The sequence below is a fragment of the Bidens hawaiensis genome, unplaced genomic scaffold (assembly GCF_021521415.1).
Source record: "Bidens hawaiensis isolate Kalapana, Puna unplaced genomic scaffold, B.hawaiensis_p1.1 tig00024809_1, whole genome shotgun sequence".
Classification (NCBI taxonomy): domain Eukaryota; kingdom Viridiplantae; phylum Streptophyta; class Magnoliopsida; order Asterales; family Asteraceae; genus Bidens; species Bidens hawaiensis.
The window spans coordinates 64,865-209,043 of NW_027493922.1; the positions used below are offsets into that span (position 1 = coordinate 64,865).

A 144,179-nucleotide genomic window follows, 5' to 3' on the forward strand; every position below is an offset into this window, starting at 1 on the left:
AGTCTATAATATTTATAGCATAATAACTAAAAAAAATACATAGGCAATGATGGAAATTTGCTTGGCCAAAACTATAAAACATATTATAATTATATTGAATATCAGTTTTACACCTAAACACACTATAAGTGGCCCACACATGCGTCACTCATGGCCACCCTATGGACCACCGACATGGTGTACCATAGTCATGGGTCCAACGTGGTTGGGTGCCCCCTCACGACCATACATATAACCTAAAAGATGATTTAAAAACATGGTTGAAATCTACAAAGGTTATTTAAAAACTAACGTGATATTACGTGTCAGTTATGTGAGCAAACTTAAGAATATACGGTGTATGATTATATATATATGCGGGGTTGTAGTTGTAGATGGTCTGATGGAGAGAGTAAAACATTGCATAATGCTACACATGCCGTTCAAAAAAAGAAATCTTTTTTTTTTAATTATGATTAGGCTACAGTTAACCAAATAAGCACTAGCAGCAGTCACCTGTCGGCTGTCCGCTGTAGCATATTTGGGGTTTCAGTTTGTCACAAGTTGGGCTTACTAATCACAGGCCACGAAAGCTGCCCAAAGGACTTAGCGGGCCGAAAATAAACTATCAGCGGCTAGCGGTTTGACAAATAACTCTCATCCCCAATAGAGTGATTGAAGAAGCGTGGATCGACTTACTAGTATTCGATCTACGTTCATCGGGTATGAGTGTGCAATATCACCGATGGTTTTCCGAGACACGAGTTCTTCCACCTACAAAACGAGCAGCACCGTGAACTTACCCCTCAGAAAGGGACAAAGGGGTCCTCTTTGGGGTAACCCTCCGGTGTGAGAATAAGATATTGTAGGAGAAGATAATAATGTGAAAGTGAGTAAGGACTTAGAGTATATTTTCTTGTCTGGCTCCAACTGTGGAGGTGGTGTGGTATTTATAGTGTTAGGGTTTCCAATGATTGGGCTCAGACCCAATTAGGGCCTTTTTGGCCTCCTCCTATTGCTTCGCGCCACGTGTACTTAGGACACCTGGTGCTTTTTCATTGATTATTCTCTGACCAAGGTATTTTACCTGACCCATGTGTCATCACGTGGTGGCACATGGGTTTTGCTGAGTTGTCCACCCTTCATTGGCAGCTGTCAACATCAGCACATTCTTTATTCTTTAAAAGATACCTTCTGGAAGGTTGTCTGATGAGTACAATCATGGTTGTCCTTGTCCTGATTTGGATTAGACTATTGTCTCATTTGTTGTGTTGTCCTTTATGCGCCTATCCCGGGGATGCGCAAGGTCTTCTCTTTATTCTCACGCGCAGATGTTTCATGCGCAGATGTGATATGCGTGAGCATGTGATGCGTAAGCATATGTAATATGCGTGAGCATGTGATATGCGCCACGCGCGAATGTGATATGCGTGAGCATATGTGATGCGTGAGCATGCGTGAGCATATGTGATATGCGCCACGCGCATAGGTTTTGGCTTTGTGTCCACGCGCATAGGTTTTGGCTTTGTGTCTTCATGACATCCTGATTTCAAGCCTCTTGTCTATATCTTGTGGGTTGACCCACCCTGCTCGATATTAAGGCGGGTGCATACCTCTTCAAGCCCCCCCAGTCTAATGTGTGTCTTATCTCGCGCGAGCGAGGTAAGAAAGATATTAGACTAATAGTTTGCTTTTTTAATAGAGCTTGTTTTTTTTCTTCTTCTTTTTTTTTTTTTTTTTTTTTGTACGCCCGTTGCGCGAAATTCTATCCCTTTGGTTAAAACGAATCGTCAATGCACGTGGTTGGTTGATGCTGACATGCATCAGAGATGGAGACGTTATGTGTCAGACCCTTCGCGTGCTCGAGGTGCTACAGTTGCCTTTCACGTCTCCTCATACAGTGTCAGGAACACGTGTCGCGCTTATGTTGGCCTACGCCTGCGAGTGGGGGCGCGTGAGCGTAGATCTGATTATTACTTTTTCCTCTCTCTCTCCCCTGGGCCTATAAAACCAAACCTTTTGAATGGTTTTTTCTTCATCTCCATTGTCATTTTCAGAGTTCTTGCCTCTTCAGTTTACAATCCGACTAAGAGCCTTCGTCTTTGTCCCTGAATTCCGTCCTTACAGTGACCATACTTGTTCAATTTGCAATTGTATGTCTGATAACCCAGACATCACAATTTCTCCTAGTAAACGCCGTGTAAAATCAGTGGTTATGTCTACTTTGAAGAAGACCGGCAAGGGTAAACGGGTTGCCGAGGCCTCGTCGGAGGAGGGAGGGAAAAACAAGGCAGTGAAGAGATGGGATGAGATTCCCTGTAAGCTGAAACAATCTGATTTTGATAGTCTCCTTGCTTCTCAGGGTTTTCTCCCTGAGTATGGTTGTCTGCTTCCGGCAGCCGGGCAGACGGCGGCAGATCCTCCTGCCGGCTACATCTCTCTATATTCTCATTTTTTTACTCACTGTAACCTTCGTCTTCCGATGACAAGGTTTATAGGTGCGCTCCTTCAGTTTTATGGGATTCACATATCCCAAGTCCATCCATGTGGATTAGTGCGCATGACTCATTTTGAGTTCATGTGCAAAGCTCAGCGCGAGGAGCCCACCCCTCGGCGCTTTCAATATTTTTATAAGCCAAAGATCCAAGATTCTTGGTTCTCATTCACACCGCGCAGTCAGAAGGTTAAGTGCTGCACTGTTTCTTTCAAAAGCCTTCATGACTGGGCTGAAAAATTCTTTTTCATCAAGGCTGGTGTTATCCCAATTCGCATGACTATGCGCGCGATCACTTCTGCGCCCGCGGATGATAATGTCCTTAGGAACCCAACGGGCGCGTGGGTTAAGAAGTTATCTGCTGAACCATCCCCCGCCAGGAAAATTTGCGAGGAAGCGTTGGTGGGGGTTGGCATGAGCAAGAGGTGGATTGACAGCGAGACTGAGCCTGTCATCCAAGTTGATGGCTCAGGTGGGTTGTTCATTGCGTTAATTTTGCGCGAGTATAATTCGTTTTGCTGATATCATTTGTCTTGTTTTATGCAGAAAGCAAGGAATACATCCACGCCGCCTATGACGAGCATATGGAGGGTGGCTCTGTCGCGCTGAGCGCTGGGGAAGTTGCTTTCCCTGATCGCTTCGATGATATGTTCATCCCTGTCGATTTAGAATTTTGTTTTGACAGCGATGCGCCTGGTAAGCCTTTGTATTTGTGCTTAGGCCCTTAGAATACCTGCGTTTTGTTTTACCATTTCTGTTGCGCGTATTGTAGATGCGCTCGAGAATTATGAGTTGGAGCTTGTGGAAGAGGAAGTGGAGGAGGAAGAAGCTGAAGTGCCGCAACTCAAACGCAAGGCTAAAGGCAAAACTGACGCAGCGGCCAGTAAAAAACAGAAAAAAGGTGATGCCTCTGTTGCCCAGGATCTTCCTCCTACTCAAGCGAAGGGATTTGAGAAAACCAAGGGTTTTACATCCAAGTTTTCCTCGTCTTCTTTGCCTCGAGGTGTGGGCAGTCCTCCAGTCCACACGAGGTATGGTGCTGCCACCTCATTTCTTCGCGCGACGGACCAGGGAAGCGGCGCTGCGCCTGCTGTTTCGTCTTCTCCAACAGGTATACTTTGTTTATATTTTGTGGTTTTATGAGCGTGGTTCCGATAGAGTTATTAATGAAGCTTTGTTCACTCAAATGTTTGTAGAGCCGGCAACGTTGGCGGCTCAACCTCAGGCGCAGCAAGGTGTCGAGGCTCCGCCTAAGGTTGTTTTGAAGTCCCCTGTTTTACCCTCGAAAAGGGGGAAAATGGACTTCATGGCGATGCTTAATTCGCGGACTGCGGTGCGCCAAGGTATTTATTGCGCTTTGATTGCCTGATTTTTTTTTTTTTTAGTTCCAAGTCATGAATCATTTCTCCTTGTTGGCTTTTTCGTAAGAATTATAGCTGGCACACAAGCTGCTGGTGGCACCGCTAGCGCTGGCGCCGTTAGTTCAGCTCCTGCTCCGACAAGTATTGAATCTCCCCTCATTGGGATCACTAAGGAGCAGGAGACTATTTTACGCGCTGATCTAACAGCGTCAAGACCTCCCTCACCTCCTCCTGCGCGCAGCCCTCCTCGTGAGACTGTTTTTGATTTTTCCAAGTCGCAGGAGAAGAGACCTGTTATAGAGGATGATGAGGAGGTCAATTTTGAAGATTCTGATGGTGGCCGCGTAAGCCCTATAGCGCCACGAGATTTCATGGCGCAGCCTTCTTCCCATTGGGCAGGCAGGAGCCCATCAGCTGGCGCTAACCTTTCTGCTGGTTCTCCGCAGGTATAAGTTTGTTTTGCTCCGCTGCGCAGACTTCCAAATTAGTGTTTAGATAACTAAAATGTTTTTTGCGTTGCTTTGTGTTTGTAGGGAGCCGATCACATATACCGCCCGAGCTGGAATATCACTGAAGAGAGCTCATTCCAATCCATGGGCGTATGTGAAGACTTTTGGGCTCACTCTGTTCCCCCAGCTGAAAGGAGGTTTCAAGAGGACCGCGCTCGCGTGGACTTGCTTAATGACCACCTTTTTGCTGGGTCTGTGTTCTTTGCTGCCTCCCAAGAGCTTCGCAATGATTATATAAAAGTGCGTGATGCCCTTGTGGAGGCCAAGCGAGAGGCTAAGGTTTCTGCTTGGAATCTTTCTGATGCCCGAGAGAGGGCTGAGAAACTCCAAGCAGAACTTAGCGAGAACCGGGCAAGTGCCAACGCTGCTTTTGTGAAGCGCGGGCATGAGCTGCAAGCTGCGCGGGAGAAGCTGCAGGCGGCAGAGGCAGACGCGGCCAAGTACGCGCGTCGAGCGCGTGACTTGGAGTTGGAAGCAGAGGCGCGTGACCAAACTATTGCGCAGGCAAATACTGACAAATCCTTATTGGAGAGCGAGGTTGCGCGCCTGAAGAAAGAGCTCGATGCTGCGCAAGCGGAAAAGAATGAAGCCTTGGCGGCAGCAGCGTCTGACAAAGAAGAGCTAAAACAAGCCAAGGAAACTGTTGAGTTGTTAAACTCTCAGATTCCTACTCTTGAGACGTCTGTTTCTTCCCTTGCGCAGGACCGTCAATGGCTAATTTCACAGGGTGTGACTCGTTGCGCTTATGCGATGAAATACTCAGACGAGTTTCAGACCCTTGTGATAGATTGTAATGCAGCGTCGCGCTTGGTGGGTCGAGCTGAAGGGTTTAAGGATGGCTATGAATATGGCATGATAAAGAAGAATCCATCCGACTATCCTTATCAGTTCGACGTTGTCTGCGCTGACATGGCTGAGGTGGGGGAGAAGTACCTGAATACTCCAATTCCCATCCTTGAGCAGGTATTTTAACCTTAATGAGTTTACTTGACTTATTTTCATAATCTTTTGTACTCATACTTTTCCTTGTGACTTTGCAGATAGCCGCGCTTGCTGACCAGCCCGATCTTGGCGCTTTAAAGAAATTACTTGATGAATGTGAAGGGACTGGTGGCAATGATGATGGCGCGGGCAACGCTACCTCTGCTAGCGGCTCTGGCGTGGCCAAAGGACCTACTCCTGACGCTATCATAATAGAAGACGACTATATTCAAGACGAACAGCTTGATTATGGTAAGTTTGGAGATGAGGAGCGGGCTGCGCCAGATGCTGAGGGAGGAAGTAATGATGAGGACGATGAAGAGGCTGATATTGATATAGAGACTTGAAAAGCCCTTCTTGTTTTTTTTTTTTTTTTTTTTGTAGTTTTTACCTCATCATTTGTAAATTTGTAAACTTCTATGTTTTGGAATTAAATTTTGTTTTTCCCTTATTCGCATCTTGCGCATTCCCAATTCATCTCTTTATATTGCATGCATGTGCTTGTTGAATATAACGTATGCTTACACATTGAAACTTGAACAAGGTTGTAAGGAAATTATTTTTGCTTAATCCTTAACAGTTGTCATATTTCAAGTTATTTTGCGATATTTTGAATATGCTGACACGTGCCTTGGCATTTCATTATTCCTCTTTTGCGCGACGTTATCGCGCATTTATTATAGGGAATTATGAATGAGTTTTTTTTTTTTTAGCCTTTACGTGTCAGTATGTGTTACTCTGATATCCATTATAATCCCATGCGCGACCTCGACCTGAGACCTTAACAACTATGCTTTGGCATGTGCTTTGCCTTAGCTGTGCTTAGGTATTTTTATGGTCCACCTACGCAATACGTAGGATGGATGCTATGAGTAATTTGAGCTAAGGCTCATATTATTGGGCTAAGGCCCTGAGCTAAGGCTCATATTGTTGGGCTAAGGCCTTGACGTTTTAGAGTTAAAACTCGTTAACGCGTTTGAGCTTGAAGCTCGCGCATGTATGTTTTACTTCGTTTTATTTTTAGTTTGATGTCAATACAATGTTGTCGTATTGCTCAAAATTAATAAAGGGAAGTGTGAAACATGTATGCAAAAGGTAATAGAACGCATATTAAGAAAAAATAGCGCGTATCATTATTCATAATGGCTTAAAAAGCGTTGATTACAAACTTAACAACTTTTACATGAAACATTTTCTGAGTTGTGCTGCGTTCCATGTGCGCGGGATCTTCTTTCCATTTAAATCTTTTAAAGCGTATGCGCCTTTTCCCAATTCTTCCGAGACTTGATAAGGTCCCTCCCAGTTGCGAGACATCTTTCCCGGGGGTATTGCGCGACTAGCTTCATTGTTCCGCAGGACAAAATCATTCTTCTTGAAGTGGCATTCTTTCACGCGCTGATTGTAATATTTTTCTAGTTTTTTCTTATATTTGGCTTCACTGATGATAGCCGCCTCTCTGCGCCCTTCAAGTAAGTTGAGATCCAACCTCCTTTCGCGCTCGTTATCCGTCTTACTCATCATGAGCACTCTATAGGATGGGCATCCAATCTCTGCTGGAATCATAGCCTCCGTTCCATAGGTTAGGCTAAACGGGGACTCGCCATTGCTGGTTTTGGTTAATGTCCTGTGCGCCCACAGGACATTAGGTAACTCTTCAACCCATGCATGGGACTCTCCCTTTAACCTTTTCTTCAGCCCATTTAGCAAACTTTGGTTCGCGCGCTCCACTTGGCCATTCCCTTGAGGGTGGTATACTGAAGTGAAGACCTGGTTGATGCGCAATTCCTTGAGCCAACTGGATATCTTCCTGTCAGTGAATTGTTTGCCATTGTCTCTCACGATTTCCATGGGCAGGCCAAAACGACATACGATGTGGCTCCAAATAAACTGCTTCATTGCCTCAGCTGTGATTTTTGCCAGTGGCTTGGCTTCAACCCATTTTGTGAAATAGTCTACTGCCACTACCAAAAACTTTACTCGCCCTGGCGCTTGCGGTAAGGGACTCACAATATCGATTGCCCACTTGTGGAAAGGCCATGCAGAGGTCACCGGAATCAAGTTGTTCTTTGGTCGCATGGTGTTTGGCGCATAGCTCTGACACGCTTTGCATTTTTGGATTTCTTTTAACGCGTCCAAGTACATGCCTGGCCAATAGTAACCTGCGTTCATTGCCTTGGCAACCACCATGCGCGAGCCAGCATGTATTCCACAGATTCCTTCGTGTATCTCTCTGATCACATAGCTTGCTTCTTAAGCGTCTAGGCATTTCATGAGCGGTCCAAGATAAGAGCGTCGATATAACGTACCATCAAGCAGTTCGTAGTTCTGCGACTTATGTCTTATCTTCCTCGCCTGTGCGCGATCATCTGGTACCTTTCCCTCCTTCAAGAATTCCATTATTGGAGTTATCCATGATGAAGGTGTTGTATGAATTACAAGGACAGGCTTCGCTCCCACTGACGGGTTGCTCATTACTTCCACCCTGACATCTTTGCCGAAATGATCGAAGCTGGTTGATGCCATTTTGCTTAGCGCGTCGGCGGACTTATTTGCACTGCGTGGAATGTGTATGATTCTGAAAAAGTCAAATTGTTCAGTGAGTTTCTTCGCCTGCTCTAGATACAGAGGCATGGTGTTCTCCTTGGCATCATAAAGGCCATTGACTTGTGCTGCTACCAGGTATGAATCTACATGAGCCTCTAGCTTTATAAGTCCGAACTTGTGCGCGATGCGCAAACCAGCCAGTAGGGCTTCATACTCAGCTTCATTGTTGGTGCTCTTGAAATCCAACCTGATTGCGTAGGTATATTCATGATTTTCTGGATCCACCAGTTTGAGGCCTGCGCCGGACCCTTCGTTGTTTGAAGCTCCATCAGTGAATAATCTCCAAACGTTTTCTTCATTATTGGCTTGCGGAGGGTCTACTTCGCGCTGAGCCTCTTCAACTTTTCCTTCAGGGATTTCTGCGATGAAATCAGCTAAAACTTGTCCCTTGATTGCTGGACGAGGCTTATAGGTGATCGTGTGCTCCCCTAATTCCAGCACCCATTTTGTCAGCCTTCCTGAGAGCGCGGGACGCCGCAAGACTTGCTGGATGTTGTAACCAGTCAGGACTTCAATAGGATGACCATTGAAATATCTGTGAAGCTTGCGCGACGCATGCGTTAGTGATAAAACTAACTTTTCTATGATGGTGTAGCGCGTCTCAGGATCTGTCAGCACCCGACTTACATAATAGATTGGTGTTTGGATTCCCTTGCGATCCACCAACAATACTGCGCCAATGGCGCGCTCTCCTGCTGACTGGTATAATGTTAAAGTTTCACCAGGTAGTGGAGCTGTGAGCGCAGGCAGATTTATCAGACATTCTTTTATCTCACTGAAAGCTTGCTCGGCCTCAGACGTCCACTTGAATTGACTTTTTTTTAAGCAATTTCTCAATGTGTTAATGAATGGGGTAGATTTGCTTGCATGGTTTGCTAGGAACCTGTTAATTGATACCAATCTACCATTCAACTTCTGAACTTCTTTCATGGTGGATGGTGAGGGCATGCTGAGGATAGCCTCCACCTTCTCTGGGTTCACCTTGAAACCATCCTTGGTGACCATTACGCCGAGAAATTTCCCTTCTTCCACGCCGAATGTGCATTTGCTCGGGTTGAGCTTCATGTTTACTTCCTCTAGGCGCCGAAGGGTTTCGTCGATGTCTTTGAGCATTTGTTTTTCCTCCCTGCTTTTAATCACCAAATCATCCACGTAGACTTCTAAGTTTTTCCCAATTTGCTCGTTGAAAACTGCAACCATGAGTCTCTGGTAAGTGGCTCCTGCATTCTTCAAACCAAAGGGCATTTTTGTGTAACAGAAAACACCCTTGTCAGTTCTGAAAGCAGTCTTGTCTTCATCCTGTGGTGCCATTTGAATTTGGTGATAGCCCTTATAGGCATCCAGGAAACATTTGAGCTTAAATGGCGCCACAGAGTCCACCTTCGCGTCAATGTTTGGGAGGGGGTAACAATCTTTTGGACACACTTTGTTGAGGTCCTTGAAATCAATGCACATTCTCCATGACCCATTGCTCTTCTTTACCATCACAGGATTGGCTACCCATGTTTGGTATCGTATTGGGCGAATGATATTTGCGCGCAGTAGATCTTCTACTTGCTCATTCATGGCATTTGCCTTCTCGTCTCCCATGACTCTTTTCTTTTGAGCGATTGGCTCTACAGACTTGAATGTGTTGAGAGAGTGCTGCGCCAGGTCTCGCAGAACCCCAGTCATATCAGAATGTTGCCACGCAAAGACTGACATATACGTTGTGAGCAATCTTTTCATTCTCACCCTTGTGTCATCTGATATCGTGGCTCCGATTGTGATTGTTTGTTCTGGGAATTTCGGGTTGAGAATCCATTCCTCTGGCGCGTTGTTTGCCACTGGAAGCTTCATTCTCCCCTCTCGAGGTGTACTTGTTACTGCGCATAAATGATCTCGATACACAAATGTTACTCCTGTTGGTGTTGGGAACCCCAACGCGCCGTGCGCTGGTGACGGTATGGCATTGAATTGGGCAATCGTTCCTCTACCCAAGATCATATTATGGCATGAAGTGGTGGGCAAGACCAAGAAGTTGACAATTTCAGCTCGCTTGTGCTTTTCATCCCCCATGGTCAGTTCGAATTGTATTAGACCTAGGGGGTGAATAATTTCGTTTGAGACACCCGAGATTGGTGCATTCACAACTTCGAGCCTTGCTTGGTCTGCTGGATCCAACTTCCTGAAACATTGCTCATACATGATGTCTGATTCACTACCGGTGTCCACCAGGACTTTTGACACCTCATAATGAGCGATGTGTGCAGTGATGACTAGGGGACTGCTGATAGACGGGCCTCCTCTGATTCTTGGGAAGATTACTTGTTGCTCGCGCCAATCCCCTTGGATTTGCGCGCTTCTCTTCCTCGATCCTTGCCTTTGCCTTCCCCCTTCAGCTACACAGATTCTTTTGAATTTTTTACTGGCTGAGGCTCCGTCTGGTTGTTCATTCTCTGGTCTTGGGTTTTTTACTAGGTGAGCCAACTTGCCTGATTTCACATCTTTTTCGATTGCATCCTTCAAATGATGGCATGCATCGGTGTTGTGCCCTTGGACTTGTGAAACTCACAATATTTGCCACTGTTTGGTGGTCCCTTATGGAGTAATGGCCTGGGGCTTTTAAACTGGACATTCTCTGTGCTTAACACTTGCGAAGGCGTTTTGGTGAGGGGAGTCCATATTCTTGGTAGAGGTCTATTAGGCTCTCTGCCGCCTTCCTTCTTGTCACCCTCTCCGCGATTAAGAATGTCTTTTTGGGGCTGGGGTGAACTTTGTTCCGCTTGCTTTTCTGCGGGAGAATAATTGGTTTGTTGCAACCTGAACCATACGGAGTTTTGTTTGCCCCTCCTTTCATTGTTGCGTGGTGCTTCTGTTTGATGCCCTCTATCTCTTGCTCTGTCTTGGGCAATTTGTTTTTCATTTCGCGCGAAGACTCGCGATGCTTCCATAAGCTTAGCCCAAGTGGTTGGCATTCCTTCTCTGCTCACGAGAGCTCTGCGGAGTTGATCACTGCGCGCACCTTGTATAAAGGCCACGCGCAAGAGTTGTTCAGTGATGCCTCCAATTGCAAGAGATTCCTGATTGAAACGAGTTATGTAGTCTTCAATGGTTTCATCATTCCTGCGCACGCAGTGCATGATGTCATCGGGGTCGCGCGTGTGTCTGCGCTGCTGTACAAAGTGAGCCTGGAACTTTTCCAGTAGCTCTTCGAACCCATCGATTTGTCCTGTCGACAAGCTTTAACCAGACACGCGCTGCGCCCGTGAGGCAGCGAGCAAACATGTGACACCATGTTGGCATCGTCCAGCTTTCTAGGTTTCTAGTGTTGTAAAAACCTTGTAAGAAATCATCTGGATCTGTTGTACCATCGTACTTGCCTAAACCGCTTGGCATCTTGGTTTTGTGTTGAATGGGAGCCTTCGCGATGCGCTCAGTGAATTTTGAATGTTTTACCAAGATGGCTGGCCTATATGGTGTGGTTACGTCCACTTGCTCTTTCGCTTGTGGGTTGTATGGTGTGTATAGATCCATATCAGCTTTGGCTCCAGGTGATATGTTCATGTGTGCGCGAAGCTGTGAACCTCCCGCATGAGTATCTCTCGTCTTCCTCATGCTGTGCACTTCTTCATCATCACTAATATCAGCGTGTTCGGTGTGAATAGAATGACCATCTTCCGGCGCGCGCGCCTTTTTTGTTGTTCTCTGAATGGTTTGTTTATCAAATGCGAGCCTTTGTGTTAAGTCGGCTAACTTTTTGTGTTTTACCAGCTCATTGTATTTGTCCATTAAACGCTGTTGCTCGTTTATGAGCCATTCTTTAGGGTCATTGGTTTCAACTTCCGGACCCATTGGTCCTTTTTGTTTTGTACCAGTTAGATTTTGGAACGTGAGATCGTCTGGAGGAGTTTCAGTCTGGCTATGAGGTGTTGTGTTGAAGGGATGGTTACTGGTGGTGCGCGCAGTGTCACGCGGCGCCCTCAGAACCTGATGTCCCTCATTAACATCCTCAAGCTCATTATCCTCCAGAACTTGATCATTGTTTCGAATACCAGAAACCATGGTGAAGATTTTCAGAGAGAGAACTGATGAAATAGTGGTTTTGTTGCCGTTGTAACAGGTGATGGCGCCAATGAAGAAGCGTGGATCGACTTACTAGTATTCGATCTACGTTCCTCGGGTATGAGTGTGCAATATCACCGATGGTTTTCCGAGACACGAGTTCTTCCACCTACAAAACGAGCAGCACCGTGAACTTACCCCTCAGAAAGGGACAGAGGGGTCCTCTTTGGGGTAACCCTCCGGTGTGAGAATAAGATATTGTAGGAGAAGATAATAATGTGAAAGTGAGTAAGGACTTAGAGTATATTTTCTTGCCTGGCTCCAACTGTGGAGGTGGTGTTGTATTTATAGTGTTAGGGTTTCCAATGATTGGGCTCAGACCCAATTAGGGCCTTTTTGGCCTCCTCCTATTGCTTCGTGCCACGTGTACTTAGGACACCTGGTGCTTTTTCATTGATTATTCTCTGACCAAGGTATTTTACCTGACCCATGTGCCATCACGTGGTGGCACATGGGTTTTGCTGAGTTGTCCACCCTTCATTGGCAGCTGTCAACATCAGCACATTCTTTATTCCTTAAAAGATACATTCTGGAAGGTTGTCTGATGAGTACAATCATGGTTGTCCTTGTCCTGATTTGGATTAGACTATTGTCTCATTTGTTGTGTTGTCCTTTATGCGCCTATCCCGGGGATGCGCAAGGTCTTCTCTTTATTCTCACGCGCAGATGTTTCATGCGCAGATGTGATATGCGTGAGCATGTGATGCGTAAGCATATGTAATATGCGTGAGCATGTGATATGCGCCACGCGCGAATGTGATATGCGTGAACATATGTGATGCGTGAGCATATGTAATATGCGTGAGCATGTGATATGCTCCACGCACGAATGTGATATGCGTGAGCATATGTGATGCGTGAGCATATGTGATATGCGCCACGCGCATAGGTTTTGGCTTTGTGTCCACGCGCATAGGTTTTGGCTTTGTGTCTTCATGACATCCTGATTTCAAGCCTCTTGTCTATATCTTGTGGGTTGACCCGCCCTGCTCGATATTAAGGCGGGTGCATACCTCTTCAGTGATCATGTGTTATTTGCAGACAGTCATTTAGTAAACATTAAAAGTGAGTAAAATAATAATAATAATAATAATAATAATAATAATAATAATAATAATAATAATAATAAATTAAGGACAGAAAAACAATGGCAATGCCTTCCTTGCATTCAAAAGCCAAAAAATGGCAATGTTGTTGTAGCAGGTTTTTTAAGATTGGCTCTACATATATCTACAACCAAACCCTTGAAACAAAGAGCCAGACAGACAGACGCAACGATTAAACACCATTTTTACAAGGACACAGATGACCTTTAACAAGTATCTGTTAGTCAAAGTCAATAACAAAAGAAGATATCTATCCCTTTTCATTCCTGCATCCATCCATCATTTGCATACCATCTTCAGCTTCTTCGCAGCTTGCGCAAACGCCACAATCACCTGCAACTCGTCCATCGTCTAAAAACAACACAAATCCCCATTAATAATAAAACATTATATAAAACGCAACCCGAAAATATGATTAATATCCGCTATACCTGTGACATGAAATGCCTTTGAACAATGTCAACAAGCTGCTCCTTTGACGGGTTAGGCATCGCACCCGCCTACAAATCATACAAACATTAATATACATAGTATATATTATATACATATGCGTAGCATATGCTATAACTTTGAATATTAATACTACTCACAAGATTAAAGTGACGCCAATATCTTCGCAAGGCAGCCATCTCTAGTTTGCTCAAATCAACCTTCTATGAACACAAATGACGCGTAAACATGTAAAAAAAAAGCTTAAAAAAGATAACAACTTTTCTTGTTGGAATGAATAAAGTTATACCACGGACCCACGAGAAGTGGTAAAAGAGGACTTAGGTTGTGAGTCACACGATAGAGACCGGCTAACAGTCTTGTTATGGGACGACCCGGTTGTAGATTTATGGGAACGGTGCCTTGATTGATGCGGCTTTTGGGTATCATCAGATGCTGAAAACATGGACAACACAATTATTTTCTGGGAACGGTGGGTCCGCTTTAATGGAATGCATAATAGAGTTTCTAGCAGTAGTAAAAAGATCAAGTACTACCATGTGGCTAAGGTATCCAATGTAAAAATTATGCAAAGATTCATCAATATCAAACTTATGATGTACAAAAAGACACTTTTGTCATTGGGAATTTATGATATCTTTACTTTGTAATTAAACTATTACTAAACTTAAATAATAATTTTTTGTGAGTAGACTTTGAAACGTCACTTACCGAGATCAGGCGCGAACCAGTGACCGTTTTCATGACCATTTTCAAACTCGAGATCGTCATCATCTTCGTTACCAGTAGGAGGTTCAAGCACACTTAACGCGTTCCTTTGTAACTTCACCTCTATGCCATTAGTGAGCACCTAAAATTTAATTAAAAAAAACATTATATAAAGTATAAAGTATAAACAATAAAAAAAACAAGATTTCGGGGATGCTACGGATACACACACCGAAAGTGCTATAAGAAACATCTGTATGTATAAACCCGCGTACAAAATCAAACCTTTCTTTTACAATTTATACTCAACCAAAAAGATAACAAATTTACAGGAATAAAGCAAAAATAACACCCAAAGTGTACGTCTAAAAGCACAAAAGGTGTAAAATGCATGTCTTGAAGCACAATAGGTGTGAAATGTGAATACTGATCAAACTATCAAAGTTTTGTGCAATTACAGCTAATTGTCACAGTCTTTCAACTTTTATAACAATTTTTAATGTATTACTAATGTTGGTTTAAAAAACACTGGATTGAAAAATTGTCTAACCACTATAGGATTAAACGTACGGAAAAAAAGGAGTAATATGTTCATAGAACATAATCATGAAGAACAAAGAACACTAATTTTCAACATTAAATAATTACATAAATCCAGAAAACCCCAATTCTGGATCACATGCAAGATACCCAAAATGCCAATAGAACTATAGAAGTCAATAACATAATATTATTTAATTAACACAAATCTTAAAAATTTGTTAAAAACTTAAAATCCTTAGATCCATTGGCTTGAAAGCTGAAAGTTGAAACCCACTTTCAAAATCATTTTTTTCATGAAAAAAAATCATATTTTTAATTAATCAAATTAAAATAATAATAATAATAATAATAATAATAATTAATTAATTAAGTACCAGCCAATGCCATCCACCTAGACCGACAGCTTTCTTGACGACACCTTGTAACCCAACAAGCACCGACTTCGTACGATTGTTTCCGGTCACAACAACCTTAGTGTGACGTGGCAGTACGGACAACTCTTCCTCACTACTATCTCCACCACCACCGCAGCTCGGAAACTGACCGGAATTAGAAAACCCACCACCAACATTATTATTATTATTAATATTATTATTAACATAACCCTCCATTAGCATTATCCGTACACACGATTAATATTACTAATGATAATAATTACCGATCAGAAATTGGTGGCATTTGTAGTGAAATAATAATAATAATAATAATAATAATAATAATAATAATAATAATAATAAAACTATAAAACTAATAATAATAATAATGATGACAAAATTTGAGGTTTAAGTTTCAGAGAGTGAGAAAACACATGAGAGAGAGTGTGTGTGTGTGAGTGTGTGTAAGTGTGTGTTGAATTAATTTTCGTTTTCTTTTTTGTTGTTCTTCTGAATCCCGACGAGGTGGGAAGGACGAATGAGGAGGTGACACGTGTGAGGCGAGATGGGTGGTTTTACGGTGGCGTGGAGCAATAATGCAATACCACTTACCGGTTTTCATGGTTTGTGTGTAGTATTTGCTTTTGACTCTTTGACTACTGTTGGTATACACTATAAAGGCAACGTAGTGGGGTCGGTGTGGAATTACTATACTGCCCCTTTTCGAGAAATAAATAAATAAATGTACTTTTATTGGAAATTGATTTTTATAATTTTATATGCTCGTTTATTGTATTTTATAAGAGTTTGATTTTTATAATTAAGTTGGTTGTGGCTAAATGATATAGCACTCACTTTACAAGTAAGAGGTATGGGGATCAAACCTCACTATCACTAACTTATATGTGAGATATGAGGGATGACCCTGGCTTGCCAGGGTTCGAGTCCTGATCTCACCCGGTTTTACCGGCTCCTCGCTGTCGTGCCGTTTGGCGGGCGTGGGAGTCGGGTTTTATCCGGTGAATCCCTCAACAGGTGGCCCGCTAGGGGCTCCGTCCGTCCGGAATAGTGGCCGGCTCGGGCTACTTTAGCCAATGGGGGCTGCGTAAGGGGTACCCGGCGTTACTTAGTTGGCCGTTCAAAAAAAAAAGTAAAATGTCATTTTTGTTCGTGTGATTTGGGAAATAATGCGAATTTAGTTTAAAAAAAAATTATTTTTTTATATGGACGTCCGCGATTTCCAATTCTTGCCAATTACATCCAAATCATTACCCTCGTTAAATTTAATCGTTAAGACAATGGTAGACATGTCTTTTCACTCTTTCTTTATTATAATTCTTATTTCAGTGAACTGTGGATTTCGTCCATGTGGTTTGTCCAAACCTGTGGCTTTAGTCCAGTAGTTCCAAGTTTGCAATTGTCGTTCTTATAGTTACATTTCACTTGTAATTAAACCTGAATTTAGTAACCCCGTTAAGTTTGGTCGTTAACCCATCTGTGTGCCCCTCACGTAACGACCGGTTTTGTCGTTTTTCTCCCCAAATAAACTTCAATCCTAATTCGCAAGCCCTCTAACGTGAGGGGCTAGGGTGTATTTAGGGGAAAACGAACAAAATTGCCCTTCTTGAGTTCATGTGAATGACACACTGATGGGTTTAACGACCAGACTTAACAAAATTAGTGAATTTGGGTTTAATCGCAAGTGAAATGAAACCATAGAGAAGAAAGTTGCAAATTTGAAACTACTGAACTAAAACCGTAAATTTGGATCAAACCATAAGGACGAAAACCGCAGTTTGCTGAAATAAATATTATAATAAAGAAAGAGCGAAAAGATATGTTTACCCGTAACTTAACGATTAAATTTAACGCGATTAGTGATTTGGATGTAATTGACAAGAACCGAAAACGTGGATGGTCCATATACAAAAAAACAAACTTTTTAAACTAAATTCGCATTATTTGCCAAACCATAATGACGAAAATAACATTTTACTCGTTTTTATTTTACACACATTTGTTTATTTTATTTTACTTTTTGATGGCGTAACTATGTTATTTTCTAGATGAAATAAAGTCAAAAACAAACAAAAAATAACAACTAGGCTACGTACAGAGAGAGAAGGCCAAATTATGCTTCCAAGGAGGAGACATAAAACAAGAAACGTATATAGATTTTTTTTTTATTTGAACGACCAACTAACTAACGTCGAATACTTCGTACGCGGCCCCTATTGGTCAAAGGTAGCCCGAGCCGGCCATTATTCCGGACGGACGAAGCCTCTAGCGGTCCACCCTATTGAGGGATCACCGAATAAAACCCGACCCCCACACCCGCCTAATGGCACGACAGCGAGGAGCCGGTAAAACCGGGTGAGATCAGAACTCGAACTCTGGCAAGCCAGGGTCATCCCTCATATCTCCCATATAAATTGGTGATAGTGAGGTTTGAACCCCTACCTCTCACTAGTAAAGTGAGTGCTCTACCATTAAACCACATCCAACTTATAACGTATATAGATATTAGGTGGATTTATTTCCTCCGGGAAAAGAGTTATAAATGTATATAGGGTTATAAAGAGTTTTTTACCAAAGTGGGGTATAAAGGAAAAGTATTTATCAATATAGATGATTTGAAAATTATTTATCAAAATAGGGTTTTTCCTAATAATTTTATCTTTTCTCCCACTCATTCTTATTAAATAAATTCATCATCATCATCGTACTCAGTATATCCCACCAATAGCAATGCTATGGTAGCGTCTGAGGAGGGTAAGATGTAGACAGCCTTACCTCTATCCCATAGGGATAGAGAGGCTGCTTCCGGTGAGACCCCCGGCTCGATAGTAGTTTTGAATCAAGCCTTGGACATAAGACACATAACACTCAATCATCGGGACACCGGCTGATTGGTGCATGTGCCCTTGTCTTTCGGCTATCAACGCCACCACATGATGCCTGATTAACCTTCCGCCACTTTTAACGTAATTTTCACGTGATTAGTAAAATAACGTCAAAATTAGTGCAATTTTACTTTTGCCCACCCAAGGGTTCACACATATATACATTATATGTGCGCACCGCAAGCAGGGCGTATTCTTATTAAATAAATTGATTTCTATTATAAACTTTGTATAAAAATCATAAATAAAAAAATGATTTAAATAAAATACACCCTTTTTTTTCATTTCGTTTAAACCAAAACTACTAAAAAAAAATGTGTCTGGAATTTTCCAGCATTTACGTTATGTTGTATTAAAATCGATTTAAAAGAAAAGGTATTTTTCTTATTCTCTTCGCTTTTAATTTCTTTATTATTGTTATTTTTATGATTTTCTTTAAGTTATTTATATAGGAGTCTTTAATAACTAATTTGAACATACTATCGATATTGGTAATGATGTTTACTCGGAATCAGTTTGGTTCGATTTTTCATCGTACAGATAAATTACTGACAATCGTGTAGCTTATGATACAAAAAATGCTCTAGTTCGAATACATTTTTTCATTCAACAAAATTTAAATGGAGATGTAAGTTATTTTTTCATGTATGTTCTTTATAGAAAAAGTTGAAAATGAAATTTAAAAGCAAAAAATAAAACATAAAAAATTGAAACATTGGTCTAGAACATAAAACAATTCCGAACTCATTTTAAAAAAAAAAAAACTCATTTGATAACAAATAAACAAATATATGAATACAAGAAACAGTTTACAAGAACATCTTTTCAACAAAATAAAAAAAAACTCATTTGATAATAAATAAATAAAAATATGAATATATGAAACATTTTATAAGAATATTTTTTTAATCGAAATGAAAAACAACAATATAAAAGTTGAATTTTATTTTAACCCATGTTTTTTAACATTTTCCAAACTCGTTTATATATGTTTTTTATATAGAAATTGTTAATAGAAATTAATTATTCAATAAGAATGGAAGTGAGAAAAGATAAATTTATAAAGGAAAACCTATTTTGGTAAATAGTTTTCATATCACACATATTGGTAAATATTTTTCCTCTCTCTCCCATTTTAGTAAAAAACTCGGGTTATACACATGAGATTTTGAGATAGTCTCCGACCCAAATCTAAAAAGATATTGGTGAGTGCTAAGTTGAATGAAATATTGTTTTTCCACTTATTTTTAAAATTAATAATTTTTTTTATAAGTCTTATGTACTTCAAAACCCTTTTTAAACGTATAATAAACACTGGTTATCCGAGTACACCCATTGGTAAAAAGTCAAACATAACCACGATTGTAGTCAGCGTTGGTGATCTTCACATTTATCATATTATAGTTCTGGTGTAAACGAGCTGAGTCGAGCTCAATCAAAGTTTTGTAGGATTGAATTGAATTTTAAAATTTGAAGTTAAAAACTAAAATAATAATATAACACAAAACTAAAAATTACAAACAACAATTATCCTATAAATAAAATTCAAAAATAATTATTTTAAAAATTAAACTAAACGTAAAGGTCATGCTTAACTCTATCTATGTCACATAATTTTTGATGGCTTGCTATTTAGGTTGTTCGGTATACCTCGTGCAAGGAGGATGGCGGGTAGTCTCACATGGAAGTTGATATGATTTCTCTCACACGAGGTGTCTCTCTGAAACCCCCTAGTCATGAATGACCTGGGCATAATGACCATCGTCATATTCGAACTATAACAGTTTCGATGGACAGTCACTCACTTTTGGTAGTTATACGATTCCAGAAGATGATCTGGAATTGGGTCAATTACGTTTATCAAAAGGTGACAATCGAGTGGTTGTACCAACCGAAAGTCATCTGCGTATTATTGTAACATCTGCTAATGTACTTCATAGTTGGGTCGTACCTTTCTCTTGTGTAAAATGTGATGTTGTACCTGGTCGTTTAAACCAAATCTCTATTTCGGTACAACGAGGAGTTTACTATGGTCAGCCTCTCATTTGAGGGTTAACCAATCATTTTTTTTCCTTTTTCTATTATCATTTTTAATTATTTTTATTATTAAATAATGGAATGATGGAAAATGATGTGTTTCCTGTTGAATTGTGATGTTGAATGATGGGCGAGAGACTGACGTGATGAATAAGTGGAATGGTGTTGAGGGTTGTATACCCTTAGCCTCATGTGTGGTTCGGCAAGTTAATATTGGAGAATAACCCTATTGAAATCAAGAACATTCTTGGTGGTAGTAAGGTGTTAAGTTTCTAAGAATAAAATATAGATAAAAATTTGTGGCTATATATTGGTCTAGATGGAGACGGTTGATATTGTAAGTTGGATTGTTGTTTGTTTTCACGGTCCCTGCTACCTTGACCTTCTCAATAGACGGTGTTTAGTTGTGGTCTTTAATGAAATTTACTGATAAAAAAATAGAAAAAAAAATGTTGTTTGTGGTTCATGTATACTGAGGAAGAACATTTATTTTATTATTCTAGTTGAAAGTAAGTCCCCGTTAGTCGTTGAATGGTCCCAACAATTGTTTATTTTTAACATGTTGATATATGACAAGTCCCTCAACAACTTAGGCTTTGCTTTTGCGTTGCTTCTGTTGCAATTGGATGATTCATTTCACAAACATTAATTACTTGGTCATATATTAATACCGATTCCATAACCCTCAATGTTTAGAAGAGCTATTCGATATGGCACGATAACTAGTTCTTGCTAGTTATCTCAACCACACAGCCTTACTAAGGTTGAAAGTAGTTGTATGAGCGTTAAGATATGCTATAGTCCCCCAAAGCATATGCTTAAGCTATAGGGTATACACCACATTTGTTCCAACATGGCATGTATGGTCTTACTGAAACATTGTGCCCCCACCGATGGCCGCTAATAACACGGTCTCTCTGAGCTAGACCGCAGAGAGTGCCAGAGACCACGTCCAATAATTTCATTTTCCCTTTTCTTTTGTCATTTCTTATCAATTTCTTTTTGTATGTAAATAATAATAATAAATAGAATATAATATAGATTAAATGATGGGGTTGGAAAAAGTTAATGTGACGAATTACCCAGAATGACGAAGAGTGTGGAATATAATACATATCCTTATGTTCTCTTTGGTTCTTAGATATTATAGATCTTAGTTGATCACTTTCACTTCGTTTAATCTATTACAACGTGCCATGTTCGTATAAGAACGATTAGTTGTTTCCTATACAAGGAGTGCTCCTCATAAGCGGATTTCATAAGTTAGTCATCAAGCAAACCACTCATCCCTTGCGCTTTTAGTCGTGTGCTGGTTTCAATGAAATTATTCACTTAGTTTTGATGATGTGCTAGTGAGAATCTAGTTATGAATCAGATGCAGGCTCATTGAAATTATTCATCAGAGGTTGTTTAGCAATCTAATGTTGAATCAATAAGATGTCTGACTGATTAAAAGGTAACATCTAAATTATTCAGAATGTCTATAAAATTTAACTATTAAGAGACTCCAAAATACGTTAAGAGGGTGTAACCAAACACACTCTACATCTAATTGATTCAGAGGTTACCTCTTAATTTCATTAATAGACTACCAAATATCTAATTAATAGCTAATGGAGCCTCTTAAAACTCTATGTCGTGTGCGCGTTGGGGGCGACATTAGATTGCCAGGCGACATTAGATTGCCAAACAACGCTGAGCCATTAAGGACTTTAAAGCCCATGTACACCATGTTGGGGCTTCTTCTTTCTTTTTTTTTGAAGGGCACGTAGGGACTTTAAACTACAACGAAGTTTTAAATCTCTGTTTTTTATGACGTGGAGGTCGGTAAAGTTCCTTCATTACACATAGTCTAACTGGTAAGTTTCAGAAACAAACTAAACTATTTAAAGACTACCTCTTAATCAATCAAACTTTTTAATAATTTATCACAATATTGTCAAACATCCCCTCAAGGCCTCAATAAACTTCGATTATTATTCACGAGCTATTTATAGAAGCTGTTAAGTTCATATATTACAAAGTCTACAACTATTAACGTTCTTAAGTATTTAATGTCTTACTGTAGCTTACTAAACAAATATATACTGAAAACGTTCTAAGTGAAATTTAAGCTAGGAAATACGATTGCATTTCCCATTTTTGTAAATAATGAAAATAGTTATCTTTTAGCCTTTAAAAAGCAAAATGGCATTTTCGTAGTTAAATATAAAAATAGGGGCATTGGGGAATACAGAACCACCACAGTGTATTTCAAACGTGGGTCCGCCTGTCGGCGTGCAACTGTTTCCCTATTGACGTAACAGTACTTTACATTTGCATGAAATGCATATAAATCCTTCAAGTTTATTTTAATTACGTTTTTAACCTCATGTTTTTTGTTCATATTTCATTTTTATTTGTATCAAACTAATGTTTTACCCAACGCGTTGCACCGGACAGATCGGTAAAACTCGTGCGGTGATAAAACATGAGCGTTGTCGATCCCGAGCGTTGAAGCGTTAATTTGACGCGAATTCGAACGGTTTCGGTTACATGCGTTATGATACCCAAACTAAACCAAAAAGTATATGAAAATGGTGGCGGACCAATGGATTGGCGCTGGTTGATCAAACACGGGTGTCGGTTAGGCCTGAGCGTTGGGCGATCCCGAACGTTTAAGTAGTAAGTCTACGCAAATTCAGTTGGTTTCGTCACGTTCGTTACTGAACTCGAACTAAAACAAAAAAACAAATGCCTCGGTTTCCTTACATTCGTTACGTTAACATAACCGAAACAAAACGCGTTAACTCTACGTGAATTCGATCGGTTTTCGTCACATTCATTATGATACCAGAACTATAAAAAAATTGGCATTCGGTTAATTTTCGTTACGATACCGAAATTAAAACGAAAAAAAATGTCTTGGCCAATATGGTACCCTCAAGTGGCCCAATCAGGGGTTGACTTCTCAATTATATTATGTAATAATTTCCATGTAAGTCTAGCAAAATCATTTTAATAAATAAAAGGATTAGAAAGAAATCGAAAGTAGCATATGAACTTATTGAATTTTTCATTATTAAGCCTAGGCTTACAAATTCTTCTTTTTTATTGTTGTATTTTATGGTTTACCTTTTTAGAAAGTTTAATCATGAAATAAAGATTACCAATATCAAATCGTTGAGTGCTATAGTACCAATTGAAATGTTATTGCTATGTAACAAAAGAGTTTCTAACCTAGTAAAATGTAATATACAGGTCTCTCGTTACATTTCGCGAGAACTTTATAGTTTTACAACAATATTTGATTCACATAAGCATACAATATCTTATTGTATATCAACTCATAAACAAACAAATGGTATTGAATTGTCTTTTTCTTAGGAATTCAAAAGTACCAGATATGGTAAAAAAAAAAACATTAATGGCTCCATGGATAAAATGTTTTACTAATAGTATGATGTTTACGTGTTTTTTAGCCTCAACGTGTAATCGTGTGTGTTGATTGTGATTTGGTCCCCGTTATTTTGAGTCTTGGTTGTCTTTTCATATCATATCAAATTAGTTATAAAGTCTTTGATTCAACAATAACCTTTATTTCATATTGGATACTTTAACTTGAATATTTTGGCTTCAAGTCACATTAGGCTTACATATTTTAGTGGTTTTAAATAAATAAAAAAGAATTATACTTGTAATTACAGTTTACTATTTTTAAAGTTTTGGCACAAAAGTATTAAGCATTTACCATTTTTCTCTCAACTTTAATTACAAACTTTGGTTTGTTAGATTTTCATCATAAAGGTTTTACATATATGCTTTTGGCAGTTCGAGTCCGCTTATCTTCAACTCGTGAACTTAACCAATACTAGGCTATATGATAGCACCCAATTTTTTCAATTTGGTGGTTCGATCTATGATTTATTTTGGCCTTTCAACTTTTGTATCATATATTTACTTTTTGGCCAATTAGTTTTGGTAATAAACTTTTGCTCTTTCAACTCACATTTTTACTTTTTTGGCTCTCAACTTTAATAATGAAACTTTTGCGACAAAACCTTTACCATAATGAATTGAACCGATACCGACTGACTTCCTAACGCAACGTACGATTACTTTTGAACATTTAATGCATTTAGTTTGTTCTGCCGCAACACACATGTAGAAATACTTGTTCTATGTAAAAACCTCACTTATTTACAAACAAACGAATATCATAAACAATGGCAGACCTTCACTAAGTATAGGGACCAGTGACACAATGTGAAATATTTTTAAGAGATATATTTGTTAAAATCTCGACCGACACCTATGAAATTTTGACACATATCCTCTTTCAATCCATATGAAATATTATTCGGGATCCACCACTGATCATAAAGGTGTACTTGTCATATTTTCTCATCCCTTCCCCATGCATTCTCTCTAGCGCATTGTTTATTTTTTTACTCCACCTCTAATCATTCAAACCATAGAATGCTTATCCTTCTCATCCTTCAAGCATTTCAATTTTTCAGGTTGTAATTAAATTTGATTGTCATATATTACCAATAGTTCACAAAATATTATCAACGCACACACCTTGGGTGGGATTAAATTAGGGACAATGCAATGGGTGGAGCGTAATCTCACTCGACACCGCGAGTCTACATGAGACATGTCCTCCCACCCGATCAGGCCCGCCTCCTATCCCCTAGTGCTAAAATTTTGAAAGGAATGCATACAAAAAAGGAAATCTAAACCATATATGTCACAATCAAACCAAGCTAATAATACCACTATTGTATAAGTGTACATTTAATGCATTAGCAGTTTAACACCAATATTTTACAAAAAGTAAATGAACTACGATCATAGTATTAAATGAATTGAAGCATTTGTATAGTCTTTTTCAACAAAATGCTTAAAATGATTTTTGGTTTTGTGACACTAAATGATTAAAATTTTGTATTTCATTTTGTAAGTCTAATGCAAACTTAACATATGTAATATTAAAAAAATATCTGATTTTTTCGTTGATATATAAACATAAGTGGATTTTATGGTGTCTGTATCCTAGATTAAGAATTTATATAAAATGGGACAAAATAGCAACTGTTATATAATATTATATAGAGAATTAAAGATTTGTGTATGGATAAAGACAATAGGGTAGTGAAGAAACACTAAGTGACCCCGGGCAGATTATAGGTAATCTGGGGGCTAAGTAATGTTTCCCACGAAGGTTAGGTCCAGCAGAGTAAGTTGTACTTCAGGGAACCTGCAAAACAGACACCGTAAGCTCGTCACTGAGAAGGGGGGGGCTCCTCCTTGTGACCACCCTCCGGCGTGAGAATCAGTCTATATTGCTCTTTGAATATAAAAGTATATGAATACTATTAGAGCAGTTATCAAGTAAGTTATACGAGATAGTAGATGATAAAATGATAATACCATTTGCTGTCTTTTATAGCCGAAGGTGGGTATCCAAGGGGTTTAGCCGGCCCAACACGTTACCAACTGTAACCTATGCACGTGCCCTGCCTGTGAGTGGTGGACAGGTAGCGTCTGACATAGAGCAGGCGTGCCGTGCACTCTTCGTCTTCTACCAACTGCAGGCTAGGCACGTGCTCTGGCAGGAGTTGGTGAGCAGGCGGCGGCTATTGGTCACAGTGCAGTGGCGTGCTGTCTGCCACGCTGCTGTCAGTGAGCTGTCGCATTCTTGGTCAGATCTTTTGTCTTTACCTCGTCAGGTATCACGCAAAAGATCCTCCATCATACGGACTGGCCCATTTTGGCGGGAGTTTTCCCCCTCCCGCCTTTGCTCATTCTTTCAGGTGACACTGTATTTGTAAGTGTTAAGCCATATGCGTGTAGCTATGCTGTGCGGGTAGCCTTCCCTGATGGCTTGTATCCGCAACTGCGGGAACAGGCGGGTTACTTTACCATTGGGAGGCTTTTCCCTGCGTATGCAGCTTGCATACTGCGCGTAGGCTTCTCTGAGCATGGTGGGTCCTGCGGGAGTAGATGGTCTTTGCGCAGACATCCCTGTTCAAGGTGAGTCATGCGGGACCAACTGAGCCCTGCTGGGACCTACCTCTTCAAGTCCCCCCAGTCCAATGTTCTTCTCGTGAATGTCTAATAAAGTGAGGTGAACTTTTGGACTTAAGCAAAGGGTTTTGAAAAGGGGTTTTTGTAAGGTTTTCCATGGGGGTTCTTCCCGCGGAAGTCCTTGTCACTTGCAGAAATTCCCGAGTTTCCTGCTTGGTCTTTGGGTATGATGCGGGTAGGTCTGTAACCTCCTCGCAAGTCAGGAGCACTGAGTCTTAGTTGTGCGGATTCTCCCTGTGGTTCTGGTAGGTTTTGAACATAATGATCAATTATGTTTAAACCACCAATTCCATCTTGGAGCCTCAAACAACGTAGTACTCGATGTTCCCGCTATGCGGGGATGTTATTTCCGCTTCCGCAAGCATTGCCCAGAAGATCCTTCTTGGTTTCAATTCTCAGCGGGTGCTATGTATGTGAAGGGTTTTGCCTTTACACTGTACCCGCACCCGTCTTACGGTTACTTTACTTCCAAGGTATTCCTGGCGTCCATTCCCTGCGGGTGCTAGGTATGTGAAGGGTTTTGCCTTTACACTGTACCCGCACCCGTCTTATGGTTACTTGGTTGCCAAATATTTTGGCTTCAATTCCCTGCGGGTGTTAGGTATGTGAAGGGTTTTGCCTTTACACTGTACCCACACCCGGCTTATGGTTACTTGTTTGCCAAGGTAAGGGGTATTTTCCCGCTTACTTTTTTGAACCTTAAGTCTTCAAATTTTTAAATTTTGAAATTTGAAGGGTTGGTGGATGGATAACAACCCAATACCTCAAACGTCGTGCGACGGTTTCTTCTGACTGTGTCAGGACGTGCCAGAAGTTATGGCGACATGACATTATGTGGTCATTCCAGTTACTTTTTCAGGCGCGTGGGCACGGGATTTCGGGCGCGTGGCCGCGAAATCTCTGGCACACGTCCTTTTGACAGTTGTTGCCAGTTTGTTTTTGCCACGCGTCATAGTGTCATTGCACCTTTGCTTTCTCTCTCTTCCGTATTAAATGCATCGCATTAATTGCGATTACTATATAAAGGCGGAGAAGGTTATTTGCAATTCACACTTTCCACTTTCATCTCTTCTTCTCAAGTAATTTCCGGCGAATTTCTTTTTCAGTAAAGCATTATTCCGAAATCTCTTCTTTCTTCCACCATGTCTTCTCACGATGCTGATGATCAGAAGACTGCTGGTGAATGCCAGTGTTCTCTTCCTGCCGAGCTGTACCAGTATATCGTCAGGAAGTTCATGCTCGAGTCTCTCGAGCCTGAGTTTCCTGAGCCCCACCATACTGTGTACGATGCCCCAAGTGGCAAGATCGGGGTTTATGCTGCATTCTTTGTCTACGGGAACCTTAGGTTTCCGTTGACAAAGTTTGTGTACCGTGTCTTAGAGAGGCACGGTGTGCACCTGACAGAGGTGCACCCCATGGCTATTGCCAAGGTCCGGCACTTTGAGTGGGTGTGCCGGATACTGGGCCTTGAGCCCCTCGTTGACCGCCTGATGACCTTCTATACTTGGAGGTGCATCCAGGGGTGGTACACTCTTACAACCCGTATCAAGGGTTTAAAGATTTGTACCACCGAGCGGAGTCTTCGCTCATGGAGAAGAGAGTTCTTCTTCATATCCGCTCGAGCCATCCCCATTGCCATGAAGTTCAAGAATGGCCAGCCGCTTCCGAACCTTCCCGCCATCAACTACGAGGAGGCGGAATGGTTCGCGAAGATATCCCGGGTCCAGTCCCCGGTTTTCCGTTTTCCCGAGTCGGCGATGGTGATGCTGGGGATGAGCCGGGTGTGGAAGGCGGCGAATGCGGATAAGGTTCCGATCGTCCTTGAATATGGTTCGAATTCTACCCCTTATGGTATGTCTTGTTTCTTTTTGCTGACTACGATTTTTTCTAACTCTTGTTTATATCAGAGGGTAACGATCTTCAGTCGCTCCTGAATCCGCGGGAGGAAGATGGTCCTGCGCGGATGGGTACTCGTGCTCTGGACGAGAACGAGTTGCCCATCTTAGAGCAGACCGCGGGTCGGTTCGTGGAGGTTTACCCGCCAGGCCAAGAGATCCTGAGCCACCGACGGCCAGGTAAGCCTATCTTCTACCCTCCACCTCTCAATGCTGTGCCTGCTGCTGGAGTTCATGACATTTCTTCTTCTGAGGAATCCGCAGAAGGTCCTCCACTGGTGCGGAAGAAAAAGGCTGCCGTCGGGAAAGGCAAGGAGAAGGTGGCCTCTACGGCCGACCCGGTAGTCCTATCTGACTCGGAGTCAGATAATGCAGAGGTGGCGGGGAAGCCCGGTGGTGAAGAGACCACCGTTCCGGAGGCTGCAGGTGTTACCTCCGGGGAGGCAGCGACGACGACGGTTACCGGTGTTAAGAGGCCGGCTCCATCGGGTTCGCCCCCGCTCGTCCGTGCGTTCAAGCTCAAGAGACCCCGTAAGTACCCCCATAATTCTTGTCTAGATTTGTTTCGAATAAATTTCTAACACTTTTGCTCGTGTAGGTGCGGATGTTGACGCATTCCAGGGTGAAGTTGGAGCAAGTATTCCCCCGCCAATGACGGTAGGCTCGGTCAGCCTTCCCGAGGCGTCGACCCAGGCGTCTACGCCTGCTTCCGCTGGTTCCAGCCTTCCTGAGGCTGTTCCAGCTGAGAAGGTGTCTCCGCCGGCCGTGAGTGCAATTTTTACAGCATCTTTCACGGAGCCGGCGGTTACTGTTGCTGAGGGGGCGGCGCCAACAATGGCTACCACGGCGGCTGCCACTATACCTGCGCCACCGGCACCGACGGCCGGACCATCAGGTACGCGCCGGGCTTCCCGTCGATCTATGCCACCTTCCCGTCTGCCTGACCTGTTGGATGGACTTCCTTTAGGTTCAGGTGATGGGTTTGGCGGCTATCGGCCTGTTATTGACCCTACAGGTACGTAGGGTTCTTTTTCCTTTGTATATTTTTGTCATCTTTTCCTAACTGCCTTTGTTTCTTTTGCAGTGTCGGATTCCAATGAAGTGTATGTTCCAAGATGGAACATACGCCGAGGAACAACCCTTCGCACCCCTGTGGAGTGCGTGGACTGGGCTCGCCACGCTGCTCCACATGGTGCGTTGGGGGAAGCCATGGCTAGCTACCAAGAGGGTAGGCTAACCAATGAGCTTCGGGTTCTCCAGGCCCGAACGCAGCCCCGCGTCGAGCTGCTTTGTCGTGAAAACGACAAGTTAAAAGCAGCTCGCGCCAAAGATGTATCTGAAGCGCGGGCTCTTCGGGAGGAGAACCGGCAGTTGGCCGCTGCCGCAGCCGAGAAGGAGAAGGCATTCAAGGCCCTCGAGGTTGAAGTCCAGGCGCGACTCGAGGCCCGCTCCAAGGCTGCCCAAGCTGTGAATGAACAGCTTCGGCTGGCTAAGGAGACTGCGCGAAACTCAACTGAGAGGGCTGCCAAGGCTGAAGCTGTTGCTGAGCCGCTTCGCGAAAAGAATGAGCAGCTTAAATGCAAATTAAAGGCTCTTCAACATGCTCATGACGCCTTGGCAATGGAAGATGCCAAGAAGCTGCAAGAGATCCTTGACCAGAGGGGGGTGCTTGACCGCACTGAGAGGAAACTTCAAAGCGTCGAAGAAGCTGCCGCCAAGGAAATTCAACTTGCCAACCTTGATAAAAGCGGAGCCGAACGTGCTTACAAAGAAAGTCAAGCTACCCTCCAATGGCTGCTTCGAGACGCGTTGCCTCAGGTATCCTCTTTTTCTTTACGCTTTCTGCTCGTAATTAGAAAATTTCTAACTTTATTGTTTTGTAGGTTGTGCGTCAGGTCCTTTCAGAGACCTCTTATGACGATGCGATGAGCGCAGCCCTCAACGCTTCTCATGAGGATGGGCAGAAGACTGGCTTCCTGCTTGGTCTAGGGTTTGCTGAGAGAGGCTTTCCGCCCTCCAACTTCCCTTTATTCAATGTTAACACTGAAGCTGCTTATGACCAAGCTGTGAACCAGTACGCTGCCTTCCCGCATCCAGTTGTGGAGAAGGTGAATGAAGCTGCTGCTGCTGATGATGGGCTAAACATCCTTAAGGCTTTCCTTGGGCAGCCGCGCTCTGATGGTGCTGGCCCAAGCGGAGGTGGCCCTGAAGCCTGATCCTGAAGATCCCTTCCCGCTGCTAGGATAGACTTAGCTTTGTATAGATTTCTTTTAGGCGGGTAGTTACCCAGCCATTCTTGTAATTGATTGTGAAATATTAATCTCTTTGCGTATAAGATTGTTATTTCCTTCCTTGGGTTCCTTGCTTTATAAACTTATGACTTGCATACTTAGTTTGATTTAGCAATTTTCCAAGTGTTTAGAATAAGAACCTTTGAACGTGGTTGATGATGGGTTAAAGTTTCGCCTCCTCCTTCGTGATTGTGCGGGTAAAACCGTCACTTGCACTTGGTAGGATGGCTAATCTTTACCCTCTATCTGACCTGCGTGTAGGTTTCCTTTTCGAAATTTGGCATTAAGTTAAACCTTTGGACGTGGTTGATAATGGACTAAAGTTTTCGCTTCCTCTTTCGTGATTGTGCGGGTGTAACCGTCACTTGCACTTAGTAGGATGGCTTTAACTTTAGACCTATATCTGACCTGCGTGTAGGTTTTTCTTCTTTTTTAAGTGTTCATAAGTTAACCTTTTAACGTGGTAGATGGTAAGTTAAGTTTGGCTTCCTTGTTCGTGATTGTGCGGGTAAGACCGTCACTTGCACTTACAAGGATGGCTAAACTTTACCTACATCTGACCTGCGTGTAGGTTTTCCTTAGAACTTTTTAACATTTTGGCGTTGTGTTTATGCGGGTATTGCCGCCTTCCACACGCAACTACTTCTTCCCGTAAGGGAAGTTCATAGGTTACAAGCTATCAATACATCATGAAAGGAGAATCATTTCCATTAGAAGTGGCTCTAGGCCTTTTCTTTACAAGTTGGAATTGATCTACATATAACATTTGCGTAATTGAGCTCCATTCCATGTTCTAGGGATGGGAGTGCCATCGAGCCTTTCGAGCCGGTACGCGCCCTTTCCCAGAACTTCTTTGATAATGTATGGCCCTTCCCAAATCGGGGCCAACTTTCCTGGGCGTTGTTGGTTCGAAGCCTCGTTGTTACGCAGTATGTAGTCTCCTTCCTTGAAGTTGCAGAGTTTTACCCGCGTGTTGTAGTACTTTTGCATTTGTCGTTTGTAGTTTTCTTCACGCACGGCGGCTAAGTCTCTGCGCTCTTCGGTTAGCATAAGGTCTAACCGTCTTTCCGCATCATTGTCTTCTGGTTGGATTAAGACCCTTGGTGAGGGTAAACCGATTTCGACTGGGATCATGGCTTCAGTGCCATAAGTGAGACTGAACGGGGTTTCTCCCGTACTGGTCTTCTTCAGCGTTCTGTTTGCCCAAAGGACGTGCGGAAGCTCGTCCACCCAGCCGGATCTGTGTTCCAAGAGTCTTTTCTTGATGCCTTCGACGATGCTCTTGTTTGCTCTTTCTACCTCACCGTTACCTTGCGGGTGTGCCACTGAGGTAAAGGTGTGGGTGATTTGAAGTTCTTTCAGCCACTGCTGTAGCTTCTTGTCAGCAAAGTTGGTGCCATTGTCGCTTACCAAATTCTGTGGAAGTCCAAAACGACAAATAATAAATTCCCAAATAAATTTTTTGATATGCTTTGCAGTTGTTTGGGCTAAAGGTTTCGCTTCTATCCATTTGGTGAAGTAGTCAATGGCTACCACTAGGAACTGAACATTCCCAGCTGCTGTTGGAAATGGGCCTGTCACGTCAATGGCCCACTTCTGAAATGGCCACGAGGAAGTGACAGGAACAAGTTCATTTTTCGGGCGATGCGTGTTGGGTGCGTAAAGCTGACAAGATCTGCATTTTCTGATGTATGCCAACGCGTCCATATGCATACCCGGCCAGAAGTATCCCGCGTTGTTTAGCTTGGCTACCACAGCGCGGGGGCCTGCGTGTACTCCACAGATGCCTTCGTGAACCTCCCTTAGGAGGTAGTCAGCATCTTGGTTGTCTACGCATCTTAACAATGGGCCAAGAAAGTTACGTCTGTAAAGGGTGTCATTGACCAGCTGATAATTCAGTGCTTTACAGCGTAGTTTTCTTGCCTGTGACTTCGACTCTGGTAACGTTCCTGCTTCAAGGTATTTTATTATTGGGGTCATCCATGTTTCTGTACCGGTTTGGATGACACAAATTTCCTTGTGCGGGACTGATGGTGTTTCGAGGAGTTCCACGCGGATGTCCTTTCCCAAGTGGGTGAAGGCCAGTGATGCAAGCTTGCTTAACGCATCCGCAGATTTGTTTTCGCTGCGCTTGACATGTATCACTTTACAATCATTAAAATCGCGCATGATGGCTTTGGCCTGGGCGAGGTACAGGGCCATTGTGTCATTCACAGCCGTGTACGTCCCGTTTATTTGGTTTGCCACTAGCATGGAATCTACATGGGCTTCCAAATTTTTTACACCCATTTTACGCGCAATCCTCAATCCGGCCAGGAATGCTTCATATTCAGCTTCGTTATTCGTACTTGGGAAATCCAGCCGAATAGCATAAGTATATTCCTGGCCTGCTGGGTTTGTTAATTTTAACCCTGCGCCTGAACCCTCGTTACTAGCTGCTCCATCAGTGTAGAGTCGCCAGACCTCATCGATTTCGTGTGCTGGGGAGGGTTGAACCTCCTCCTGGCACTCTTTCTCCCGCGCAGCGGGGACTTCTGCAATAAAATCAGCCAGGACCTGGCCTTTAATGGCTGGTCTCGGCTTGTATTGAATCGCATATTCTCCCAATTCAATTGCCCATTTGGCTAGGCGTCCCGATAACTCGGGTTTGCCTAGAACATTTGAGAGTTTGAAGTTGGTGAGAATAGTGATTGGGTGACCCTGGAAATATCGTCTCAACCTGCGTGAAGCGTGTATAAGTGCCAAGACCAGTTTTTCCAGGGTAGAGTACCGGGTTTCCGCGTCTGCCAGCACGCGGCTAACATAATAGATTGGCATCTGGATGCCTTTTCGTTCTACAAGCAGGACTGCCCCGGTTGCTCTATCTGTTGCGGAGAGGTATAGGATTAACTCCTCTCCCGCTTGTGGTGCTGTGAGTGTTGGGAGTTCGATCAGGCGTGATCGAATCTCCTGGAAAGCTGCTTCCGCTTCTGGTGTCCAGCGGAAGTGCGTTTTCTTTAAACAATTTCTTAGTGTTGACACAAATGGGAACGACCTATCCGCATGGTTTGCCAAAAAGCGGTTAAGCGCGACTAGTCGTCCGTTCAGTGTTTGAGCCTGTTTTATGGTGGTAGGTGATTCCATTTTGACAATGGCTTCGACCTTTTCAGGGTTCGCTCTGAAGCCATCTTTAGTAATAATGACTCCCAAGAACTTCCCTTCTTCCACCCCAAATGAACACTTGCTCGGGTTGAGCTTCATGTTTATCTTTCTAAGCGTGTTGAAAGTTTCCTCAATGTCTTTCAACATCGCCTCTGGCTCGGGGCTTTTGATGACCAAATCATCCATATAGACTTCCAAGTTTCTCCCAATTTGGGCGTGAAACTCTTTGTCCATTAGTCGTTGGTACGTGGACCCGGCGTTCTTAAGTCCGAATGGCATCATTTTATAACAAAATGTGCCATCGGGCGTCCGAAAGGCGGTTTTGTCCTGGTCATCTACAGCCATGTGGATTTGATGGTACCCCTTATACGCATCCAAGAAGCATTTAAGGCGAAATGGTGCCACCGAATCCACCTTGAGATCAATTTCTGGTAACGGATAACAATCTTTGGGGCATGCTTTGTTCAAATCTTTGAAATCTATGCACATGCGCCATTGTTTGTTATTCTTCGGTACCATTACGGGATTTGCAACCCACGTTTGATATTTGCTAACGCGCACGATGCCCGCATCAAGGAGTTCCTTGACTTGGGTTCTGCACGCGTTGGTTTGCTCGGGCCCCATTACTCTGCGCTTTTGTACGATCGGCGTAACGGCCGGGTCGCATTTGAGCTTATGCTCTGCCTTACTCCGGGGTACACCAGTCATGTCGGCTGGTGTCCACGCGAAGATGTCTGCGTTTCGCTGCAGTAAGCGCTTGAGTAAGGTGCGTGTTGGATCAACAATTGTCGGGCCAATGGTAACGGCCTGATCGGGATATTTCCCATTGAATGCCCACTGTTCAGGTTCAGTGATGGTTTGTTTGGCCATCTTCGGTTTGGGTTTAGAAGAGACAGATGCGATGCATACCTGGGGAATGCCCGTGATCATCGCTACGCCGTCAGTTGTTGGCCATCCCATCATGCCGTGGACTGAGGATACCACGGCGTTGAATCTTGCCATCCCGTCTCTCCCGAATAGGATGTCATACGTATGATGTGGTTTTTTCATTACAACAAAATCCACATCCTCCGTGCGTGAATAATTCCCATCGGTGAGAGTGACGGGGAAAGATAGGATGCCCAAGGGAGTGTTCATGCTGCCGTCAAACCCCTCCGTTGAAGCGTAGACCGTCTCCAGGCGTTCCTTGTCTTCATCGTCGAGCTTGTCGAAGAACTGCCTGTACATCACTGTCGACGATGCGCCATTGTCAACGAGTGTGCGGGAGGTGATGTAGTGCCCCAGCTGGCTTTTAATGACAATGGGGCCTTCTTTGTTTGGGCCTCCCGGCACTCGCGGGAAGCGCACTTCTGCTTCCTTCCATGCGCATGGTTCGGTCATCGGTCTCTTTCTTCCTCTGACCTTACCATGGACCATGTTGATGCTGATGTCGATGGGCTTTCGTCCGTTACCCCTGTACCTGTTGTCGTTTCTTCCCCCTTTCTTGATAGATGCCACGAGGTGTTGCAACCTCCCATCCTTGACGAATGTCTCGACGATGTCCCTTAAGGATGTGCACTCCTCGGTGCTGTGGCCCTTTGTCCCATGGAAGTCACAAGACTTGCTTTGATCCGCATTGGGTTTCTGTCGGATCGCTGGGGCTTTTGGCCATGGCAGTTTTTCCGTGGCAAATATCTCCGTGACGCTCTTGGTGAGTGGCGTCCAACGGTTCTTCCGGTTGGAAGGGTGCGTGTTGTCCCTTCCGCCAACCAGAGGGCGAGAGCTTGAGGGGGTGTCAAAGTTAATCCTTGACTGCCAAATACCTTGCCGCCTCTTTTTGTTTAGCCGGGCGGCTCTCACATTGTTCTCCCTTGTCCTCTGTGTGTAGAGGTTTGTATTCTGGGGGAGATCTCTTCCCAGCTGTTTCTCCGTTTCGGCAAAGCGCTTGGCTGCCGTCATTATGGCATCCCATGTGGATGGCATGCCGTCTTTACCCGTCAGAGTGCGGATAAGTTCTGGGTACTCAGCGCCCTGAATGAAAGCGGCGCGAACGAGGTCTTCGCTGACGTTGCCCAGACTCAGCTTCTTGGAGTTGAAGCGGGTGATGAAGTCCAGTAAGGATTCATCCTCTTCTCTCACACAGTTGAGGATCGTCCACTGCTCCTCAGTGTGCTTCCTCTGTTGACTAAACTGTTGACTGAACTTGTTCTGGAAGTCTGCCCAGTCATAAATGTGGTGGACCGGTAAACGGTCAAACCATGCTCTGGCTGCTCCTACCAGAGTCATCTGGAACATGTAGCACCACGTGGGCTCCGTCCAGTTACTGACGGTTGCCCCCGCAATGAACCTGTTCAGATGGTCATCTGGGTCGGATAGACCATCGTATGTGCCAATGTTGGACATTTGTTTGGCACTCCTCGGGGCGATTGCTTCTGCAATGTCCCTAGCAAATTTTGACCTTCCTGCGTTTGTGGCAGTAGGTCTAAAGGCCTTGGAGAAGTCACGCGAGCTTTTCTCCGTGACTGGTTGGAATGCTTCCCCAAAATTCCTTTTTGGCTGGGGGTCCGTTTCCTTACGCTTCCCTTTCGCCCTATGGCGAGGGTTCGCGTCGGTGTCGGAGTCTTCCCTCTCGTCGTCTGAGTACTCGCACTCACTACTCATGTTGAGGTGCTGGCGAGTACTACCGAATTCCTCAGCTTGTTGGACTGAACGCAAGCGTTCTTCCAACTCAGCCTGAAATTCTCTTTGACGTGCCTCGGCCCATGCCTTCACTTGATCAAGTGTTTGGCGAGGGGCTCGAGTTCGTTTTTCCAGCTGGGCATCAGTGAATCCCAGTGGAATATTTACTCCACTTGCCCCTACATGAGTGACTGGGGTAGTGTTCGTAAAATGTACTTCACTTCCCCCAGCTTGGGTGGCTGGGGTAGTGTTTGTAAACATTGTGTTGCCGGTGTTTACCCCAGTGGCTGGGGTTGTGGTTACCGGAGTTTCTCTAGTCATCTTGGAAGTTTTGAAAAACTGGAGAAAGATGTAGTTCTAGCTTTTATGCACGGATGGCGCCAATGAAGAAACACTAAGTGACCCCGGGCAGATTATAGGTAATCTGGGGGCTAAGTAATGTTTCCCACGAAGGTTAGGTCCAGCAGAGTAAGTTGTACTTCAGGGAACCTGCAAAACAGACACCGTAAGCTCGTCACTGAGAAGGGGGGGGCTCCTCCTTGTGACCACCCTCCGGCGTGAGAATCAGTCTATATTGCTCTTTGAATATAAAAGTATATGAATACTATTAGAGCAGTTATCAAGTAAGTTATACGAGATAGTAGATGATAAAATGATAATACCATTTGCTGTCTTTTATAGCCGAAGGTGGGTATCCAAGGGGTTTAGCCGGCCCAACACGTTACCAACTGTAACCTATGCACGTGCCCTGCCTGTGAGTGGTGGACAGGTAGCGTCTGACATAGAGCAGGCGTGCCGTGCACTCTTCGTCTTCTACCAACTGCAGGCTAGGCACGTGCTCTGGCAGGAGTTGGTGAGCAGGCGGCGGCTATTGGTCACAGTGCAGTGGCGTGCTGTCTGCCACGCTGCTGTCAGTGAGCTGTCGCATTCTTGGTCAGATCTTTTGTCTTTACCTCGTCAGGTATCACGCAAAAGATCCTCCATCATACGGACTGGCCCATTTTGGCGGGAGTTTTCCCCCTCCCGCCTTTGCTCATTCTTTCAGGTGACACTGTATTTGTAAGTGTTAAGCCTTATGCGTGTAGCTATGCTGTGCGGGTAGCCTTCCCTGATGGCTTGTATCCGCAACTGCGGGAACAGGCGGGTTACTTTACCATTGGGAGGCTTTTCCCTGCGTATGCAGCTTGCATACTGCGCGTAGGCTTCTCTGAGCATGGTGGGTCCTGCGGGAGTAGATGGTCTTTGCGCAGACATCCCTGTTCAAGGTGAGTCATGCGGGACCAACTGAGCCCTGCTGGGACCTACCTCTTCATTTTGTAAGTCTAATGCAAACTTAACATATGTAATATTAAAAAATATCTGATTTTTTCGTTGATATATAAACATAAGTGGATTTTATGGTGTCTGTATCCTAGATTAAGAATTTATATAAAATGGGACAAAATAGCAACTGTTATATAATATTATATAGAGAATTAAAGATTTGTGTATGGATAAAGACAATAGGGTAGGGACATAATATTAAAATGATCCTGACAAGATAAAATTGGATGATTGGTCTGGTAGGACCGAAGATATGTGTATGATTGAAACTAATATAATACATGATTAGTTAAAATATATATTAGTATCCGCCCCAACTTGTATTAACTTAAGTTAAAGGTGGCCTAATGTTATGGGCTCAACATAATAGGTAAGTGTCGTATATAAGACTTAGGGAACATTAAGATCTAATTAACTGCTTCTATTCTAACAACATATTATATAACCTTTATGTGGATTGTGGAATTGGATAGAAGTTAAAAAATAATAAAATTAATTTAAACAATAAGTTAAAAATAGAACGTTACACTAATGAATGTAACCTATATTACTGTCTTGTTTCACATTTCCATCCCAAGTTTTCCTTTTCCACCAAAACTTCATCCCTCTCTCATGTTAACGTTTACCTATGGCTTATCAACGGTCTTATGTTCCTTCTTGAACCATTCAATTATCATGTACAATAAGCTCAGATGTGGCTTGCGAACGTTCATGATGACAATAGTTCATCATGATCACTAGCGTGTTGCATGTTTTAGCGTGGTTTCCACCTTAACATCCAAGTAAACTCGGCAATTCCAACCCAAGCTCTTTAAGAGTTGACCAGTTATTAACGTTTTTTTTATTAGTGAACACATATCAACACGTCCCGTTAATGTATATTCGCTATTTACAACTTTTTTTTATATATATGTTCCTTCATATTTACTCGTTTACTTTTCATCAATGGTATAGTCAACAAGTCACTTGACACATTTTTTTCCTTTTACCAAAAGCATTCTATTTTTATCCGATCTTTATATAGACTATAACCCATTTTGACTCGAACAAAATTGAACATGTTTCTAAATCAACTTGTTAATTGTTATGACTAATTACCCGATCCAACCGTTATACCATACTTACATGCAAGTAATAAAAATGCCATTAAAACCTTATCAAAATAAGAAAAAAACTATCACATTAGCTACCTTAAATAATGTTAAGTTTCCCGATCCATCCTTTAAACCAAACATGAGTTTATATGATGATCTTGCTAAGAGCATGTGAAGAATAAAGTTATAAGAAACAATGATCGTCTAACATAGGAGATATGGAACAAAGAGGAGAAAAGACAAGCAAGCTTGAGTGAAGGCCGATCCGTAATTCCAAAGTAATCCCGATAAGAGATACTGGACCTACCCCTTCCCCTCTTCTATATGCTCACATTTTCATATTACCCGCTATATGTATTTAACAATGCATAACCACCCTTTATATGGCCATATACAACTCTCTACTATGTCAGCATGACGTGCAACCACCCTCTATAACTTTGTATATCGCATTCCACGCGTTCGCATACATAGGCAGTGTGATGTATATTGTGTCATCCATTCTACACTATGGGTGTTTTAACATTAAAAATTTTAATATATGATTGAAACATGAGTGATTAAAACTTAAAAATCTAGAACAAATTTATACTAAGTAGCATGTGGTCATAACTAAATGTCAACAAAGTTATTCTTTGTATGTGTTGAATCAAGTGTATGGTGATAAACAAATAAGCAAACCAGAACATGCACTCACCATTAACAAAAGTAGCACACAGAAGAGCAAAAGAAAACCCCCAATTCAATCTAATGTAGCACACATATTATGAAGGTCTACCTCATCAACTTAACTTTCTATGTACATATATATATGATGATGATAGCCGTCTAAGACCATCAGTCTCCAATTTTTCGGTCTATAATCTATAATATACACATTACAATATGCAACTCTCTACACGTGATCCTATGTTCCATCTCAGAAATCAATAATTTATCTAGGCCTCCAATTAATTAGCATGCAAACATAATAAACAGCTTACTTGTTGATTTAGAATGCCAAGAAACACAGAAACTTCATCAACTTGCGCTTCTTAGCTTGATTAGCATTATCCTTCTTCTTTTCCTCTTTTGAGGAACCTTCTGAACTGTTTGATGATGATGAAGGTGGTGTTGATGATGACGGTGGGGGTGCTGCTGACGTGTTAGCCTCATTTGAAGGGCTCTTGACTTCAGAAGCGGGATTTGTTTTGGAGGTTTGGCCTGTACAAGGTTTGGACTCCTTGACAATGTCAAGAGATTCTAAAGTGGTTGGTTTTATGACCACTTGTGTTAGCTTTGCAGGTGCAGAAAGATTCAACTTGATTCTTGAATCTGGAATCTCTTGATCAACAGTGTCATCACCTAGTTCACGCATCAGCTCATCTGCATCAAATAACTCTTCTGATGTCATACTCCTTGTCATACCGCTTGATTCACCAGAACTGGTAGTACGTGATAAGGGGATATCCAGATCATCCATCGCCAAGTAATCACCCTGTAAAACATAATCATCAAGAAGCTGATTTGAAGATTGACTAGCCACATCAGACGGTCTTTCCACGTCATCAACATTAGTAGTACGTGATACAGGGATATCCAGATCCTCCATTGCCAAGTAATCACCCTGTGAAACACAATCATCAAGAAACTGATTTAAAAATTTATTAGCCGCGTCAGACGGCCCTGCCACATCATCAACATTCTTCACAAGTTCACTTTTAGCCCCACTACTACTGTCATCTACCAAAAACACCCTGCATAATGCTCCAGAATCCTGCATGTTATCCAACCAAACTTTCAATTGAATAGCAGGCCGAATTAAAGATATTAATAACAAAGCATATGTAAATCTTTTAATATCTTTTAAGAATAATATGCATACCAGTTTACTAGTGCAAATCTCAGTAGTCGTGTACTCTTGCATCACCCAATTAGTCTTTCGCCCATTATCAGCTGAGCCTTCATAGAATTGAAGTGTTTTTCTCAAACAAACAATCAAAGAAGTTGAGTGTATCTCACAAGCCTCCCCTGTTGACCTCCAGAACCCGTGATTAGCATCCGTTTTCGACCCAGACAAGAAGTACCACATGTCAGCTGCAAGACAATTACCAATCTTAAGAAATAAACACATTGTCATACATATAGAACACGTATTAGAAGATAAAATAATACTAACCAGGGAGATTTGAGGGTGAGTATTGGTAGGGATCTAAATCAGAAAGTATATTTTGAGGCGGGTTCTGTCCATTTTGTAACTGCATCAATACCTTACAGATGGTTTCATCTGTTGAGTATTGATCGAGTTCAACTGCAGAAGGATTAGCTGCTGGAGGACACATGGCTAATTGGACTTGTCTGGGAGAAGGTTAAAAAATGTAAAATTTTCTGCATATAAAAAGAGGTGTTAGACTCATATATTGACAAGATATCTATCATATTAATTGCATCATTTCATATTTTCATTACCATTAAAGTTGAAAAACTAAATCCAAAATTATAGCTCAACAAACCAACAAAAAAATATAAAACATAAAACACATATAGAAAATTAGGGGAAAGTTAACGTACAAATGAAATTAACACTAAACGTGAGAATCAAGTAGGTGTAATTACATAATTACTCTACTTGATTCTCACGTTTAACACGTTAATTTCATTTGTATTTGATCCAAACCCTAGAAAACTATATATCATTATGAATCTAAAATATTCAACTGCTATGATTTGGATTTAATTACAGTTAACGCAAATGTTTAACTATACTATCAGCTTAATGATCATCAATTTGCCAGATTATAATTAATTCAAGAACAATAAGAACACGCATCATATATTCATATGTCTTTTCACCACATTCAAGTTAAAAAAATAAAGACAACAAAATCTTAATAATTTAAAGCCATTAGATTATGTACTTTAAAGGTAGTACCGGTATCCATCCAATTTTCCATATATATCAATCAACCGTGACAAAATTACCTACAAATAAAACCCTAAAATGGCAATTTAATCATAAAACCAGTCAATAACATCAAATCCACGTATGAGCACTCACAAATCACCATTAATTTCTATAACACTACTCAATTAACTGACGATCGGGTACGTAATTACACACGAACACGCAGAAAACCTAGCATTGACCAAGTCAAAACCTAGGTTTTTAGTGAGTATGAGTGTAGATACACAGTGGCCGTTATCGAAAAAGGTTACCTTAAGAGAAGACGACTCCGCCGTGTGCCGGTTGACTCCGGCTATGTGTGTGTATGTGTGTGTGTGTGTGTGTTACTTAACGAAGTGAATAAGCAAGTGGCAGTGAGGTTGGTTTATATTGATGAAGTGTCAAGGAATCTTGACTAGGGTTTAGTAGTCCCACTTAAACACGGCTCTTCCCTCCTCATCCCATCTAGTGAACAAAAGGAAAAGGAAAAGGAAAATTAATTAGACCCGTCGTCGTTGCGTAAGAGATCCAAATAACTGTTAAAAAAACTATTCAAGTTTATAAAACATCAAATTATTGAAGGGCCATCATGTATAAAAATGTAAGTAAGAAGAACATGAGTTCGGGTTAAGACAGGTTATTTATACAATAATCTGGGTAAACTGGCTTGTTTAAAAACTAGTTTGTTTGGAATGAGCCAATTTAGGAAAAAGTATCATAATAAGTTCACTTACTATAATTATTTATTTATCTCTGCTAGTGGCGACGGGTATTGGTGTTAAGGTGGTGGCTATGTATTTATTTTTATGGCGATGACCACGACTGCGGCAACCGAAAAAACCTTCAATGCAAATTGTGACAGGTGGCATTGACAATGGTGTTTGATGTGATGACCAATAAGCTTTTACTTAACGACTAACACCTTTTTTGCTTACTTCTAAATCTTTATATTAATCACTGTAAGACTTAATTCTTTCAAACCTTAATATCACTAGGTCACACGGGGAAGCGACCAATAGGTAGCATAGACAAATAATGGTTATAGGTTTTACCAATATGAACCCATTTTAAGCTGTGGGTGATCCAATTTAAATTATCATTTAATATGAGTTAACCAAAATTTACCTCTTGTATAATTGAAGTAGATAGATATAATTAATTCAAATGTAACTTTCTTGTTACCCATACTCACCTATTTATGAGTCATGTGCCTAGTGAAGGTGTTAAATGGCCAACCTTTTGAATATATGTTCTAACGAGAAATCCTCATGAGACCCAATTTTCGGTGGAATCACCTTATATTTGTTGTTGCATAATGATGGGTTTTGGTTTACGTATTTTCTATGTTGATCTAAGTTAACAATAACTAATAAATGTTGTGTATAAGGTTAAAATTTGGGAGTCGATACTTAATTGATAACAAGAAAGGATTTATCCATGTAGTTATTTTGTCACAAATGATCAAAATTGACATATGATGTGTGACTGTGTGGTAATTAAAACTTCACTTTAAACCTCTAATAAATAACTAGAGTTGTTACATCATCTTATAAGCATATTTGCCTGATATTATCCAATTTATGAAATTGCTTAGCTGTGAAGTTCGAAGAAAATGACATTAAGTCAAATTGACTCATATTTTAGTTGATTGAACACATTGCACAACATTGATTTTAAAGTGTTCCAGATACTTTAATAGCATAACGGTTGTCTAGAAACCAAAATGGTGTTGAATATTATAAAGCTTCGATGAGTTTGTAGACAATTAGTCTTAACTTGTTTGAAAATGCTGGTGTTTTATTGATTTGATGTTTTCACTATGGGTGCCAAACGTGTCGGGTTGACGTGTTGATGGGTTTCGGGTTGCCGGGTTAGCGTGTTGAGATTCTTCAACCCTAACCAAACACATATTTTTATTCGTGTGGGGTGTGTTGACCCATTTAAATTCGTGTCGTGTTTTGGGTCAACCTATTAACTGTCATATACATATACGAATATGAGTAATATTAATTGACTTAGTAATAAATTAAACAATTAATTACTCTTATTTATATAAAATTTGTTAATAATTTGTGATAAATGTAATTGTTTTTGTATATTTCTCTTATCTCAATTAACAAACTTATGTTAACATATTTAGCTCAAGATAATAACAACAGTTAAAACTAATAAAATGAAATTATTAGAAGTAAAAAACAGATAAAAGTAGTGTAAAAATAAATTAGTTTTACTTTTAAAAGTTAATTGATATTTTAAAAATTAACAAACTAAGTATTTAAGTTTAAAATTTAAAACATCTTGTATCTTAAATAAAATTATTAACTCATCTAAAATTGTTAAATGAGTTAACGGGTCAACCCACTTCTAAATGGGTCGGGTTGACCTGTTTTTAAAACGTGTCAGGTTCGGGTTGACATGTTCAAGAAAACGGGTCGTGTCAACCAAACCAAAATTATATTTTTTTCGTGTCGGGTTCGGGTCGTGTCAGGAATTGACACCCCTTAGTTTTAAATGGGTTGTAAATGAGTTGATTTGAGCTAGGTTGGGCTCGAGCTCGAACTTAAATGAGTCAACTCGGCCCGGCTCATTTATTATAATGAGCTGAAAACTCAAGCTCAAACCAGAATTTTGAAAATCTCCAGCCAACTCATGGCTCGTTAGGCCCGGTTTTTGTTTTATTATTTTATTTTTTTCACTAATGTAAATGTGTAAAAGACAAAAGAAAAAAAACACATAATACAATATTCATAAGTCATATCTTTACTTTTATTTGGTAGCATAACCGTCCTACAATACGAGTAGGACGACAAACAAACCAAACGTTTGACGATTTATTCCTTAATTGTTAAGAATTTCATTTATATTCATTTGATTAACCCCCTCTAAATGATTCTCAATCAAGTTGTTTATTACCTAGGCTTCTATGTTTAGTCTTGGGTCATGACTATTATTCAAATATTGCATCTTACTTTTATTTATCTACCTTATCTTCATTTCTTAATGTAGAATAGGTGATGATTCGAATATAGAATAATAAAAATAAAAATAAAAATAATAATAATAATAATACCAAAATTCCCTCGTCTATTGCGCATGTTTTAATTAGTTCTTTTAGAAGGATTTAAGTTAAACTACTAAATGACCACTACACCTTCATATTTAGAGCGTTCACAATGAGTTTTCATATTAGGTTAGTATGTTCCTCATTTATTACTTATTAGGGTGTGATTGGATGGTTACGAGTGAAAAAGAAAAAAATATTATTTTTATTGGTTAAATTTAGAGAAATGTTGTTTAACATAAATAATATTTCAATACATTTTGAAAGCGGTGGTGAGTGAAAGAGAGATCATATAATTAGATAAAAGTATAAAAATATATTATTTAATTGAAAATGAGAAAGAAAATAACACTACATTCTTGAGTTATTTATTTAAATGTTTTGAAAAAAAAGATAAGAAAATTTTTCTTTTTTCGTTATTGAGTTTCTAATTTTTTTATAGAAAAAAGAAAAATTAGGGTTAGCGAAAAAAGAAAGAGAATGAAATTAAAATAAGGGTTTTTTTTTCTTCCAAAACTTTCCAGTGAAATATGGTCTGATTGTAAAAGAAAAGTTTATAGTCCATTACAATATTATTAATTTACCCCATCTTAATTCTCTTTTCCAGCCAAACATGACATGTTGCTATGATGACATAATTGTAAAGTTATAATTTTTTTCCTATCTTTTTCTTCTGATCTAACTCAAAAATGTAATTACCATCTTATGTTCTTTTTTTTTTAGAAACAAACGACTTACATAGGCAGGTCATATTATTAGTTAATCAAGAAATGTTGGTAAATTGTTCTATTAGTTACTACAAAACGATTACAATAAATTGGCAAGCAAACGAGCAACAAGCTGCGTCGCAACCCTCTTTTGAATAGCAAAGCCAATCCTACTAAAAACTAAGCTTTGGGACCTAGGAGCTGAAGAGGTTTCGTGTACGACACGCTGAATACTACTAAAAAATTTCACAGTCTCTGGCGCCAGAAACTAAATGTATCAAAAGCAAACGAAAGAAAGACACGCTGATTATTTAAATAAGCTTTCGAGTGTAATATAAATTTGACGTGAATCTAATTATATATATAAAAGAGGGGGGGGGGGGGGTTGGTTTCCAAAAGTTGGACTTAATTTGAGCTACCTTCATTTCATTTCATTTCATCACGAGCAGATTCTCTCTCTCACCACCTGTTTCGATAACAACCCCCAAATACTCCTATTCAACGCAACTTTCTTTCATCCAATCCAACAGGTTATCACTTCTCTTCTCTTCTCTTCTCTTCTCTTCATACATACATATATATTATAATCAATCAATCAACTTGTATATACATATATCAATTTATATAAATACTCGTTTAGTTTCAATCAGATCGCGATTTAGGTTGCGTCTACAACCCGATTCTTCCGATTTTCACTAATCGGTAGCTGATTTCTGTTTGATCTAGGTTTTTATTATTTGGAGTTGGATTTTATTATAGTTAGTTAGGGTTTATAGCTTGTTAGTTGTTGGTCTTTGACTTGATTACGATTTGGTGCCCTAATTTTGACTTGACAGTTGTTTTTGTTAATGGTAGATTATATTTAACATCTGATTCTGTGTTGATGATTGTTTTGATTTAAGATATGTTTGTTAAGGTCATAAGGTGACTGTGTATAACTGATACAGAGCGGAATCGATAAGTTTAAGTAGTTTTGAAGACGAAGAGTGTTTATTGACTTTCTGAGTATTGAATTGATTACGATAGAACTATTTATATAGGGGGGTTTTAAATTTTATTGGTTTGCCAAATTTTAGAAAAAGTTAACTGTAGTTTTCGTCCTTGTGGATTGTGGCTTGTTCAAATTTGCTAGTATTTCAGTCCAAAAGTGTAAAATTTGCTATTTCCGTCCGTAGAGTTTCATTGTCGTTGCAATTTTTGTCCTCGCGAACGCATTTTTAGACTGAAGTAGCAGATTTTAATGAACCACAGGGAGGAAAATTGCAAAGAAAACGAAACTCTAGGAATGGAACTAGCAAGTTTTAAACTTTTGGACTGAAATAACAAATTGAACAAATCATAGGGATGAAAACAGCAGTTCTCTCTTTTCGAAATCACAATTTGAAATTGGAAACATGATATTAAGACATTAAATAAAGGCTTAATTAAGTAGGACAGGTAGAAAGCCCGTCAAACTAAATATGGAAAGGTTATATTATTACAATATACGCGGAAACAATCCTATTGTAATTAGAGACTTAAATAATGGATTTTGGCCTTACCACCGTGGGCTGTTTGCCACAAGATCCGGCTCGTTAAGACCTTTCTGTTGATTGCTTATGGGCCTTGTAATTCCACTCGTAGCCCAAGTTATGCTCTATTTAAGTTTGGGCCCTTTCTGCTCTGTTTTCCCCTACCAAGCTGATCTATATAAGAGTTTGCTAACTCTTGGATCAGTTCCTCATCAATGTATATTAACGGATTTTGAATGTGTTTAATTTTTTGTTTTACAGTAGGTATAATGATTAAGCTGTTCAAAGTTAAGGAGAAACAACGGGAGCTTGCGGAGAATTCGAATGGGAAGCCTCCTGTTAAGAAGCAAAGTGCTGGAGAATTGCGTCTTCACAAAGGTAGATTTCATTGTTATATAGCTAGTAAAGTTGAAATACTTTTGCAAGTTACAACTTGAAATCATGAACATGCTTTTTGCTAAATTTACCGCCTTTTAGAGAATTATGTTTTTTATAATTGTAATTCTCATTAAGAGTTATTGATGCTATATATGTTTTCGGTTCCTGCAAGTAAATTTTTTTAGCTTGTTTGAATATTCAGTTATTCATTCAGTTTATGCTAATTATACACAATTAGTAACATGTTTTATGTTTTATGGTTCTTTGGATGCGTGGTTTGAAAGTGATAATGTGATACTGATTAGAATGAGATAATAAGTTAAAATATGGATCATTGGATTATAGAAGGTACCGCATGGGTTTCAAGAATTCTAACGAGAGAAAGGAAAGAATTTGGAAGGAAACAGTGGAAAAGTAATGTTCCAGAGTTTTTTTAAAGAAAAAAGTGGAGAGAAAAGAAAGGAAAATGACACTTATTTCTTTCCTTTCATTTTAGAGAGATTTGGAGTGAAAAGATAAAAAGAAATTAATGTCTTTGAAAATTCCCAAATTAGCCTTGAACCAATTATTTAAAGCACTACGTAAACCCTTTCTTTTCTCCCCCCTTCAACTTGGGAACACATAAAGTCTTTAATTTCTTTTCCTTTTTTTAAACTCCGGAACACCAAATCAATTTATAACGTTCTTTTCCCCTCATTTTATTTTCTCTTCTCAAACTTCTTTCCCTTTTCTTTATTTTAATAAACTCGTGAACAGATGGAATTCCTTGATTAATTGACCAAAAAGTACAATTTTTTCATATAATAAAGGAATAACAGTCAAATAAGGTAAAACGTTAGATTCTGAGTTACTTGTTATTTTAACCGATTATTGACTCTTAACTTTTAGTAATTGCTTATTGTGACCAAGGTGATAAATTCCATAAATTAATATTTTTTACTTGTTTCTTGGTGTTGTTATTTGTAGATATAAGTGAACTGAATCTACCCAAGACTTGCAGCATATCTTTCCCAAATGGGAAAGATGATCTTATGAACTTTGAAGTAACTATTCGCCCTGATGATGGATACTATCTGTAAGTATATCTATTCAAATTTCATACTTTTGGAAATGGAAGGGGTGATTTATTTCTAAATCGTAATCTTTTAAAAACTTAACATTATATCTACTTTCAGAGGTGGCACCTTTACATTCACTTTCCAGATATCATCCATCTATCCCCATGAAGCACCAAAGGTCAAATGCAAAACAAAGGTAAAAAAATCATATCAATTTATAACCGTCTTTTTGGTAATCTTTAATAAATCGGGCTGTTTTAGGTGTATCATCCCAACATTGATTTGGATGGCAACGTGTGCCTTAACATTCTTCGTGAAGACTGGAAGCCGGTCCTCAACATTAACACCATAATCTACGGCTTGTATCATCTATTCACGGTAACTTAAAAAATTGTGTCTTCGGATTCTTTGTGAGTTTGCCATTGTTATATTATTATTAATTTTTTCAGGAGCCGAACCATGAGGATCCACTGAACAGAGAAGCAGCTGCAGTGTTGAGAGACAACCCGAAAATGTTTGAATCAAATGTTAGGAGAGCAATGGCGGGCGGGTATGTGGGGCAAACATTCTTCACCAGGTGCATATAGAGATAGCACAAGGATAGCCAACCACATGAGCAATAAGGTGGGATGATGATGATGGTATGTTTGTGGTTGGCTAAAATGTATTGGTCTAAAACTGTGTCCCCAAGGGTGTTTTTGGAATTGGGACAAAATACTGTGTTTGTATGCTCTTTTAAGTGTAACTTTGTTACCCATTCTTTTGGGTCATCATTTGTCTTGTAAAACTATGTGTTTCTTTGGAGATAAAGATTCTGCTGTTTACTCATTATGGTAAAGACCAAGGTCTTAAGTTTTTGATAATATGATCTCTTGTAGAGATCTGGTTGGTTTGGTTTTCTATTTTCTTGGCTTGTTGGGCAAGCTGAGTAGAAAACCAAATAACCGAGTGACTCATGTGAGAAATCAATGGCTCGGTTATGATGCTTGTTGTTGCCGAGTTTTTTGGTTCGGTTGCATAAATAATCAATTTAACATAACCAACTTAATATAAAAGCCAACTTTATATATATTTTTCTTTATTAATAATGTTATATGCTGTAAAACTTTCTTTCTTGTAACTCTTGAATAAATAGCGTATTGGATGTGTGTGTTCTTTTATAAAATAAAAAGTTTTGTCACGCGATATATTATGCTTGTGTCCAAATCTGAAGTTCTGAACAGTTAAGTTGGAATGCGAGTTCTTTAGGCCATGTGTAGTGGGGCTTGGGTTTGGGCGAGAAGGGGCGAACACCGCCTCCCTGGGCGATATTCAGGCAAAATGGGGCGTGGGCGATGAGTTCTTCTCGCCCAACATGTCTGTGTGTTTTGTTTGTTTATATTATTATTATATATATGTGTGTGTGTAAGAGATATATGTATGTGTATATATATATATATATATATTATTATATTACTATTTGTAGCTCCTACACCATTACACCCCAAAAACAAAAACCCACCATTTGTTGACTGGGCGTCACATGACGCAAAACGCCCTAATTTGTAGCCCCTCCACTACACATAGCCTTATAAGTGAAGCTGAATGGTTATGAATGTTATAGGTTTGCTTTTAGTCTATAACCGATAACCTTACCCATCCATGTTCAACCCTTTTTCGGGCAGGAAAAACCCGATCTGTTATGAAATTTGGTTAGAAACCGAGTCATGTTCCTTGGAATTGAATGATTATGAAATCCAAGAGATCATGTATCTAGTTTTTTTATTAAAAGTTAAAAGAGGGACGAAACTTTGTAACTTCAAATGTAAAGGGAGTACTTTTGTAAAAGTCATCTTATATGAGAAGTAAATCAGTAATATACCTTTGTAAAAGTCATTTGCTTAAAAGAATATAATGATCTTGCTTTCAATCCCTTTTACCTTTTAGAAGTTATTATATACTTATGTTTATCTATCTTTTGTTTGAAGAATAAATATTATAAATAAAAGGTCAACTTATATAAACATGATAAACTCTATATAAGTTAACATATCACATCTAAAAAACTTGAACTATAATGTAGTTTTCACTATAATGTGATTTTGAAAACTATGAATAAAAGATCAACTGAATTATGTACTGTAACTATTTTACTGAAGTTTTTCCGTTTTCAACCTAAACAAAATTATAACTCTATATAGTTTAATCTTCTTAACTTAATTTATTTTTTCAATATTAAAAAAACTTTATATTAAACTGAAATACCTTCTAAAAGTTGAGTGGCTTAAAAAAAATTAAAAGATTTTTGATGGTTTGAAATTCCTTATGAAAACTCCTTATAACTTTTTAATAAGTTACAAAAGTGTAAAACTTTTCACTTTTACATCAAAACAATCCCAAACACCTTATTTATTTTAAAAAAAAAAGTTAATAATTTATCAGTTAGAGAAAATAAATAATTCCAAACACCCCCTTAGTTTTCTTCCACGTGATGAAAACAAATTTCAGATTCTTGTAACATAAAAATATATGCATTTTTATTAAGGTAAACTTATTAATGATTCAAGCTATAACTCATTGGTCAATAAGAATTTATGTTGGTAGTTAAACTAGAGACATTCCTAACCTTTACTTTCGTTGCCATTGGTCCACTCGCACAATCATATATTTACACACTCGATTTGCACTTAATTTCGGCTCAATCCACTCACAAGGAAGACATGTTACCTTGTATCACTAGTAGCCATCTCTACAAAAATTAAGTGTAAATCTATGATAATTATGTTTGACAAACAAGTAAACAAACAAGTAAAGTAAAGACATTCTTTATTAACGCAACTCTTGTTCCCGGAACCTTTCTGTCTTCAAAGTCCTCTTCATTTTTGCATCGCCACATAATCCACATTGCAACCATGAAAATAGTGCCGTCTTCTATTTTTTCTTATGACTTAACTAGATTTGAACCAAATTCTAAAATTTGTCTCACTGAGCCCACAATCACTAGTACTGGGATTGATCCCAATTGCAAATATGCCACTAGATTGATTTCACAATCACACATGTCACAAGGTTTGTGGTCTCCAGCAAACATCCACATTCACTACATTCATCACCCCCTCCTTACCTCTCGGTACACCAAGGCTTCTTTTGTCGCTATGCGATCTATTTCAGCCCGCCAAACTGATATGATCATAAATATTATTTAAGTTTAATATATTAATAAAGTTATCTTTTTTTAGTTTCTTTAGTGTATTATAATTAGGTTTTCTAATTATTTATCTTTTCCTATTTTTATGTTTTTTTTCCTATAAATTGTAATTGTCTCAATAAGAAAAATAATTAAGAAAATTTGTCTCAAGTTTGGTTTCTCTTCTTCTCTCTTGTTCTTGGAGTCTAACCCACTCTACGAATCTATTAGGAGATTGACCATTTTGAATCGGTCTCTATCACAAACTGTTCCATGGGAACAACCAACTTGCATTCGATTTGTAAATAAGGCCCTCCAAATCATTTTTCACTTATTTTAGTGACCTTTTACACTGAATTCCAAATCAGAATGTTTAGTGTTTATTTTATTTAACAAAATGTTTATGTAAAAAGAAAAAAATATCATGTATAAAGTTTAAACCTAAATTCAATAAGATTTTATTAACTTCATAGAAATTAGTAAACTATCCTAATTATTCAAAGGCCAATAATTTGCTAACAATGATATCCATGTCACAAAGCATTTGTCCAAGAAAAAATACAAAATAAACATTATTGTTTCATCACTTTGACAGTCCCGTGTCCCCACATCCACTGCACCTACCGCTAGCCTAATCCACACATAATCAAATCAAATAAGCACAAAATATTCTTAACGGCTGATATTGTTTTAGAGACTTGTTTTCGTACCTTCTCTTTTTCTGTAAACTACGGCTTACAGAAAAGTAGGCTTACTTCATATTTTGATCTTTTGTTTTTATCTTTATAAGGTGTATGAAAACTAAGACTCTGTTATACTATTGTTTTGACTAGTGGCTGCTGCTCTTTGTTAGAATAAGGACGTGTGGCTGTGGAAAATCAGGAGGTTCATAGGTATCGTTCAACATGATAATAATTTTATAAACGTATTACGCTTGAATGAAAAATGATGACCAAGTCTATTTTTCTAGGAGTTTAAAGAACAACATTTGTAAAAAGTTTTATACTGATTAGAAGTGATTGCAAGGGGAAAAAAAGCCAACAAATCTGTTACAGTGGATTTACGTTTTACTACAATGACGTGTTATAACATAATCCGAAGACCGAAATACATATTAATGTGTATATATGATAACATATATTGTAGTAAGAATTTAATGGAGTGGTTTGTGTGTACTTTATAAAACATTAACGTATTCATCATATTACATTTAATTGCGTATTATTAGTTTATCGAAAACTGATAATTTACACGTAAAATATTTTACGATAGCAAAAAATAAGAGAAAATGAAAATGAACTTATAAACTAAAGTTAATGATTTGAAGCAGACATTGACGTAACTTTTTGGTAATTTAAATATATTTCATTTTATAATGGGAACAAATTAACTATAGTATTGTATAAATAAAGTATTTTGTTTATTATTTTGGAGAGTATATACATGTTGTTAACTAAATATAATATGAGATTCATTAATCGATAATATAGGGCGTTAATGGGTCCTTTTGGCAGATTCGCGGATGAAACATGACAATAACTTAAAGTTGTGTCAAGCACGTAAACTAGAACGCGAACGCAAATTCTTGTGTTAGCATATACACAACTCACTTACCCGTTATGTTTATTTTATTTTAACAGGTTAATACTCAAGTTTATTATTCCACAACAAAAAATTACAAATGCATATAAAGTAATGTTGTTTAAACTATACACATGATGCTATTTTGCTTTTAATTATTTGTATAAAAATATTTAATTTAAGTAATGATGCAAAACATATTTGATTTTTCTATTACATAAAATCGTATTAAACGGTTAATCTGCGAACCAACTAGACCGATGCAAACAAGATCCTTTTAGCTAAATGTTTTAGTGGCTTAGATCTAAAATTGAACCTAGCATGTTTGAACTTTTTGCTTTTTTATAAAGGATCAACAAACCCGGCCATCCGAGTACACCCAAAATGTCATGTTTGATTAATCTAATGTAATTAATTTACAACCCAAAAGGCCATGATTGATATAAAACATGAATAAAATGTGTGATGACTTAATATATCCGATAACCATAACATTAATAAGGTGTAATCACTAATCAATCAAGTCTATACCCTATTTTTGTAATACTCTTGTCTTAAGGCATTCTCAAGTGATAAAAGTGATGATGTGAACATATGTGAAAACATATAATTAATAATAGTAATAATAGTAATAGAAAATAAAATAACGACAATAGAGATAAATGAATTAAACTTACTTTTAGTGAAAAATTAAAACCTACACAATAACTTCTCTTTTTTGGGATATGCATAATAATTAATTATAGCTTTTTGCTACAATTATTTATAGAAAATTCAACAATTTCATGTTAACTTTTTTTAAGGCTGAGGGGTGTGGGGCTTTAACGGGGGCGCTAGAGCCCCTCCGCTCGCGCCCCCAGGCGCGACCACCACACCACCAGACGCTATCGGGGACGCTAGCGGGGCGCGAGCACGAAAAACAAAGCAGGCGTGATGGGGTTAGCGGCTGCGGAGGGCATAAAGTGACCTTGGGAAGGGACAAAGAGCCGTTGGTAGTGTTTTAAAGAGCCGTTGGCTCTTATTTAATTAAAAAAAAAAAACGTTTTTTCCCTATATAATACCCTATTTCATCCAATTTTTATACCACAACTTCAAACCTTCACCCAAAATCAATTCATCTTCTCAACTTTTTTTAAAAAAAATGTCGTGGTACTCGTCTGATTCCGACTCCTCAGAAGAGGATGATTTGCTTCTTCATGTAGGGGGAGTTTTGACCGCAACCGTGGTCGATCTCTTGCAAAATCAAGCCCATCAACCTCGAGTCCCGAGGGTTAGAGCACCACCTCGTGATCGATCGGGTGCTAACGATACTTTGATTAGGCATTATTTTAGCCCTCAACCGGTATACGAGGAGTCGGATTTTCGAACTCGTTTCCGAATGAGCAGACAATTGTTCATGCGTATAGCAAGTGATTTAGAGGCACGGTATCCCTTTTTTCAACAAAGGGAGGATGCTAGGGGTCTCCCCGGTTTTACCCCTCTTCAAAAATGCACGGCTGCTATCCGTCAATTAGCGTACGGCATCTCGTCGGACGCTTTGGATGAGTATTTACAGATGTCGAAAAGGGTTGCACGTGAATCCCTTCATTTTTTCTGCCAAGGTAAAAAACATTAATTTTACTTTTTTATTAAATATTTATTACATTTTGTAATATATATTATATGTTTACAGATTATTTTATATACGTAGGAGTCATATCGATTTACGCTCGGAGATATATGCGTAAACCTACAATGTATGACATCCAACGCATATATGAGGTGCACGCAGAAAAACATGGTTTTCCTGGGATGCTAGGTAGCATCGATTGTACGCATGTTGGATGGGCTATGTGTCCAACGGCCTGGCGAGGTCAGTTCCACCGTGGTGATCATGAAGGGCCGACCCTTATACTTGAGGCGGCGGTGTCACAGGATCTTTGGTTTTGGCATGCTTTTTTTGGTGTTGCTGGGTCAAATAACGACCTTGGTGTTATTATTAAGTATTATTGTTTGTTTAATTTTTAGTATGTTTTTTTTGTAATTTGAATTTTAAAAAAATGTGTGTTTTTATAATAATTTATAAGTTTTTTTAATAATACGTTGTTTGAATATATTTATAAAAAAATAAAAAAAATTCGCTGGAGCCCCTCCACACCAGGGCCAGGGGCTCCAACGGGGGCTCCAACACCCCCTTATCCAGTTTCTCTCTCTGTCACACGTCATAATATTATTGGCTGGAGCCCCCACTAAAGCCCCCATTAGAGCCCCCCACACCCCTCAACCTAAGGCTGGGGTGTGGGGGGCGCGAGAGGGGGCGTGAGTGGGGGCGCCAGCCAATAATATTGTGACGTGTGGCAGAGAGAGAAACTTGATAAGATGGGTGTTGGTAGTGGTGATAGCGCCCCGGGCCATGGTGTGGAGGGGCGCGAGAGGGGGCGCGAGCGGTTTATTTTTTTATAAATGTATTAAAAAAACGTATTATTAAAAAAACAAGAAATTATTTAAAAAAACACACATTTTTTTGAAAATTCATATACTAAAAAAAACATACTAAAAATTAAACAAACAATAATATTTAATAATAAAACTCCCCCTACATGAAGAAGCAAATCATCCTCTTCGGAGGAGTCGGAATCAGACGAGTACGACGACATTATTTTTAAAAAAAAAATGGGACGATGGGTTGTTTGGAGATTGAAGTTGTGTTTGATATGGTAAAAATGGGTTGATTTAGGGGTATTATATAGGATTTTGTAAAGGTTTTTTTAAAAAAGTTTGAAAGAAATGGGTAATATATAGGAAGTGTTGTATAAAGAAATGGGTAAGTTTGGTGTTTTTTGAAGTTGTGTTAAAGTGTTGTATAAAATGGGTAATATATAGTAGTAGAAAAATTTTTTTTTTTTAAAAAATTAAGAGCCAACGGCTCATTTTATCTTTCAAACGGCTATTTTCACCACTCCCCATGCCCCTCACGCTCAACCTGTCCCGCGAACCCCCTGGCGCCTGCCTCTTTTTCCGCGCTCGCGCCCCTCTCGCGCCCCTCTCGCGCCTCGGTGGTGTGGTGCTCGCGCCCCGGGGCGCGAGTGGTTGTCCTCTTGCGCCCTTTCTCACGCTCCACACCCCTCAGCCTAATAAGCATGTTCAAAACAACATTGTGCATATATAAATTCTTTATTATCCTTAAAATTTGTCAGATCCATGTTTTGTGGTTAAAACAAATATTTCCTTACCCGAATGCCGATAAAACTAGATCAAATGTGGTATAAAATATACTTTCTGAAAATACAGATCCCAAAATGCCAGTTTTACAAACTCATTTTTGTAAAACTATTTAAAACATGAAAAAAACATAACCGAAAAATAATAATTATAATCACTCAGAAACAAACAAGAGTTCACACCTTGTAACACAACTTCAGGTTAATGACAACCCCTGAAACACACGCATCCAATCCAAAGTTTAAAATCATTGCAGACACATGGTAGGCGCCGTGTTCCCTCTACACATGATTCTTGCCCATTTTCACCCTTTGACGTCAAAGGGCCACCCTCAACACACACAACAGAATAGTAATATTAAAAATAATTCCAAAAATAACCCTTTTGAAGAGATATTCTAAAAATAACCCACCTTTATAAAAAAAACTTTAAAAATGCCCGTCTTAATTTTTCTTCATGATGAGATTCAACGAACCATAAAAATTTTGACACGTGACTTTCAAATCATTGATCGTTAAATCTTTAATTGGCTTTAGAACTTAAGCGTGATTAAGGGCTGATAAATCGTCTCTTATCGTGTTTAATAGGCTAGAGACGATGCGATTAATAAAGTATCAAACATGAAAACAACTCGTTCAACATGTGGATTTGGTGGTTTGAGTTGACAGTTTTATACTTTATGTATCAAGAATAAGAAATAATGAACCATAGCTTTCTAATTTTAAATATTTTTTAAAATGTATAAAATTGCATAATGCATTTTTTTACTAAACAGGTTTTATTAGGGTGTGCAAAAAACCGGAAAAAACCGATCCGAAACCGAAAAACCAAACCGAAACAAAAACCGACGGTTTGGTTTATGTTTTGTAAAAACTGCACTAACGGCTCAGTTTTGGTTTTGCATGTAAAAAAACCGAAAAAAACTGAATCGAACCGAATACCTACATTTTTGTTTTTTTATAATTTATATTAAGTAAGTTATAAGAATTTAATAAATATGTAACTTCAATATTTTTGATCAAATGTATAATAGTCTATTATTTTACAATTAACAGAATTATTTTTACCAAAATTCATTATTCTTCGCAACTTTTTATTCAGTCTAAAATTTTCAAGCTCAATGGCAAAAACCAAAAAAACCGAAAACCGAAAAACCAAAAAACCAAAACCAAAACCAAAAAAACCGAAATTTTGATTTTCGGTTTGATTTTAGCATAAACTACACCGAACCGCACCACGCACACCTCTAGGTGTTATCGTGTATTAAATAGATACTAGATACCCAACTACTAACCATAATCCTGTAAAGATGAAATTGAGAGGGTCATTTCTGGAATACATATCTCCAAAAGGTTATTTTCGGAATTATTATCCATAATATTAATAATAACAAGAACACACACACACAACAAAACACACACAATTAAAAAACACAGAAACATATTCTTCTTCGAATGGTGAGAAACAAATTCCTCGTGATCAATCACTGCGTGTAATGCACACACACTTCACCTTCATCACACCCACAAACACAAACCCACATATATAAATATATTTATATATACATACATACACATAAACATAATTAACAATTAGCAACAAGTGTTTAATCTGAGCTATGGAGATGACGCAAGAAGGTGGCGGCGGAGGATCATCATCGGCGGCGGGTGGTGACGGCGGCGGTAGGCGGAAGCCGTCGTGGAGAGAGAAGGAGAATAACCGGAGGAGAGAGAGACGGCGGCGAGCAATTGCTGCTAATATTTATAATGGTCTAAGAGCACAGGGTAATTATGATTTACCAAAACATTGTGATAACAATGAGGTGTTGAAAGCTTTGTGTAAAGAAGCTGGCTGGGTTGTGCTTCCTGATGGCACCACCTTTCGCAAGGTATGCTTCTTCTTGTTGTTGTTTAAACTTCAATTTAATTGATCAGTTTGTTAATTTGTGAATTGGGTTTGTGTTAATTGGATCTGGGTTTCGATTTAATTGATGAATTTGTGAATTGGGTTTGTTTGGTTTCAGTTTAATTGATGAATTTGTGATTGGATTTGAGAAAGATGGGATTTTGATTTGATTTGGGGAAATTGGAAATTGTTATTGTTAGGGTTTGGTTTTTGATTGTGGAAATTAGGGGTTTGTATGATGTAGAGTTGTAGATCTATCTACTTGTTTGATTTGAATTAACGGTGCGCGCGGTTAAGTTTTGGGCTAAAAGCGAGCCAAAAACCAAAGCTTTTGGTTTTGAAATTTTGAAACCGTTGGGTTTCGGTTATTATGGTTTTACTATTTTGAGCTTGATAATTATGGTTTAATGAATTCGAGTCGGTTTCGGTTTTGCTATTTTGAGTTTGATCATTTTGGCTTAAACTAATGAACTCGAGTCGGTTTCGGTTTTTATGGTTTTGATATTTTGAGCTTGATAATTTTGGGATAATGAATTTGAGTCTAAATCTTTTGTGTATTAGTAGCTGATTGGGTATTATACGTTTGGGATAATGATTTGAGTTTAAAGTTTATGAATTACTTAAAACAGCAAACAAATAATAAAAATATATAAGTTCGGTTCGGTTTAGTTTTTTCGGTTTTTATTACAGGCAAAATCAAAACCGAACATAAAGTTCGGTCCAGTTCAGTTTTTTCGGTTTTTATTTACAGAAACATAAAACTAAACTGTCGGTGTTTGGGCTAATTATTTGAGTCTAAATTTGATGAATTACTTAAAACAGCAAACAAATAATAAAAATCTATAAGTTCGGTTCGGTTTTGTTTTTCGGTTTTTATTGAACGAAAAGCCAAACCGAACCTAAAGTTCGGTCCAGTTCAGTTTTTTCGGTTTTTATTACACACAAAACCTTTGGTATTTACAGAAACATAAAACTAAACTGTCGGTTTTTGTTTTGATTCAGTCATTTCGGCTTGGTTTGCTCAGTTTCGGATCGTTTTTTTTTTGTTTTATGCACACCCTTAATTTGAATTGTGAAGAACTTGAATCAGTTGACTTGATTTTGCAACTCAAACCTGCAAATTTATCAAAAAATTTGCAGACATTTATGAATTTGTGCTCTAACTTGCAGGGTTCAAGGCCACCACTACCTACCATTGAAACAGGGGCAACATCAACCACCACAACACCGTGCTCTTCCCAAAAACCAAGCCCGATCCCATCGTATCAATGCAGCCCATCGTCCTCATCATACCAGAGCCCGTCCAACCTGGACATGAACCACATGAACAACAACCCATTCGCGTATCTTAACAACGCCATTCCCGTTTCACTCCCGCCTTTGCGTATCTCAAACAGTGCACCCGTGACCCCACCGCTCTCATCCCCGAGTTCAAAGTTCCCGAAACCTACTTTCAACTGGGAATCATTCACCAAACAAACAATGAATCCATTCAATCTGCCTTATTATGCTTGTTCGGCCCCTACAAGCCCAACGAAACGGTTCACGCCATCTACCATACCCGAGTGTGACGTGTCTGACTGCTCGACCATTGACTCGTGTCAATGGGTGAGGTACAGGAACTATGAGCCCATGTTGACCAACCCTAACTCGCCTACTTTTAACCTGGTGAAACCGGTGGCTCAAGTGGCTGCAGCCCATGATGGCGGGCTTGATAAGGGGAAAGGGATCGAGTTCGAGTTCGAGAACGGCGGAGTGAAGGCTTGGGAAGGAGAAAGGATTCATGATGTTGGGTTGGATGATCTTGAGCTTACTCTTGGATGTAAGAGTTCTAAGATGTGATGTGTGTTTTGGTTTTTAAGTTATGTTTATTCTAAAGTTTATTATTATTATTTTTATTTTTAAAGATTTTAGAGGTTAGGATACTAGTGAATTATCTAAAGATGCATATTGAACTGGTTAAAAATTATAATATTTTTATTTGGATTTTGATTTAGCGGTTACATTTTGTGAAAAAGATTGGATCTTTTCAATAGTTTGTTCAAAAAGTATCAATGGATGTTGTGTTTTTGCTTTCTTGTTAAAGTTTATTCTCTTATCTTTTAAGTCTTATGTTTAGTTGATGTTGGGTAGGGATGAGCTCGGTCACGGACCGGTACTGAAAATACCGATCCCGAAAATCGCAAATTATTGGGATAGTACCAGTACCGAAGGTAAAAATTCGGGAAATACCAGTATTGTACCGATCCCGAAACTCAAAACTTTGGCACCGATTCGGTACCGGTACCGGTACTGAATGCTCATCCCTAATGTTGGGTGTGAAGTTCTTTGGGCCAGTTTATTTAGGGCTCGGTTTGGTTTTCAAATTGTGTCGCCCTAGTTTTCATTATGTATATTTTAGTCTTGTAATTGTAATCTTGGTTTAGAGCTAATAAGAAATCGTAGTTGCAGTCTGTGGATGTAGGTCTCCCCACGAGGACCGAACCACGTTAAAATTCATGTGTCGTATATATATCTCCGTTTATATTATGCTTTATGCGTGTTTGTCGTTTTGTGTATGTGTGTTGTTTCGCTTCTCCGCGTCACCTTGTTCCTTACAAGATACATGACAAAGTTACAATTTATTCATCTTTGTACATTAAACTTGGTATTTTATTTTATTTGTTTATTTGGCTTGGTAGAGAAAGAAGTATGCATAATCTGATCCAGGTTACTGATATGACATTGGTAGAGTTAGACAGACATTTAAGTCCAATAATAGATATAGAGGCGTATGATCATGGCTCGTTGCATATTTTATCCAATAAAAAAACATTATAGTATGGCCATCGTCTGTGCATTAACCAAAGTAACATGGCATGTTTTGGGGACCAAAACATTCCCCTCAAATAACATCACATACACTGATATACACACATTCACACATATATACTCTTTTTAAAGAGCTTGTTTGATCACAACGAGATTTTAAACTCGTTACAGGTGCGTCCTACCTTACAATTCTTTGATTTTTGTAATGAGTTTTGATGCATTGTTTTATTACAATGGTGTGTCTAACTCATTATAATTTAGTTTCAGTTTTATTAAATTGTTGCACTAAAGAAGTGTAGTTAAGGTGACACATGTGTCTTTGCCTCTAAAATTCACACATGTAAGTGTTATATCATGATTCATGAAGCGTTACTTTCCATCCAAAGTGCAAAGGGTTGAAAATATCTACAAATGCTAGTAGAACTTTAGAATCACTTATTTACTCTACAATCTTACAAACATTTTTACATATCTATACGTTTCAACATCATCATTTTTTTAGATTTATTTTCATATTTAAATTGTTATACAGTAATGTATGCATGTATATTTTAACTTCGTATTATTTGAATTAAAACTAAATATTTAAAAATATATTTAGTAGAATAGGCTTTGCGATTCACTTTTGGATCCCTAGCTCTCGAGGCGGTTCGCTTCTTGGAGCGGGTGCAGAAGGTGGTCCACAGTTAACTCGCAGAGCCCGAGGAACCAAGGATTTATATTTAGTAGAATAGACTTTGCGATTCAAAAGGGGATAGCGGCGCAGCTTGTTGCTCGCTTACCCATTATCCAGATGTAGTTCGGTTTGTGTTATATATAAAAGGATCAATATTTTATTATTACTTATTTAAGTTTTTTTTTTAAAACCATGGGAAATTTTAAAACTTTAAATTAACAACACTAAACATTAATAATTTAGAAATTGCATACTACAGTGGGGAATTTTTGAAAGAGTAATTTGCGGTTTCCGTCTATGTGGTTTGTCCAAATCTACGATTTTAGTCTAATAGTTTCAAATTTACAATTTTCGTCATTGTGGTTTCATTTCACTTGCAATTAAACCCGAGATCACTAACCCCGTTAAGCTGGTCATTAAACCCACCAGCGTGCTCCTCACGTGAGGGGCAGTTTTGTCCATTTTCTTCCCAAATGAACCGCAATGTTAAATAAAAAAAAAAGACACAATAAATCGCAAAATATAACATAATGTTGAGTAATATAACACAATATCGAGAAAAAAGATACAATATCAAGAAAAAAAAGCACAATTAATTACAAAAATAAACAAAAAAAATGATAAATAAAAAAACATAATTATATTTTTTTCGTGAATGCGTTTTTTTTTGTATGAGTCATTTTAGTTTTTCTACTTTGTTCCGTTTTTTATTTATGTTTTGAGTTATGATTTTTCTCATTAATTTTTTAATATCTTTCTGAAGGTTTTTTTAGACAACAAACGCTATTCTCATCTTTTTTTATTTTTTCTTTCTTTATATTTTAACCTAACCTTTAAACCCATTACCTTACATTTATAGATGAGAGCACGTAGTATTAGACCAATAACAAGCTACATACATTTATATACTAGGTCAAGTTTTAACTTAAAAAAAATGGTTAGGTAGTTAACCACCCCTTTCGTCGTTTATGCCTATATAAATCTAAAATTTATTAGTTTCAAAAGACAAATGAGTTGTTCACATCATCTATAATAGAATCAGTTACATATTCAAAGAAAAAGCTCATTTACACGTACCAAACTACTTGAACTAACAGTAGAGTTAATAAAAAAATTATAAATTTTTGGGAAAATGCGCTTATGTTACCGGGCAATCGAGTTAGTTGGAGATAACTTAATCTCATACCGGTGAAATTCTTTTAAACTAATTACATACACGACCTACCTTGATTTGTCTCGACTGGCTTCGAAGGCTTTTCTTCGCGCAACTAAATTCCTTTTATTATTTCTTAGCCTTCACGTGACTAGCCTTTTAATTAAGCCCACATGTTTTTGTAATCTATACTATCAGTCTAGCACTCTAGCTGCCTAGCATACATGTGGTGAAATTTATTTTGAAGAGTTTTGATGATAAATATAATCCATTTGTATGCCTCAACAATTAGGTAGTTAAGTCTTCATCCTCGTGAAACTAACAAAATATACAAACACTGCGAAGTAATATATTTTATAAAAATATCGGCATCTTTATAAAAATCTTAGTAAGTTACAAAACAATCTTAGTAATTTACACGATTAGTCCTTTGATGTGAAATTACTTTTTTTTAACTGCAAACTTCATTAACACAAGCCAAATACCCCAGTGGCAAGTAGCTAGCAAGAGTAAGCAACACAAAAACAATATATTCCAGAATTACATAGCTAACATTCTCCATATAGTCCAATCTAAATCCAAATTTCTAGCTCTATTTTTAATTCACAAGAAAGTTAAAACTTTAATATCGTCCAATATTCGCCCAACTTTCACCTGAATATCAGAGAAAGTACATTTAAAGAATTAACATTAATTGCCTTATTTAACATTAAAAATTTAGAGAAAATACTGATGTAAAATTATTTAAATGCCCTTCTATTTAACATTAAAAATATAAAAGTTAGCTAGAAATTAGAACGACCAAAAATTATACCAAAAATTTCAGCTTGAACGAAGGATTACAAACAAAAGTGGGACACATAACACTATGTACAACTTTTTTTAACAATAAATTTCTCTCTCTGTCTTCTTAAAATTTTTTTACTTTTTATTTGTAAGAATTCAAACTCATAAACACCAAACCAATTAGTTAAACAAACCATATAAAGTCATACATCATCATCCGCGTAATTAACTCATAACAAAACAACTAAAATAACATAATCTATACAATTAGCAGCCTCTAAAATATATTAACTTATTAAGTCATTTTTAAATAAATTGAGTGTGACTTAATGGTAGAGCACTCACTTTACTAGTGAGAGATAGGGGTTCAAACCTCATTATCACCAATTTATATAAGAGATATGAGGGATGACCCTGACTTGCCAGGGTTCGAGTTCAGATCTCACCCGGTTTTATCGGCTCCTCTCTGTCGTGCCATTTGACGGGCGTGGGGGTCGGGTTTTATCTGGTGAATCCCTCAATAGGTGGACCGCTAGAAGCTCCGTCCGTCTGGACTAGTGGCTATCTCGGGCTACCTTTAGCCAATAAAGACCGCGTACGAAGTACTCGGCGTTACTTAATTGATAGTTAAAAAAAAAAGAAAAAAAAGTCAATTCTTAACTCAAAAAATTAGTTAATTAGTTAACCACCCCCTTTCATCATTCACCCATAAATGTATAAAACCAACACCAAGTCATCACCAACTACCAAAGTACAACCAAATCCGGCACGCAAGTCAAGAAACAACAACTCCCACCACCACCATCACATCTCCGCCGTCATGCCACCCAAAGACAACCGTGACTTCCTGAACCACCTAGAATCCTACCTCGCCAAACGCGACGGCGTCGACAAGCTCCTTAAACTCTCCCGTTACGCCGCCAAAATCATCCTATCCTCCGACACCATTCCCGCCACCCACCCGTTCAACCAACGCCTCAAAACGTTCGAATCCAACGTGGGTCTAAGCCGTAAAGCCTTCCGCTTAGGCAAATTCATCCAAGACGTGAATTCACTACGCTCAGCAATAGCAACGACAAAAGTTGATACAAAGCTAGATACTAATATTATTATTAATATTATTCTCGCGCTCGCCGCTTACGGTGGCGAGGGGTTATATTATTTTATCGAGCAGTACGTTTGGTTATCCAAATCCGGACTGTTAGATTCCAAGCAGACACGTAAATTGCAGAGAGTTAGCGTGTGCGCGGAACTGGTTGGCTATGTTGGGAGTATTGGTTTGAAGGTTATCGAATTGAATGTGATTGCGAAGGAAGAGGCGTGTTTGTTGTCGACGATTGAGATTGCGGTTACGAGAGGCGATTCGGTGGGAATTGAAGAGGGGAAGTTGAAGAAGTTGAGGGAGAAGAAGTTGATGAAGAGGTTGTCATTGGTGCAGGATTTGGCTGATGGATTGATGGCTGTGGCGGAGGTTGGGGATGGGAAGGGGCCGCTTTCGGGGCCTTTGTTGTTGGCGTGTGCCGGGATGGTGTCCGCGGTGATTAGTACTCATAAGAATTGGTTGTCTTGTTAATGAGCGACTCGGCTCGTTTGCACTGGTTTTCACTCCTAGACAAGAGGAGTTGTGAAATTTGATATGTTAATTGTTGAGTATACATGAATTTTAATTATTATATGGGAAATTGGTTATGTATAAGTTGCTAAATTATACTTTAGAATATGAATGAATCTTGATGTTTTGGATTTTTGGAATACTAATTCAAAATTGAACTTGATTTGCCATGTCATCCTTTGACCATGGTATGTCCGTGTCAAAGTTTTTGTTTTCAAACCAATGGATTGAATGCAACGTAAGAAATCACGCGCTAATCAAGATATAATAATGCTAGAAAATTGGTAAGTTGTTTAATTTAAAAGACACAAGGCAAAAGCACGAGAGGTGTAAATGAGTCAAAAGTCAAGCTTATTAAAACTCGACGAGCCTAGACGATATTTTCATACAAGGTTTGAGTTTAGGCCTATATGAGTTTAAGGCTGTAAATCAACTAATTGGGCCGATAAGATTTGACACATTTCAAGCTTTTTATTAATATGATCTCGAGTAGCTAATGAGCGACTCGACTCGTTTGAAGTTCTTGATGAAACTAAACAAAAGCTAGCTAGGTATCTCATAACTCAAAATCACAGCATAATACAATACTGCAAATCCAAAACGTTGTGAATTTGTCATCATTTAAAACTTTCTTCTATTTTAACTAATCTTATACTGATATATACGTAATCATAATTGTTTACTACTTTGTATACATGATACTTTTTTACTTGTAAAATTAAAAATTATATTAATTTCATATCAAGTGACCAATTCAATTTTTCTTAAATAACAAATTATAAAATCCTAATCCTCACTCCACTCCTATGGTGTGCTTTTGCCCATCAACGAGGGGCACGTTGTGGACTGGAGGTGTTAGACTGAAGAGGGAGAAAAGTACTTATATGGACACATATTTCGCGATTAGTGAGTTCACTCTATTGTTGTAAGTCTCTCTCGATATCTTTGTTTCCACTCTGTTATCACGTGTTCTGTGAAGTGTTCCTGATCTCTTGGAGGTTGGGAACTTGGGATGGATCGATATAAAGGCACCTTGAAGCAATTTTCCATTGCCGGATGTACACTTTATGCTTGCCTTTTGTACTACTTGACTCTCTCAATATCACTTGTTAAATGCACTATGCTTTCACCAAAAAATTCCCATCTTTTGTCGTTTGGTTTCACGGTGGTTTATCTATCATCACAAAGGAATGGACGATGAAGAAGATGAGATGGATGAGTATTATTTTTGCTTCACGTAATACTTTATAAAAATACCGTTTTGAGAACATAGTATGTAAGAGAAATTCAATGTTAGGACTTCAGAACCTACATTAGAAAACATAGTTGATTAAATCGAGGATATTTACAATCTCTTCTCATAAACAACTAAGAGTTCCTTTGCCTTACAAGTCATAAACCTGACTAGGGTACTGAAATATTATCCATTTATTGTCGGTCCGGCATGGATCATTCGGCTGGTAAATTGCCTTTCTTTTGATTCTAGTAAGTGATATGTTTGTGATGCTTTCCAAGATTTCATCAAAAGGTGGAGCGCTTTGGGCATCAGATTCTTACTTGAATAAAAGTGTTTAGAGTAAAGTGCGGTTTTCATCAATGTGGTTTGTCTAAATCTGTGGGTTCAGTAGTTTTAAATTTGAGATTTTCGTCCCTGTGATTTCATTTCACTTGCAATTAAACTCGATTTCAATAACCCTGTTAAGTATGGTCGTTAAACTCATCAGCCGTGAGGGGCAATTTTGCCATTTTCTCCCCAATAAACCTCAGTCCTATTTCGCAAGCCCCTCACGTGAGCCGCTATGGTGTATTTAGGAGGAAAATGACAAAACTATCCCTCACGTGTCACGTGAAGGGCATGCTGATGGGTTTAACAACCAAACTTAACGGGATTAGTGAATTCAGGTTTAATTGCAGGTGAAATGAAAATACGGGAACAGAAATGACAGCCGCTATGGTGTATTTAGGAGGAAAATGACAAAACTATCCCTCACGTGTCACGTGAAGGGCATGCTGATGGGTTTAACAACCAAACTTAACGGGATTAGTGAATTCAGGTTTAATTGCAGGTGAAATGAAAATACGGGAACAGAAATCGCAAATTTGAATTTATTGGACTAAAACCGCATATTTAAACAAATCTTAAGAATGAAAACCGCAGTTTATCAAGTTTTTATTATCATGGGTGGAAGTGGAACTAGAAACTAAAGTTCGTTAACAATAATTTCAAAAACAGAATTTTAAGTACTTGATGGGAGCTAACTGAAAATATTCCCGTAACACCACGACACCAATCGCCTTCACGCTACTCGGATCCATCATTATCATCATCATTAATTCATTATCATTATCATTATCAGTTACGAGACACAACACAACACGAAACAACACAACACATCCTCCTCTCCACTCTTAATTGTCTCACACATTTCATCCAATAACACATGAAATTACACAACCAATACAAACATCACCATCAATAACAACACGGATTCCGACCACAACAAAGACATGTCCTCTGAGCCTCTATCCCCACGTTCCGAATCCAATTACCATCACCAAACCACCGATCCCAACACCCCCAGCTCCTCCACCACCACCACCTCCAACGACAAATCACCCGCAGCCTCCACGTCCCACTTCGAAATCCAAGAACGCGAAATCCGATACGCCGCATTCGTCCGACGTGATTTCTACGGCACCATGGGACGCGGCCCCTTACCTTGGACCCAAAAAATATTACTATTCATCGCAATCATCACTCTCTTCCCACTACGGTTATTATTCTCTGCATTGGTTGTCGTTCTCTATTACTTGATTTGTAAGGCGTGTACCCTCTTTTTGGCGCCAAACCAACAACATGAGCAAGAGGATTATGCGCATATTGGCGGGTGGAGACGCAACGTTATTTTTTGGTTCGGTAGGGTTCTTGCGAGGTCGCTGCTCTTTGTTTTCGGGTTTTATTGGATTACGGAGACGTATAGGAACCCGGATGTTGATAGCATATTCAACAATGAGGTAGCTTTTGTCATTTGATACATAGTAATGTTGTGACAAGACGTAAGGGGCCGTTTGGTAGCCTTTGAATCTTAATGATTTCATTAAGAGGCTACATCTGTATCATTTAGAGGTAGTGTGTGTTTGTACACTGAAATGACACATCTTAATAGTTCATGGGGCCTTTTAGTTACTAAGTTTCGAAAACATGCTGAATTATTCAGAGGTTACCTCTTAATCCATCAGGTCTTTTAATGATTCAGCCCAAGGTTGCCAAACAACCCCTTAGTTTTGCTATGCGAAAGACGCTAGTGGCACAACTTGTTACTGTTTGAGTTGTGTTTTGATGTAAATGCTATTTTTTATAGTTAATTCAGATGGAATTTTTTTTTTGAATAAAATTATTTATAAAATCAATGCAGTTTTTAAAAGATTTAGTTAAGTATAATTTTTATAGTTATTATTTTTCTTTCATTGATAATATGAAATTTTTATTTGTAGGTTCCCAGCCGGATCTACACGGAATATCTCGTTCTACGTAGGTGCGGAATCCCTACGTAAGACGTTACGAGCGTAGAAGACGATACACGTTAACACGATCAAACACACGTTACAATAAACAAAGACACGTTGTATTGCAACTGGAAACACGTGATTCACTGATCACCGATTACACAAAACTGAATAACTCGTAAACTAAAACTCTAACTCGTCTACTGATCTAGCCGTAACCTAGCAGTTTATATAACATGACAACTTCGCCTAGCATGTTTAGGCGAAGTTGTCCCTAACTTCGCTTGTTCCACAAGTTCGCCTATATCAGCGAACTTGTGAGAACTTCGCTTACATCCAAATACAAATCCAACTAACTCGATTACAGACACTAGACACTGAACTACTGACATCATGTACCAACAGACTCCCCCTTGGCAGTAGCTTCATATCTCTATCTTCAAGCATGTGTCTTGTAATCTTCAACAATCTTGTATCTTTCATCTTCAAGCATGAACTCCTTCTCGTACACAAACCGAAACAACTCTTTGATATTTCTTCGCTTCTTCTTTCCAAGCAGGAATATAAAATATTTTCTTCTCGTTCAGCACCTGCAGATCAGCTTAAGACAAATTAACCAAGTGCATTGGATCATACACTCTCAGCAGCTCTTGTTCATCTTCATTCTCCATTACTGCTTCAGCTGTTTCACAATCAACATACCACCACTTCAAATCTTTGAGCACATCCTTGGGCATTTGTTTCATCGGCACTTCTTTTAAACACCGGATCGGCTTATACTTCATGATCATCCAAGGCTTGCCATCTGCTCTCATCCATCTATCTTTATCTTCAATAAGTTTTCCTTTCTGTGGTTTCAACAGCTCGAACTTTTTCTCCTTTATACTTTCCTTCCAAACAATCTTTCCAATGACCCTAGCCATGTTATCATCACTCCTGTTTATCAACCCCAACCTGGCTAAGTCCTTCACTTCACACTCAGGCAACGTATTCAACGATCTCAACAGTCTCTTGAAGTACTGAACCCCATCATACCTTTGAATCACAAAGAGCCTCAACTGCTCATCATATAACCAACATATAATCCTCTTTTTCGATTCAGCATAACCCCTGATGTTGTAACTTTTCTTGAACATAGTAGGGACCGCCGGTTTCTTCGTTTTTACGAACCACTGAGCGTAGCCTTCTTTCCATCTTGGCTGCTCTTCCCATTCTGTCTCATCACTTCCCATATCTTGACTCATATATGCCTTATCAACTTCCGGAATCTCATGCTCAATGTTCTCCTCCACAATCTCTCCCTCTTCAATCTCACTATCAATGACAATCTCTGCCCCAATCTTCTCTATCTCTTCAACCGGTAACACATCATCATCACCTATAACATCATCTAACACCTCTTCAGCATCCACGACCACCACATCATCACCCGAACCGCCAACTGCACTCGTTGACTCCCCCTGAGATGTGGAAGTCCTAAGAGCTTGTTTAGTTCTTGGCAACTCTCCACCTGCACCTTTCGATGCATTGGGATCATCGTCTCGATCATTACGCTTCTTCGTCCTCAGCTCATCACCCTTACAGCTCGTCTCCCCCTGAGATGCCAAGAACTGTTTCAAAGCATCAATTATTTTTCCATGTTCGATCAGCAGGGACGACTGTATCTGATTCTCTGCAACGAGGCGCTGAATAGCATGGGTCTGGATAAGATTTACCCTTGATTGTTCTGCCACGACCCTTTCAAGCGCCGCTATTCGTTCCGAGTCGGATAAGGTTGCATCGAAATCAAACCTCAGATGTGATATGTCTTGAGTGTACTAAGGAGGGATTTCCAATGTAACCGGGACCTCAGAAGTAGGCGTAAACGTAACCGCGGGTGGTATCGTAACTGACAACCCTGCAGTAGCTACAACTGTCGACTCAATAAATCTTGCCACGACCTCCGTTGGAGTAAGAGTTGGAGATGGCAAAGACACAATCTCCGGAGTCGAGAGTTGGAATGTAGTGGGTGGTAGGCCGAATGAGGATGAGGTAGCCACCACGGGAACGTCCGTGGCGCTTGGCCTTGTAACTGGTAATGATGTCGGAACCATGGTCATACCGGACAGTGCGGGTGGAGTGAAACGAACCACTCTTGAGCTCTCACCAGCTCCCGAACCTGCACCTGTCCTCTCCCTTCTTGATCTACGGACCAACTGATGTACTTCTTCCTCAAAATCTGACTCACTGTCATCATCGGCTCTCTTCCTCTTCCCATGAATCCGTTCTTGTGTTACCAAAATTCGTCTCGCTTCAGCCACATCATCATCTGACGAATCTGAATCAGCCACTGTCGTAGCTGCCCTAGCAACATCCACACTAGTAACCTGTGCAACCGAGAACTGTACCTCTTCCTCAGGGTCAACACGATCCATATCAAAAAATCCTTGACCGCCAAACGCAGCTTCAAGGTCTACATTTTCCTCCGGTGCCACAACAGGAGCAGCAGGTAAAGCTTGTTGTACCTCAGGTGGTGGTTGAGGTGCTCCAGCCTGTTGTGGTTGAGGATCCCGAAACTCGTCCCCACTAGCTGGAACATACTCTGGGTTGATCAAGTACCCAAATAGTGGAGTATGTCGAGGACGGAGCTCAGGCTTGCTTCTTGCACTCGATGATCTGCACTGAGCGAAGATCCTCTTGCTGACACTTTTCACATATCTAATTGGGCGGCGCTGAGGTAACGTGGGAGCGACGTGATTCAAGATCATTTGTAGGAATCTTGGATACATCAGAAATCTCTCACGCGCCACCGCTCGTCTTTGACGATCTATCTCGTAAAATACCATCTGACTAAAGCTGTAACGCTTATTGTAAGTCAGTGCAGTCATCGCCGACTGCATGGTCGCACCCATCCCATCTGTACCAGCCTTTCTCCCTGACATGCAGACTATCATCACATGCATGAGAAAGCGCCACTGGTCTAGCAAGAACCCCTTGCGTCTCTGAGTATCCCCCAAAGGACCAAAATATCCCATCCTCAGAAACGCACCATCTCTGAATGGAGCCACAAAGTCGGTAGGATCGTCTCTTGTTTCATCCCCAAACTGTAACGCCACCCTGATCTGTTCAGACGAGAACTGTACTATTTGATTATTGACCGTTGCACGCATAACCGGGGGTTCGACTCGACAGTCATATTCCACTGTCTGCCAGAAATCTTCAATGTTTGGCAAAGATATAGGCAGTGTTGTGGTAATAGCGTGGAATATACGCGAGCGAAGTAGAAATGTGATGATCTCGCGGAAATCATCAACACCACTCGCATCCGGGTCCAATGTGATGTACATGTTATGCCCCGGGAAAAACTGTCGGTTGTTGTCTCCACTTTCATCACCACCTGCACCACCTGCTCCAGCAACAGCTGCCATTTCTGCAACAAACAGTCTAAGTTAGAGAATCGTCGAGGCAAATCACAAGTTCGCCTGTTACCATGAGCGAAGTTATGATTTATTCTGTATAGACGAAGTTAGAGGTGGGGCGAAGTTGGGAACAACTTCGCCTCAACTTGAACTTCGCCTAATAAATGTTAAGTAAAAAGGGCCAGGCGAAGTTAATGATAACTTCGCCTAACGACAACTTCGCCTCATATACTATTACATAATTAATTATCAGGCGAAGTTAAACCTCAGGCGAAGTTAAGAATAACTTCGCCTAAACTGTAAGTTCGCCTGAATATGAATCGGCAACAGTTAGACTTTCGAACGAGGTGAATTGGGTCAATTTGGAGATTGCGGACTCCATAAAACATGATTTTATGACGATTTAGACGATTAAGTTGATTACGACCACGTAATAACCAGTTTGAAAATCGGGTGGTGAGGTTTCGAAAGACCGAGGTCACGAAACGGGTCGAAACGACCTTTGATTTACATCAATGACAGTGAATATACTTTATATCGACACTACACACCTTGAAATCGGATTAGTATTGAGAAGAATAACACAGATTGGATTCGACGCTATAAGTTCGCTTAGGGTTAACAGTGAGTAAGTTCGCCGGTTTTGAAAACAATAAAGAGTCTGACCTAAAATTTCCTTTATATAGGGTCAAAGTTATACAGGCGAAGTCATAGATAACTTCGCTGATATGAAAATTTACACAACAAACCCCTATAATTTGAACAATTTGCAATTAAGTTTTAAAACATCCTTTAAAGAGTTAAATGATACGATCAAGACCAAGTAACCAGGTATTAAATCATACAACTACATAAGTAGAAAAAATTTTAAAAATAAAGTACACGGGATCAAATTTCAGTCTCGACAGGGACTACCATGTTTTAGAAAAGATCCGAACAGGAATCATACTAATTAAGTGACTGTCACACAGATCCATGTTCAGCTGTATTATGACATAAAGAAACAGGTTGTAAGCAGGTAAATAACTTAGAATGGTTTTCATTGCTTCTTTGATACGGGTTAGGTTCAATTAAGCTCAAAACTTAAATGGGCAACACATCAGAGATTGTGATGTCTCCTATCTATTCTCAAAGCGTATTTGGCTTTCCCCAAGTCACCCCGAGTTGACCTCGACCCGTAGTGTCTGATTAAATAGTAAGTACTCTTCGATCTTTAGACTCTTCTTCCCGTTCTCTTTCTTACATCTTGATTGAGAAGTATTAACATTATGAACTCTAGAATGTCTCAATAACACACACATTTTTTTTAAGTATTTACACAACTTCAGAGTAAACTACTGCAAGTCCCGAATCTGGATCACTGCAGTTTCTTGACACGTTATCTTCACGGGAATCAGAACACTCACGGGCTCGTGTATGACTGGGTAATCGCTTTTCTGCCTATCATTCGGAAAGATATATATGGAGACATGCACAACTCTTAAGGAGTTTCCACGTAAAATCGAGTAGATTTAGTTAGTATCACTTCTACTTTTACGCACCATAAAAAGCTACCATGACATATAATGACTGTTCTAAAGCCTTTTAGGCCTAATAACTTCACTAGTTAAGCACACAGAATCAGTATATCTATCACTTTCCAAGGTTGGATCAATTTTCTGTTAAACATAGTAAAAGAACTTCTTACGAAGTAGTAGACTTGAAAAATAATTTCATCTCCCAAAAAAATTTTAACTTCTATCGCCCCGATCAAGTCGAAGTCTTCAGGTAAACGGCTATCCTGAAGATCCAATGGATCAGCTGGACCGACCACATACAAGTATGTGTCCTTCTAACTAAGTATGAACGACTAATTTTCAGCGAAAGAATTAAAAACACGTCATAAACCGCCCCGGTCACTTTCAGTCATCTGGTTAATGGCTATCCTCATATTCTACAAGTAGAAATGAGGACAAACATATCCGAAGATATGTCCTTCAAACTGAGGCAACCGACATAATTCTAAGCGATAGTGACTTTTTTTTTTAAAACAAAGACAAGAAAACATGGTTACTCGGGATTGATCATCCCATTCAGCTCAACAAGGTTTTGAAAACGAGTTTTGTCAAACGCTTTAGTAAACAAATCAGCGAAATTATCTAATGTATCAACCTTCTCGAGCACAATCAATTTCTTCTCAGCACAATCCCGTATAAAATGATGGCGGATGTCAATGTGTTTAGTTTTGCTATGCTTTACGAGATTGTTAGTTACTGAGATAGCAGCAGTGTTATCAATGCAAATAGGAGTATGAGTGAAATTCAGACCATAATCACGCAATTGCTGTTGTATCCAAAGAACATGGGAGCAGCAGTTCGATGCTGCCATGTATTCTGCTTCACAGGTAGAAATGGCGACTGAGGTCTGCTTCTTGCACTGCCATGACACTAATCTGCCTCCAAGAAACTGACATCCACCTGTTGTTGACTTCTGATTCTGATTGCATCCTCCATAATCAGAATCTGTGTAGGCGACTAACTCCAAGTCTCCTCCTTTCGTGTACCACAACCCTAGCTTAGGCTTGCCTTTGAGATATCGCAATATCCTCTTCACACCCTTCATGTGAGATTCCTTTGGGTTGCCTGAAAGTGAGCACAAAGACAAACTGCAAACATAATATCAGGTCTAGAAGCGGTTAAGTACATTAAAGAACCTATGATTGCCCGATATTGGGTAGGGTCAACGTCTGCATCGCTGTCTGAATCAGCACCCAGTTTATGGTTGACGCAAACTGGAGTATCAAATGGAGTGCTGTCCTCCATCTTGAAGCGTTTGAGAACGTCATGGACATACTTAGTCTGATGAATGAACATCCCATCTTTCTTCTGATCAACCTGCAATCCTAAAAAGAAAGTTAGTTCACCCATAGCACTCATTTCAAACCTCTGTTTCATGATGGCTTCAAACTCCTGACACATGGCGACTTTTGATGCAGCGAAGATGATATCGTCCACGTAGACTTGAACCAGAAGAAAGTCTCTTCCATTTCTCTTAACGAACAGTGTACTATCTATCCTTCCCCTTTCAAATTCATTCTCAAGCAAGTAATCGGATAAAGTTGAGTACCAGGCACGAGGGGCCTGATGTAGCCCATATAGCGCTTTACTTAGCTTGTACACGTGATCAAGAAAGTCTGGGTCAGTAAAACCCGGAGGTTGCTCAACGTACACTACCTCATCGACTTTACCGTTAAGAAACGCACTCTTCACGTCTAACTGGAACACCTTCATCTCCTTGTGTGCAGCAAATGCCAAAAACAATCGAATCGCTTCTAATCTCGCCACAGGAGCAAACACTTCATTGTAGTCGATCCCCTCTTGCTAATTAAAACCCTTTACAACCAGCCTCGCCTTGTTCCTGATAATTATCCCTTTTTCATCTCTCTTGCATTTGTAAACCCATTTTGTGCCAATCGCATGCACATTTTTCGGTTTTGCAACCAAATTCCATACCTCCATCTTCTTGAACTGGGCTAACTCTTCTTGCATGGCTTCAACCCACGAGCTGTCCTTGAGAGCCATTTGATAGTTCTTTGGTTCAATCTGGCTTATGAAGCAGGTGTACAAGCATTCGTTAATGATGCCTGTATCTTTAATGCTTGTGTAAACACAAGTGTGCTCATTCAAGCTTCGTCTTGTTTGTACACCGTCGGACAGATCACCTATCACGTTCTCCAAAGGGTGATTTTTGGGAAATCTCGTAGTCGGAACCGAACTGACTTGCAGATTGTCTTCCAGGTTCGAAGGTAGCTCATCGATGGGTGATTGTTGTTGAGAGTGAAACGGATTGAAGAATTCCTCTTCAGTAGAGGCAGCAGGGGTATCGACAGCATTTAACGAGGAAGGTTGACATTCATCGTACAGCGGTCTTTGCACAAAATTGTCTTCCTCATCGTAAAGCATCTTCGTAGCTATTCTCTCATCAACTTCTGCACAATCCAAGTAAGGCATGTTAAAAGATTTAAAAAGCCTATCATAGTCGAAAGCCCCAGCGGGTCCCGTGCTTGGTTGTGGTGATTTGTAACTTGTGATATCAGTGTTACACACCACCTCAACCTTGCTGGTCGATGTATTAAAGACTCGTCTGTTGGGAGTCCCAACAACATATCCGACTAAAATACCTTCGTCGGCTATTTCACCAAATTTTGAGTTCGTCTTTAATATCGAACACGGGGACCCGAATGGTTCGAGACCACTCAAGTTAGGCTTTCTCCCATGCATAAGTTCATAACATGTTTTATTCAATCTTTTAACAGTTAACACTCTATTAAGGATATAACAGGCTGTTGCAACAACTTCAGCTCAGAACACCACAGGAAGTTTCGAATCAGCCAGCATGGTTCTGGCTCCTTCAATTAACGTTCTGTTCTTCCTCTCAGCCACCCCATTTTGTTGCGGAGTATACGGGGCACTGTACTGGTGGTCTATCCCTTTCTGTAAGCAGAAGATCTCCATCTGATAGTTTTTGAACTCTGTCCAATTGTCACTCGTGATGTATTTAACCTTTTTCCCCATAATATTCTCAACCTTGGTAATCAAATTTATTACCATCTGAACCGTTTCATCCTTTGTCTTCAGGAAATATACCCAAGAATATCGAGAGAAATCATCAGTGATCACCAAACAGTATGATGTTCCACCTAGGCTTTTTACATTCACGGGACCGAAGAGATCCATGTGAAGTAGGTCTAGGGTACTGACTATTGAATTAACCTTCTTGGTGTGATGGGATTTCTTGTGTTGCTTTCCCTTTTTGCACGATAAGCATTGGTCTTCAAAGTTGAAATTTTTCAAGGGAACACCCAGCACCAGCCCATTCTTGACAATGTAGTTCATTTTCCGAAGATGAATATGCCCCATTCTTCGATGCCATAACTCGGACTCCGATTCAGTTGCTTTTGACAGAAGACACGATTCTTCTGTTGCCATCTCAGTCGACCTCATGTCCATAACATACGTATTCTTTTCCCTTGGAGCCTTCATTACTATCCAATCCTCTGGTATCTTGAAACCAGGATACAGTACGATCGCTTCATTCTTGGTAAAGTGTACAGTGTAATCTTTGTCACAGATCTGCGATACACTCAGCAGATTATGCTTCAGTTCTTCAACGAAATTCACTTTCTCTAACGTCATTTTACCATTAGTCACCGTCCCAATTCCAGTAATCCTTCCACCACTCTCTCCAGCAAAACTCACTCTTCCTCCCTGAACAGGTTTCCATTCGTGTAACAAATTCTTGTTACCCGTCATGTGCCGGGAATAGCCGCTATCCACAACCCATAGATTGTTTGCAGCCCTGTTCAACTGTTCCTGCACGATTAAAGCAGAGGATTAAAATCTGGGGACCCAAGACCTATTGGTCTTGGGTCGATACATCCCGTACTTTGGCTGTCCAAAGTTAGTATTAGTATGATTTCTGTAAGTCCTAAAAGGATACCTTCTTGTAGATTGACTATGAGGCCATCCAAACCTTCGTGAATTAAATGAATTATTACTAATGGTTTGGTTGTTAAAAGGGAAAAACTGAGATCGATTTCTTTGAAAACCTGGATTAGTCCAATGTCTGAACTTTGATGAGTTTTCATTTTTACCATTATAGTGATTACTGTTAGCTCTGTTCTCAGTTTTCGAAGGCCTCATACCTCTGAATCTCTGCTTCAGAGGGCAATCAGCAATCAGGTGTCCTATTTTATTGCATCTGAAACAACTCCTGTGTTCAACTTTCGTCTCAATAGTTGTTTTAGATGTTGAGGCTGCATTACTTCCCGTTTGTCTAACATATGGTGGGACATACGGGTTTAGTGGAGAATTCTTTTCAGTTGGTTTATGTTCCTCTCCATGTTTTGGTAACACTGCCTCTTCTTTTGTCTCACTCGACTCGGATGACTTGTCCGAATTTGATGAGACAGGACTAGGAACAGAAATCTTAACATTAGAAACATGCTTACTCGTTTCGCCTTTACTAACTTCTGGATCTTTAATCGTAACCTTAACCGGAACTGTCTGGCCAATTTCAACATCAACGGATTTCTGATTACTAGGATCATAAGTGTAGTTATGATTATAAGGTGGTGGAACTTCATTATAACCAATTCCTTCCCTTTTAACTGGGGAACGTTGATCACTTACAAGGTGATCAAGTATAGCAGAGGAATTTCTAAATTGCTCAAGCTTTCTGTTAAGTTCCACCACTTTCATCTAGTGATCAGCTATCTGTTTATCCCTTTCAGCTATTAGTTTGATTTTCTCTTCTAACACTTCATAGCTAAGATCAATTACTTGTATTTTTTCAGCTAGACTGGCTTTAAGACTTCTGATATCTTTCTCACTAGCTTTTATTTTTACCTTGTAACTATTTTCTCTAGCTTTAGTGTAATGATGATCTTCTTTTAATGTTTTAAATTGAGCATCTAAACTAACAACCTGATCAGTTATTTCAATTGTTCAGACAGATTTTCACATTTCGTACAAGGGAGTTTAGTACTTACCTCGAAGAGCTGATCTGTCACTTCTGCCATGTAAGCTTGATTTTCTCCAGTTAGTTTCTCACTTCCTGCAGTTTCGATGTTCGCCAAATTAGCCTGTTCGAACATTTCCTCAACATGCAGATTCCAATTGTATTCCCCGTTCTGTCTGGATATCATCGCCCTATTCTCACTACTTCCACCACTCTGTTGTGTAGACCTGTTCTGACTACGTTCAACTCTGTCATTTGTGCATTCTTTGGCAAAGTGGCCATTCTGTTGACAGTTGTAACACCGAACCTTTGACTTATCAAAACCTGATTTTTCACCAACAAACTTTCTACCAGTTTTCTTCATAAACCTTTTTACCCTTCTCACAATCATCGCCATCTGCCACTACAGATCCATCTCTTCCAGATCATCAGCATCGATCTGATCATAGTCTTCGTCTAAAGTTGCAGGATCAACAATCTTGCCTTTAATGTAATTTTCATACGAAGCAATGAAGATGTATAGAGAGCAAACTGCTGTTCAGCAGATTTAACACTCATGGGCATCTGAGAGTAGTTGTTGTTCGGAACACTTGAAGAGAAACTACCCTTGGTTGCTTGAGGTTTAGAAGCATTTGTACCACCAGCTACAAAACACACATCACCATTCATGTTGAGAGATACATGACCTTCATGTGTTGAGTTAGCGCCTGAGTCTCCCTTTGAGTAGTAAGCAGATGATTCAGACTTCGAACTTGAACTTGAGTTAACCTTTGCACCATACATTCCCGGATCCTGAACCTGATCAGTTGGTGTCTCTTTTCTAACCATGTTAAGTTCAAAAGTTCGTAGTTTGTTGACTGCTGTTTCCAAGTCATAGTCGGCAAACTCTTTATCTTCTCTCATCAAGACAGTGTACATCTCCCATTTCGATGGGAGAGCATCAAGAAGTTTTTCCACGATCTCATCTTCTTTGTAAGCGATGGAATAATTGCTGAGTTCGGTCATCAGGTGATAATATCTTGTGATGATATCATCAAGTGATTCATTCTTCAAATACTTGAACACCGAGAATTGGGTTTTGAGTAGTTTAATCTTGGATCCACGAATCCCCACATTACTTCAAATCGGTTTTCAAGTGCTTCCCAAAGCTCTCTGGCGGTTTTATACTTCCTGAAGGTGTGAAGAATCTCTTGTGGAAGAGCCATTGTTATCGCTGCATGAGCTTTGCTTTCAGCCTCATACATTTTCTTTTCTTCCTCTTCCATCTTGTTGTATTTCTTAATCTGTTCACGACCCTCATACAGAGCAGTTGGTGGAATGTATCCATCTTGAATGCACACCCACATCTTAGCGTCTTGGTATTTAACAAACTGCTCAAACCGATCTTTCCAAGCCACAAAATCGGTACCCTTAAGCATTTTCGGTGCCTTAGTAGCTGAACCTGCTTCCGCTTCCATCTTCACCAGTTCCGTAATATTTATCGAAGTCATCTTTTACGAAACGAAAACACAAAGAAACCCGAAAAATAAAAATTTTATCCTTAACAGTACTGTAGGCGAAGTTGTGGATAACTTCGCTTAAGTCTTAACTTCGCTTGAATTCTTAACTTCGCTCTCCTTTTTAAATTCGCCTGATTTGGCGAAGTTGTGAGGTAGGCGAAGTTGTGGATAACTTCGCTTGAGATAAGCGAACTTGTGAGGTAGGCGATGTTGTGGATAACTTCGCTTAACCTTATATCTTCGCCTAAACCCTACAAACAGTAGCGGCAACTTCGCCTGATGAACACGATGATTTTGCAGGTTTGATTTCTGGATTTTGCGAGGTATGCGAAGGTGTAATGGGTTGTTTTTGATAGTGGGAGGTGAGTAGGACACAAAAACTCGGTAAACTCGTCCCGCGAATAGTCGAACGGAACGATTTCTACACCCGCGTGATAATCCCGAACCACACAATCCCGTAACCTAGCAGTTTATATAACACGACAACTTCGCCTAGCATGTTTAGGCGAAGTTGTCCCTAACTTCGCTTGTTCCACAAGTTCGCCTATATCAGCGAACTTGTGAGAACTTCGCTTACATCCAAATACAAATCCAACTAACTCGATTACAGACACTAGACACTGAACTACTGACATCATGTACCAACATTATTCCATTAAAAGTAGTGTTTAAAGTTTAAACGACTTAGTTTTACTATTCCATTATAAAGTAGTGTTTGAATAGTAAAGCTAAGTTGTTTAAAGATAACATTCATTGATCGTGGGATCAGAACATTAATAGTTAAGTCAGATGGAAAAAATTTTGGAAAAAAATATTGTTATAAAATCGACTTATTTTTTTACAATTGATTATTTTGATTTATGTTGATGGTAAGGTGGATGTGAGTGGGAAGACTGAGGAAGTTGAAAGACCTGGAGCGATTATATCGAATCATGTTTCGCATTTGGATATATTATACCATATGTCTTCTTCATTCCCAATCTTTGTTGCTAAGGTTTGTATTATATTATAAAATGTTGATGTTTGTTTATGTTTGTGTGTTTGGTTGTATGACTGACATGATGTGTTGTGTGTTATGGTGAAGAGATCAGTGAGCAAACTTCCTCTGATTGGCCTTATAAGGTTGGTTCAATATACCAACCAGTTTATGTTTTAAGTTATTTGTTAGGCTATTGGATTGAATTAATTTTGTGCTTTGTTTTACAGCAAGTGCCTCGGGTGTATATATGTTCAGCGGGAGTCAAAATCAGCAGATTTCAAGGGTGTTTCAGGTATTTTCATGTATCATCAGCAGTTTGTAGTATGTACACTCATATTATCTTGTTAATGTATATATTGACTACATTTATCTTTCTTGATGAATTGATAAAATGCATATTTATTTAATATCAATGTAGTAGCATTTTGAATATGTTGGTTGCAGGTGTTGTGAATGATAGAATTAATAATTCTCGGCAGGATAAGTCGGCGCCCATGGTGATGCTTTTTCCAGGTTATTATCTTTATCTCGCTTAGCGCATTGTGAAATATTTATCGTCTATTTCCATCTGTTTAATTTTCATGTTTAACACGTTGATACAGAGGGAACAACTACAAATGGGGATTATATTCTTCCGTTTAAAACCGGTGCATTTTTGTCAAAAGCTCCTGTTCTTCCTGTTATCTTGAGATATCCGTATTCGAGATTTAGTCCAGCATGGGATACCATTTCTGGAGTGAGTATAATTGAATTTGTATGATAGCGTTTAATATGTATGCGCTTAGTTTAACTTATATTGGACTTGCAGAAACGTCATGTGATTTTGTTGCTGTGTCAATTTGTAAATTATATAACTGTAGTGAGGTTACCGCTTTATTACCCTTCACAAGAAGAAAAGGAAGATCCTAAACTTTATGCAGAAAATGTTCGCAGATTGATGGCTCGTGAGGTATATAATATTCATTCAAGCTTTTATGGAAATTTTGAAATAGCAAAACTTTTGTTTGATAATTAGGTGTCCATTTTGACTATTATTATGTGTCCAGCTTGATTATTATTATTATGGTTAAAATTTGAGATGTCTTTTATAATTATAGTTGACGTTTAATGTGTTATTTGGTGATGTGTGCAGGGGGACCTAAAAATGTCTGATATTGGGTTGCCAGAAAAACGAATATATCATGCAGCCGTCCATGGTACACTTAATATTTTGTGTTAGAAAGCCGATTGATAGGTTTTAAATAGCCATAATATATGCTAACTAATTATTGAGCACGTTACAAAAACATATCAGATCAAGAATGTCATCATCATTATAATCATGAACCTAAAGTCTTATCTTTTGTGTTTATGCAGGTTTGTTTACTGACAGATAAACTGAGAAACGTCGTGTTACATGTGTACGCATTCATTATTCTTTTGGCCGGAAAGAGAGTAAAAGGGAAAATAATATGATTTTTTTATTCTTTGTTATATGGAAGCAATGGGGAAGTGGTGCATTGTTGAACATGATGATCCCATGATTTCTGCTTCTTAAACCAGAGTTGGTTTTCCTGACATGAACAATATTGTCAGTAGATGACTCTTGCTAGGACTAGTTTGCATTAATTTAGATTTCTGTTAGGATTTTGTTCTGTAGATTTAATTATACATGTTTCTGTTAATGCTCTGTCTTCTTTTTTGGTGTTTTACAAGTTTGCATTTCCGTATTTTTTTTATTTTTATATTTGTCAAAACTATCATATATGAAATTTTGATTCATATATAATCGTATTTTAAACTCCAAATACGCATTTGAGTACTTTCATAATATACAACATATGTTATGTGTTGATTAGCATATTTTCTCGGCTTGACACTTTTCGGTCCAAACTTCACATCACTGCAGCCATTTAGCTGCGGGGGCATATTATTGTACCCCTTTGGTCTTTGCGTTTCAGATTTATGTTATGCATTCATGGTGTATCTCTTGAGTTGCTAGTACTAGTTTTGATGTTCTTTTATGATGTTGTATATATAATACATATACAGTAATAAACTTCTGTTCACCATTTTAGTATATCAGTTTCAAGGTAGGTTGGCAGGTTGAATCTTAAACCCGAACACAGCATGTAAATTTATTCGTGTCAAACACTGGACACACTTCAAATAACCAAAGTGAAACTGATATAATAAAGAGATACTTTGCCCCGAAGCAAGTGTTGTCGAAGAGCCTCTTGTTTCTTGCTAACCATATGAACCACATAGTGACTAAATTGATACTTTGTCCCGGTTTTTTTTAACAATATTGCTTCCCGGATTCCGCCTAGGAAAATATAATTTTTCAACAACTGAATTTCCAGCAAATTAATACCCCAATTTACACCAGTTTTCAGTCACTTCCCAGTTTAGCAAAATTACATCCAACCAGCAAATGGTCTGGTCTGATGATTCTAGTCGTAACCCACAACCGTCGCAAACCATATCGTTCACCCGAATGTTTCTTTTAGCTAATGCAATCCTTGATTTGATTCTGTCAAAACCTGTCCATGCAAAGAAGTTTAGCTTATTGGGGATCCAATTTATCCAGTAAAACAAAAGGTTGTCTTGAACAAACATTTTCTGTTCAATCGTAGCTTTAAGGGAGCGTCACCCGTCGGATCTTCTGACCAAAAGGGCCAACAAGCAAGTCAATTCTGTGGATTCAGGACCAAAAGAAAGCCTCCTAGACCAATGCGTGGAAAAAACCAAATCATCCAAAAGCTGAAAATAACCGAGCATTGACAGACTTTTCAAGTTTAAAAAAGGTTTAGACGTTAATCTCCCCTTGTTCTAACCAAAGATCCTACCCATCACCAATAGAGAATTTGTCCTACTCCTTTGAAGGTGCTGCATTGATGATAACCGACGAGTGGCTTGAGACAAGGCAGCCCCTAATCCACATCCGCCAAAGAACCGGGAAGTTCATTTGGGCCATAACCGAGTCCAGGAAGTCCCAATTTATTGTATCGAAAGCTTCTCAAAAAAAAAAAAAATTTAAACACGGTTTTGTGCTTTTCTGTGTTTCGAGGAACTCGAGAATTTCATAAAAACATTTTTGTAGATGTTTGATTCTAGTTCAAAATTCAACTTAAAATGTAGATTCATCTCTAGATTAGAAACCAAAATTACTACTACTCTAACCGATAAACAGTTAAAATAAAAAATAATATACCATAATAATAATAATAATAAAGTAATTTTGTAATGAATAATTATTGAGGCTCAGATCTGGATGAAGCAAAGAGGATACCACCGTCATGGCTGCAAAAATCAGCACAAAGTTTTCAACTGAAACCTTGGCATTATTAATTTTTTTGCCCCACCAAGATACGGTGGATCTCAAACTTTGGTCCATTTATTTATTTACTCAGACAATATTATTATTAATCATCATCACCGCCTCATATGAAATGAAATGAATATTGTTGAATTGGGAATGTAACACATGGTTGGTACAACTACAACTACAAGCGCCTGACATTCTATTCTATTCGATCCAACAACACTCTTTTGGATCAAAAGAAAAGAAAGGAAAAGGGTTGTTGTTGATTTTGGGTCAAATAAATCATTGGCAGCAAGACCCTTAGAAACCTCTCTTCCTCCTACTGCCTCATTTTCTTGTCTGAGTTTACTTTTTCTAACCCTAACTAAATTATCATACCTTTATACGTGTGGGTTATAATAAGTAGATTAGTTTGGATAGGAAATAATCTTGTCAATTCATTTAATAATTGAATGATTGAGATTAGATTAGAGATATCATCAAGTAGAGGTGTTTATGGTTTGGTTTCAAACCGTGAAACCGCCCAAACCGATCGCTGGTTTTGTTTCACTGTCGGTTTTTTTACCTAACTTTTGGTCGGTCGGTTTTAAAAGTTTCAAACCGTAGCGAACGGTTTGGTTTACGGTTTATACCGAAAACCAACCGTATTAAACCGGACCGGACCATAAGATATTTATATATTAAAGTTATCAGATATTTCAAATAAATATATAATAGACATGATTAGAAATAAAAATTGTTTTAACTTTAGTTAAGTTTAAACAAATTAAAAGTAAGCTAACCCGCTTATTTCGTTCTCAATTGAGTAACTTTAATGTGTTTTTAAAGTTGTGGGTTTTCAACATAGTAATTCTCTTAAGCTGATTTTATGAAATCACTATAAATTATTTATAAATGCCCATAGATTTTGTGTTATATGTGACTCACGTTGAAACTAGTTATGTTCCTTTGAAATTGCTTATGCATCTAAGTTCTTTTAATTGTTTTGTATAAATAGTTTATTTTGGGCATCTTGTATAAAAACCCAATGAGGCTAAATCGTAAAACTAAACTGGAACCAAACCGTTACTAACGGTTTGGTTTTGGTTTACAAAAATAAAAACCATTACTAATGGTTTGGTTTACGGTTTGACCTAAAAACCGCGAAAACCGAACAATGAACACCCCTATCATCAAGTGTAAAACAATAGTAAGGGCATAATAGGGATAACACATTTATTGACTTTCTCTCTTCACATGCAAGGCACATGTCAAATTCCCCGATCATTTTAAAATGTCCATAACTATTTTATACGACATTTTTTTTCAAAACAATTTCACCATAAAAACGAGTGTTTTTTTATCTTTTATATGAGTACCTCTCCACATGCAAGGCACATGTCAAATTCCCCGATCATTTTAAAACGTCCATAACTATTTTATACGACATTTTTTTTCAAAACAATTTCAACATAAAAACGAGTGTTTTTTTATCTTTTATATGAGTACCATATTGCTTTATAAAAATAAAAATAAAAATTCATGGGTTTTTACAAAGGGTGTTTTATCATAATTGTGTTTTACAAAATTGTGTTATGCAATTGTGTTTTATTTTTTCATAGTGTTTTTTGCATTATGTTTTTTACATTGTGTTATTTAATTGTGTTTTCATTGTGTTTTTATTTTCATAGTGTTTTTCCATTGTGTGTTTTACATTGTGTCTTTTTCATTGTGTTTTTCATAGTGTTTTATTTTTCGGCGAAATTTCCGAAGACTTTTCCGGCAAGGTGTTGGCGGTGGGTGGCGGTGGGCGGTGGTGGTTATAGGAGATAAGTGAAAATTTAATTGGGTCTTAATTCAGTGGGTTTTTGAAATTAAATTAAGTGAGTTTTCAATATTAAGGTATTAGACAAAAATACCCTTCTTCCTAGTCTTCTTATAAAAATCAAACTTCTTATTTGATCTTTTCTCACCTTTATATTATTAAAACTAGTTGGGTAAACGCAAAACACAACAACTATACCCGCGTGATCTAGTGTCGGTGCCTGCGTAATGTTGCATTGAACGCGTTTTGACACACAACCTGTTCAAGTCACCACAATTCTAACCTGAAATCCCTTTTGACTTGACCGCTTTCGACTCGTACCCGTCCTGGCTTACCTGAACCAAATTAACCTTTTTTGTATTGATTTGTTCCGACCTTAACCCTTTTAGACCCGTGATCCGAACCCGCCTGACCCGATCTGTTTGTCGGTCCTTACCAGAAATCACGTAACATGGTAAGTTAATGAAAAAATATAGCAATGTCATACTCAAATTAAAGATAATAAAATGATTGTTTTTATTGTTTATTACAGTATTTCTTTTTTAATATTAACGTGTGAAAAAGTTATGGTCGTTTAAATGGCGGTGGTGCTTGACATAAAGTCTTAAAATAAGAGGAAAATACTGAATTATTTTTTAAAATAACAAACTGTGATTGAAATTAAATGACCAAAATTGTAACTATTTTTGAATGAATTAAAATTAACTATGCATGATGATGGTTGATAAAGACCCAATTGCCCCCCTTGGAATTTAAAATTTTTATGCATCACTTGTTGTACTTAAAGCAACAAGTTTGGTATTATTTAAGAATTAAGAAGTCCATAACTCATGCTTTATATATATTAAATATATAGATATACATATTACATATATAGATAAATTAACATAGACTTGTTTGAGCTTGTGAGTTGTGAGCCTATTGTCATGGAACAATCTTTTTGACTTTGTGTGACGCCGGAAGGCCAGCCATTGCATCCCATATATGATAAGAGTCATAAGATTTTGTCATGTCTTGGACTCATCATGCGAGGCTGCGAGCGGCAACAGCTCGCAACCAACGACATGTTCATTGTACTAACACAACTAGGCATGCATGTGTTGTTTATTTCCATTAAGGCCATGTTTGATGAACTTCAGGATTAGCCAACAAGCGTTCACGCACAAACAAGCAAAACAATCATCAAATAGTCAGTCTGTGATACTATGCATGCTTGAGCTCGAGCTTGTTTAAGCACGGTTCAGGTAGAACTTTTAACTAGCCGATTTGGTAGATTTTAATAAACGGATTAAATGGTGGGCCAACCTCTATTAAACGTGATCTGGCCTAGCCCTAACACAACCCCTCTTACTTAACATATAAACATGTCAATACATTACTCATTTGATTAAACTAGCCATGTAAATTAAATTGGTATTTCAAATGTTGTAACACATTATGTTCTTTCCTCTTAACAAAGTTAGATTTTCTATAATTTCTTTTTTTTATTCATTTCATTTTTATAATGCCCTTTAGAAAACTCAGATTTTGAATATTAAAAGTTATTCCTTCCTTGTTCTTGTTATCATCCCTTTGTAATTAAAATATATATATATATATAACGGTAAACTTCAAAGATTTTGAAGATATTCTTATAGAACTTTAATAGTGTACAATGCACTTTCTGTGCATAAACCGTCTAACAAACAAGGTTTAAGCAACCAAATTCTTCCGTTATTATACAATTTACCCGTCCATCACAACGGTTCTGGATCGCCTCAACTCCCACAGCCTTAAACATCCCTTTAATGGCGATTGTAGAAGCAAAGAAGAAACCGATAACTGTCTCTGCCTCGAAGACAAGAAACTAAAACTATTACTTCTAAGCTTTTGCTTCTCGTGTTCATACGGTATCAAACTAGGATCATGTTGCACAGCCGTAATTCTAAGTGCCTCCGGTAAAACACAGCTAAATATCGAACCTACACATACATATAAAAATCATATAAAACAACATTTCTATCATTAAAAATTTAAAACTAGCTCAATGATCAATAATTCAATATGCAAGAAATGTTATGTTACCGAGTTTAGCAAGTCGGTTAACCCATCCTGGGATCCGCTTCCCGGTTAAATGGTAACAAATGTCGTTGCAGAAGTGGTTACAATTTTTGACAATGAGGTGATACGTGTCGCCATAGTAGTTAGTAGCATGATGCTCCATGAACTCCCGGACTTGGACCGGGTCAAGACATGTGGTCCCGATTAATATTGACCTTCTAAACTTGAACCCCGGGCATTGGCGTGGTTCGACCTCAAAGACACCGCTGCTCGGGTAGTCATGTGCTCCAAATGCATATTCTACACCATGAACTGTCATTTAAAAGTATAGCAGTTTAGTTATATAAATTGTTAAAATAATATGTTAAATTAAAAACAAAAGTTAAGAAAAAGAAAAGAGTAAAATGCATAAACGGCCCAATGAGCATACCTGGTCATGCTTTAATGGGACGAAAATTACAGTTTACTCAACAAAAAATGTTACCTTCTACACCAGAATGAAAGATGCCAACACCGGCCCAATAAGCATAACCGTTCATGGGTGTTAAGTCATAGACGTTGAGATAAACCGGTGACTTCCCCGGCCCGTATCCAGATTTAACTTTCGGAAATAAGCAAAAACAAGTGGTTGATTTTCCTTTTAAATGAAACGGACTCTTCTTCGTTGCGAATTTCATTTTGCTCCAATGTTAAGCATAACTCATCCTATAAATGTACAAAATATATTAATCATAACATAGATATAAAACATTAGTTTTGATGCATTTTAAAAAACAAATAGAAACCAGATGAATATTTTCATGTCATGTTGCCGACTATGATCACATAATTCATATGTATATACCTACACATGTCCACAACTAAAGGCTATATCTTAATTATTGGCATATAGAATATTCAACATACCCAGCTAGCAGCTAGGTAGTTAATAATAATAATATTATTATAGAATTTCCAGTGTGCAACAACTCATATATAAATTATAATATCGAATTTTCCATAATATTCTGGACATATATATAATAAAAATATCAAGACAAAACAAATTATGAATTTTATGTTTAGCAAATTACAAAAGGATAAAAACAAATCAAATTATTCTTCTAATAACTGAAAAACTTGCTAAATATATCACACAGTGCTTGTGAATGTCAGGAGTGACCACCAGTGGCGGACCCAGGATTTTTTGTCGACGGGGTCCCAACTTTTTCGGTTTACAAAATTTTCAGGTCGGTCGTTATTCGGGTCGGGTCGAGACGAGTAACATAATAAAACACGGAAATATGGTGTCATTGGAAACGAGTAAGTAGAAAGAATATAGATTAGAAACTAGATAGAACATACATTTTTAATTCATTTTTATTCATACTCGAAAAACACATAAGCTATATATATATATATATATATATGGTCTTACATAAATAACCAAGACATGAAAAACTAACTCTTACACAAATAAATTATTAATTATAATATACATACATAAGATAATTAATAAAAGAATATGTAAAACCCATGTTGTTAGTATATATGTTGGATGGTGATAATGACTATATGAGAGAAACTAAAAAAAACACAAATACCCCAACTAAATAACTAATATTGACTATGATATAAAAAAACAACAAAAATTGAGTATGGAGAGGCTTGAACCTGCAACCTCTCAAAGAAAAACAAGGGAATTTCCACTAGACCAGTTTAGCCTTAATAGTATGGGTTCCAAGTATTAATTTTTATGGGGTCCTTACAAAATTTAGTATACCATCTCTAAGTATTTTTTAAAAAACATTGGTGTCCCGGGACCCCGATGGGACCTATGTAGGTCCGCCCCTGGTGACCACATACGGTAAACCTGTAATCATCAAATTGAGCGGTATCTCGAAAATTGTTTTGACGAACAAATCTAACTCCTAATTTCTAAGACTTAGGTAGCCGCTTTAACAATTATTAAGAGGCTACCACTTAATGGCTCATAACCTCTTAATGGTTAAAAGATAGCTTAAGTCTGAATGGTTAAGTAGCCTCTTAACCATTCAGACTTAAGCTACCTCTTAATCATTAAAAGGTTATGAGCCATTAACCGGTAATCTTTTAATGAATGTTAAAAGACGGCCGTTTGGTAGCCTTTTAGTATCTGAATGGTTAAGAGGTAAAATGTTACCACTTGACCATTCAGAATTAAGGTTTTCCTCGCCTTGTATTATGAACAAATTTAGAGAAGGTAAATAAGTTGAGATCTACAAAAAACGGATGAAATCAAGAGGAAAAGAACACGAAGAAGCGAGATAAAGCATTCGATGTAACAAACAGATCAAACTGAAATAAGTACCAACATAAATTAAGTAATACATAAGAAGCTTAAAAAAATATTGAGTAGAACTTACAGAGCAAATAGAAATTGTAGGTGAGAGATTCCAGCTGCAAGTTAACAGAAAGCAAAGAAGGTTGGTTTGAGGTTAGAGACAAGTGGGCGTGTGAATGTATGTGTGTGTGTGACAGCCTAACCTCTAAATTAATCAACCCTGGAAAACGGACGTCTGGAAACCTGGTCCACTCTCTTCTCTTCTATTTATTCTTTACCTTGTTCTTTTCTTTTTTCTCTTTTAAGTTTTTCTATTTAAATATCGATAACAGGAATGTATGTGAAATATCTCTTCCACATAAATTACGCCCTGCGTGAGGTGCGCGCATATTATGTATATATGTGTAAACCCTCGGGTGGGCAAAAGTGAAATTGCACTAATTTTGACGTTATTTTACTAATCTCGTGAAAATAACGTTAAAAGTGGCGGAAGGTTAATCAGGCATCATGTGGTGGCGTTGATAGCCGAAAGACGAGGGTACATACACCAATCAGCCGGTATCCCGATGCTTGAGTGCTATGTGCTTTATGTCCAAGGCTTGATGCAAAACTACTATCGAGCCGGGGGTCTCACCAGAAGCAGCCTCTCTATCCCTATGGGGTAGAGGTAAGGTTGTCTACATCTTACCCTCCTCAGACCCTACCATAGCTTTGCTATTGGTGGGATATACTGAGTACGATGATGATGATGATGATGATATATCTTGGGTGAATATACAGCTTTGGTTTTATTTACATGTGATTTTTCACTAATTCTTTTTATTTTTTTAAGTCTTAGAAAAATTAAAACTCGTTTTGTTAGGTTCTATCCACGTAATACATACTACTGCGTAGAAAATGTCTCGTCTCAAATATTACCAACGTGTTTTGAATGAGAGCTCAACAATTATGCGTGTTTAGCTAGGATAAATCTGTTATGGGTGATATCCTAACAAGTTTTCACTCGTCTAATAGAAAAAACATGTTATTGAACTTTTATGAGGGTAAGATGGACAATAGTGTTTGATACGATGGTGGGGCATGTATACTATGACAAACTATGATATAGTTTTATTAAAAATTATTAAATTTAATGCTTTTTAGAGTAGAAAATATAAACTACGACAAACTATGTAAACGTTCTCTTCTTTACTAGTTACGTGAAAACATCCATTTGTAAAAATGTGTTTTAATATCGTAAGGATGTTTACATCAGGCTCAAGTTGGCTTGACATTCTGGACCCTACACATTGAGAGTGTTGTGCAACGGTTTGCCCTTCTTTATTAGAATATAATTAAACAATATTTTAGACAAGATTAATCATTAAGTCTGCAAGAGATGAAAGAAAATTGAAACAAACAACTTAAGTACTTAATAGTTATCATAAAATTATGTTACTAAACTTGACCATTGACTTCGATTCATTATGGTCCTTAACCAAGACCTTTTGTTTAGGGCCTTCTCATCTATTCTCACTATGATTAATTAGTCCAACTTATGTTTTCTTTAATATTAATTTATGTAACAAAGTTTCTGATGACAGGAATCAGAAGACCTCTTTGCCTTGGTTCCACCCCTGATGGAGGATCCATGTTTTGAAACATTTGAAATTGGATTAATAGAGTAATATACAAGGCTTAGGAATGTTTTAAAAGTTAAAGTGGAAGTGTGTGTGTGAAGTAAGAGTTAAATATTTGCGACAGGATATTGTCCTTTTTTACTTTTGACCCTTGTTCATGATCACTTTCTTCAAAAAGAAAAGTTAAAAAATATTTAATCAAGTATACAAACAAATTTAATAAACAACTTATTAATGGTTTCGATTTATTAACTTAAGTTCTTGACGATGAGGTTCGGCTGGATTCAACATGATTCTTACACATGAGTTTTTATTAGAATAAAGTTGTTTTAAGGTTATACTTTGAAAAAGTATAGGTTAAATTAAAATTAATTTACATATGAACACATTAAGAATATTAACTAGTTTAAAATTATATGAATATGTTTACATAAATAAAACCAAGATTTTTTTAGCAAAAACTCACTATAGTCACACCACGAATGGGTAATAATTATTTTCATCTATATGTGTTTTTCTTTTCTTTATGTATTTCACAAAAAAAAGGTTATAGGGTGATCTTGTTCTTAATATTTGTGTTTGTGTTTGTGGTAAACGTCTATACTGAATTTGGCGCTTCATGCGTTAGTCACCGAGGAACATCATCAAGGAAGAAACACAGTGCCGTGAGCCAGGTTTTAAATCCGAGACCATAAAGTCCTAAACGTTAACCATCATCTCCCTTGCTATTGGACCGAGAGGTCAATTGCCATTGTAGTCGTATCTTAATGTACCCACTTAAGGAAAAATATTCCACCAATGTGTGGTCCTAGTGGAGAGTTTTTAGCTCTTGTCGACGTTATTATCAACAGGAGAGGGACATCCATTGGGTGTCTTTAGGACCTCATCTATGTTGGGCAGGTTATTAGGTGCCTGGATTGGAATTCATTGATTGTGTTGACCAGTTTAACCTGTTTAGTTAAATAAGTCAACCTACTAACTCATATAACCTTTTTTTTTACAACCCACCAATCGATTACCACATTTATAGCTTGATTGTTACCCACCAACCCATTTGACACGTTTAGATAATGAGTTAAGCGGATTGTGTTCGTGTTACAAGATTTTAAATGTTCTTGACTTGTATAAAATATATGGGTCACGTTCAGGCTGAACAATTGAAGAATTCAACATGTCAATCCGTAAAGTGTCTACCTAACACGATTTACAGCCTAGTTGTATACGCTCAAACATTCAAGTTAAAGCGTTACATCAGTGTCGCGTAGGCGATGAAACTTTAAATAACACACCCCTTTAACATCACGTTGTGGTTTAAAGCACCCTTACCACATTAAAGACCCACAATTTCCTTGTTTAAGCCCCATAACCCCATCTTTTTTATCCTTTGCCGCCCCGTTAAAACGTTACCAAATCCCACTTACCACCTGGGCCTTAACGCCCTGACGCGGTATGCACAACGAGCGTTAAGGCGGGGCCACATCAACTTGTGTCGCCCCTTTAAAGCCCCACAACGGGTGATTTAATAATAATGAAAATCATGTTAGCAATTAACAGATTCAAAAGGTTATGATTACTGACGTATAACACCAAATCAAATCAAAGTATAATCATCAATTCTGATAAAAGTAAGGTAATTATTGAAGTGGAGGAATAATATGAGAATTAATATTATTATTTGATTATTGCCAAATAAACGAATATGGATACTCAAATGATCACATGTAATGTATAAATAACTGACTTTTTTGCTTAAGATACTACAAAAAGGCATTCCTGCAGTCATGGCCATAAACTTCATTTATATTTTCCCAAAAAAAAGAAAAAGAAAAAAAAGAATTGCATTTGTTTCATACACATGTACTAATATTATTACAAAATATACAACTTACAATGCATATATCTCAAAATGTATCTAGAAGAAAAATAAAACAAAAGGTGTGGTATATAATATAAATAGTTTTGTATTCAAAACTTAGGAAAGCTAAGTCCTTTATGCAGAGTGATGCTTACAATTCAAACATTGTCTGTCTTGTGTGGTGGTGGGGGCAATCATCATAACATGTCACAGAATGGTCAAAGAAGTGTACCAAGAGTATTATAATGATCCCATGCCTCCTGTACCACATCACAAATAATCAAATTAATTTTATTTTTTTTAGTATAGTATAGTCATAATATTAAAATGTACCTGAAGTATATCGAACACCTTCTCGGCAATGTATTTTTTATGTGAATCCGCGCCTTTTTGTTGCAACTTATCAGGGTGCAAACATAGCATTGCTCGGTTATAAGCTTTTTTCACTGCGTTTGCTTCTATAATATCAACAAGTGCAACCGGTTTCCATCCACTCTCAGCCCAAAGCACCTGTGCGAACAGAATATATGTTTGAACCCGAAAATGTGACATGAAACATAATAATGCGGTTGGGCTTACAAGTTGTAACGTGGAGAGTAGTGAGCGAATGTTTCCTTTTCTTCCATTTGACCATGTGTGGATCTTTGAATCCAAAGCCTAGTTTATGTAATTTGTGTAAATAAATTAATTAAGTAATGATAATAAATGATCTCATACAAAACGTATTTACCATAATGGCCTCGGATTCTTCTTGAGTTTTTGAATCATCAACGGTAGCCAGTTCTTGTACCTGTGTCAAGTCCTTGTTTAATAAAACGTGTGATACGAATAATAATTACCAAAAGATAAGAAATTGGATACCTGGAAGTTATCTAAATCGTCTATATTTTCAACACTAGCCTTGGAACCGTTAGGAACTGATTCTGAGATACGAAACCGCATGTCAGAAGCCAATATTGAGCTAAAAACAGCTTATTAGTTATTATTGTCGGGCAATTAACTAACCAGAAGATGGTGTGGTATCCTGCTGAAAGTTTATATCCTCAAGTTTTCGAATGGTACGATTCGATGCAGATTTCTGCTTGGTGGACTTCACGGTTTCTTCCTTCGCCTTAGAAATAAAAAATATAGTAAAACTTTGTAACCTATTCGTGTGATAATAAATAATGTGAAGTTAAAATATATATATATTTACCACGAATGGAGAATCAGGAATCTTATTTACATTTTCTGCAGGCATTTTAGCATGCAATGGTATTGCAGTTGAAGCATCGGGTTGCATTTTCACATTTTCTGAAGGCAATTCACTTGCCAATTTCGTTGGTTTTGAAGCATCTGTCTTGATTTTTGGATTAGTATCAAGATTTGAAATGATATTATCGACTTCTTCTTGTGTTTTGTTTTTACCACCAGTTTTCCATCTTGAGCTCACGTTAGTTTTGGCCTTTGGAGGACTTTCTTGATTAGAAATCTTGAAAAAATCTTTGACCATACCTTTGACTCGGTTTTTAGGTGACCCGACACTAGGCTTATTTCTCTTTTTCCCCACGGGTTTTTTCTTACCACTAGTTGTCTCCATTTTTTCTTTAGTTTCAGCCTCTTTGCCAGCCTCTTCATAACCTGAATCCACAAGAAAATAAAATTCAATTTACAGATGTTATAATTATAACTTTCAGCATAATCTGATTTAATATCTACTGTGAAACCACAAATTACCTTTTCTTTCAAGCTCATCATGTAATAAAGAACTTGGAGCTATGACTTCATGCTGCACATTTTCTTCTTGTTTGACTGCTAAAGTTTCTTTTTCAATAACGTCCATTAAACTAACTCCGGAAACAGGCTTCACATCTTCTTTCTTTGAAGACAAATCTTCATTAGGAGATCCAGATTCTTGCATATTATCCATTGACACCGCGCTAACTTTACTACTTCCTTTCGAAGTATACTGTTTGCCCCCACGAAGAGACATGAGTAATGGTACTCCCACATTGGGCCATTTGTGTATAGAAAAGTGAAACTCAGTGCTTGGAGATCTTGTTCCAGTGGTTTTAGCGTTTGACTTGTGGTCAACTTCCGTTTCTGTGGATTGTGTCGAGTGTAGTGACTCCTTAGCACTAGATGATTCACGTGATAATAGTGTTTTACCAGCAGATTGGCCTGAATTACTCCTGAATATTTGTGTTGCTGGAGTTGAAAATCTAGACAGGTGAACGTTCTGCGTATGCACATTTGAACCAAATACAGGAATGCCTGCATCTTCTGTCATCTTTGGAGGCAGACTGAGAGTACGAATAAACAATAGTATAAACATAACATCATATCTAGGGCTGTAAACGAATCGAACAAGGCCTTGTTCATGTTTGTATGTTAAGCTTTTATCAGACAAGCGAACAGTTCAAGATGTTGGCCCGTTAACTAATTCTGAACCCGTTACAAGTTCGGTAATTCGTTGATTTGCAGGTTTTGTGAATAAAGTGTATTTAAGGGATTACTAATTAATGTGTATTAGTAATCAGGTTTATCTCAAATTCAATGTTTAGATATATATGTGTTTGTGTTTATATCTAATAGGAGTTTGAGCCTAATTAGAATTGGTTAGGTTATATAAACCGATATAATCAGGTTTTTGAGTTAAGCTTTCCTGATCAATAATATTTGGTAGTTATCCAACTTTCTTGCTCTTGATTTACCGATTCATGCCTGTGAATTCAGCTAACTGAACAAAATTTCGTGCTCTTGTTCGTTCATTAAGAAAATGAACTTGTCCATGAACGGTTTCAGTGGTTCACAAACATAAATGAATAAACACAAATTAACACAAACAATATTTCATTTGATTTGGCTAACCGAGAATGGTCGTGTCAACCGTTCGGTCTGGGTACAAAGTGTGTGATATATATTTTTGTTTTATAGCCAAAAACTTTGCTTAAATCTATATGATAAGATTAAAAATGTCATTAAAAAGTATTAGAAACCTTTAATGAACAAACATTAACAGGCGCAAACGAACACATTATCGAACATTCACAAACACAACCGAACAAACGAATTTTCTTGTTCATGTTCATTTTTACTAAACGAGCTTCCTACCCAACCGTTTACATTAAACATTTTGCTCGAACGTTCAGTTAGTTTACTATAGCAGATAAAAATATCAAAATTCAGTTAAAAAGAAAAAATTTAGGGATACAACAGCCTGATCATAAGCAAAATCCTAATTACATCTAACATTAACAAGTAATAAGCTTCAAAACTACCAATTCAGTAAATAAACTACTCCCTCCGTCCCTCTTTTAAGTGTCATGGTTTGAAAAACACAGATTGAATTATTACTTTTTTGCTTACCAAATGACAATAATGCCCTTGAAAATTGGATTCATCAATATAATATTGTTTATTAATGTTAGTTGTGTGTGTTCAAGGGTAAACTTGGAAAATAACGTGACTAATAAAAAAGGAAATATAATAGAACCTGAAATCAGACGGAACGGAACTCGAAAACGTGTCGTTTTTCGCAGGATTTAACGCCGTGGGAGACCGCCACCTAGGCGACCGAACCGACTCATCACTCTTTCTAAAAATATCATCATAAAAATCATCACTCGTCCTCGTTCTCGGCGAACCATAGGATTCACCAAACACCGGCCGTTCGCCCAATCCAGACTGAGAACTGGACGACTTATTCCTACCACCGCCGAAACTGTACCGCGTCCGCGTCGGAGGTCCGCCAAACACGTCATCAAAATCAACATCATCATTATTATTATCAGAGTTGTTCCTGACAGAAGAAGAAGAAGTGGCTAGGTTTTCTAATGATTTTTGTGAGAGACTGTATCGGAGTGATAGGTTAGCTGTTCGGCTTACTTTCTCCATTTGTTATTCAATTGGTGACAACTAGTTGTAATGAAATTAATTAATTGAATTGTATTGAGTGTGGATGATGAAGTTTGGGTGAGTGAATGAGACAAAGAACAAACGAATGTGGGGTATATTACAATGGAAGCAAGCCACAAGATGTGTTGGGACCGGACCGGGTGGATAAGGGTGATAGCGGCTGGTTTGATTTTGTATAAACAATTTCTCTTGGCGCCAATTAGTTGCCACAAATATACTCCATAAATTTGAGGCTAGCCTTTTTTCTTTAAAAAAAAAGTTGAACCACGTATAACTTTAAAACAAGGGTTAGGCTATGGAATAATGTTTTGGTTAAACCAAGTTTAATGGGCACCTTGTGTTGTGGCATGTGTATATACTTGGATAGTTTATAGATGTGAGTGATTCATGCAATTTAAAGAAGGTGATTAGATCAATTTTCAAGCATAAGTTTGGAATATCTTGTTTGTTGAGTGGTTGGGGGCGTGAAACATAAAACGCATGTTAATTTTGTTATGATTTAACTGATTTGCTTTTGTTTAATCATGAATAACAGAAATAAACCTTGTAGGAGAATATATTAGTTCTGATTTTAAAGAAGACATAAGACTTTACGTTACATTATGTATATGTACATCAAAATTCATCTTCATCATCACTCACAAAATCCATTATTCATCAATGTACAATTTGTTCTGCCTATTGTACAACTCGTTGTTGCATTTGTTTTACAACTCACATGTTCTCTCACATATGTTCTCTCTCTCTCTCTCTATATATATCTATTATGAGAGCGCATCGGAGATTGAGGAAACCACCATAACCATCATTTCTTCTTGACCACCACTCACGAGTTTTATTTTCTAGATTGTTATTATAGGATAAAATAACTTGTTTTCGTTTCATCCTAGATCATAAATTTATTTTGTTAATTGTTTACAAAGTTTTTTTTTTTGAACAACCAACAAAGAAAGTATATTATAACTAGCAAGGAACTATAAAAGATACAAGCACTAAACACCAAGAGAGTCAACCACCAACATGAACACCCAAAAACAAAAATTACACTTTAAAACGACTCTTCATCTTTCCTCTATTTTTAACCCAAAGAAAGCTCAAGACTTTTATTTCTTGAACTAAACCCGAAAGTTGAATCGGCACACTACAATGAACAAGATCATTCCTCTTCTTCCACAAACACCACATCGCAATCAAACAAACCGCTTGAAGAACGCTTGCTTTGCTACTAGATAACCTCGAATATTTATGAATCTCCAACAAATCCTGAAAACTAAATAAGAAAAACTAGGGCATTTTGCACCATCGTGATATCACACACCATAAAGATTGGGCTAAACCGCAAGAAATAAAGATATGCTCTACCGACTCTTCGAGTTCACCACATACCGGGCATAGATTTGTGCGTACCGGTATATTCCTTTTTGCCAATGCAACAAAAGTTGGAAGTCGGTCAAGAACCGCCCGCCACGCCACAAAACTAACCTTCCTAGGAACCAAACGATTCCAATCGAACATGAACTCCGGCTCGGTGTAGACGTTCGCGGCAATCTTTACTTTAATATGACAAAATTAATTATTTAATCAAGGAAGAAAACTAATTAAAGTAACTGTGCAACAAATAAGACAAAATTGCTCTCATAAAAGATAATTCCTTCTTGTATCATACGTAATCTTTACATGTTCCTTTTTCCTCAAGATTAACATCTTTATTTCTTTCCGACAACAAATTTTCCTCAAGAGATCAAATTCTTTTGATCTCTTGACTTATAATTATCATTTGAAACATAAACTTAAGTATAATTGTATTAAATATCATTATTCGCTACAGGAACCAGAGATGTTCGAGACAATATTTAAATGATCTCAACCTCGAGCATGTTTAAGCTCAGCTGAAGTTTTTAACAAGCCGATCAAGAGTAGCTCACGATCAGTTAGTTCACACCCCTAACAAGAACACAATGCAATCAAATGATTGTTCAAATAATATTAAGATCAAACACAAGTCTCATTTAGTATAGGCATTTAACAAGTTGCTGAAAGTATAAAGTTAAATATAGATGGACAGAAAGTAAAGATAACCATATTTAGATGACAACACAAGATCAAGTACACGGTACACCTTCAATGTTACCATTCAGAACCATCAGGAAACGGTTCCAACGCATCTTGCTTCCCATCAACATAAAACTCCATGACGGCTTTCATTCTCGGCAATTTATCAGGATGATAATTCAAATGAACAATCACAGGCTTCAACTTCTTCAACTCGCCATCTTTTCTCACCTGTTTGAACAGAGTCTTGCTGTTCATAAACATATAACGGTCCATCGTTCTCTTTGAAGCATGAAGCCCAACATAACCAGGATGAGAAGGATAAAAAAGCTCTTCATTAAAAACAGCTTGGTCCCACGCAGGTTGCGGGCGGGCCATCCTGTCGGCCACGCGATCCAAAAGCTCGATTGCAGGTAAAGTAGGCCTTAAATAAAAAAACCCAGAATTATAAACCCATATTCTAACTGTATAAACATATCTAGACCAACCCATAGATGGCTCATCAAACACATCATTATACCCATACGCAGTCATGTTATCATGTCCATCGGACATAGATTCCACATCTGAATCGCGGTATATATGATCAAACGGGTTTTGTAAGTACACAATATCAACATCTGACAGAAGCACACCGTAACCCAACTGTAAAAACTCCCTCAAGATTCTGAATTTTAAACCCGAAACCGCGTGATTACCTCCTGTTTTACCAACTGAATCGATATCCGCATCCGGGTCTCTAGTGTAAAACGGCACGTCGTTTTCTTTGCAAAAATCAGCAATCCCGTTGTCTAATGCCACAACTAAATAATTAGGTATGCCTACCTTCTTAATGCTAGTGAACCACACTTCTAACATCTCTTTAACATTAGAATTTGCAAGTGCGACTATAACCTCATTTTGAACTGCAATCTTTTTCAATATATTCGATAGCCTTGGGTTAACAGTTTCATCTGGAAGGACTACAGGGTTGGTTCTTATACCCTTTACAGTACCAAAAGGCCCGGCCTTTTGTGGTTCGCCTACCACTACAACTTGCTTCTCAGCATTACCGTTTTTCTGTTCCGCTGCCATTAACTTATTGGTTAAATCTCTAACTTGTTTCTTTAATTCATCGTTTTTAGTCGACAGATCCGCAAGGTCTGATTTTAACATGTTGACTCGCTCGGATGAGTCACATGAAGCTGATCCAATCTGTTGAAACAATATTCTTTGATTATGAAAAATTGAAAATTTGGTTAAAAGGATTACATTGTGTTCCCGAGTCTCATTTAACGAGGGAAATAGAAAAATCGTCTTCCACAGTTTTTCTTAACAAAAGAACAAAAACTCATTCTTTTTTATTTCTTACAAATTGGAGAGATCGGGAACGAAAGTATTTATAACACATAAAAATCTTAACTTTTCTTTCCATTTCCATCAAACTCGGGAACACGGTAATTAACTATATCTTTCCTTTCTTTTCTTTCATTCATTAAACTCGGGAACACAACGTAAGTCAAGCAACTAAATAATCTTGATTTCAATTTGTAAACCATGTGATTAAAAAAGTTGGTAATTGACTTTGACAAGAATATGATGTTTGGTAGCTTCTAAAATGAAACAACCAAAATGAGTAAGTAATAAGCAATCAATTTAACTACAAACATTACGTCGAACACATGGTGGGCATAATATAAACAACTAAAAATTAAACCCAAAAGAACCCAACAAAGCAAGTATTAACAGACAATGAAGATCAATGAACCTGGAGAATGGATTTGGCAAGACGACGACCTTGAAACTGAGAGGCATTAGTGTTGGAGAAGAAACCATGAGGGTAGTAAAAAGCGAAAAGGCCTCCGAATAATATGCCGATTATGATTGCGATTGCGATGCGTGATCCACGTATGGGTTGAGCTGTGTTCTTGTCTCTGCGACCCGCAGGACCCGCCATTGCGATCTACAGACTATTGACTTTGCCTGTATAATTGTATTACTGTATAATTGTGTGTTACTTCGTATATATGCACCCACTGCTTGTAGTTGGTGGTGTGCTTGTTGACTTTTGTGGTGGTTGATTATTTGATAGTTTGATTTTTCAACTCTTATAATAAGTTGTGTTAATTGTTTTCTCGAAAACGTTTCATTACACGCAAGCTCTCTTTGATGCAAACTTGGTTCATCCACTTCTGAGATTTTATAAGGTTTACAAAAGGTTAAAACACTACGCCGTACCAACACTCACTGCACACTATCACCGCCATCCACTGTCTGCCACCACCATCGCCCAACCCATAACTGTCTACCACCGTCTACCACTTGATCACCATATTAATAAGTTTTAACCATTAGGATCAATTGTATAATTATTAAACAATAAGGAAAGATGATGTAATATCTTAAAAATATTTAAAAAATACAATGACCAAACAAGAAATCAACTCTAATGAGTTAATAATAAGGGGCATGAATTTCAAATACTTTTAAATTCATAGAAGAATGATCGTAAATAAACTTTAATACCTATTAATACAATACAATTGGGTTAAAACTTAAAAGTCTTTTGGTACTTTAATACTTATTAATATTGTTAAAGGACTCACGAAAGGTACCTAAAAGATATATAAGTATACTTTTTATTTAATGTATGGCTAACTATTTTTTATTATTTTTCTAATGGCTACACACAATCATTTGCTTTTATTCATACTCTTACTTTAACATAAAATCTACTTTCATGCTCGGTTTTGACCCGTGTTGGGTTTGGAGACTCGACTAAGGGATGAGAAGGAGTGTTGAGTCCTATATGTTCATGCAAGAAAGTTGTGCCCACCACTTGTTAAAATAGGAGCCAATAAGGTCAATGCATTCGCAATGTATAATGTATTGCGTGATGTTGTCGATAAAATCCCAACTATGGAGTTGTTGATTAGAAGTGGTGTTCAATTACCTTATGCATTGTGCAAACTGTGTGGGAGATTGAATGAGGACTTGGACCATTTACTTTCTCATGTTGGTTTGGAAACGAGGCTTGAATCTTGCTTAAAGGAAGCTCTTACAATTGTGTTGGAATCGGATTCAGCAATTGGTAACTCACTCAACCGAGGATGGGGGTAGTTTTGGGCCGAAGATAGATGTGATAGTTTCTCAATTAAGGGAATGAGAAGGGATATTAAGTCCCATATGCTCAAGCAAGAAAATTATGTGCACCGCTTGTTAAATGGGAACCATTCACCATGTATGGCGTGTGGTTGTCAAAATCGCAACTATGGAGTTGCTTATTAGAAGTGTGTCTTTTTGTTTTGTTTTTTGAACGGCCAATTTGGATAACTGGTGAGCCATCTTGAGCCCCCTATTATTTATTTATTTTTTTGTCTCAAGTATGACTTGAAACCAAGAGAACCCCCCCCCCCTCTCCCCCGCCTTCTCTCTCTCTCTTTAATTTGAAGTCTTTTGATGTCTCACCCTAAGCATTTGGACAAGAGATCATTGACTTTAGAAGTGGTGTCTGATTACCATATACGGTGTGCAAACTGTGTGGAAGACCGAGTGAGGAATTGGACCATGTATTTTTTGAGTGTGGAATGGCGAGAAGAGTTCGGCTTGATTTCCAACAACTATTCAGGCTCAGGGTGGTTGGGTGTAACTCGCTATTGGTTTCTATTCTGCTTGCAGAAGATCTTAGTCAGTTGAGAAACACGGTTTATGCGGTTATATTCTTTATACTTGGTGGTGGATATGGAATGCTAGAAACACAAAGATTTTCAAAAGCAAAACGATTGGGGTGAATAAAACTTTAGACAAAACTAAAGTTGGCTCGTTCTCATGGATCAAATACTGCGCTGAGTTGGGAACTTTAGGGTGGTCTAGTTACTTGCTAGAGCCCGTCATTAATAATATTACCGTTGAAAAAAAAACACTTAAAAGATACATAATTATAGACTTTTATTTATTATACGGGTAACTATGATTAAATCTGTAAGATTGTTTCCAACGAAAGAAATATCATCTAAACAGAAAATATCTTTTTATTATATTTTTACCACAATCACAAACTCACGACACATGCAGTGTAATTTACCATATTTTCATCCCAATCAAAACAGAAAGATGAAGGTATGTCAAAGATGGTAGTTATATTTAAACGAAGAAAAGAAATTATATAGTTATATTTAGTTTAACTTGTTTTTATAAAAATAATTTAACTTAGTATTTTTTTTAAAGGTATAGTATATGAGAATTTATTGACCAATTTTCCTAGTACGGACTAAAGGAGCATCAAATAAGAGAAAGTTTAATAAAAAGAACTCCCAGTTTGCTTTACCCTTTTTCAAGAGCACATTATCATGCATTCACATACAAAATACTAATGTCCTGCTATATACAGATTTCACTACCCTGTTTGTATTTTATCAAAACACGAGACCACACAAGCACCACACAACAGAAACGCCACCACGTATGACTAAACTGATCCACAAAATCACCTATGAAGAGCTCGATGATGAAGGGTCCTCCTGCACCAAGAATACAGAACATGTGTCAGAAAGCCTGTACAATTTACAAGAAAAAATCAATTTTGTATGTGAGAGAGAGAGAGAGGCGCTTACATCTTTTGAAGTGGTGATGTATGAGACAACAACTGTAATATCGTCAAGTTTCCCACCATAATACCTAAACCCGGCTTCTTGAGCTGCAGCAGAAAAAGGTGTCTGTCTATCCTTTTCCTGTGCTCTTTGCCGAGCCAAAGCTGCTATCTTTTGAGCCGTCACCTGCTGTTCCAAGCCAGCTCGCATTGCATGAACCACAATCGCAGTGATATCATTGTTGTACAAATTATCAAACAGTCCATCAGTACCCGCTATTATCACATCTCCTGGTGCAACGGGAATTGAAAACACCTGCATCATTGTATCGCATGCCTATTCAAACCACCTTTTTCAACATATGCCGCTAATCATTTAATTATATAATACATTTATATATAATACCTGACCAGAACTGGGCAGATCACTATTGATTCCATTCTCCAGTTGGTATGTGAAATTAAAATCATGCTGTTGTGCAGGTGATCTGAAAACAGTACATCCATCTCTAACTACCATGAACCCGCTATCACCCAAATTAATTGCATTAAGACCCTGCAAAAAGAACATGAATTACTAACACCCCCAAAAAAGAGTAATTAAATTAACAAATTATTATTACTTGATTTGTAAGTGCAATAATGCAAGCAGTAGAGGATCCCTTGGCTTTAGTTTTTGTGTAGGCTTTCTCCAAAACCCTAGCAGGGTCAACAGAACCCTTAGGCTCATCTTGAACAGCACTAACTGAATTAGACATGAGTTCACGTGCATATTTCCCAGCATCAATACCATGCTCAGCCCAACCGCCTACACCATCTGCCACACCTATAGCTTGTTCATCAGAGCAAATAAAATGAGCATCTTCACCGCCCGTGTCCTCCTTATCAGGATGAGGCAGATAGCATGATCCCGAAAGCAGCTTCAATGGTCGGTCTGATAAAGTTTTACTGTAGTTAACAAAATAAAAGATTTTAGATACTAAGTTTTAACAATCACCAAAAAGGACTAAGACGCTGTTAATATTACCTATCAGAAGAGCCTGCAGAGTTCGTAATCTGATCATCATGAACACGATTATCTGAGAACACATCAGAGGCTGTTCCAGCAGTTAAGCATGCTGGAACTGACATATGAAAGATCTTCCATTGAAACCCTAGAAACGGATTGAAACCATCGTTTGTCTTGGCAACATGGTAAATAAAGTATCCATAGATAGAATTACTATCGGGTTGTTCCTTATTTCTTGAATTCATACTAATCTTCCCAAAACTATGAAAACTCCTACTAAAATTATCAATATAGCCCATAAGGTTCTCGCGTGTGGAGGTTATGTTATTGTTACTTAAATAACTTCCTCCGATTAAAGCTCTAGAGCTGCAAAGAGCCACAGGCATCTTAAGATTGCTATTACCAGAACATATTTGACCAGACCCGGACTGCAGATTACCAACATGATACCCACAAACTTGAAATGATGGTCCTGACACAGATGGAGTCGAAAATGTACGTGAAACAGCTCCCATAACAGAAAGATTCTTCTTTTTACTAGCGAGTTGTAAGTTCAATTGAGCAGCACATGGGGAATATTGCTGGAGTAGAATATTCAGATCACTGGAGTAGAACTTAGGTTTACCAAACAACAGTTTCCCATGACCAATTAGAACTTCCAATGAGTCCTGAAAGATAGCTTCTTGGACAATATTGGTTCTTTGAATCCCCTGCTTGAATATACCTCTCAGTTTTGAGAAATACATGTATGGCATCTTGCCCTTGCAGTCTCACAGCATTCAAGGTATAATCTCATAACTTCATGCACATTTATCTGTCAGATTCAATCCAATCAATTTCATCAACAAATACACAAAAACCTGGCTCGAAAAACAGTTTGGCACTCACTACTGAAGTAACAATCGAGTTAAAAAATTGAAATATATAAGAGTGCAGACTAGTCAAGTCACTAGAAACAAATTTTGGAATGACGATTGTGAAAAACATGCAGTTTAAATCTCATTCCTTTGCTCTAACTTTTTGATATAAAATGTCTGCAATCGCTTTAAATCTTTCTTGATGATGTAGTAGTAATAACAAAGGAGAAGAAAATAAAAAATATATATTTCAATAGCATACAGTATGATGGTTGTTAAGATTGTGACAAGCGTGCAGTTTAAATCTCATTCCTTTGCTCTGACTTTTGGATAAAAAATGTTTGCAATCGCTTTCAATCTTTCATGATGATGTAGTAATAACAAAGGAGAAGAAAATTAAAAATATATATTTCAATAGCATACATAATGATGGTTGTTAACAAAAGATTGTGATAAACGTGCAGTCTAAATCTCAGTCCTTTGCTCTAACTTTTTAACAGAAATTTCTGCAATCGCTTTCAATCTTTCATGATGATGATAGTAATAATAAAGAAGAAAATAAAAAATATACATTTCAATAGCATACAGTATGATGGCTGTCAACAGTTTCTTTTGGAAACATAGCCCTCAACTAAGTGTTTCATAGATGTGTCCAATGTTAGTGTCCTTAGCGTGTTCTCCATTTTAAAAGGGTGTTAACAAACCGTTAAAAACTGACCAAACCACCCAAACCAAAGCAGGTATGATGGTTTAAGATCCAAACCCTTCGGTTCACTGTTCAACGTTTAGTCCAGTTTGGAACTTGAAACAATATGTAGACCAAACCGGCCGTTTAACCTTTATTAATATTTTTTTTCACTTTTGAAACATGTAGTTAATAGTTATGTATATCTATTATAATCAAAAACCGACTTCACCAGTTTAAACTTTTGAATGCAAACAAACGATTTCGAAAGAAAAAAAAAATTGGTTCAACCACCACCCAATCCAACCGATTTGATTTGCCATTCCCCAAAACCGTAGTTACTGATTCGCCCCATAATTTATCAAACCGCAAACACCTTAGCATGCATCTATCATTTCCTTTTAGACTCACTCAACTTAGTAGACGAAAGAAAAGTATTTACACAGAAGTTCCAAAAGGCTTGAGTAAAAAAAGGTCAAATCACGGGTAATTTAAGATCATGCGTGTGCTTACGACCTAACTCTCATGGCCAATCCCTTTCTATGATGACGACTAGATTCTATAACTATTTCTAAATCTCGTTTTTCACTCTTCTAATCTAATTCTTTACAATCAGTAAATCACCTTATATCCATATAACGAAATTTGAATACTTAACCCTAGAAATTTGAGTTCGTACTCAGCAATACTATCTCATATACATAAACCACAAACAAAACACAGTATCAAACTAACTAATTCGATTCAAATTCATTCCAATTGTTCACACTTAACAGATACAGAGATCAAGTTACACATAACAATAATAATTTGAATAAAAAAATCAATAGAGTATAGATTACCTTGTGAGGTAGTGGTGTGGATAACTGAATTGACGGCGGAGTGGAGTGGAATAATGGTGGAGATTAAGACGGCGGCTCCGGGAATTTGGGGGTGAAATTGAAGCCCTAATTACACGTAGAAATGGACCGGAGATCCGGAGTCAGTCATTCATATTATTATTATTATTATTATTATTATTTCATACCGTTTGCTTATTAGGCCAAGGGTGTTATTGTAAATTTAGATACAGATACTCATTGGTCTGGAAAAGTCTAACGAATCATTGAGCTACGCGTATACGTTCATATGCGATCTTCGAGAAATATTATTTTTGTGCATTTTTTAACGTGACTTTGCTTGTTCTTTTAACTAAGCGTGCGTTTGCTTTGCTAACTTTTTAATTTTTTTTATGGCGAATGAAAGTTATAGAAGACTGAAACTGATCAAACAAAGAAGAAAATGAAAATGAAATATATTGTATTTGATTTAGTTTCCTAATTAGAGTTGGTATACGTTAATGTTTCTTCCCCTATATAATTGGTTTATTGGATCTATATAAATAATATGATATATAGGAAGAAACATAGCCACATACCAACTTTAGTTAAGAAACTAAATCAAATACAATTCTTTTATATTTAACTAAATCTAGAATATATATAGTGAATGATCTTTTGAGAACTATGATAAGTTGTAAGAACTTTAAAAACTCAATATGGATCACACATTTAATTAAATGGTATTTAGTATGTGACTGAGAATAAATCTGATTAAAAAAATAATTACACAAGTTTAAATGTAAGTTACACATGTGTAATAAGTCGATCCGGTGCACAAAAAAAATATTGTAATTTTATTTACGTTACTTACACTTACGTATTATATGTGTGTAAAAAAAATTATTACGTTGAGTTCTTTCGAGTCCTTAAAACTCAAAGTGGTTCTTAAAAGAAACCAATCATATATATATATATATATATATATATATATATATGTATATGTGTGTGTATATATATACACACATATACATATTTATATGCGAGTATATATCCGCTAATAATATCATGTTGTGATTGGTGGTTGTTAATAGAGGCGTATGGGAACGGGTTCAGTTAAACCAGTAAAAAAATAAAAAAAAAGTTTATATATTCGTGTATTTTGGCATCCCACTCATAGAAGAAACCGTTACACTGAGCTCATAACACTAATTTTTTTGCAATATGATTAGATTTTTGTTATTTTTATTATGTGACCCGACTCAAACCACGTAAGCAAACCGAATAGAAAAATCCGAAAGTTAGTGACGAAAAATCGGTCATCAGTACCTCGAAAATTTATGAACCAAAAGGAAAAAAACTATTTCCACATTGCTGCTTGTCATTGTGTATATCGATGCAGGAAGTGGTGAAGGCAACAAGAACATGTAGTGGGGGGCAACAACAACGTCATGGTTGGTGATTGCGTGGTCACAAAGACGATGGTGGAGGTGGCATCGACAAAATGTGACAATCGAGATTCGAATTCATTTGATAGATTTGTTTTACAGTTGTTAGGTTCATGTACATTTTATATAATTAATTTAGTTCTAAATTTAATTCTAAAGAATCATGTTATCGGCAAAATATGTTCGATTACAACTAATTGTATAATGCAAACATGTTATAGAATATATGAAATTCATATTCTAATTCTATTAAATTCTCTAAGACAAAACACACCTTAAGATCCCACAATCACCATCGATATCTGCTTTGTATTCTCTCACGTCATGATAGCATCTCACATTGTCTACTTTATCTTATGGAATAAATCACAAAAATCATTTTCTATTTTCTATACCATGATTCATGAACATGTGGTTTTTCATCTTAATCTTTTTTTTCTAAACCATAATTATTCTTTTTCTCGAGCGTAAAATAACAGGCTCTCATGAACTTTGAAAGCGTTGGGCTTGGGCCATGAATAACTGATAAACGTATGTTGGGCCATACACCAAATTCTATTTCCACACTTTGTAGTTTGTTTGTAGCAGACAAGAAGAGGTGGGGAAAAACCCAGTTTGGACCAGTGAACCGGTTTCTAACCAGACCCGGTCACACAATGTTACCGGTTTTGAAGTGAATGGAAATTAACACAGCTAGGTAATTTGTTTTTTTATAAACCAAATAAATATATAGAGTAATTATATCGTAACATAAGACAAGCATGCAACAAGTAGTGTCGCTACCCCTCTTTGAATTGCAAAATCCAGTCTTTTAAAAACTACATTAGCTGATGTTTCTATTGATATTGATGAAACTATCACATTGAAAATTAATTAACAAATAACATAGAAGGGGATGGAAGTTCATATTTGGAGATGGAAGAAGAAGCTAACCACATTCACAATATACATTCATAATTCTTACGTTATTTATCTACGTTTCTTATAACCTGCAATAAACCTCTTACTGCCCTATAACCTGTTAACTTGATGGGCCTCTTGGACTGGAGACTGGAGTACCTGGTTGGGTTCCTTGGTTTAGTAAAGCATGCTTCTTTTTTCTGTTTCTTGCCGCAAAAGCGCAAACAACTAACAAATCCGCATCAAACATATACAAAAGCATCCATATATAACCAAAATTTAAATTACATGAAAGCTGCATAAAAAAAATCATTATGAAAACGGACATAACTATGCTGGCTTCAAATCTTGACTGTATCAATGCGTTGACTTTCAGGCAAAATAGACCAATTTGGTGACTGGATAGCTCTCAACCACTGGAAATCATCCACATTTGCCCAACTCCCGGTATCATCATCCAAATTTGACTCCTTCAAATCGCTCTCGATCCCATCATAACACAAACGGTACGGTGCAAACCGAACACCCGAACTCCGCTCGATTATGGGCCGACTCCTGCATCTTAAATAGAAGTCACTCTTTTTAGCATCATGAATCCTGATCTGATGTGATGCAATCACAAACAAGCACTCTTCAACTTCTTCAATCAAAACCGAACCCAAAACGGGCCCCACGTAAACCTTACAATTCTTCAACCGATTTATAAAGTCCGAACGCATCCTTTCAATGTCACCTCACAGTTGGTTAAATCGGTTAGCACAAATTCTCCAATTTCTAAACCTTTAAAATCCATTATCAATGTCTCATTTTCTTTATTCTTGAAACCTAGTGAATCTTTAACCTTATAACCCGATTGTTGTTCTGCCTTGGTTTCAATAGCTTCTTTCGAGATAACGTTCACGGGTTCGGGTTTTTTTGCAGGTTTGTTTTTAAACGAGAACTTCTTTCTTGGTTTGACTTTGGAAGTGACTGAATCTAATGTTTGTTTGAGGTCAGAGATGGTTTTGAGGGACGATCGGACTTCGTATGGTGGTAAAAAGTAAGAGTTTTCAGCCACGAGCTTTTCGAGTTCGGTTATCGAGACGGATATTTTTTCGAGTTTGGGTTTGAGATCTAGGTTTGGGTTTGTATATGGGATTTGTTGGATTCGGGTAAGATTGGACTCGATTGCCTGTTTGGAGTTTGTGAAAAGCGAAAGGAATGACTTGGTCGATTCGAAAAAAAAGTGTCTTTCGAGTCAGGTTTGTTGGAGACACGGGATTGGTGGAGGTTTGAGAGGCGTTCGATCATGGCTGCATGTTTGCGTTGGGTAGTTGGATCAAGATTCGAATCGTCGTCAGTGGTGGTGGGGAGAGGTTGTTGGTTATCCATCGGTTGTTGAGAGCTAAACCTGCACCAAGTATAATGATAGCATATGAGTATAGTATTTATTATAAGCTGCATTTCTCTAAATACAAAATGAAATCCATATTTCAAATTCAATTTAAAGAGCAAGTAGTTTTTCTAGCCGCATGCAGGTTGTTTGTATGTTAAAGAATGTTGGAAAACTTTTTCTGGTTCAATTTTTAAGAAGGATAGCTTCTGGGACAATATTGGTTCTTTGAAACCCATATACCTCTCAGTTTTGAGAAATACATGTATGGCATCTTGCCCTTGCAGTAACACAGCATTCGAGGTATAATCTCATAACTTCATGCACATTTATCTGTCAGATTCAATCCAATCAATTTCATCAACAAATACACAAAAACCTGTTTTGTACTCACTACTGAAGTAACAATCGAGTTAAAAAATAGAAATATATAAGAGTGCAGACTAGACTAGTCAAGTCACTAGAAAAAAATTTTGGAATGACGATTGTGAAAAACGAGCAGTTTAAATCTCATTCCTTTGCTCTAACTTTTTGATATAAAATGTCAACAATCGCTTTAAATCTTTCTTGATGATGTAGTAGTAATAACAAAGGAGAAGAAAATAAAAAATATATATTTCAATATCATATAGTATGATGGTTGTTAACAATTTCTTCAGAAAACAAGCCTCTCAACATAGTGTCTCATTGCGACCAGTGTTTGTGTCCTTTATGTGTTCCCCATAATAAGTTGAGGGTGATCAACTGTTCACAAAGCGTTCAAACTGACCAAACCGAAGCAGGTAGTCTGGTTTGGTCCAGTTGGAACTTGGAACACTAATACACTACATGTAAACCAAACCGGCTGTTTAACTTATTAATACTAATACTGTTTTCAATTCTGAAACACGTAGTTATCTATATGTACTACAATCAAAACCGACTACATAAATTTAATTTTTTTAATACAGACGAATGATGGTCGAAAACAAAAAAATAATCAATCGATTCAAACCACCAAACCGGTCAAATTGAGCAGTCCGCTTAACCACCCAATCCAGCCGGTTTGATTTCTCATTCCCCAAACCGCAGTTACCGATTCACGCCATAATTTATCAAACCGCAAACACCTTAGCATGCATCTATCATTTTCTTTTAGACTCACTCAACTTAGTAAACGAAAGAAAAGTATTAACACAGAAGTTCTAAAAAGCTTAAGAAAAAAAACCCGGTCAAATCACGGGTATTTTAAGATCATGCGTATGCTTGTGACCTAACTCTCATGGCCAATCCCTTTCTATGATGACGATAGATCATTATATTCTACAACTATTTCTAAATCTCGTTTTTTGCTCTTCTAAACTAATCCATTTAAATTAGTAAATCACCTTATATCCATATAACGAAATTTGAATACTTAACCCTAGAAACCCAGTGGCGGACCCAGAAAGTTTTGACAATGGGGTCCCATTATTTTCGGCGTTCAAATTTTTTGGGTTGGGTCGGGTCAAAGCTTTGCCATTGCGGAATAAAAATAAATAAATACAGGTTCTAAATATTCTTTGTGCCAACAATTTAACATGACTAAACCCACTTTAGATATTTACTACATTTCTCACATAATTCCTTATACTCGTTAAAGATACCTCAAAATGTAAATAGCTAGACCATCTAAGTTATGCTTAATTAACTTATATTTTCTTTCATAAAAGAACTCAATTCAACAAGAGTTTAGTGGTCAAAGCCAGTTACGACCCGAACAAATTTAAAATTTAGAAAAAAGAATCGTTTTGACCCGAGCCAAATTGAAACATTCTTAAAATGAACCGTTTTTGCACGATCTAGACAGTGTTACTCTCCTCAAACTCTAACTCCATAAGTCCATAGCATGGCTCTTCTCTAAATCTATTATATATATAAAAAAAAATAAAAACATAAACAATACCCCATCTTCAAACCCTTTCCCCATTCTTTTCAATGATTATTGAATAATTAACCCTAGCATTCAACTTTTAACATAACAAAGTCGCAATCAAATAATAATATACAACATACAATTACCAAGCTAAGTATATAATTGCATAAAATCAATCAATTGGGCATTGTTATTTTATGGCCCTAAAATTACCTGAGAGTTGAGGCAAAATCAGAAAGCAATGACGAAGAGAGGGTGGCTGTTGGCGGCGGCAGGGGGTGGGTGGGTGGCGGTCCGGTGGAGGCTTGAGCAGCGTTGAGGAGTTGGGCTTGGGCAGCAGGGTTCTCTGTTTCTTTCTGTTCTGATTTTTTTTTTTTTTTTTGAAAGGCTCGTATATAAAGAAAACAAAGGGAACCTTCTAGCCAGAAGCAAGAAGCCCGAACAAACAAGAAGAAAGAAAATACAACCGGAACCAAAACAGAAAAAGAAAAATAAAACTTGAAACAAAAAACTACAACGGGAAATTTTCAAAGTTGAATTGACACCATTTGTCCCACTCTAAGCTGGCCCGGTTGCTCCTATTTTTCACCCAAAGATAGGAAACCAACTTTATGTCACTTATCAGTTTATTAACCGTACACTCTTTAAAGTCATGAATCTTCGCATTCCTTGCTTTCCAGATGAGCCAAAACGTGACCGCGAGAATGGCCCGTATTATCTGATCTAACTCCTTAGGGACTTTAAGCTGTTTTGGAAGTTCTAGAACTTGTTGAATCGAGCCCAAATTTCCTGCGTACGATAACTTCACCCATGACATAATAACCGAAAGAATGTTTCTAGCGTAGCAGCAGTTTACCAAGAGGTGTTCTACGGTTTCTGGAAAGGAACCACAAAGTCCGCAATTCACCTCTTACATTGTTAAGCCTCGGCTACTCAAAGCTATTCTAGTAGGAATGCGATCTAGAAGGACCCTCCAAATGAAACTAATTAACTTTGCTAGGAATCCAATTATTCCAACTTTTGAAAGCGATCTCTGGAATTCCAACATTATCGATTTCCCATCTAAGACTTTTGACCGTGAAATGACCAGCCTTGTTCTCACTATTATTCCAACACCAACTATCCATATCATCTGATAAAAAGAACATTTGAAAATATAGTATATACCCCTTCCTTCAAGCTGTTGTTTCTCCAAGGTTGTGGTAGGCCCAAATTGGTTCTGTCTTTCCATTTATCTTTAGGAGTTGGTCCTTTACGAGCACCTCTTTATTGGACTCTAAAGCAAACAGGTTTGGAAAGGTTTCCTGAAACGAGTTCGTTCCAACCCACTGGTCCAACCAAAACGACGTCTTATCTCCCTTACCCACACGGACTGTTAATCGGTTCTTGAAGTTTAAATTAAGGTCAGGTTCCGATTTCCAAGTACCACCAAGGGTCGATTTAAAAGGTACCCAACTCCATTTTCGAGGCCCATTATGCAAAGCTGATATCGTCTTTACCCAAAGGGAAGATCTGTTACCTTTAAATAAAGTCCACCATTTAGATAGTAAGGCTGTGTTAGCAGCATGAAGACTACCAACACCGAGGCCACCCCGATCTTTTGCACATATAAGTTTTTTCCAGGCAACCCAACTTATTTTTTGTCTCTCATTATTTCCTCCCCATAAAAACTTTCGTCGTTTACATTCCAACATTTTTAAAACTTTAATCGGTGCCTTGAAAAGTGAGAAGTAATACGTGCCCAAACTACCTAACACCGATTTGATAAGTGTTAGTCTACCACCAAAGGATAATGATTTCGCTTTCCACTTAGAGAGTTTGGAGTCAAACTTATCTAAAACCGGTTGCCAATGTTCGCTCCAATTGGTAAGCCAAGGTATAAGAATGGTATTTTACCTCCTTTGCAATTAAGCACTTGAGCTTTAAGTTTCAGCTCTTCATCATCCACTTTAACAGCATACAACATGCTTTTATGAAGATTTACTTTTAAACCAGAGACAAGGTAAAAGCATCTTAAGATGCGTTTAAGGTTGTCGAAATTCGTATCGCTCCAATATCCCACAAAAACAGCGTCATCGGCATAGAAAAGATGAGAGATTAGCGGAGCTTTCCTTGGAGTTTGAATACCATGGTAAAGACCTTCTGAGCATGCTGATTTCATAGCCACATTTAAAGCTTCCATAGCGATTAGAAATAGGAATGGAGATAACGAATCTCCTTGGCGAACCCCCTTTTGAATGTCAAACTCGGAAGTCGGGGCACCATTTACCAAGATGTGGCTAATGTACAAATTATCCAGGACCTCCATTTGTTTGGGAAACGCATTTGTGACATAACTGAGTCAAGAAAGCACCAGTTTACCGAGTCAAAGGCTTTATCGATGTCAATCTTGAAAGCCATAGCCCATTTCTTTCTGTTCTGATGTTATAAATTATAATAAACTTATAATACCCTAATTATGGTATAGATCCCATAAATCATTTTCTATTTTCTAAACCATGAACATTTGTGTTTTCAATCTTATCTTTTTATTTTTTTCTAAATCATATCGTTCCTTTCTCTATATGAATAACTCACTACTTAGTACTTAGGGTCGTCCAAACCGTCCGTCGTTCGAACTCGCTCGCCGCTCGTTTGGAAATTGCTCGGAAAATGCTCTCCCGTTTTTTCGCTTGATTGAAAACGAGCCGCTCTGCTCGGTTAGGTTTGTAAACGAGCCAAGCAACGAGCAAAGGTCTGCTCGGTTCGGCTCGGCTCGAATATTTTTAATTTATTTTATGTATAGTTATATATGAACAAATATATAAATATATAGATAATACACATAAATATAAGCTTACAATTATTTTTACCTCTTTAAATTTTTCATATTTCGTCAATTTAATAGTTTTATTTGTTCACTTCAAACTTTTAGAATATTAAATGTTTGTTTACATGATCATTATATCTCATTTTAAACTTATTTTTAATAAAAATTTACAATCTATTACACGTTTATCTAAAAACTACTAAGTTATTTATAAAATATATTATTACAACCTTCAAATTAGTTTCTTATTGAAAATTTTAAAGTGAAAAAGAAATAAATAATGCTCGAAATCGCTCGATGTTCGATCGAAAAATACTCGATTCGATTTTGGCTCGTTTCGGTTTTCGCTTGGTTCGAATTTCAGCCATTTGGTTCGGTTCGATTTTAAACTAGCCAAGTAACGAGCAAGCTTTCGCTCGGTTCGGCTCGGCTCGTGAACAGAGTACTTACCCGTCAAAAAGCATAAAAATAACAGGCTCTCATGAACTTTAAAAGTTCGCTGGGCTTGGGCCTAGAATACTTCCTTATATTGGGCCATACACCGATTTCTATTTCCACATTTTTGTAGCAGAGGTGGGGAAAAAACCACTTTGGACCCGTGAACCGGTTTCTAACCTGGCCCTGTCACACACTATAACCGGTTTTGAAGTGAACGGATATTAACAAAGCTAACGTTCTGTTCTTGAGTTTTTTAACCAAGGAAAGAAAAAGAAAGGAGAGGGAATGATAAGAAAGGGAAGAGAAGGGAATGAAATTTTTTTTAATTATGTGTGTTCTTGAGTTAGAAGGAAATTAGAGGAAAGGAAAGGATAACTATGTTAAAAAATAGTTATCCTTAGTAATCATCTCATTTTTGGAAGGATAACTTATTAAGAAAATACATTAATTTAATCCCTCCTACTCCTTTTCTTTCCATCCTAAAAAAAACTCAAGAACACCCATTTTTTAACTATCCTTAGTTTTTTTTTCCTTTCTCTCCTTTAAAAAAACTCAATAACATGGCCTAAGTTATAATGGAATCACGATGTTTTTATTGATATTGTTGAAACGAATCAACGATTACACTTAAAATCAAAAAACAAATAACATAGAATGGATGGAAAGTTCATGTATCATATTTGGAGATGGGAAGAACAAGAAGAAGCTAACCACATTCACAATTTCATTCATAATCCTTAAGTTATTCATCTACGTTCCTTATAACATGCAATAAACCTCTTACCGCCATCTTAACTTGAGGGGCCTCTTGGACTAGAGGTGTACAAAACCAGTTTTGACTCAAACCGGCTCTGTTTATTAACCTGTTTAGAAGCAAGATAGGCCGGCCTAGTCACGCCGGTTCGGTCCGGTTTAAAAACCGGTTTGGTAGATCTTAAGGGGAACCGGTCCTGAAACTGGCGGTTTGGGTCGGTTAGAGAACCCGTTTGAGTGAAATCGGTTTTAAAACCCAAACCGGTTCAGTTCAGTTTGCCTAAAACCGGTCCCACGCCGGTTTTTTGTACACCTCTATCTTAGACTGGAATACCTGACTGGGTCCCTTGGTTTAGATCCATTAGGCTAATAGCGGGTTTGACCCAAACCGATTCTCAATCCAACCCAACGGGTTGGCACTAGTTTGGGGATTCAAGATGGAAACCCGTTTTGGAAAAAAAAAACCCCGATTTTTAAACAGCTATAATCGAATTTTTGAAAGTAGATTTTTCCCCAATCAACTCTAAAAGGAAGAGAGCAGATTATTTCATTATTAGCTCCAAAAATTGACTTAAAATCCTTAATAATAGTACTAATTTGAATATAATGAAGTGTAATTAATTAACATCATTTTGTATATTAGGCGGCATTTCTTTTATCTAGGTATTTTCTTAAAAGCATGTTATTTAACTGAAAGGTTAAAGTAGATTTTTTCTCTAGTGTCAATTTACTTTTTGTAGTTCTTTTTAATATCAGCATGTATTTATCCTTTTGATCAAATCTTCTTTTCTAAAGACACTACCTTTCTTTATAACGATGTTTCAGATCCAGCTTTTATTCGTAATAGTTAATAGTTATTACTTTCTATTTGTGCTCCACATACAAAAAGTATATCCAACCTAGACACCCAAAAGTGATCATTTGATCGATCATAACCCAATTATTTAAGGTAATCAACTAAATAATTGATTCATAACCACTCCAAGTTTATAATGGCTTAAACTTTTTAGATGTTAGATCACACATCGTTTCAATAAATAACTTTTAGTAACCAATAATCTTTATTCTAAGTGACTGGGGTGAGACAATGAATGATTTTATTTAAAAATGAGGAGATATTAGTTTTAAATACCACTTGTGACAAAATAAAGGTTCTAGGTTGAGTAATTGAGTAAGAGAGTTTTCTCACATATGGTGGGTTTCTTCTTGAGAATTGAAGATGTAGGTCCCCGCAAAGACCAGTTGGACCCGCAAGACACACCTTGAAGAGGTACGTCTGCACAAAGACCAACTTGATCCACAGGACCCACCATGCTCAGAGATGAAGACCTTACACGCAGTAACCCAGCTGTTCCCGCAGGAAAGTCTCCCTTGGTACAGTACCCTGCCTGTTCCCGCAGCTGTGGGTACACGCCAAGAAGGAAGGCTACCCGCACTAACAGTAAGGCTACACGCATAAGGCACTAACTCTTATACTTCAGCAATGTCACCTGAAGGAATGAGCAGGGCGGGAATATTCCCGCCCAAAAGAGCCAGCCCGTACGCTTCTAGAAGATCTTTTGTACTATACCTACCAAGGTATGGACAAATAGACAACATCTGACAAAAGCAGCCCATGAATCAATCACAGGGTGACAGCTCACCGACAATAGTACGAGGAGGAGCACGCTCCAGTACAAAATGTCACTATCAGCCGCTGCCTACCCACCAACTCCCATCGTGGCACAAACGTAGCCCGTGGTTGGTGAAAAAGGAATATTATATACAGCTGGCCGTACCTGCTTGGAAACCTACCTTCGGCTATAAATACTCCAACACCTTGGAACGGTATCATCATCTTATCTTCTCTCTAGCTATTTCTCTCAATATACACTTATATTCAGAGCAATCTAGTCTGATTCTCACGCCGGAGGGTGGTCACAAGGAGGAACCCCCCCTCTCAGTGACGAGCTTACGGTGTCTGTTTTGCAGGTTGAGAAGAATAACCATCTTTGCCGGACCTAACCCTCGTGGGAAACATCTACTTAACCCCCAGAAACTCCGGTAACCACAAATGACCCCGGGGTCATTTAGTGACGAGCTTACGGTGTTGTTTTGCAGGTTGAGAAGAATAACCATCCTTAATCTGCCGGGGTCATTTAGTGTTTCTTCATTGGCGCCATCCGTGCATTAAGCTAGAACTAATTCTTTTTCTCAGTTTTTTCAAACTTCTGGAAAGATGGTTAAGGTTACTCCGACGCCAAGGCCACCGAGTGACCAAGAAACTCCGGTAACCACAACCCCAGCTACTGGGGGGAAACACCGGTGAATACACGATTTTTACGAACACTACCCCGGTTACCCAAGCCGGGGCAAGTGCAGTAAACAATCCTCCCTTGGGATTCATTGATACCCAGTTGGAGAAACAACAGACGAGGCTTCCCCGCCAAACACTAGAACAAGTCAAAGCTTTGGCGGAAGCACGTCAGAAAGAATTCCAAGCCGAGTTGGATGAACGTTTACGTTCACTCCAACAGGCCAATGACGAATTCGGAAGCATTCGACAACAGCTCAACATGAGCAATGATTGCGAGTATGTGGATGATGAAGATTGGGAAGAATCTGACAGTGACGCAAACCCTCGTCATAAGGCGAAAGGGAAGCGTAAAGAAAACTTCCACTCGAAGAGAAATTTTGAGGAAACCTTCAAACCAAAGAACACGGGGGGAAACCCACGTGACTTTTCCAAAACCTTCAGACCAACTGTTACGAATGCGGGAACGTCCAAATTTGCAAGGGACATTGCGGAAGCAATTGCTCCAAAGAGTGCCAAACAGATGTCCAACATAGTCACTTACGATTACATATCTGACCCGGACGATCACTTGAACAGATTTATAGCGGGGGCAACCGTCAGTAATTGGACGGAACCCACATGGTGCTACATGTTCCAGATGACGTTCTTCGGGGCAGCCAGAGCGTGGTTTGATCGTCTACCGGTCCACCACATCTACGATTGGGCAGACTTCCAGCAAAAGTTCAGCCAACACTTCAGTCAACAAAGAAAATATACTGAAGAGCAATGGACGATCCTCTACTGCATCCGAGAGGAAGATGAATCTTTGATAGACTTCATCACTCGCTTCAACTCAAAGAAGCTAAGTCTGGGCACTATTAGCGAAGATCTTGTTCGCGCCGCTTTCATCCACGGCGCTGAGTACCCAGAGCTCATCCGCACGTTGACGGGTAAAGATGGCATGCCATCCACGTGGGATGCCATCATGACGGCAGCTAAACGCTTCGCCGAGACGGAGAAGCAACTGGGTAGAAATCTTCCTGTAGGTTCCCTGGATGGATCTGCACGGGATATCTCAATCTACACAGGTGCGGAATCCCTGCGTAGGTCGTTACGAGTGTAGAACACTAATCAAACAAACACACGATACTTATAAACGAACACGTTATATTATAACCGAACACGTGATATAATCACTGAATACACGTCTCTCGACTCACACACGTCTGTATACGATGACTTGAACAACTCGATAAACAACCCGATCAACTATAAACAGACCGTAACCTAGGAATATAAATACACGACAACTTCGCCTGGCATGTTCAGGCGAAGTTGTCCATAACTTCGCTTGACTAACAAGTTCGCCTAAACAGCGAACTTGTTAGTAACTTCGCTTAAGACATATAAAACATAATTAATCATTGAAGACTCGATTACAGACACTAGACTATGAACTACTGACATTTATGCACCAACAGACTCCCCCTTGGCAGTAGCTTCATGTCTTGATCTTTAAGCACGTGTCTTGTAATCTTCAATCTCTTGGTCTTCATGCATGTACTCCTTCTCTCACGCATACCGTGACTACTCGCTGATATTTCCTCGCTTCGTCTTTCCAAGCAGGAATATAAAATATCTTCTTTTCATTTAACACCTGCAGATCAGCTTTCGATAAATTAACAAGATGCATCGGATCATACACTCTTAGCACTTCTTGTTCATCTTCGTCTTCCATCACGGCTTCAGCAGTCTGGCAATCCACATACCACCATTTAAGATTCTTCAACACATCTTGAGGCATAGTCTTCATTGGAACCTCCTTAATGCATCGGATCGGTTTGTACTTCATTACCATCCATGGCTTGCCATCTGCTCTCATTCCTCTTTCCTTATCTTCCACTAGCTTTCCCTTCTGTGGCTTTAATAACTCAAACTTCTTTTCTTTAATACTTTCTTTCCACACGATCTTCCCAATAACTCTCGCCATGTTGTCGTCGCTTCTATTAATCAACCCCAATCTAGCCAAATCCTTCACCTCACATTCAGGCAATGTATTGAGAGATCTCAACGTCCTTTTAAAATACTGAATACCATCAAAACGTTTCACCACAAATAACTTTAACTGTTCATCATATAACCAACAGATAATGCCTTTCTTTGACTCAGCATACCCTTTAATATTATAACTTTTCTTGAACATTGTAGGTACCACTGGCTTCTTCGTTTTGATAAACCAATGAGCATAGCCTTCCTTCCATCTAGGCTGCTCCTCCCATTCTGTATCATCACCTACTGTATCTTGACATACATCTGACTTTTCAACTTCAGGGATCTCGTGTTCAACATTCTCCTCAACTATTTCACCCTCTTCAACATCATCTTCAATCACTGTTTCAGCACCAATCTTTTCAATCTCTTCGACTGGTAGAACATCATCTTCACACATAAACTCATCATCTAACATATCATCATCTAATTCCTTCAAGGCATCGATCACATCATCTCCCATCTCCTCGTCATCTACCATCACCACCTCATCACCACCAGGACCGCCAGCTGCACCTGCAGACTCCCCCTGAGCTGTGGAAGTCCCAAGAGCTTGAGTAGTTCTTGGCAACTCACCACCTGCACCTTTCGATGCATTGGGATCATCGTCTCTGTCATTCTTCTTCTTTGTCCCGAGCTCGTCGCCTTTACAGCTCGTCTCCCCCTGAGATGCCAAGAACTCCTTCATAGCATCTATAATTTTTCCATGTTCAACCAGGAGGGACGACTGTAGTTGATTTTCTGCTACTAGGCGCTGAATAGCCTGGGTCTGGATAAGATTTATCGTTGATTGCTCAGCCACGACCCGTTCAAGTGCCGCTATTCTTTCCGAGTCTGATAAGGTTGCATCGAAATCGAACCTCATATGTGATAAATCTTGAGTGAACTGAGGTGGGATTTCAAATGTAACCGGGACATCAGAAGTAGTTGTGGACGTAACCGCAGGTGGTATGGTGACCGACAACCCTGCAGTGTGAACCACTGTCGACTCAACAACCTGTGCAACAACCTCCGACGGAGTAAGCGTTGGAGGCGGGCAACGATACAATATCTGGAGTCGTCAGCTGGAGTGTGATAGATGGGAGGCCAACAGATGATGTTGTAGCCACCACGGGTACATCCGTGGCGCTTGAACTTGTAAAAGGAAGTGAAGAAGGAATAAGAGTCATACCGGACAAGGCGGGTGGAGCAAAACGTACTATCCTTGAAGTCTCTCCAGCTCCTGAACCCATACCTGCCCGTTCTCTTCTAGATCTGCGAATCAACTGCTGAACTTCTTCTTCATAGTCTGCCTCAATATCATCATCAGCAGTTCTCTTCCTTTTCCCAACCGTTCTTTCTTGTGTCACCAACATCCTTCTTGCCTCATCCATTACATCATCAAAATCTGAGTCAGCCACCGTTGTAGCTGCCATAGTCACTTCCACAGTTGAAACTCTTGCAGCCGAGACCTGAATCTCTTCTGCTGGATGCATACTATCCATGTCAAAGAATCCTTGGCCGCCAAAAGCAGCGTCAAGGTCTACTTCTTCTTCAGCTGACACAACAGGCGCAGCAGGTACAGCTTGAGGTGCTCCCGCCTGTTGTGGTTGAGGATCTCTGAACTCGTCCCCATTGGCAGGAACATACTCCGGGTTGATTAAATACCCAAAGAGTGGAGTATGCCTAGGACGGAGCTCAGGTTTGCTCCTCGCGCTCGATGTCCTGCACTGAGCGAAGATACGTTTGTTCACACTCTCCACGTATCTGATCGGGTGGCGCTGAGGTAGATTAGGAGCCACATGGTTCAAGATCATCTGGATGAATCTTGGATACATAATGAACCTCTCACGCGCCACCGCCCGTCTTTGTCTATCGATCTCATAGAAGACCATCTGACTGAAGCTATAACGTTTGTTATAAGTCAGAGCAGTCATCGCCGACTGCATGGTCGCACCCATCCCGTCAGTACCCGCCTTCCTCCCTGACATGCAGACAATCATTACGTGCATGAGGAAGCGCCACTGATCGAGTAGGAAACCCTTCCTTCTTTGTGTATCGCCCAACGGGCCCGAATAGCCCATTCGTAAAAACGCTCCATCTCGAAAAGGAGCCACAAAGTCTTGGATCTATACATCCCGAGCTTTGGCTTTTCAAAGTTAGTATCTGGATAATTCCTGTAAGTCCTATTAGGATACCTCCTTGTAGATTGATTGTGAGGCCTTCCAAACCTTTGTGAATTAAAAGAATTATAACTTACGGTTTGGTTATTAGCAGTGTAAAACTGAGATTTGTTTCTATGAAAACCTGAATTAGTCACATTTCTAAATTTTGAATGGTTTTCATTTTTACCAGTATTATGATTATCATTAGACTTATTCTCAGTTTTAGTAGGCCTCACACCTCTGAATCTCTGCTTCAGAGGGCAATCTGCAAATAGGTGCCCTAATTGATTACACCTAAAACAACACCTATGTTCAACCTTTTTATCAACAGGTGTTTTAGATGTCGAGGCTTTATTACCGCCCGTTTGTCTCACATAAGGTGGGACATACGGGTTTAGCGGAGAACTCTTTTTAGTTGTTTTATCTTTCTCTCCACCATTTGGCAATACCGCCTCCTCTTTTGCCTTACCAGGCTCGGATGACTTATCCGAACTTGATGAGACTGGACTCGGATCAGAAATTTTAACATCTGAAACAGCCGAACTTGTTTCGCCTCTACTAACATCTGGTTCTTTACTAGTTACCTTAATTGGAACTGTCTGAACAACCTCAAAGTCAACAGATTTCTGATTACTAGGATTAAAAGTGTAATTGTGATTATAAGGTGGTGGAACCTCATGATAACCGATTCCTCCCCTCTTAACAGAAGAACCTTGATCACTAACAAGGTGATCAAGAATAGCAGAGGAATTTCTGAACTGCTCAAGTTTTCTATTCAGTTCCACCACTTTCACCTGGTGATCAGCAATCTGTTTTTCTCTTTCAGCTATTAGTTTGATTTTTTCTTCCAAAACTTCATAGCTTAGATCAGTCACTTGAATTTTTTCAGCAAGTTTTGCTTTTAGACTTTTAATATCTTTTTCACAAGCTTTTATTTTAACTTTATAGCTATTTTCTCTTGCTTTTGTAAAATGATGATCTTCTTTTAGAGTTTTAAACTCAGCATCCAAACTAACACACTGATCAGTTATTGTTGCTAATTGCTCAGACAAGTTTTCACATTTAGAACAAGTAGGTTTAGAACATACCTCGGAGAGCTGGTCTTTAAAATCTGCTATTAACGCTTGATCTTCCCCTGTTGCCTTCTCACTCCCTGCAGTTTCAACATTCGCCAAATTGGCCTGTTCGAAAGTTTCTTCAGAATGCAGGTTCCAGTTATATTCACCATCTTCTCTGGAAATCATGGCACTATAATCTTTACTACCCCCATTATGCTGTGTAGACTTGCCTTGACCACGTTCTACACGCTCATTTCTGCACTCCTTAGCAAAGTGGCCGTTTTGCTGACAGTTGTAACATCTTACCTTCGTCTTGTCAAACCCTGGCCTTCCACCGACAAACTTTCTTCCGGTCTTTCTCATAAACTTTTTCACTCTTCTCACGATCATAGCCGTCTGCCATTGCAGATCCATTTCTTCCAGATCATCAGCATCAATCTGGTCATAGTCTTCATCCAACACAGCTGGATCAACAATCTTCCCTTGAATGTAGTTCTCATAGGAAGCAATAAAAGAAGCATAGAGAGCAAACTGCTCTTCAGCAGATTTGACACTCATAGGCATCTTAGAGTAGTTGTTGCTAGGAATACTTGGAGAGCAACTACTATTGCTTGCTTGCGGTTTAGAACCACTAGATCCACCTACTACCAAGCAAACATCACCATTCGTGTTGACTGACACATGCCCCTCATGTGATGAGTTGGCGCCCGACTCTCCCTTCGTGTAGTAGGCAGCTGATTCAGTCTTCGAACCTGAACTAGAGTTGACTTTAGCACCATACATACCAGGATCTTGAACCTGATCCGTAGGTGTCTCCTTTCTAACCATGTTAAGCTCAAAGGTTCGGAGCTTGTTAACTGCCGTTTCCAGATCATATTGGGGAAAGTCTTTGTCTTCCCTCATCAGCACCGTGTACATCTCCCATTTTGGTGGGAGAGCATCAAGAAGCTTCTCAACTATCTCTTCTTCTCGGTAAGAAATTGAATAGTTGCTCAGTTCAGTCATCAGATGATAATATCGGGTGATGATATCATCTAGAGATTCATTCTTTAAATACTTGAAGACTGAGAACTGGGTTTTGAGCAATTTGATCTTCGAAGCACGGATTCCCACATTTCCTTCAAACCGGTTCTCAAGAGCTTCCCAAAGCTCTCTTGCTATCTTGTACTTTCTAAAAGTATGAAGGATCTCTTGTGGAAGAGCCATAGTGATAGCAGCATGAGCCTTGCTCTCGGCCTCATACATCTTTTTCTCTTCATCTTCCATTTTGCTGTACTTCTTGATCTGATCACGACCTTCGTACTCCATAGTTGGTGGAATATAACCATCCTGGATGCATACCCACATTTTCGCATCCTGGTACTTGACATATTGTTCGAACCGATCCTTCCATGCAACGAAATCGGTTCCCTTCAGCAACCTTGGTGCTTTTGTAGCTGAGCCTGCTTCTACTTCCATCTTTACTAACTCAGAGATGTTAATTGACGACATCTTTCTCGAAAACTAAGAAACCCGAAAAATAAATAATTTTTTTTTTTGAAAAGTACTGTAGGCGAAGTTACGGATAACTTCGCTTAAGTCTTAACTTCGCTGAAGAACTTCGCTGATTCTTAACTTCGCTTGAGGTAAGCGAACTTAGGAGGTAGGCGGAGTTGTAGAGAACTTCGCTTGAGTTAGGCGAATTGAGAAGGTAGGCGAAGTTGTGGATAACTTCGCTTAACCTTATATCTTCGCCGAAACCCTACGAACAGTGACGGCAACTTCGCCTGATAAACACCAAGTTTCTGCAGATCTGGAATCTGGATTTTTCGAGGTTTTTGACGGTGTAAAGGGTTGTATACGATGGTAGGAGGTAAGAATGACACAAAAACACAGAAAACACGTCCCGCGAATAGTCGAAACGGGACGATTTCTACACCCGTGTGAATATCCCGAACCACACAATCGAGCAAAAGCTCTGATACCAATTGTAGGTTCCCTGGATGGATCTGCACGGGATATCTCAATCTACACAGGTGCGGAATCCCTGCGTAGGTCGTTACGAGTGTAGAACACTAATCAAACAAACACACGATACGTATAAACGAACACGTTATATTATAACCGAACACGTGATATAATCACTGAATACACGTCTCTCGACTCACACACGTCTGTATACGATGACTTGAACAACTCGATAAACAACCCGATCAACTATAAACAGACCGTAACCTAGGAATATAAATACACGACAACTTCGCCTGGCATGTTCAGGCGAAGTTGTCCATAACTTCGCTTAACTAACAAGTTCGCCTAAACAGCGAACTTGTTAGTAACTTCGCTTAAGACATATAAAACATAATTAATCATTACAGACTCGATTACAGACACTAGACTATGAACTACTGACATTTATGCACCAACACTTCCCCAGAGCACAAACCTCTACACGCAGAGACCAAGAGAAAATAACGTCCGTACCGCCCGACAAAATAAGAAGAGGAAGCTTGGTATTTGGCAGTCAAGGATAAACTTTGACACCTCATCCAGCTCTCGCCCTCTCTTAGGCGGAAGGGACAACATGCACTCGTCGAACCGGAATCCCAGGTGGACGCCTCTCACCAAAAGCGTCACCGAGATATTTGCCACCGAGAAACTCCCATGGCCAAAGGCTCCAATAATCCGACAGCGTCATAACGCTGATCAGAGCAAATCCTGTGACTTCCACGGGACCAAAGGCCACACCACGGAAGAATGCACATCTTTAAAGGATATCGTTGAAACATTCGTCAAAGATGGGAAACTCACACACCTCGTGGCGTCAATCAAGAACGGTGGGAGGAATGACAATCAGTACAAAGGCAATGGACGAAAGCCCGTCGACATCAGCATTCACATGGTTCATGGCAACGTCAGAGGAAGAAAACGACGAACAACAGAGCCAAGTGCGTGGAAGGATGCTGAAGTGCGCTTCCCGCGTGTGCCAGGAGGACCCAACAAAGAAGGCCCCATAGTCATCAAAAGCCAGCTGGGGCACTACATCACCTCCCGCACTCTTGCTGATAACGGCGCTTCGTCAACGGCCATGTACAGGCAGTTCTTCGACAAGCTAGACGACGAAGACAAAGAACGCCTAGAAACGGTTTACGCCTCGATGGAAGGGTTTGACGGCAACACAAACACCCCCTTGGGTATCCTATATTTCCCCGTCACTCTCACGGACGGGAAGTACTCCTGCAACGAAGACGTGGACTTTGTTGTAATGAGGAAGCCACACCACACATACGACATTCTCTTCGGGAGAGATGGGATGACAAGATTTAATGTCGTGGTGTCTTCGGTCCATGGGATGATGGGATGGCCAACAGCCGAGGGCGTTGCTATGATTCACGGGCATTCCCCAGGTATGCATCGCATCTGTCTCATCTAAACCCAAACCAAAAATGGCTAAACCAACCACCTCTGAGCCAGAAGAATGGGCCTTCAATGGCAAATACCCTGACCAGGCCGTTACCATTGGCCCAACGATCACTAATCTCACACGCACCTTACTCAAATGCTTATTGCAAAAAAATGCTGACATCTTCGTGTGGACACCAGCTGACATGACTGGCGTACCCCGAAGTAAGGCGGAGCATAAGCTCAAGTGTGACCCGGCTTTTACGCCGGTCATACAAAAGCGTCGCGTAATGGGTGCGGAACAGGCTAACGCGTGTAGAACCCAAGTCAAGGAACTCCTTGACGCAGGTATCGTACGCGTTAGTAAATATCAAACATGGGTTGCAAATCCCGTCATGGTACCGAAATCCAACAAATAATGGTGCATGTGCATATATTTTAAAGACCTAAACAAAGCATACCCCAAGGATTGTAACCCGTTACCCGAAATTGACCTTAAGGTAGATTCGTTAGAACCGTTTCGCCTTAAATGCTTCCTTGATGAGTATAAGGGATACCATCAAATCCACATGGCCGTTGACGATCAGGACAAAACCGCATTTCGGACGCCCGATGGCACATTTTGTTACCAAATGATGCCATTCAGACTTAAGAATTCTGGGTCCACGTACCAACGCCTGATGGACAAAGAGTTTCATGCCCAAATCGTGAGGAACTTAGAAGTTTACATGGATGACTTGGTCATCAAAAGCCTTGAGCCAGAGGCGATGTTGGCAGACATCGAAGAAACTTTCAACACCCTCAGAAAAATAAACATGAAGCTCAACCCGAGCAAGTGTTCCTTTGGGATGGAAGAAGAGAAGTTCTTAGGAGTCATCGTTACCAAAGATGGCTTCAGAGCGAACCCTGAAAAGGTCGAAGCCATTATGAAAATGGAATCACCTACTACCATCAAACAGGCTCAGACACTAAATGGACGACTAGTCGCACTTAACCGCTTTTTGGCAAACCATGCGGATAGGTCGTTCCCATTCGTGTCAATATTGAGAAATTGCTTGAAGAAAACGCACTTCCGCTGGACACCAGAAGCGGAAGCAGCTTTTCAAGAGATTCGGTCACGCTTGATTGAACTCCCAACGCTCACAGCACCAGAAATGTGGGAGGAATTAATTCTCTACCTCTCCGCCACAGACAGAGCAACCGGGGCAGTCTTACTAGTAGAACGAAAAGGCATCCAGATGCCCATCTACTATGTAAGCCGCATCTTAACGGACGTGGAAACCCGGTACTCTACCATGGAAAAATTAGTCTTAGCACTTGTACAGGCTTCACGCAGGCTAAGACGATATTTCCAAGGTCATCCAATCACCATTCTCACCAACTTCAAACTTGCAAACGTTCTCGGCAAACCCGAGTTGTCGGGACGCTTAGCCAAATGGGCAATTGAGTTGGGGGAATACGTGATAAAGTACAAGCCAAGACCAGCCATAAAAGGCCAGGTCTTGGTCGACTTTATTGAGGAAGTCCCCGCATCGCGGGAAAAAGAGTGCCAGGAAGAGGCTCAACCCTCTCCAGCACAAGACATTAACGATGTCTGGCGACTCTATACTGATGGAGCAGCCAACAATGAAGGTTCAGGCGCAGGGTTGAAACTAACTAACCCGGCAGACAAGAATACACTTACGCTATTCGGCTTGATTTCCCAAGTACAAACAATGAAGCGGAGTACGAAGCATTCTTGGCCGGATTAAGAATTGCGCGTAAGATGGGAGTGAAAAACTTGGAAGCCCACGTGGACTCCATGCTAGTATCTAACCAGATAAACGGGACATACACGGCCGTGAATGACATAATGGCCCTGTACCTTGCGCAAGCCAAAACCCTTATGCGCGATTTTAACGATTGCAAAGTTGTGCACATCAAGCGAAGCGAAAACAAATCTGCGGATGCGTTAAGTAAGCTTGCATCGTTAGCCTTCACCCACTTGGGAAAGGACATCCGCGTTGAACTTCTTGGAGCACCATCAGTCTCGCACAAGGAAATTTGTGTCATCCAAACCGGCACGGAAACATGGATGACACCAATCATAAATTACCTTGCAGCGGGTATACTACCAGAGTCGAAGACACAGGCAAGAAAGATACGCTGTAAATCACTGAACTATCAACTTGTCGATGACATACCTTACAGGCGTAACTTTCTTGGCCCACTCCTCAGATGCGTTGACGACCAAGATGCCGACTACTTCCTAAGGGAAGTACACGAAGGCATCTGTGGAGTACACGCAGGTTCACGCGCAGTTGTAGCTAAGCTAAACAACGCGGGATACTTTTGGCCGGGAATGCACACGAATGCGCTGGCCTACATCAAAAAATGTAGGTCCTGTCAGCTTTACGCACCCAACACGCATCGCCCGAAGAACGAACTTGTTCCAGTCACTTCTTCATGGCCATTCCAGAAGTGGGCCATCGATGTGACAGGCCCATTTCCCACAGCAGCAGGGAACGTTCAGTTCCTAGTGGTAGCCATCGACTACTTCACCAAGTGGATAGAAGCAAAACCCTTAGCCCAAACAACCGCAAAACATATCAAAAAATTTATTTGGGAATTTATTATTTGTCGTTTTTGACTTCCACAGAATTTGGTGAGCGATAACGGCACCAACTTTGCTGACCAGAAGCTACAAAAGTGGCTGAAAGAGCTTCAAATCACCCACACCTTTACCTCAGTGGCGCACCCGCAGGGTAATGGTGAGGTGGAAAGAGCAAACAAGAGCATCGTCGACGGCATAAAGAAAAGACTCTTGGAGCATAGATCCGGCTGGGTGGACGAAGTTCCACATGTCCTTTGGGCAAACAAAACGCTGAAAAAAGCAAGCACGGGCGAAACTCCGTTCAGCCTCACCTATGGCACTGAAGCCATGGTTCCAGTCGAGATTGGTTTACCCTCACCAAGAGTCATAACTCAACCAGAAGACAATGATGCGGAAAGACGGTTAGACCTTATGCTAACTGAAGAACGTAGAGACTTAGCCGCAGCGCGTGAAGAGAACTACAAGCGACAAATGCAAAAGTACTACAACACGCGGGTAAAACTCTGCAACTTCAATGTCGGAGACTACATACTGCGTAACAACGAGGCTTCAAACCAAGAGCGCTTAGGAAAGCTGGCCCCGGTCTGGGAAGGGCCATACATTAAAGAAATTTTGGGAAAGGGCGCATACCGGCTCGAAAGGCTCGATGGCACCCCCATCCCAAGAAAATGGAATGGAGCTCAATTACGTAGATGTTACATGTAGATCAATTCCAAACTTGTAAAGAAAAGGCCTAGAGCCACTTCTAATGGAAATGATCTCCAATACTCGAGGAATGGAGATGATCCAGTGACTAATGGCCGCTAGTGATTCAAATTGATGTTCAAAATAATAATAATAATAATAATAATAATAATACTTGTTGGTAAAAGTTTTAAGGTGTAGTAGTAGTAGTAGTATGTTCTTATCTTACAAAGTATAAAAGCCCAGTATGATCTAAGATTCTATGTATGATTGGTTCAAGAGCGTAATCAATAACTCAATTTGACAAAAATGATATAAAATAGTTAGATATGACTGGTGTATATTAGTGGATAGCGATAAAAACCGGTCACTGGTAAGTTGGTAATTAACGAGAGGCTAAAAGCCTAAAACACGACCACAGTTAAGTCCTAAAGATGAGAATAAGATAATTAAAAAAGTAGTGATGCTGTAAGAAATAGCCTAAGAAGTCAAAATCGTAAACAAATTTGAAGTAACAAGTTCACTCGTTAACAAAGTTCTATTTTGACTTAACTATTTACCAGGGGGGGGGGGGGGGTAGTGGGAAGCTTTCTAATTTAGTAGCAGTGAGAAATTTTCAAATGCAAAAAGGGTTGTACTAGGCACACCCCATACACCTCTTAATATGGGGCGTATAGTGCAATACGCCCCATATTAAGGGGTGTTTGTCTTTTATGTTGTACTTCATATGAGGCGTATTATGTAATACGCCCCATATTAACGTGAAATACGCCTAGTATTGTACAATACGGGCCATATATGGTACAATGTGACAACCTAGGCCTGTTTGACAGTCTTAGGTTGTCACATCGTACCCTATATGGCTCATATTGTACAATATGGGGCATATAAGTTCAGTATCTATATGTCGCGTATTATACAATACGGGTCATATATGTTCAATTTGAATAATTAAGCCATACGGCTCCTCATTTCTTCTCTATATTATATATATATATATATATATATATATATATATATATATATAATATCATACACAAATACATGCACACATAATTCACTATCCCCTTTCGAGAATCAAAACCAAAAAAATAAAATGTGGTGGTTCGACAATTTGTTTCCTGACAACGAGGAGAAGCCGGGATACGCACCTAACGATCAGCCTAACGCGTCGGGATTACCTGATTTGAACCAGGTTTCATTGTATATTGATATAATATAAATTTGTTAGTTTGTTTATAACTAAGATATGTTACCATTACGTTTTTTAGGAGTATCACCATTACGATAGTCGACCTGAATAGTCTTATGATCAGCCTAGCACACCCGGGTTACCAAATTTAAACCAGGTAATATATGTTTAATATAAAAGTCGTCATTTGATTTAACTAATACATGTTACCATTACGTTTTTCAGGAGTATTTCGCTTACGAGAGCCAACCTAAACAATTTTACGGTGAGCCAATGTACTAGTTACCTATTGGTGGGTCGAATTATGGAGCCCATTCGTCTTCTTCGTACCACGTACCAGTAGAAGTTTCACGGTATAACGAGGGAAATGAACATGTTGGGGGGAACCCAGATGATGAAGATAATTATGATGATGATTATATACGCGTGCCGACGGTTTCGTATAAAACAAATAATGTAAGACACTATATTTTTTGTTTTAATATTATTATTATTATTAGTATTATTTGTAATAATAATAATTATTATTATTATAATTATTATTATTAGTGTTAGAATTTGTTATTATAATTATTATATTTATTATTATTATTATTATTATTGTTAGGATTATTAATTTAATTTTATTATTATCATTATTTAATAATTATAGTTATTATTATTATTATTTATAATATTTATTTGTAACTGGTTTTAGATTTTTGAGTCTCGTAAAGAGTTGGAGGAATGGACCAAAAAGAGAGGACGAGACCATGGGTGTGTTATTGTGGTCCAACGGTCAAGGACAAACAGTGTTGACCTAGCATGCAATCGTGGAGGGGAACCCAAACTGAGGGCCACGATTAGGCGTACCGGTAGTATCAAAAAATGTTGTCCATTTAAACTCCAAGGCAGGTACGATTCGCCAGGTAGATGTTGGAGGCTTGAAGTGGTAAACGAGACACACAACCACGATCCATTGTTTTTGAGGCGGGGTACGCGGAGCTCTGGAAAATGACCAACGATGAACTTGATTCGGTTGCGAGGTTATATCGGAACGGTTTGAAGGCCCAACAAATTCAAGATACCGTAAAAGCCCAGTTTCCCGGTTGCCAACCATCAAACGATTTATACAACTACTTATATAAGCTTAGAGCCGATGAGAGAATTGGCGATACCCCCATGAAGGTAGTTGAAAACTTTCATAGTTTTACTATATATATACATATATATATTTATAGTTTTACACGGATAGCATCCACCATTTACCCGACGACTATTTGCGGGTTTGGAGGAGGGTGATTAGCGATAAGCCTTCCCGGAAAAAGGCTACGAAAGCCAGGGTCTCCGATATCAGGGACCCGTTGCACAGGTACGTTATATATTATCATTTATATTATATTGTATTGTATTTAAATATTATACTATACTATACAGGTATCTTCAGCGCCTTATTGCCAAGTCTGTCACGGGTCGTAAAGAGGGCATAGAGCACTGCAATATCCGTGATCTATTTTTTGTGTGGTGCCTGCTGACACGCACACACTGCAACCTCGCGCGATGTTTTGCAGATTATTTTGCTAGTTACTACCACCGAAAAAAGACTGGGTCGTTGATGGGTGGCCCGTATGTAACCCATCTTGCGATTTTGTTGGGGGTACGGAGAGCAGGTAGATAATTTACGTATCCCCGCGATCGATCCGCGCCCGCTGGACCAATCTCGCTGCTCGAGCCTGTAGGTTGGGACACAGATGCTGGTGTCGACGCACATGAGGTATGCTTATTGCATTATCGTTTAAAGTTTACTTTTAATTCGTTTATTAATTAGTTATTTTTTATATATTAGCCACCGCCGCAGCACGTCCCTCGTACTTATCGGGCAGTGCGTTTGGATGCCGGAACTGACGCCAGGTTACAGCGCATGGAGCGGGGGATGCTGGAGATGCAGCGGGTGCAGCTAGAGATGCAGCGGTCGACGCTACAGACCCAGCGTCAGATTGGCTGGGTCGTCAGTTACGTCGGCGCTACTCAGCGTGGTGAGAGGTACGAAGTACCACCTCCACCTACTTTCGACCACGAGGCGAGCACGTCGGGCGTTCGACGCGGACGAGGCGACGACGTGGATGACCACGTTGATGTTCACGATGCGGCGTTTGTGGCCTCTGGCATCGACAACACGCCGTTTTTATAGTTTGTATATATTTTGTACAAACTCGATCTTTTGTATATGATAATGTTTTGGTTTGATGTATATACGTGTTTATTGTTTTGTTAAAAAAATTTGTTATAAAAACACAAATTTTTAAACAAAATTATTATATAAAAAAAAAAGAAAACAGAAAAACAAAATTAAAACACAAAACTAAAACTTAAAACAAAAAGAAAAATGAAAAAATTAAAATAAATAAAATAAAAAACATAATAAGACAAAAAAATGGTGGGGTTTTCTAAAAAACTCCTCAATATGCTCCGTATTAAACTATACGAGACATATTGAGGGATTTTTTAGTAAAACCTCATTATGTCTCTAGTAATCCCTTACAAAAAAGAAAAAATGGTATCTTTGTTATAAATGAGCAGTGTAAGAAAGATGATGAGTAAATTGTCAGTAGGTTTGACCACCATTTACTACATATGGCCTATTTGATCTGCCTGCTGTCTGTCCCTACCCACATCTTTCGTTGAGCTGTTCCACACTCCAAAGGTCTCGTCTCTCCAGCTTTTTAGATGTGATATAAGATACTCCTCACTCCTCATTATTTCTCACTTCATTTACCATTTACACATTTTCATAAAAATTATTACGAATTAAAAAACTATATACACTAAGACCACACTAAGTGAAGGCCGTTTTAGAAGAAAACGAGCCGCACACCGCGCCCCTATCTTGTTTTCACGATCGTTTTGGGTTGCCTCGTTGTGTATACAACGATTTGTGGGGGAGAAGGGTTGTCCAATCAAATACTTTCTCTCTAAAACCCTGTTAAACTATGTTGTTTTAAATTTCTATTTGTATAAAAAAAAAATATTATTATGTAATGAATGTAAGGGTTTTGAGACATTTTACCACCATGTCACTTTTTACAAAACTAGTCATTGATGGTTGGGACACCACGTGTCACACACCCCCCTTATCTACTTACTTACCGTTGTGCGTGGTCTTAGACTATATGTTGTGGTTGAAACCACCACCAAGATTCATCTTATCATATTGAAACTTAATTTTATATCAAAGCTTAGGTACGTTTAAATACCTAATTCGTTAAGATTGATAATTATAATACCAAACTATCACACCCCATTTTAGGGCCTAAGTGTGTAAACAAAATTGGTACCGTCAATAAAATATTATTATATACAAAATCTTGGGGATTAAACACTCGATGTGGTTACAAAAGTATTTAACTTGTAAAACTATAATTTGCATCATTTACATTATAAAAGCTTCATTTGAGTCATCATATCGTTTAACGGCTAACCACCATCTCCAATCACCTATTCCTAATTATTCATAAAACAGTTTGTGAAATACTTTATCAACACATGCTGATGAACACGGTGACAATAAAGCATTTTTTATACTTAGTTATTCCCTATGTGTATCTTGTGACCCGGCCTGTTATGGCAAAGGTAATAACGAAGTTCTGAAAATCAGAATAATTATTATAAACTTAAGCTCAACTCGAAATTGCTCAGTAAACACCACGACGTTCGAGTACCTAGCAACTACCAATAAATAAAAGACCATTCCTCACGCGGGTTGGTATAACTTATACCCGACCCAAAGTGACGGAGGAATGACCAAGCGTGGTGCGTGTGCCCACCGACTGACCACATATGTAGGGATCCAAACAATTGTATACGATAGCTTGAGGGCCATGATTACTTTTGCTTATAAAGTTTTGGGGATACATACTCTCATGTATGCTGTTAATGACCCGATTAAAGAGTTGTGAGAGTTTGAACGTATTCACCTTTTTGTTTATGATTATTTCTTTGTACTAATATTTGTTTGCACGTTACCTCAGACTCGTAATACGAGAATATATTTTTTTTGTAAATATCTAGACTTGTTTGTTAGTCTAGTATTTCATATCGTCTCGTCATGATTTCAAATCTCGTTAAAACATTTAAGTTTGATTAGCAAGTTCAAAATATTTTTCTCTTTAATGTATTAAAAATTGGCATGACACGGGCCATCACAAGATGAGACGGTCCGTCTCAATTACGGTTTTGACTTATGTTGACCCTGTATAAAATTTGTGACGGGTTGTCACGTGTGGGTTGTGACAGATCATCACACTTCGTCTAATAAGGCTCGTTTGCTTAAAAATCATTTGAAACGATTTTCCAATGTCTGTTTATGTATTCTAAGTTCCCTATATGATTATGAAGTATATTAGCATGATGCCAATATGATTTTGACAAGGTTGATTTTCGAAGCCTCGTTTATGGCTCTAACGAGTGAAAACAAACTAAACGAGAGCTTAGACATGTTTTACCTTGTTTATATGAATTAAGGGAACCTATGAACAACTTGGTTTAGCTTCTTAACACTTGTGGAATGAATTGAACAGATTTTCTACTTCCTTGCACCTTTTCTTGGGCTTAAACACCTTATAACTTCAATAACACTTCAAGAACTTAGGAGTGATAATCCGATGTTGAATATGTTTCGAAACATGCATGGGATCATTATTTATAGCTCAAAGCTCCTGTACATGCACCCTTGTTCGTTTGACACTTTATGGCTTGAGTTGTTAAGTCTTTTGCCGCCTGTCTCATCCTTTCCTCGTGGATAAGATAGACTTGAAACAAGGAGTCTCAAAATTGTAGGCAGGTTACACGGCCCAACTTAACAAATATTTTAAATGGATAAGGCGTGCCTAATAGAGATCGTCTAATGGATGAGACGATCCGTCTCATTCCAAATTAGGTTAAATTATAGTGTAGTCCATGAACTTCAACTTTGTCAAAATGACCAAGTGGTCCTTTAACTTCTAGATTGGCAAAATTGGCCCGAATAATTTGGGATGTTACAACTTACACGTAACAATCTCTCTACTCGCTCCATCACCATAGCAATTCACCCTTAATATTATGGTGAGTTTACATCTTCAATTTGAGACTGATCTCTATTTTAACAAAACTGTGAAAATAAAAAAAAACCTAATTCCTTATAGAAGAAGCTCCTTATCTGGTCATATCACGATGAGGTGCGACCGATAGGTATTTGGTTCGATTTGACTACAAATATGTTGCAACTTTAATATATTACTTATGATTTTTTTTATTATACGTATAACTCTTTATCATATACAACTGTTAACGTAAAACTTTTAGGAGAACTTATATTTATATACACGCATACATATGAGTTAAGTTTGATTTTTTATTGTTGATTAGTTTTTAATTTTTCTTATGATTTAGTCATTTCAACTAGTTTAGTTCAAAATATTTTTAGTAAATAGAGTTATTTTGTTCATAATTTCATAAAAGCTAATGGAAAAATGTTTAATAGAGTCAGCGCCATAATAACAAAAATTGGTGAAGGTTTCAATTTGATATTTTGATAGTAAACTAGTTAAAATTGTTAAATTACATTGACGAAAATCATTTGAGCTCTAAATAATTTTATAATGTTAGATTTTTATATAAATTATTTATAATCAATTAATAAAACCGTCTGACTTAATTCTTCTATGAACTACTATGAAATGTTATAACCAGTAAGGCCGAACGTAGTGGGTGAATTTGGAGGGGCGGAAGGGGTGATTTGGGGGGGGGGGGGGCAGGAGGGATTTGTCGCCAGAAGGAAGAAAAAAATATTATTATTTTATTAATATGTGTTATATATATATATTACTATTTGTATCCCCCTACAACATTACACTCCAAAAACAAAGTCTCATCTCTTACTGACTAGGCGCCACATGTTGCAATTCGCCCTAATTTGTAGTCACTCCACTACGCATAGCCTAACAAACTAACAATCACAAGCTAGGAGCTATAGAGTTACAAAAATGAAAAACTACACCACAGACAATTCAAGAGTGAGAATATATGTCCAATTTAAGTAAATTGTAAAGTACATGGTTTATGTTTGTGCTGAATAATATATTATGCCTTCAATAAGTGCAGTGATTATCCCTTAACTTCAACACTTGGTGCAATAGATTTGCATTTTTTACTAACATAAGTTAAGTTAAATATTTTTGTTAAATCTATAGTCATGAACAATGCGCTAATTTCTTTTTATTTTCTGGTTTTTGCACCGACTTTTATAAATCTCCTTATTAATTTGTAAATATGTTTTATGTTTTACATGCTTCTGTTTGCGACCAAAACATGTGACCTTGATCTCATCAAGCCAACTGGCAAACATTAGTCTTCATCTTTATCAGTATACCTAACATCTACAATTAAAAAATCAAATTTATATACGCAAAATAATAATATTCATTTCACACATGTTATCTAGATAAATTATTTTGATTTTCTAGAAAGATATTTTTTAAAAGTTAAATGTAAACAACAAAATTTAAGACACGTAACCAAATTTTGTAAATTAGTGAAGAATAACTGGAATAGAAAGTGTACTATGAAAATGCGCATGTAACATGATTCTCATTTAAAATGTGTCTTAATGCGAAATTTGTGAAGTCCTATAAGGTATATTTGTTTGTTTTTCATAAGCTTCTTTGTTGTTAATTTACCTCTCAAGTTGGCATTTGGTTTCAGCAACGCTCAGATCTTATTCTCTTTGATCTCATTACCTGTATACTTCCTCTTGGCTCAAAATTCTTATTAGTCTGAAATCCTAGCATCATCAATCGGAATGGCGATTAAAGTGTATTCGCGTTAGGTGAATCAAAAGAAAAGATACTCCTCTTATTAATGTTCAAATAACCTCATCAAGAGATGAAAATATGAAGCCTAACCTCAAATCACACCAGCGTTTGTCTAGAAGTTTAACAAGCTGAACACGTCCATTGTTGAGAAAGCTATATGATTCATTAAAAGAGAAATGATTTCAGTCAGTATAGCAAAAGTCATTAGGTGTAGGGATTAATTGGATTTGAAAATTTATACGTAATTTTTCAAATTTATATATGTATATAGTTATCTACACATCAATATGATGCCTGAAAATAGTTGAAAATTCAAACATATAACTTTTAATATAACAAATCAAATATTTAAAAGTTTCTGATCTAGTCATATAGGTTAAAAAACGTATTTAAGCCGATTTTGTTGATCCGGATTTCACTAAAAAGCTTCTGGACATACTGGGCCGATTTGGGTTGATTATATCCGACTAGGACTGATTTTGACCAACTACGAGTTAGGGCAATTTGGGCTGACTTTTTACAACTAGGACCGATTTTATTCGACCAGGAACGATTTTTACTGACTAGAGCCTAGTGCCTCTGATTAACCAAAGTAGTCGAGGCACATGGGGTCCGATTGGTGCCTATGACGATTTTTGAAACACTGGTTTAGTGGTTTATGTAAAGGGAAAATCCCTAAAAACGTCGGCTCCACTGGTATACTCCAAAGACTCGTCGGTGCCGCCATTTTCGACAACAAGTGGCGGTTTAAGTTTTATGTAACAAAAAATATTTCAGCTTTAAGTTTTAGGTCTGAATTCATTAATTTGTACCCAACAAAAATTTAAAACTCACATTATGGGGGTGTTTGGGATTCCTTATTTCCACCTCCTTATAACTTATTCTCATAAGTTATAAGTTACAAAAGTGTAACTTATAACTTATTCCTCTCACAACTATCAATTTTGCCAAACACCTTATGACTTTTTTATGAAAGTTATAAGTCATAAGGAAGTAAAATAAGCAATCCCTAACACCCCCTATAAACTAGAATAATAGTAAATGATAAAACCAAAATCAAACGGTTCTGAAAAACTCCAAAGCGAATTTTTGGTTTTTATTCTACTTTAGTTCCAAACCAACCAAAACTCACCAATACATATCACGTACTACTATTGGTAGCCAACTAAAATATCTTTAATTCCTCATCTAATCTTAGTAGTTCTCTTTGTGTCTTATTTCTTCTTCAATCTCTTCTCTTAGACGGGTAAAAGAACATTACACTTCTTCCTCTTTAGTGAACCAACCTTGGTTATTCGAACAAAACATGAAATTAAGGTTTCTAGAATCATCAACATAAATTACTATCAACATTGCGTATAGGTAGCCCAAAAAATTGACCTACCGAAATCTTTGGTAGCCCTTGTGTATCTATTTGCAAAGTAATAATTATAACGTTTTTTTCTTCATTTACAATGTACATTTTGGTGGATTTGAACGTCCTTGTTGAGGTGCACGCATATAATGTATATATGTGTGAGCCCTTAGTGGGCAAAAGCGAAATCCACTAATTTTGACGTTATTTTACCTGTTTCTTGAAAATAACGTTAAAAGCGGCGGAAGGTTAATCAAACATCATGTGGTGTTGATGGCCGAAAGACAAATGTACATGTACCAATCAGCCAATGTCCCAATGGTTGAGTGTTATGGCCAAGGCTTGATGCAAAACTACTATCGAGCCATGGGTCTCACACGAAGCAGTCTCTTTATTCATACGAGGTAGAGGTAAAGTTGTCTACATCTTATTCTCCCCAGACCTTACCATAGCTTTGCTATTTGTGGGATTACTAAGTACGACGATGATGACGATGATTTTGGTTGATTTGATAAATACATTCAAAAGAAGGTAAAGTTGGGTTGGCATGAGTCTCGTCAAGTTTGCGCTTAAATTTAACTTAGTAAATAATGCGAGCATTCAACCTAGGCGGGCTCGTAATACTGGACTAAATCTAAGTTGAGAATGACTAAACAAATCTCGCTTTTGGCTTGTTAAACAAGCATGGTTTGACTAGAATATCATAAATTGACTTCGGTAATTGAAATTTGAAGCATATATCGATCAATGAGATATGTATTAGGTAAGGCATAAGATGTGTGGTTAATTTAAGTATTTTGAAGTATTCTTTTATGAGTATGGTATTGAGTGATTCGCGTAAGATTACCCAAAAAAAAGATTATCATGCCCATTTTGTTAATTACTAGTAAATCACAATTTGTATTTCCTATTTTTATTATTTATCAAATAAGTTTTCTAGCATTTAGTAATGGTTAGTACATAACAAATCTTTATTCAAACAAAAATAAAAACTACATGCTAAACTAGTTTGTAACGCCGTGTGAGTATGATTATGATGTAACACTACATCTAACTTTTACATAAGTATTTAACATTACACAACATATAAAAGGAACACGATGCATGAACTAAATTGTTGGTTGTTAGCATTGACAACTTCATAATTAGGTGTTAATCATGTTGGTGAAGTTATTATTTATCAAATAAGTTTTCTAGCATTTATTAATGGTTTAGTACATAACAACTTTTTATTTAAACAAAAATAAAAACTAAATGCTAAACTAGTTTGTAGCGTCGTGTGGTCTGATTGCGATGTAACACTACATCTAACTTTACATAAGTATTTAACGTTATACAACATATAAAAGGAACACCATGCATGAACTAAATTGTTGGTTGTTAGCATTGACAACTTCATAATTTGGTGTTAATCATTTATTCACATTCTTATGTTGGTGAAGTTATTATTTATCAAATAAGTTTTCTAGCGTTTAGTAATGGTTTTAGTACATAACAACTTTTTATTTAAACATAAATAAAAACTACATGCTAAACAAGTTTGTAACGTCGTGTGAGTCTGATTGCAATGTAACACTACATCTAACTTTGCATATGTATCTAACGTTACACATCATATAAAAGGAACACGATGCATGAACTAAATTGTTGGTTGTTAGCATTGACAACTTCCTAATTAGGTGTTAAACATTTATTCGCATGTTAATATTGTGGTGAAGTTATTAAAATCATGTTTTCTGTCATCTTTAATTCTCATTAGAGTTTCCGCACATACGTTAAATCAAATAAATATGGATATTTATCATATATGAATATATTAATAATTGAATATACATAAATCTATCTTCATGTATACATGAATCATGTATATATATACTGCTATTATATATTTAGCTAGTAATGTGAGAATCTACAATACATCAATTCAAACACATCATAGTTACGTGAATGTACTTGAATTGATATATGTATACATCTACACACGTTAATGCTCATTTTTGTAAACAATCTACTCTAGGACTATGTATTTTTATATTTTCAGCAGCAAGCCAACAACTTTTATGTTATAAATATAGAAACCAATAGGGAAGAACAAATTCGGTATTTGTAGTGACTGGTATCGGTACCAAACCCAACAAGAAGCTAATGCAAATATTCAATACAAAAATAAGTATAGTTCATATCTTTTGACCCATTAAGAAAAGGTTCTGAGTAAATAGGTCGCATTCACGTCAGATGTTACCTAATGGATTTTTATCATTTATCTTGAAGAGTATAAAAGTTTCTTTAGCAATACCAACCCAAAGCCAGAAACATAACAATTATACGTGGGTTTGTCTTTTTTTATAAATCAAGAACGAATAATACAACATTAAACGGTAAAATTTAAATCAGTGTTTGTTGTATAAAAAGACATTGTCATGCTTCGAGAATTGTTGTTAGTGGTATACTATTTTTGTCAAATTTATTACTTGAATCATTTATCTATTAAACATAAATGTCATAATTTGTTATATGTTTGATTATGTTTATTAAAAATAACGGTATTTTTTCTAGGGTCGTCCGTTTATTTATTCCCATGACTATTTTAAATATTTACTAATTAAGGATTGACATACTTTTTATATTTTATAAGAAATACAACTTTAAATCAAATTCATTTTCGTCAAATCTTTATTCTCACTACAGTTCATCCTCGTTTCATGGCAGTTATCTCATCATCCCACGAGTCAATAATCGTCATTATGTGCTCATGTCTAAACTAGAATAAAATAGTTAGAATACAATTTAAAGAATTTAAATTACATATTAAATGTTATACATATTAGAAATACAACAATAAAAAGTCTGTTGAAATTGTTAGAAACTTGAAATTACTAACATATAATTGATAGAAATGTGATTGAGTACTTGAGTATTTGATATATTAAGTTGTTTATTCATGTAGGTTTATGATTGGATATTCATCATTCCAAAAAGTCATTTTGAACCATATAAAATCATAAATAGATATGTTTGATGTTTGTAAACTCGACGAGTAACAAGTAACGTCTACAATGGATTTGAAATCAAATAAGACCGAAGACAAGTTTTCAAATCATAAAAGTCTCGATAACAAAACCCATTTCAAACCTCTTTGCATTTTACTTACAACCCTTT

The 144,179-nt window shown here is 38.4% G+C and overlaps 8 protein-coding genes and 3 pseudogenes across 15 annotated transcripts; 4 read left to right on the forward strand and 7 right to left on the reverse strand.

The window, feature by feature from the left end:
• Nucleotides 1–13,172: 13,172 nt before the first annotated feature.
• On the reverse strand, nucleotides 13,173–15,570 carry LOC143569963 (uncharacterized). Of its 3 annotated transcripts, none has more exons than XM_077055744.1 (6): nucleotides 15,214–15,570; nucleotides 14,300–14,438; nucleotides 13,878–14,023; nucleotides 13,729–13,788; nucleotides 13,570–13,638; nucleotides 13,173–13,489 (listed from the first exon to the last, which is right to left on the reverse strand). In XM_077055744.1, the coding sequence occupies exons 1-6, from the start codon at nucleotides 15,454–15,456 to the stop codon at nucleotides 13,418–13,420; spliced, it is 729 nt and encodes a 242-aa protein (XP_076911859.1). In that variant the 5' UTR covers nucleotides 15,457–15,570; the 3' UTR covers nucleotides 13,173–13,417. The 3 variants fall into 3 exon arrangements, with proteins under 3 accessions (XP_076911859.1, XP_076911860.1, XP_076911858.1); XM_077055745.1 differs by having other exon boundaries at nucleotides 13,173–13,471; nucleotides 13,729–13,791; XM_077055743.1 differs by having other exon boundaries at nucleotides 13,729–13,791.
• Nucleotides 15,571–39,291: 23,721 nt separating this feature from the next.
• Nucleotides 39,292–41,846, reverse strand: LOC143569968 (uncharacterized). The gene is made up of 4 exons (XM_077055749.1): nucleotides 41,823–41,846; nucleotides 40,786–40,994; nucleotides 40,492–40,703; nucleotides 39,292–40,383 (listed from the first exon to the last, which is right to left on the reverse strand). Exons 2-4 carry the CDS (start codon nucleotides 40,946–40,948, stop codon nucleotides 39,619–39,621), a joined length of 1,140 nt encoding a protein of 379 aa, XP_076911864.1. The 5' UTR covers nucleotides 40,949–40,994; nucleotides 41,823–41,846; the 3' UTR covers nucleotides 39,292–39,618.
• Nucleotides 41,847–45,722: 3,876 nt separating this feature from the next.
• On the forward strand, nucleotides 45,723–49,103 carry LOC143569969 (NEDD8-conjugating enzyme Ubc12-like). Of its 3 annotated transcripts, none has more exons than XM_077055750.1 (6): nucleotides 45,723–45,848; nucleotides 47,091–47,207; nucleotides 48,174–48,282; nucleotides 48,383–48,461; nucleotides 48,527–48,643; nucleotides 48,715–49,103. In XM_077055750.1, the coding sequence occupies exons 2-6, from the start codon at nucleotides 47,099–47,101 to the stop codon at nucleotides 48,850–48,852; spliced, it is 552 nt and encodes a 183-aa protein (XP_076911865.1). In that variant the 5' UTR covers nucleotides 45,723–45,848; nucleotides 47,091–47,098; the 3' UTR covers nucleotides 48,853–49,103. The 3 variants fall into 3 exon arrangements, with proteins under 3 accessions (XP_076911865.1, XP_076911866.1, XP_076911867.1); XM_077055751.1 differs by having other exon boundaries at nucleotides 45,738–45,848; nucleotides 47,094–47,207; XM_077055752.1 differs by lacking the exon at nucleotides 45,723–45,848 and adding an exon at nucleotides 46,001–46,020 and having other exon boundaries at nucleotides 47,094–47,207.
• Nucleotides 49,104–57,573: 8,470 nt separating this feature from the next.
• Nucleotides 57,574–60,108, forward strand: LOC143569970 (protein BRASSINAZOLE-RESISTANT 2-like). The gene is made up of 2 exons (XM_077055753.1): nucleotides 57,574–58,101; nucleotides 59,289–60,108. The coding sequence occupies exons 1-2, from the start codon at nucleotides 57,832–57,834 to the stop codon at nucleotides 59,958–59,960; spliced, it is 942 nt and encodes a 313-aa protein (XP_076911868.1). The 5' UTR covers nucleotides 57,574–57,831; the 3' UTR covers nucleotides 59,961–60,108.
• A 4,101-nt stretch (nucleotides 60,109–64,209) lies between these two features.
• LOC143569964 (peroxisomal membrane protein 11A pseudogene) lies at nucleotides 64,210–65,259 on the forward strand (annotated as a pseudogene).
• A 2,326-nt stretch (nucleotides 65,260–67,585) lies between these two features.
• Nucleotides 67,586–82,298, forward strand: LOC143569965 (lysophospholipid acyltransferase LPEAT1-like). Of its 2 annotated transcripts, XM_077055746.1 has the most exons (8): nucleotides 67,586–68,171; nucleotides 80,933–81,052; nucleotides 81,143–81,180; nucleotides 81,265–81,329; nucleotides 81,482–81,550; nucleotides 81,640–81,773; nucleotides 81,846–81,986; nucleotides 82,170–82,298. In XM_077055746.1, exons 1-8 carry the CDS (start codon nucleotides 67,665–67,667, stop codon nucleotides 82,254–82,256), a joined length of 1,161 nt encoding a protein of 386 aa, XP_076911861.1. In that variant the 5' UTR covers nucleotides 67,586–67,664; the 3' UTR covers nucleotides 82,257–82,298. The 2 variants fall into 2 exon arrangements, 1 of the variants encoding a protein (XP_076911861.1); XR_013141833.1 differs by lacking the exon at nucleotides 67,586–68,171 and having other exon boundaries at nucleotides 80,759–81,329; nucleotides 81,360–82,075; nucleotides 82,135–82,298.
• Nucleotides 82,299–87,760: 5,462 nt separating this feature from the next.
• On the reverse strand, nucleotides 87,761–90,741 carry LOC143569966 (deSI-like protein At4g17486). Of its 2 annotated transcripts, XM_077055747.1 has the most exons (4): nucleotides 90,570–90,741; nucleotides 88,670–88,890; nucleotides 88,210–88,497; nucleotides 87,761–88,106 (listed from the first exon to the last, which is right to left on the reverse strand). In XM_077055747.1, the coding sequence occupies exons 2-4, from the start codon at nucleotides 88,860–88,862 to the stop codon at nucleotides 87,871–87,873; spliced, it is 717 nt and encodes a 238-aa protein (XP_076911862.1). In that variant the 5' UTR covers nucleotides 88,863–88,890; nucleotides 90,570–90,741; the 3' UTR covers nucleotides 87,761–87,870. The 2 variants fall into 2 exon arrangements, with proteins under 2 accessions (XP_076911862.1, XP_076911863.1); XM_077055748.1 differs by lacking the exon at nucleotides 90,570–90,741 and having other exon boundaries at nucleotides 88,670–88,908.
• A 3,055-nt stretch (nucleotides 90,742–93,796) lies between these two features.
• On the reverse strand, nucleotides 93,797–97,948 carry LOC143569971 (J domain-containing protein required for chloroplast accumulation response 1-like; annotated as a pseudogene). The gene is made up of 8 exons (XR_013141834.1): nucleotides 97,437–97,948; nucleotides 95,678–96,243; nucleotides 94,967–95,581; nucleotides 94,823–94,884; nucleotides 94,692–94,751; nucleotides 94,541–94,618; nucleotides 94,295–94,471; nucleotides 93,797–94,221 (listed from the first exon to the last, which is right to left on the reverse strand). The product of XR_013141834.1 is annotated as a J domain-containing protein required for chloroplast accumulation response 1-like (transcript).
• Nucleotides 97,949–99,979: 2,031 nt separating this feature from the next.
• LOC143569973 (arabinosyltransferase RRA3-like) lies at nucleotides 99,980–101,886 on the reverse strand. Its single transcript, XM_077055755.1, has 2 exons — nucleotides 101,658–101,886; nucleotides 99,980–101,104 (listed from the first exon to the last, which is right to left on the reverse strand). The coding sequence occupies exons 1-2, from the start codon at nucleotides 101,844–101,846 to the stop codon at nucleotides 99,986–99,988; spliced, it is 1,308 nt and encodes a 435-aa protein (XP_076911870.1). The 5' UTR covers nucleotides 101,847–101,886; the 3' UTR covers nucleotides 99,980–99,985.
• A 2,238-nt stretch (nucleotides 101,887–104,124) lies between these two features.
• Nucleotides 104,125–108,173, reverse strand: LOC143569972 (putative protein phosphatase 2C 55). The gene is made up of 6 exons (XM_077055754.1): nucleotides 107,871–108,173; nucleotides 105,505–106,300; nucleotides 105,101–105,425; nucleotides 104,884–105,033; nucleotides 104,503–104,793; nucleotides 104,125–104,409 (listed from the first exon to the last, which is right to left on the reverse strand). Exons 2-6 carry the CDS (start codon nucleotides 106,239–106,241, stop codon nucleotides 104,380–104,382), a joined length of 1,533 nt encoding a protein of 510 aa, XP_076911869.1. The 5' UTR covers nucleotides 106,242–106,300; nucleotides 107,871–108,173; the 3' UTR covers nucleotides 104,125–104,379.
• A 2,217-nt stretch (nucleotides 108,174–110,390) lies between these two features.
• LOC143569967 (tubulin-folding cofactor C pseudogene) lies at nucleotides 110,391–111,733 on the reverse strand (annotated as a pseudogene).
• Between the last annotated feature and the right edge of the window lie 32,446 nt (nucleotides 111,734–144,179).

Coding starts and splice junctions, on each gene's coding strand:
- LOC143569963 (XM_077055743.1), bottom strand. CDS start 15,456: ATGCTAATGGAGGGTTATGTTAATAATAATATTAATAATAATAATAAT. Junction 14,024..14,299: donor CTGGTTCGCGCCTGATCTCG/GTAAGTGACGTT, acceptor CCATGTTTTCAG/CATCTGATGATACCCAAAAG. Junction 13,792..13,877: donor CCACTTCTCGTGGGTCCGTG/GTATAACTTTAT, acceptor TTGTGTTCATAG/AAGGTTGATTTGAGCAAACT.
- LOC143569968 (XM_077055749.1), bottom strand. CDS start 40,948: ATGTGTCCTCCAGCAGCTAATCCTTCTGCAGTTGAACTCGATCAATAC. Junction 40,704..40,785: donor CTCACCCTCAAATCTCCCTG/GTTAGTATTATT, acceptor ATTGTCTTGCAG/CTGACATGTGGTACTTCTTG. Junction 40,384..40,491: donor AGATTTGCACTAGTAAACTG/GTATGCATATTA, acceptor GATAACATGCAG/GATTCTGGAGCATTATGCAG.
- LOC143569969 (XM_077055750.1), top strand. CDS start 47,099: ATGATTAAGCTGTTCAAAGTTAAGGAGAAACAACGGGAGCTTGCGGAG. Junction 48,283..48,382: donor CCTGATGATGGATACTATCT/GTAAGTATATCT, acceptor ATCTACTTTCAG/AGGTGGCACCTTTACATTCA. Junction 48,462..48,526: donor AGGTCAAATGCAAAACAAAG/GTAAAAAAATCA, acceptor GGGCTGTTTTAG/GTGTATCATCCCAACATTGA.
- LOC143569970 (XM_077055753.1), top strand. CDS start 57,832: ATGGAGATGACGCAAGAAGGTGGCGGCGGAGGATCATCATCGGCGGCG. Junction 58,102..59,288: donor ATGGCACCACCTTTCGCAAG/GTATGCTTCTTC, acceptor TCTAACTTGCAG/GGTTCAAGGCCACCACTACC.
- LOC143569965 (XM_077055746.1), top strand. CDS start 67,665: ATGTCCTCTGAGCCTCTATCCCCACGTTCCGAATCCAATTACCATCAC. Junction 81,181..81,264: donor CCTCTGATTGGCCTTATAAG/GTTGGTTCAATA, acceptor TTTGTTTTACAG/CAAGTGCCTCGGGTGTATAT. Junction 81,551..81,639: donor CATGGTGATGCTTTTTCCAG/GTTATTATCTTT, acceptor ACGTTGATACAG/AGGGAACAACTACAAATGGG.
- LOC143569966 (XM_077055747.1), bottom strand. CDS start 88,862: ATGAAATTCGCAACGAAGAAGAGTCCGTTTCATTTAAAAGGAAAATCA. Junction 88,498..88,669: donor CTTTCATTCTGGTGTAGAAG/GTAACATTTTTT, acceptor TTTAAATGACAG/TTCATGGTGTAGAATATGCA. Junction 88,107..88,209: donor TAACCGACTTGCTAAACTCG/GTAACATAACAT, acceptor ATGTATGTGTAG/GTTCGATATTTAGCTGTGTT.
- LOC143569973 (XM_077055755.1), bottom strand. CDS start 101,846: ATGGCGGGTCCTGCGGGTCGCAGAGACAAGAACACAGCTCAACCCATA. Junction 101,105..101,657: donor TTGCCAAATCCATTCTCCAG/GTTCATTGATCT, acceptor TTGTTTCAACAG/ATTGGATCAGCTTCATGTGA.
- LOC143569972 (XM_077055754.1), bottom strand. CDS start 106,241: ATGCCATACATGTATTTCTCAAAACTGAGAGGTATATTCAAGCAGGGG. Junction 105,426..105,504: donor TCTGCAGGCTCTTCTGATAG/GTAATATTAACA, acceptor TGTTAACTACAG/TAAAACTTTATCAGACCGAC. Junction 104,794..104,883: donor ATCTGCCCAGTTCTGGTCAG/GTATTATATATA, acceptor ACAATGATGCAG/GTGTTTTCAATTCCCGTTGC.